The 144,179-nt window shown below is 43.6% G+C and overlaps 3 protein-coding genes and 2 pseudogenes across 3 annotated transcripts; 1 reads left to right on the forward strand and 4 right to left on the reverse strand.

Annotated features, from left to right (window-relative positions):
* Positions 1–9,821: 9,821 nt before the first annotated feature.
* LOC148534874 (hydroxysteroid 11-beta-dehydrogenase 1-like protein A) lies at positions 9,822–26,108 on the reverse strand. Its single transcript, XM_088465462.1, has 6 exons — positions 26,024–26,108; positions 25,284–25,414; positions 16,217–16,328; positions 15,316–15,504; positions 12,481–12,624; positions 9,822–10,036 (listed from the first exon to the last, which is right to left on the reverse strand). The coding sequence occupies exons 1-6, from the start codon at positions 26,106–26,108 to the stop codon at positions 9,822–9,824; spliced, it is 876 nt and encodes a 291-aa protein (XP_088321588.1).
* A 3,422-nt stretch (positions 26,109–29,530) lies between these two features.
* On the reverse strand, positions 29,531–29,649 carry LOC148534875 (5S ribosomal RNA; annotated as a pseudogene).
* A 169-nt stretch (positions 29,650–29,818) lies between these two features.
* On the forward strand, positions 29,819–29,937 carry LOC148534876 (5S ribosomal RNA; annotated as a pseudogene).
* An 18,049-nt stretch (positions 29,938–47,986) lies between these two features.
* LOC148534877 (hydroxysteroid 11-beta-dehydrogenase 1-like protein A) lies at positions 47,987–86,357 on the reverse strand. The gene is made up of 7 exons (XM_088465474.1): positions 86,192–86,357; positions 84,681–84,798; positions 76,561–76,691; positions 60,451–60,562; positions 59,558–59,746; positions 51,200–51,343; positions 47,987–48,204 (listed from the first exon to the last, which is right to left on the reverse strand). The coding sequence occupies exons 2-7, from the start codon at positions 84,703–84,705 to the stop codon at positions 47,990–47,992; spliced, it is 816 nt and encodes a 271-aa protein (XP_088321600.1). The 5' UTR covers positions 84,706–84,798; positions 86,192–86,357; the 3' UTR covers positions 47,987–47,989.
* A 24,938-nt stretch (positions 86,358–111,295) lies between these two features.
* On the reverse strand, positions 111,296–128,035 carry SIRT4 (sirtuin 4). Its single transcript, XM_088465487.1, has 4 exons — positions 127,977–128,035; positions 120,446–120,978; positions 114,259–114,553; positions 111,296–112,054 (listed from the first exon to the last, which is right to left on the reverse strand). Exons 2-4 carry the CDS (start codon positions 120,937–120,939, stop codon positions 111,893–111,895), a joined length of 951 nt encoding a protein of 316 aa, XP_088321613.1. The 5' UTR covers positions 120,940–120,978; positions 127,977–128,035; the 3' UTR covers positions 111,296–111,892.
* Between the last annotated feature and the right edge of the window lie 16,144 nt (positions 128,036–144,179).

The raw sequence follows: 144,179 nt of genomic DNA on the forward strand, positions 1-144,179 counted from the left end.
ACAAGATCCAAAAATTAAATTTCATTTACATTAAAATTAGATGTAAATCTCAAATTAAAATCATTTATATTCAAATATTTCACGAACTCATCGAAATCATCTTTGTCACCCTGCCACACTACCAAAATATCATCGATATATCGCTTAAATAATCGAATCTTGGCAGTAAAGGGATTATTGTTTAAAACATACAATTTTTCCCCTCCCCCATATAAAAATTCGCTACAGACGGTGCACAAACAGTCCCCATTGCGCAACCGCATGTCTGAAGATAAAAAATATCTAAAAAAGTGAAATAATTAAATTTAAGAACAAACTCTAAACAATCGTTAATAAAATCGATTTTTGCAGCAGTCATATTTGTATCAGAACTGAGAACATCTTGTATTTTTAGCAAGCAATTACTATGGGGAATAGAGGTATATAATGACTCAACATCGATAGTTCCCCAACCAAAACCTTCTTCCCATTTAAATGTATCAAGGATTTGTAAAACATGTGTGGAATCTTTGATATAAGTATCAAGCTGTGAAACAAAGGGCTTTAGAAAGATATCAACATATTCAGATATCCGTGACCCCAACGAATTTATCCCAGATACTATCGGTCGACCAGGAGGTGTGTTCCGATTTTTATGTATTTTGGGTAAATAGTAAATATTTGCTATACGTGGATATAAATTGTATAGGTATTGATATTCCTCATTGATTAAAATACCCGAAAATAACCCTTTATCTAATATTTTTTTCAACACAATCAGATAATCGCATGTGGGATCTTTATCTAACTGTACATATGATTTTTTATCTGATAGTAATCTCAGCATTTCTTTTTCATAATCGGTACGATCTAAAATCACCATGCCCCCACCCTTATCAGCCTGTTTGAAGACTAGGGTCTTATTCTCTACCAATTTCCTTAAAGACTGAGTCTCCATAGTAGTTAAATTTCTGTTGTTAACTGGAGTATTCTCACATAATTTCTCAAAGCCTTTCTTAATTAGCTGGGTAAACATATCAATATGGGATCCTCTTGATTCCACAGGATAAAAGACTGAATGTTTCTTGAGACCGGAAGAAGATTTTGAATTGTCTGATTCATAATTCCTTAAAGGTGCCAAGGACTTATTATCGTGCCTCAGAAAGTGACGTTTCAGAGTCAATTTACGTGCAAATAAACTTAAATCTATTTGTAATCTATAATTATTACAGCCCACATTCGGAGCAAAAGAACGTCCCTTAGCTAGTAAGTTCTCATCAGCTGAGGACAGTGAGACTTGGGATAAGTTAAAAATCCCTTTACTCTTGGGTGCTAGAACAGTGCTTTCTTTTTGCGTGGTCCCTTTTCCCCCTCTTTTACCTCGTCTTCTCGGTACCTTTTTCCTGAAAAAGGTGGGGTGTACTGACCCTGGGTAGTGTCCCCTAAAAAATTCCCTCTTTTGTGGGCTCCGAAGAAAGGTCTCCTCATTGGTGAAACATATTCTCTATCATTCAAGGTATTTAATGTACCAAACCGATTCCTCAAGGCTGGAGAATAATTCCTATTTTGCTCGGTTCTATTTTTATTTTTAAAAGATTTATCCTTACTCACTATTTGCCAACGTGGTGGCAAAGGTTCCCAATGTGATTTAGCCACTGGAGGATCAATTGTCAAATCAACCTCTGATTTTTTCCTCCATGCAGGTACAGGATTGGACTTCATAACAGGTCCTGTTTTAAAATTGTCTCTCCTAATTTTAGGCCAACTCCGTATGTTACCTGAATCGTAATCTTGTTTGTCTCTCTTAAACTTATTTGTTTTTCTTTCTATATCTGATTCTATTTTCTGAACTTTAATGGTGAGATAGCGATTGAAATCAACATAATCACCAGTGTTCTTTAATGAATCCATTTTTCCTTCTAAAAGGGACATTTCTTTTTCTATTTCTTCCAACATTTTCTTTTTTTCATAAACAATGAGCCTCATTAAATCAAGTGAACATTGGTCTAAAATATGATTCCATTCTTTTAAAAATTTGTTGTTTAAAGCACCAAATGTAGGATTTTTGTTAATCCGTAGTCCCCTTGGAATCCTACCACATTTTATATAATTCTCCAAACCAACAATATCCCACCATGTTATCATTTCTTTCATAGTGAGTTGTTCTGCCCTAATAAAATTATCGTCTGCTGAAGGTTCATTAATAATATTAATTACATCTGAGGGAAAGTCCTCACAAAACATTTTTGAACATAGTTTAAAATGATCCGCCCTTAAATCGGCAAATCTTAACATAATGAATCTAGATATGCAGCAACCAAACAAAGGACCAAGAGAAAATAAACAAATACAGTAAATTCAGTGCGCAAATCAATCAATCAATCAATGCATAAACACATATAATACTGTGAAAAGTTTTTTAGAATCCAATAAATAAATGGATTTTTGGAACAAAGTAAATCTGTGTCACAGACGCCAGATATAGCACAGGCCACAGGTACCACACAGGCCGGCGTCTTCCCCACGTTAAAACCCGGATCCAAGCGGGTATTGGTTTATCTGGAATTGAGAGCAAGAAAGAAGGGGCGCCACATAGTGCATGAAACTGTAAAACAGATTTTATTGCAGACAGCGGACATAAAACTCGTTCAATGAATATGCGTACCACAATCAGCGGTCAGATACCATCGCAAGTAATAAAAATGAAGAAGCCTGAATATCACCCGAACGTCTCCGGGGACTCCGTCGGCTATTCGACCAGTAATGGAAAGCAACGCCAAACCACGCCCCTATATATATATATGCAAATATGTGAGTTTCAACCTGAGACCACTTGGAGTAAATAAATAAATAATGAAAAAAGGTTATCAAATGACCCAAAAAGTGTGAAAAATAAAATAAAATAAATAAATAGTGGCAAAATGTTTAAGCTCTTTTGCGGGTAGTTTGGATGCCCACTGCCAAGGTGCAATGCTGCAGGGGACTCTCCCTATCTTACCCTGATCCTTGTCGGATGTTTTGTGCTTGGAGTTGCTTGCCTGGACCTCACTCTGGCACCAGTGGTTTTAATACTCTCTTGTCGGCGCTCTGCAGTCGATGGATACTAGCGCTGTGTTCCGTCTTCTGTGCGGGAGTTGCGGTGTGCATCTGGTAAGTTTGGATTTACCTCAGGCAGAAGAAGGAACACAATGCTAGTATCCATCGACTGCAGAGTGCCGACAAGTGAGTATTAAAACCACCGGTGCCAGAAGGAGGTCCAGGCAAGCAACTCCAAGCACAAAATGTTCGACAAGGATCAGGGTAAGATAGGGAGAGTCACCCGCAGCATTGCACCTTGGCAGCAGGCACCCAAACTACATGCCAAAGAGCTTAAACATTTTACCACTATAGCTTTTCACTGTTGATTAATTTTTTTTTTCAAGTTTATAAATTTATTTATTTAATTTTATTTGCACACCGTTTGGGTCAATTGATAACCTTTTTTTATTATTTATTTATTTACTCCAAGTGGTCTCAGGTTGAAACTCACATATTTGTGTGTATGTATATATATATATATATATATATATATGCTTTCCTTATAAAATATTAGATATGCTAGCCATTGTACACAGTACCTAGTAGCACATGCATATATCACTGTAATTTTCATATTGTTTCTATACAAAGCACTTCCCGTTCACTATACAATTTTCTACTTCCTATTTTACAATAAGAAGCACGGAAGCAGCTAAAAAAACACAAGGTGCGCTACTATTATTATTACTTTATTAGTTTTTATGAATAAGGGATAATTTTAGTCTGCCTATGGTCCATATGAGATTATTTTTAATATTTTGTATACTACTATGTATTAATGTAATTATTTTATTATATTTAATTTTTTTGAATTTTTTTTATTATATCATCTTTTATTGAATGATTTAGAATATACTGTATTTATGATGTTATTTATATGTAGTAATACTACTCATACTATTTTGTTTTACCTACTTATAAGTTTATTATGGATCTATCAGTTACATCGTTTGTACTCTTTTATTTCCCCTTACCCAATCACAAACAGAACAGGTTCCTCTTTGGTCACATGACTGACACCTAGCCATTAATACTACCTGAAGAGAGGAGACATTTACTAGAGGTCGATTAGGATCGCCTCTAGCACTCCAATCTCCATGGAGGTCCGATCAGCTGACCGATACCTCCAGTATAGCAGTGGAACGCATACCAGAAGTCCAGGACTCACCATCCTAAATGATAGAGGCAAATGATACGAAGCCCTAGAATCCTGAATATGGGGACCATTTTATTGGCTTTTGTAGCAGTCACCATGACAACCACACCGGGATTCCAAAAGCGTAAGTAGATAAGAATAAAGAATTAATATATTTTTTATTGCTATAGAACTTTGTTTTAACTGTTATTTATATGTTTAAATTCTCCTAATATTGCTCCAACTGTATATGAGGTGAGACACCATATAGGATTAAAGATTACTGCATTTTTAGAAACTAACCCCAATGGAGTGGGCGGGACTTCAATAGGTATAAATAGTTAGTCCCTGTTGCCAGACACCATCACCTTGAGAAAGACTACAGAGTCGAAATTCATTGGTTGTGTGGTGTTATTGGACCATTCTAGGACCTACCAGTGACCAGTGTTACACGTTGAGGATATTGAGGCCCCAGATTTTCACTTTGTTGTAACCTGGATATACAGTATGTTATTGTCCTGGTAGCATTTTAGTCTGTGTATGCCGCAAAACTGTATATTTTTAACCTAATAAATCTTCTTTTAATTTATCCGGAGTGGATTGAAAGTCATTTATATATAAAAAACAAAAGAACCTGATCCAGGAGGGGCCAAAGAAACCACTACGGTAGTGTAAAGAGCACAATATATGTAAGCATACATGTAAGCCTTCTGTTTATTTTTCCTGAACACATGGTGACCCCTGAAAAGATTTAAGAAGTTAAAAGATACCATAATATGCCTGGAATTAATAGAATGATGTAAGCATTCAAGTTAGCATCTTCATTGAGTACATACGTTCACTAAGGGTGATCCTCATTTCTGATATTTACCATCTCAACAGAAGTAATTCCTGAGGTTTAGGACTTTGGTCTATTTTACTTCACCTTATTGAAGAATCCAAAACCTACTATACTATAAGTACATTTTTGTTTCCCTTTTGTATATATGATGGGATTCCCAATGTTTGGAGGGAAAGATTAACAAGTCATTGGAGAAAAAATTAACTACAAGAACCATCATATACCCACGTATTTCAACTGATCTCTTTATGTTGTGGTATTGTATTCCATCAGTGGAGCGTGTAATTTCATTATTTCTTCTGTATAGTAATGTCATCATGGCCACAATGTCGACAATTCATTTGCAATGTACCTCTAATGCTAACCCCTAAACCTGACCCTTGTGGTAATGTTGACATTTTCACTATGTTGACATGTCTGTCGAAATTCTGTCCATGTTGAAATATTTTCCAGATGTTCACTTTAGATGTCAGCATTTAACCATGTCTACATCCTAACTGTCGACATTCTGGTGTTGACATTACGAATATAGGGGTCTATTTACTAAGCAGTGTTTGGAGACTGAGGGTCTAACTCAGACCCGCTCGCGAGTGCTGAGCGCTCGCAAGCGGTTCGATGTTAGCCCAGTGCGCATGCGCATGATGGAGGCGGCTCCGTCGTGCGCATGCGCAAGACCCAGAATAGCGACGGGCAAGCCATCGCTATGGGTCTCTCTACAAAGGGTGCGTGCTGTCAATGGTGAGTGACAGCACGCCCCCTTTGGTGGGCGTGCCGGCTGCGTGGCTGCCCAGACAGAGGCGTTCCCATGGAAACGCCTGCCGTCTGTGGCCGGCCCCACTGACATCACAAGTGATGTCAGTGGGAGTGCTCTCGGCTCTGATAGAGCTGAAAGCACTCCAGGGCTTGTGGCAGACGAGACCCTACCACAAGGGTCTCGTCGCAAGCCCATCTTTTTGGCTATTCGCTATAGCTGTGGGTGGTCACCCACAGCTATGCGAGTGGCCAGGAGGCCGCTTTAAAATTCAGAGTGTCCGGCTCTGAATCAGGGCCAGAGTGAAAAGTGATAAGGAAGTGATAAGGTGCCAGCTAATCAGCTCCCAACTGTAATTTTTCAAACACAGCCTGTGAGATGACAGTTGGGAGCTGATTGGCTGACACCTTATCACTTCCTTATCACTTTTCACTCTGTTTCCTAACACTGCTTAGTAAATAGACCCCATAGTGAATGTGGACTATATAACAGTATAGCCCTGTGGGCATCTTCCAGTTAAGTCCATTCCCTTACTCCAGGGTGTCCATGGAATTCTATACATTGAGCCCTAGGTAAACAAGCGTCACCATAGGAACATGGGTTTCCTAACTAGCTGTGACAATATGGACACATTCATGCTTTCATATTCATCTTAGAAAGCATAATTATGTATTTGACTAGCATGCAGAGCTGGCCCTAGCCAATTTGGTGCCCTAGCAGATAATCCCACCAGCAGATATATACTGTATATATCGGTAAGAGGCTGCACTCCAGGGGTCTTATATAAACAGTTATAGAAAAAAGGGGGGAAAGATTCCGCACAGAATGTAAGCAATAATAGTTAATGTTATGAACCAACTATCTGTAATTGCGATACCAATTGTATCATCACATGTTGTTGGTGGTGCTCCCAAAGCCCATTTTAATATACTGTATATGTTTAAACAGAAAAGAGGAAAGAAGGGCTAGTTGTTGGGGCACTCTTCTATATCAATATAGTTAAAATATAACCTTTATTATTTGTCAGTAAGATTATTAGGTACCCACATAGAACATACAGTAGTTGATAACAAGTATTATATATTAATCACAATATATCATAAAATTACTGTTACCAATCAAATATTGGATATTTTTGCGAAATATCTTTCAATAGATTTTATATTGAACACCAAAAATTATAGCTTGCAATTTATGATGTAATCACATGATGATCCATTAGTGTTTAGATGTAGCACCAATGAATAATCTTATGATGCTCTCTTATGTGCATGTATAGTCCCAAAATATATTCTTTTCACGTACAGCCGAGCAGTGACAGATTATGGTCCACATAGGCCTGGAGCTGAAATCTATGAAGGGCCTACTGTGTGCTGCCGCAGAGAGTGTGACCAGCGCCGTGGGAGTTTCACAAGTTATATGGAGTGCGAGACCAGTCTTGTGGAAATGTGGTCCGCATAGGTGGTGTGGACTGTGCTGAGGGGGGTGACTAGTGCCTACCTTCAAAACCTCAATGTCTTTCCATTCTTAACTTAATATGATAGTCTACAAATCAACAAAGGGAAACATTACTTTTTAACTTGACTGTAACATGACAAAAAAAATGGCACTTAATGATTATGTAAATGTGTAACCCCTCTACTAAATAGCATATGGGTAACTTAGTGATGTCATGAATGGGAAATTTCTCTATATAAAAAAAGAGAGACCTTACCTTACTAATAACTATAGGGGCATATCTATTAAAATACAGGTATGTGGTCTGCCCTTGAAAATTCAGAATCATAATCACCGCAAATCACAGCAATAGGGATTCTTGTTCTGCTCGGATGTATCCATTTTAATTACTGGGGCAAGGGTTCTCATAAGAGCTGATCAGGCTACCCTTCCCTCTCAGGGTATCTCGCAGTTCTTGCACTTTATCCCTGTGACACAGACTGTCGCTCCATACCAGGGTTTTTCACAATACATGCAATTCCCTCAGGTACCACAACTGTCTGTCATTCCCATTGCAGGGATTACCATGACAGCCACCCTGGCTGGATGTAATTTTCTAAGAAACACAAGAAGGCTTAATATACGTCCTGTGGTGTCTCCTCAGTCTGTACGGCAGTCTAACACAGTTCGTCAGCCAAGGGTGATCCGGATAATGTAACGGACTCCTATTCCTTTCACACGAGGGGCAGCCTAAATCAAGTATTATTATCCCTGCTTGGGTGCTGGTGGTCAGGTCCATCCTAGTTATAGAGGATGTCAAACCTGCACCTAAATCATATCACCCTCAGTTTAAGCATTAAAGTCCCTTAGGCTGTGTTCCCCATCTCTGACCAGTGTGTGGATCACATGGCGGGGTCTGGCAATTGCCAGATAAGAGGTATCACAAAAGTGTTGGGGCTCATGTTACCCATTCCGTGAGGTTCATTGCAAGTTATAGGAATCACCTCCTGGGGTGGTTTCTCATGTTACTCGTCTGATTAAGAGCACTACTATGCCTCCTATCCCTGCCCGGACAGATTCTACGGATGCGTAGGTTGTACCTTTGCCTGAAATCAATATACTCGCTTTCAGGGACTGTTGTCCGTCCAGAGCAGTGATGTAGCTACACTGCTATACAGCTACATATTAGTGTGTGAGAAGCAGGTTATATGCAAATACTCAGTGGCAGAGTTACAAGAGCAATAAATCCATTCTCCTGTCTTTTACTTTATAGCAGAGCACAGTCAGAAAGCACGTTACGCATACTCACAGTTCTACACAGTGGAGTGCAGCCCAGATCCCGGTGAGCAGAGGAAAAGGGGAGGTGTAGTGAGCAGTGCAGTGCACAGTTACTGTATGCAGCGCGGAGGAAGGGGAGGGAGGTAACTGCTCTGCTGTGCAGAGGAAGGAGAGTATCCCGGCTCACACCGTGTGGTGAAGAAGTAGGGCTGCATGCACTAAAGCAAACGAATAGGCAGCACGCCATGCCCTTGCTCTAGCTGGTGCATTCATTGATTGCCTGACAGAATCACACCCCGTATTTTCCTGTATGGAGCTGAATTCCCCTAGGCATTATAGTCGCCCTAGGCATTTGCTTAGAATGCCTATGCCTAGGGCCGGCTCTGTCATGCCTACCAATGTGTTTTGTCCAATAAAGTGTGGAAGACTAATTTACAAGAAACATATTTACATAATTCCATATTTACATATGCTGTATGCTTTATAATGAAACAGTTCATGAAATTCAATATGCGTTAGCACATCCATTTTAAACTCACATTTAAATGGAGAAATTAGGTAAGGTGTCTTTAAAGCCGCTCCCAAGGGAAACTGTTTATCTAACAGAGTGTACAAGAGCTTGTCCATTTATGGGGATGCAGCACAACATGAGTATGTCTTAAAGGAATTTAGTTTCATTTTCATTGCCGAAGGAAATAAGACCATAAGAGCAAACTTTGTCTATCTGATAATGTCAGTGGGTGTACAGGGGGTGTATTACCTGAAAACTGTAATAGAGGGTATAAGTACTATGTAACAATGTCAATGGTTGTTGCTTTGCTGCATCAACCCTGAGAGACATGTTCTCCCAGATAAGGGCGAGATCTATTTATTTAATTAATTAATAAAATAACAAATTCTTAAGTATACCGGATTGGACTTTATTACTATATGCAACAATGCAACACCTGATAAAAGGTACACTTCTGCAATAGCCATTGGCAACACCTGCCATTCTTAACATTACTTTGACAACACGGTTGGTTCTCCCTGTGTTTGTGTGGGATTTCTCCCGCATCCCAAAAATCATACTGGTAGGTTAATTGGATTTTGACCAAAACAAATGAACCCTATTGTATAGTTGTGTGTACATGTTAGGGAATATATAAATTGTAAGCAACACTGGAGCAGGGACTGATGTAAATAACCAAATATTCTCTGTAAAGCGGTGCAGAATATATGTGCGCCATATAAATAACTGTCACTAAATGAATAAACATTCCTGCAACAAATTAATCTGCACACTTCTATACCAATAAGAGTATTTTATTGCACCAGATGGTTTATTTAATATTTTCTAGCACATAAAACTTATCAAGTATTTTTCCAAAAAAAGTTGGAGCCCAATCTCGCAATAACACCAGAGGCTTAATGCCCCAAAAAGGATAAAAGAGCTCTGGCTGCCGTAAGACGGCTGCTTTCACCACCTCTTGGGCACAATCCTCTTTGGATGAAGCTGCCATGGTCACTTTGTCACCAACTTTCTTCACAGCATTTTCTGCAAAATAGAAAAAGCAGATGTCACATCTGTCTTTCTCTCTGGCATTCCTAACCTGCAAATTCTTCATCCCATGGTGACAATATGATTTTATCCTATGGTACCCTTATGCTGGTAAACGTGTTTTGGTTATCTTCGTCTGAAGTACAAGTAAAGCCTTGTTTTACATACACTAGTGCAATAGATTATTAAAAGAATTTTCAGTTTGGTCACTGGAGATAATCTACCCCAATGTGTTTACTTGTACTAATGCATTTACATTGTACGAAAAAAGTCTGATCTTATTTTCTGTGTAGGTGCATTGTACACCATGCGGTACAATCGATTTTTTATGAAAAAAGTTTGTTATGACAATTTTTTTTTTTAAATAAATTTTACAAGATTTTATTTGATGTCTAATTCAATGTCACTGTTGGGTAGACATCTGTTCTGTATATGTGTGTATATATATATATATATATATATATATATATATATACATAATATCTATCTATCACCACTTTATAGATACACTAATATTATCTGCTGATGAGTTAGGTTATATACTAGTACTGTCATATGTGGTTAATATAATATAGTCACTCGCTTGTATAGGATATACAAATCTATAGGATCCCCCTCTTGTATGGATTATTTTTGTGTGTATATATATATATATATATACACTGGATTACTTTGGAACAAGACAGAAGAAAAGTAAGGGTCAGTATTTTAGGAATTTAAAGAAACAAAATACATTGAAATAAAATATATGCCACTACAGCAGGCACGTACATTAAAGTAAAACATTATGATGCAATATTTCATGTAGGCTATATTTTAAATTGTATGTAATACATGGGGCCAACAATTATTTTAATAAGCAAGGGGCATTATAAGAAGGAACCGATATATATATATATATATATATATATATATATTATTGTAATAGAAAGGGGACGATATCTATATTTGTGTGATGGAAAGAGCCAATAAATATAGTAGCTTAATATTAGGTCATAATATATGTATTAATTTGCTGTGAGGGGGCAATACTCAATGATGGCTTTCTTGCACTTTCAAACATTTGGGGCTTGATTCCGAGTCGGATGAAGCAGCGATTTTGGACGCAGCGCAGTGTTGTGTTACATCTGCACATGAGTCTGAGGCACACCGCGCATGCGTACAGGTGGTATGCGCACATAGGGACTGATTCAGAGACGTATACTATTCCGATATTTACGCAGTTGAGTGATTAACGGTCAACTCCACACGCCCCAAGGTAGCTTTGCAATACTGCTTGCTGCGAGGACTACTTTGCAAAGTGGCTGACAGGCAGAGACCATTTGGGGGAGGTAACGGAGAGTGACGGTAAAAAACGCAGGCGTGTCATGGCCATTTTCGGGGCATGTCGTAGCCTGCACCTGCGATACCGCATGCAGTGTTGCAACGGCTCAGTTCTGGAGGCCATTCTAAGTGACCATAGAGCTACTCAGATGGCCGATTATTGAATGGTTTGCGATGGCGGCTGTGTATTTGTACGCACTTGCTTGGATCTGCTAACCCATCAGTGGGCGTCTCTATGCATTTCCAGCCAGCTACAGCATTAGCATATTTCAGCACAGCAGCTGCCTGCGGGATCCCAGCTACGAATGCATTATCGCACATCTCTCAATCAGGCTCAGAGTCACATTAGACGAACAATATCAGAAATGTATAGGGTTTTCCTGGGTGAGTACTGGGAAATAGCAGGGGGGTGGCTAAACAGACGCATGGGGATGTTGGTTTTATGGGAGTGTCGTGGGTATGTCCCATCACTGAGAGTAGATGAGTTCATAGACGCAGAATCGTTCACATAGGAGGCCATATTCAGTTGGATGATCTGCATCAAGCAGTATTTCAGCTCCTATGGGTGCTTTATATGGGCATCCCAGTCCATTCGGAGGCACGGATGTACACCAGGAAAGGGCTTTGTAGCAACATTTGTATAAAATCACAGATACGACTGCGACAAAAGACACAGACACTGACCCGGCTACGTCTGACTCAGAATCAGGCCCTAGGTTAGGTTATGACTGTATAGGGGGATATATCTATTTTCCCCAAAGTTTTCAAGTCAAGATAGCTGAAACTGGCACACCCATCGGCATACCCATATAATTTTGTTTTGCCTGTTTGCACGGCAGCTTATCAGTGTTTTTCCAAACCGCCTCTTGATAAATCTGGTGGTTTGTGCATTTTACATGTCAAAAAATTAGGATGGTGATGTGTGTCCTGGCGTCTTCTCAGCTGGTGGTTTTCCTGCATTTGGTCTGCAGTTTGGACATTAGTAACCAGACGAGATTCCAGGGAAACGTTAGAAACCCTGCATTTTGCACAAACCCAAGCTTAGGATAGTACTACCTTATGTTCTGATGATGTCAGTATATGGTGGTCATTACCTATTCAGAGGTCTCCAATCTCACCTGTATCAATGTATCCCAGGACAGCCACAGTGATGGATACATTTTCCTTGCTGAGTATAAGTTCTCTGCGCAGGGAGCTGTAAAAACCCTCCAAAGCAAACTTGGCTGCACAGTAGTTTGTTGTAAATGGTGCTCCAATACGTCCTATATAGAATGAAAGGAGCTCAATGCAGATTAAATCATAGGCAATCTTAAATCCTATCCTTGGGACAGGCTTTCTGTTATTGCATTGTAATTATCAGTACCAACTTTCCTTTTTAAGTAACAAGGGACAATTAAATTGTGGCCAATGTGAGCGATATGCTGTCGGAACTGCATCAGAACGCTCATAACAGAGGCACATCTCCACCACAACATTGCTCATTTTGCCTTGAAACTTCTTTGGGGTCCACAGGAAAAGAGAATGTTGCTCTACCGTAATTCGCACAGCCGCACATCATGACCACATATTGCTGAGAATCAATGACGTGCGGTGAGGTAAATGGCTGGGGAGGCACTGGCTAGTATCAGAGCCAGATTTACAGATACATATATGAACCTGAGGGTCCATGTGGGCATTATACAAAGGTGCAGCAATATATAGTGCTGGAAATTTGTCATGTTGTGATCAGGGATGTGCGGAAAAGGTAGACGCTGCTTAGAATTGAATTGCTCCCTGTGGAGTGAAGAGACCTAGGGGCCTATTCATGATGTTAATTATCGGGGTCCGAATCTTAGATTTTTCCTGCGGTGCCCCAGCTCTGTGGCTGGATCGATTCCCCATACAAGCTCAGCTTTCCGTTTCGCTTCTGCAAATGAATTCGCCATCTCAGGATAGCGCTTAAGAGCCTCCTGAGTTTAGAAAAGCAGGGAAGATAACTCCCTGCCTTCTCCCTGCTCTCCCCGCCCCCTGCTGCTACAGCAGCCAATCAGAGGAGCCCAAGGATCCTCCTGGCTGCCTGCTGCCACAGTGTCCCCTCCCTCTGCTCTACCCCTGCCGCTGCTGTACTATAGTAAGGTGACCTGAAATATGCATATGCGGGTCACCTCCTCTTAACTAGAGAAGAGCGGGAAAGCTGAACCGCTCATATCTACAGTGCCCGCTGCCACCCACTCCCACTGTCCGATCCCCCTCTCGCAATGCCCGCTGCCTGTTCGCTCCTCCCCACCTCGCACTGTTCTCTCACGCTGCAGCAGCATTAGCTGGCGCATGCGCAGAAGGGGACCGCAATCAGAGAACCGGAGGAGAAGACTGCATTGCTGGACCCCTGGATACTAGATCTTATCGCTGGATAGGTGAGTATACGTGAATTGCTCCTTATGTACGCTATAGATTGAATCGAACTGATGCGATATATAGTGATAAGTAACAATTCACCAGTGCAGATCTACATGAATAGACCCCTATGAAGCAGTTTGAAGGAAGGATCAGCGACCACTTCTCTCACTCTAATGACGCTGGGTGCAAGGGGAGGCGGGCCCTGTAGGCACTGTGAGCCCCATAGCAACCGCAGCCCCTGCACCCACGGCTGCTACACCCCTGGGCCACCCAGTATTTAAAGGCACCCTGGAATTTAAGCCAACATGTATGTAGCAACTATGACAAAAGCATGTGATGTAGGTGTTCTTTTCCACTGGATTGAGAAAATGATGGTGAACACACCTCTGCATGAAACTAACCAGACATCCAAATTTTTGTTTTCAGAAGATTAACATCTGGGCTGGCTACTGTACTATCATAGGGCCTGAGGGCCTGATTCAGAGCCGGACGCTCTGACCAGAGCGCTCGCTCTGAATCAGGGCCCTCCTAACTAAAATTGGAGCGGCCTCCGGGCCGCTCGCATAGCTGATGGTGAGTGACAGCACGCCCCCTTTGGTGCGAGACCCATAGCGACGGCTGGCCGTCGCTATGCGGGTCTCGCGCATGCGCACGACGGAGCTCCCTCCATCGTGCGCATGCGCACTAGGGCACCATCGACCCGCTTGCGAGCGCTCAGCGCTCGCGAGCGGGTCTGAATCAGGCCCATATTCAGCAAGGAATGCATGGATGCGGACACACGCAACCGGCCGCTGCGAGAATATGCTAATGAATGTATACGCATGGAAATCGCAGCAGAATAAGCAGAATATACCTGGCAAGACAGCTGAAACATCGGTAACATCGAGAACCATCAGACCCATACGCAAAATAGTAGTTGACCTGACCCTTCCACAGAAATAGCGAGACTTCCTGTGTGCAACTAGACCTCAGGCTGCATCCGCCGCTGCAAGGGCTTAATTATGCATGCCTCTGACATGCCGTCCAAACGCACAGGCACGTCTGCGTTTGGGTGACTACCCCCCCCCCCCCATCACTACCTACAAACGGCACTTCCTGTCAATCACTGTGCTCTGGGTCTGCGATGCCTCTGCAAACGCAGTTCTCATCACAGTAGCTGGTTCGCGCACGCACACTGCGATGCATACGCATGGGGAATGCGAAATAATCGACCGATTGCATGCGTCTGCATCCGTGCGTTCCTTGCTGAATCAGGCCCATAGTGCTAAAAAGGGCTCACCACTGTAACATACACACCCTTAGATGCTCTCAGGTTTTGGATGACCATGCTTCATGCAATAGCCTTTTTTCTAGAATATTAAAGTTTTAAATTAGTGGATACTAACAAATGTATATGTATAACATTTCTTTTTTTGGCATAAATATTTAGGTATTCAGAAAATGTATTCCAAATATGGGGCATTTTTTAATTAGTCCAATTTTTACTATACACGGAACTGCTAAATAATGCACTCATCTATATTCAGAAAAAAATACATAAGCAAAAGACACATCAACACTCAAGCCATATATATTACCACTCAGTGAAGACATAATGACAATGCTGCCTTGGGATTCGTGTAGTGCTTTCAGAGCCGTGGATGTCAGCTGGATATAACTGAGGAAGTTGATAGTGATGGAACTCAGCACACTCTGCATATCACCTTGAAAATATCCAAAAGACCCTGTTCCTCCCACATGATTTAAAATCAGATAATCCACTCCACCTGTAAAGGGAATAAGACATTGCATCACTGCATCATTTCTTATAACCTAACAGTGTGTTGGTGTGTCATGGGCCACTATGGAGTCTGTAGACTACTGTACCAAATCCTTATTTCAGGTCACTATGGCCAACTTCTGATCTTTTGTAGTTCTGAAGGCAACACTAAGATAAGGGTAGAAGCCCAAATGTCCCAAGAGGACAACATAAATGTAAATGATTAAAACTATGGTGCCAAACCATTTAGAGCATACTACCCTATTTATTCTAATTGGATGTTAGTCAAATTAAATAAAAGGGAGTGAGAAATCCTGTATCTTCTATATCACAAATGGAACCACTGGTTTCTGCTTCAACAAAGTGGAGAATGTAACCTGACCTTTAAGTAAGAGCCAGTTACCAAGCTGCTCTGCTATAACGTGATGGGAGGAAAGAACAGAGGGGAGGGGGTGACAGCTGAGATGAAATGTCAAAGCCTTTCTGTTTGCTAAATCATAAGTCATGTGACTGTGGTTGACATGGTAATCACATGACACTGAGCAAATTGCAAGTTGTTAATAAAAGCTATAGTTACAACTCAAATCATAATAAAAATAAAAAAATTCTCCTTACCGATACCCAGTTTTTGTTTAATGTTACACCTCATTTTTAGAGGCGATTGCAGCTACAAAATACACAGATAAACAATACCAGTACATAGTATTATATAAATTTACCCAGCTTTTCAATAGTTTCTTGTGCCACATTCTGAGCTGAAGTCAGGTTACCCATATCAGAGACCACGTAATTGGCAGAGCCTGCCCCTAACTGCAGACACTTCTTTGCCACCTAGAAAACAAACAACATGCAAATGTAAGTGACCACAAAACCTAAAATATAACTTGAAAATGTGAGATTTACCAAAGGAATAGAATTGCATGTTTTCCAACTTCAAGAAAAATGACTGTTTCTGATAGATGAGATAACTCAGACCGTGTGCAGCCATATTCATTTGGTAGTAGAAATTAAATATTATTTTTATATGGGGGGGGATTAATTCTTATTTATTTTAAGGACCAAAATTAATTTATAAATTTTATTTAATTATGTGACGTAGACAACATTGTTTCATAGAGCACACTTGTAGAACTACAAGTGTCAGCAAGCACTTTGTGCCCATGCAGTTTAGGTGTTCACAGAAACAACACATGTGGTTTAAGGTTTCAGCCTCCAAACTGCAATTTAATAAATCTTGCTGTTTGGAGCTGAATACCAGTTTCTTGATTAGCCCACGAGGTTTTGGGTCCTATTTATCAATATTATTTTTACTAAAAACATACCCTTTTGACATTATCTTAGTATCACATTTATGTATTAAAGGACTGTTGGAGCAGCTTTCATGAAAACCTACTCCAAGCCCCAGAAAGGTAACTAGGTATTTGAAGGCCCCACAGCAAAAGTTTGTAAGGACCACTATGTACCATCCAAAGGTGAAAACACACACACACACACACACACACACACACACACACACACACACACACACACACACACACACACACACACACACACACACACACACACACACACACACACACACATACTGTATATATATATATATATATATATACATACAAGTTTGACAAGGAAGATGGGCCCCCCTAGGCTTTGGACCCCATAGCAGCTGCACCCCTTGCACCTATTGTAGTTACACACCCATGCCAAGCCCTTCAAATTGCATATTTTTAGTAAGCAGATCACATTTCCCATACTTGTAATGGGAAATGTGATCTGCTCAGATTTAAGATCTAAAAATAAATTGTGAAAAATACTGTGGAAAGCCCTGTGATAATAATGCCATCTTCAGATGGCGTTATCCAGGGTTTCCCCCACTCCTGCTTTGCTCTTATAGGCAGAGCAGAGCTAGGAGCCAGCTCCTGTGATCAGCTTTGTGGTCTAAAGAGACCACAAGCTGATCACTTGAAACACCTGCATCCAAGGACCTGTGGCTCTGGTGATGTCCTCTGGGGCACCGGTAAGCTGGTCTCCAGGCTCCTGCTCTATGCCGGCATCTCCGTTTCTGGCAGAAAAGAGGGAGTGTGGGAGCCGTAGACAAGCTGACCGATGTCCCAGAGGACCTCTCCCCGGAGCACCGATCACCGGGCAGGTAAGTGTAAGCTGAACAGGGTCTGGTGGGGGGGTCGCGAGGAGGAGGTGTGGTTGCGTGGGAGGTGCTTGGTGAGCCGGCAGCGCATGTACGGACACCTTCTCACTGTATATTTTTGCGAAAAATACAGCGAGTAGTGTGCGCAGGGGATTCACGGAGACAGAGCTTCATCGCAACCTCTGTCCCTGGAAGTGATTTTTTATGCAAATTTAGGTACAAATATCACACTACAACCGCATTTGAAATGTAGATTGTAGTAAATAGGGGCTTTAATGAGTTAAATGCTTCCCCTTTTATCTTAAGCTTATCTCAAACATACTTTGTACTTACATATGTTTGTAGTTGTAGGTAGTAACTTGTTTATTTTATTCAGCCAAAATTTCAGGTTTTCATTTCCAGTGTAGAATGTGTGATAGTTTTGCAAGGCACAGCTAACATTTACAGTATTACCTTTGTATCAGGGTTGCTTACCCTCCCGATTTGGCCGGGAGCCTCCCGATAATCGGGTGCAGCTCCCGGCCCCCCAGAAAGGCAGGCAAGCCAACCGGCCGCCGATCCCCCGCGATTAACTGTTAAATCCCCCGCAGCGGGGGGATGGGTGGTGGGTGGTGACGCAATTCAGGCTGAATTGTGGCACAATAGCGTGACCCCACCCTGCCACGCCCACAAACGGCAGTCATCCGACCAGCCACGCCCTCTATTACTGGCCACCCCCCCTGCCCTGCCGATCTTGCTGCTCCCTCTGGGAAGGAGCAGCCAGAAAGTCGGCAACTATGCTTTGTATAGTGTGTGACAGGCCCCCACAGAACCCAAGCCCTGTGGATGTCTCAACGGCCCCGTGTGAAACATTTGTACTAATATTTTCTTGCTGACACTATTGAAAGTATAATCAGGGAATAACATAGGTAATTTAAAATGAACCAACTCATTGCTTGATCGTGGACTTTGGGCCTGATTCATTACGGATCGCAACTGCCATTGCAATAGCGATTATGCCCGTAGTCTCACTGCGATAGTATGCTAATCCATTGCGATTGCTAAGCCATTGCAGCACAACATAAGGACGCCCCCTTACACACGTCCGTAATGTTTACCAAGGCTGGAAAACCATCTGTACCATTGAGTACCATAGCAGCCTCACGCACACTTGCACAAGCTCTGACCTTACTCAGGAATTGCTAACTTCATCGCACACTATGAGTACTCAGGCTGCGTACGATATCGCAGTGGATAAATTGTGCATGTCTCTGCAACGGCGTTCAAACGCACTGGCACATCTGCGTTTCACCGACCACCCCTGTCACCTCCCACAAATGGCACTTACTGTCAATCACTCTGCTGGTTCGCACACGCGGACTGCGATGCATACCCATGCGCAGAACGCAACAATCGGCGATTGCGTGCATAATCGCAGTTGCGATCGGTAATGAATCAGGCCCTTTGAACCTAAGTATATGCACATATAAACCTTTTACAAATGTGCCTGATTGTGGCTGGTGTGAGAAAAGATTGCCTATCCTTCTAGAATCCAAGCTAAACCATATCTATGCTCTTTCTTTATAAGGACATGTGTAAGCAACTGCATCTCTATAGCCCTTCAGCCTGACTACAGCATTGTACTGTAGATATATACTTGTGCTACTCTACAGCATATTCTACATACAAATAAGTCCCAGATTTACCAATGAGTGATATTCTTGTTATCACTTGTTACGAATCTTAAATGGTGCTCCAACCAACCAGCTACTGTCATGTGTTTGAAGGTGACCGTTAGTCACAAGGACACTTCAGCCTGTGACTAGGAAGCAGGTTGCTGCAGGGATCATCAGCACTGTGGGCATCCTGTCAGACTGGTGATGGTTGGGTAGGACTGCGCTCTGCTGTGTGGGCAGATGTGATATGTTAGTGGGCTGAATTGTGTGCTATATGAGTGAGTGGGGTGCTGCACTTCCGGATCGCAGGCGTACCAGGTTCTGTGTAAAATTGGATAGAGACGGTGGGGTACGGAAGGTGCGCTCGCCCTGTGGGTGCAATGATGATGGGGGAGTGCTGGACTGTGTATGTGGTTGCTAGTGTGTGTGGTGTGAATGAGTGGGGAGGGGTGGACCAATGGAATGACAGAGGCGGACACAAGGTGGGAGTAAATGGTTTTATTGGAGTAGTCAGAGTGCTTCTCCTATATAGTCCCGGGCAACAAGGTGGGTGTGGTGGTGGGTGAGAGATGCATGCAATCTAGACAAATACTACATGTCCTTGCATGCTACACACATATATTCATCAACTCTAATCTCTAATTTTACACGCCATATTAGAGCTGGACTAAACCACTTTGTGCCTATGTGTAACTGCATGGTACCATTTCTGTTGTCCTGTATGTTGTGTGTAATTCTCTGTATTTGTTTTTTATTCTATATACAAGCATACAACAAATAATTTTTTTATTTATGCAGTTATTAGTATCTGGCCTTATTATCTACATGTAGACTGAACCCCACTCTTTTCCTGTTTACATGCAATGAGCAATTGCCTGTATCTGTTCTCATACTGAATGTACGGGCAACAACACAGTACCAATAATTTTGTTATTTCTGTAGTTATCAATGTGTGTTATTATTCTGTATGTAATGGAGGACACTATCATTTCTCTTGTCGGGATGCTGCACAACGCATAGCACAGCACATTGTACTCATACAACACTCTGTATACAGTGCAACACACTGTACTGTATTTGGTGATGCTACTGTTTCTGGTGCCTAACACTTTGGGATGGTTACTAGATCTGTTTTCGATCTGCCCGAGCCTGCTATTACCATCAGTATGTGAGATCACTATACACACCAGGGCCGGACTGGCCATTGGGCACTTCTGGCAAATGCCAGAAGGGCCGATGGCCACAAGGGCCGGTTTGACGGAGCGCAGGCTTACCCGGGAGAGCAACCTCCCGGGTAGCGCTATGCTCCCGGCGGCGCCATGATCCAAACTGCGCGACGCGTCATTGCGTAATGACATCAAGATGCGGCCGGCACCAAGCCCCTCCTGGGCAGCGTCCACCCGGGCAGGTGGATGCTAGTGACACAGCTACGGCGAGCTGTCAATGCGCAGGGCTGCCCGGTGGCCATGTCAGGGCCGGATTATAAGCACGCCCCCTGGCTGGCTCCCGTGTCCCGCCTCCCGGCAGCAGGAACCAAATGATAATTGCGGCTGACTTATCCGTGAAGTGCCCGCCCCCTTTAAAAAAAGCTGATTCCTGAGGTGACGACAGAGAGCGTGCACACACTCCTTTCCTCCCTCTCAATCTCTCTCTCACTCCCTCCACTTCTCTCTCTGGGCCTAATTCAGACCCGCTCGCGAGCGCTGAGCGCTCGCAAGCGGGTCGATGTTGGGCAAGTGCGCATGCGCACGATGGAGGCTGCTCCGTCTTGCGCATGCGCGAGACCCGAATAACGAGGGCCCAGCCATCATTATCGGTCTCGCACCAAAGGGGGCGTGCTGTCGATGGTGTGTGACAGCACGCCCCCTTTGGTGGGCGTGCCGGGGGCATTGCTGCCCAGACGGAGGCGTTCCCATGGGAACGCCTACCGTCTGGGGCCGGCCCCACTGACATCACTAGTGATGTCAGTGGGAGTGCTTTTGGCTCTGATAGAGCCAAAAGCACTCCAGGGCTGCCGGCCACGAGACCCTACCGCAAGGGTCTCGTCGCAAGCCCGATGGTCGCGATGGTATTGACCATCGCGACCATCATCATGGACGCTCGCATAACCAGTGGGTGGTAACTCACAGCTATGCAAGCGTCCAAGAGGCCGCTACCAAAAAAAAAAAAAAAACGCCCTGATTTAGAGCGGGCGCTCATTCAGAGCGTCCGGGTCTGAATCAGGCCCCCTGTCCCACTCCCTTCCGCCTCCCTCTCTCTTCCTTTATCTCACTCTCTAAGGGGAATTCAATTAGGAGCGAAAACATTCGCCCCATCGAATCTGCGTGGCAGCTACCGCACTTTAAGGCAACGGGATTTCGCTCAAAAGTGTTTGCTACCTCATAGGGTAACGAGTACTTTTGAGCGAATCGGGCATTCTGTTAACAGTGCGAAGAGTGCGAGAAGGGCTGCCGTTGCCGGCGTTTAAATGCGCACCCTTCGCCTGCAATTGAATTCCCCTCTCTGTCTCTCTCCATCTCTTTCACTTTCTCCCCCCTCTCTTATGGTACGTACACACGTAGCTATCTACCAGCGATACTATATCGCTGGCAGATCGTTATGCACCCTCCCTGGTATGCTGGATGTTCAATATCGATCATCCAGCACACCACCAACTTACTGACTACTATAACGATCACCGATCATCTATCGCGGGTCCCTATACTAACTTGCTTGAAATTGAGAAAGTTGACCGGCATGCACGCCCGATGGACGATATCACTATGGTCCATATGTGGCCGCGCATCGCTGGTCGACGGTAAGTTGGTAGGGACCATTTAAAAGAACGATTTGAAAGATTACCATAACGATATCGTTATCGTTCAAATCGTTCTTTTAAATCGCAACATGTGTACGCACCATTACCCTGTCTCCCTCCCTGTCCCTTCCTCCCTGTCTCTCTCCCTCATCCCTTTCCCTCTCTTAGGGGTCTATTTGATGGTAATTATCGGGGTCCGAACGGATCCTGATTATTAACATTCTAACGCTACGTGAGCGCTGGAGCAAAGAGAGGAGACAAGTGCGCATGTGTGACCTACGGGTCACACATGCGCACAAGAGCATTTGGGGACAGCGGGCCATTCCGAGAGAGGAAGGTGAGCTTTACCTTCTTGATGAATGGCCCAAAAACCTAATTTCTACAATTGCAGGTGAAAATGTTAATTTTCCTCTGCTTTTGTAAAAATTAGGTGATGATGAATAGGCTGCTATGTATTTCACTCTCTCTCTCCCTCTCTCTCTCTCCCTTCCCCCTTTCTTCAAACAAGTCTTAATCCAGCCCTTGGCCACATCATTACTTAGTGTCGGGTATGAGATGCATGGCAGGGTCGGGCCCAGGAGTAACCTGGGAGGAAAGCCTGGACGACATTTTGACAGCTCCCGTGAGCTGCCAGTAGCATTGCCCGGTGGCACCATGCTGAGGACATGGTGGAGTCACCGGAGTGTCACGTGCGGCCACAGTTATGTCATGACACGGCTGGCCGTTGGATGAAAAGTGCGGTAAGGGCGGGCGAGAAGCTGACTGGATGCCATCTTCGGACACCTCATGATCTGCTGACAGACGCCATCTGCGGATGCCAGGGTATTACTGTGAGTCGCATAATGTGTTATAAGAAGCATTATTGTGTGTGTGTGTCATAATGTATAAGGGGCATTACTGTGTAGCATAATGTTTAAGGGGCTCTACTACTGCATGGCACAACTTATAAGGGGCACTACTACTATGTGACATAACGTAAATGGGCTGTGTGACGTAACGTGAAAAGGGGACACTACTGTGTGACGTAATGCGTATAAGGGACACTACTGTGCAGTTTAGTGTGATGAAGGGACACTATCGTGTTGTGTAATGTGACTAAGGGACACTACTGTGTGACATAACTTGATTATTGGGCACTACTGTGTGATGTAATGTGAAAAAGGGACACTACTGTGTGACGTAACGTGAAAAAGGTGCACTACTGTGTGACTTAATGTGAATAAGGGACACTACTGTGCGGTGTAATGTAATGAAGGGGCACTACTGTGCGGTGTAATTTTTTTAGATTGTAGGCTCTCAAGAGCAGGGCCCTCTTCTCTCATGTGCTTCTCCTTATACTTTCTTTTACTTCTTACTCCTCAAAAGCGCTCTAGCAATTGATTACTGACTCCCTGTTGCTTATTTTGAGTGCTATGAGCGCTAATGCAGCATTGTATTGTATTGTACTGCAAGTCACTAGTTTCTTGTTCACTTATTTGTTTATGTACTTTGTAAGGCGCTGCGGAACACTTATGGCGCCATAGAAATAGAGGATAATAATAATGTGACTAAGAGGCACTACTGTGTGGCATAATTTGAATTGGGGGTACTACTATGTGGTTACGCACCTTCCCAGCGATACCACACCTGGATTTTTTGCCTGCTTCACCAGTGGTTTGCGGCACAAACGCTCTTTTCTTAAAATGTGTAGTTAAAACTCTGCTTTGGTGTGCACAGATGTGTCTTCTGCGTTCAGCACCTCTGCCCTAAAAAAATCCTGCAGTGAACACTATATAATCCTGTACAACTGCTAAGCTAGGTCATTTTGGTCATTTGGGAAAATGCCTTCCCTTTTCTTTGTGTATGACCTACACCAATAACGTCTGATTATGGCACATGTTTTAATCCCCTGCAGGATGAGCTCTGTTGTAGGTGTTACATTTTTAATACAGAGAATGATGTGTACTTGTATGATGTTCCAATATTATATTTGTAAGAGCATAGACTAAGAAGTGGGAGGGGCCAGGAATAGTAAAGGAAGGAGTCTATGCCAGGAGCTAGATGCTGTCACGAGTTGGGCCTGTTTGCTCTTTAAATGCCAGGGCCTATTTTTGCTCCCAGTCCGGCCCTGATACACACACATACACACACACACATCTTTTACTAACTTCTTACTAGCTAGCAGCTTTTAAACTCCATCTGATTCCACATATCTACCTATGTCAGCACACAGTATAAATGCTACATTTACATAGTGTATATGCAGAATAGGGGAATGCAGACAGCCTATACACCAGAGGTTCCCAAACGTGGTCCTCAAACCATGGATATCTCTAAAGCCTGAACTGTTGGGGAGCCTTGAGGACTGCCTTTGGGAACTTCTGCTCTACACTTATCAGAAATATCATAGCAGTTTGTAATAGACTAAAATAATTGTAATTTATATTATTAATTTATAAACTATCATGCATTTTATAATGCTGTCAAGTATATCTAAGATATTTGGTGTCAGCAGTGAGTATAGGAATGGGCTTAATAACTTTTGCATGGATGCTTCTTTTAGGTCACTTGACATTTGCTGCTCTCCCAAAATGTGTCATACCTCGCTGTGGCCTTCGGACGACTTCCCATAATGCTGGCCTTGAGCAAACTACAACTAGTTGCTATTCTTAAGATACATATAAAGTTGTTGCTGATTGTTGGTGACCTCATAAAAAGTTACTGTATCATAAAATGAAGTTTATAGAGAACAGGAGAGTCATATTTTCTGAGTAATTCGATTAATCTTTCACCAGAGGATCCACATATACCTATAGGGGCTGATTCTCAGTCGGACGGATCTCTGTGCATGGATGCAAATGACTGGTGCTTGCATACATCGCATGCCCAAATACGCGTTATTGCGAATGTCTTACCTAATCTGAGTTGTGCGTATGGAGAAGGGAAGACTGATGGATTTCTTGCACCTAGCATTGGGGCTGGTCCAAGTGCCAATACTACTTATGATGGTTGCAGTGGCTGGCATAAAACCAATGGGCGGAATGGTTTTCTGCTTTGAGACACAAGAACCCCCGCACTAGCCCTTATGGTTTCTTTCATTAGCATAAGGTAGTAATTGAGGCTTCTGTGGCTGCCCGCATCTATAGCCACTTATTGCGCAACTCAGAATCAGCCCCATAACCTAGGACAAATCACATGCAAAAACTTACCTCTTGTAGTTGCTGGGCTCTTCTGGCCGTGAGCATTACGTGAGCTCCCATTTCTGCAAATGTATATGCAATCTGCTCTCCAATCCCAGTACTAGACCCAGTAACCAGTACTCTCTTTCCACGTACCATCTCTGGAAGGTTCAAATATATATAGAGAAATCACTGGTGTCAATGTGTTCTTTAATATCAATAGTACGACCAAAAATGGCTTGTAAACAATGCTTGTGTGTAAGTGATTCCAGTACTAGGTCAAGTGGAAGTATACCGCTATGCAGTGATTTATGGAGACAAAGCAGGGTGCTTTAGTATCTCCCAAATTGTACATTACACTATGCTTTATATAATGTCATTCAATACACAATGCATTATGCAATACATAATACATTACATTACTACTATATACATAAGCTTTAATAGGATTGGAAAATTAACCGCAAACAGCAAATATAATCTACATTGACTGTAATACGAAAACGTTGGATGCTTTGAGCACTATAAATAGGACAAGTCTAGAAACTAATCAACCATATTTCCTGAGACTGAAAGGTATATTTACTAAAGTGCGGGTTTTTAAAAGTGGAGGTGTTGCCCATAGCAACCAATTAGATCCTAAATATTACCTTCTAGAAGGTGCAAATAATAAGCAGAATCTGATTGGTTGCTATGGGCAACAACTCCACTTCTAAAAACCCGCACTTTAGTAAATATACCCCTAAAATGTATAATATAGATGTTCCTACCTGGAGTTATGGTTTCTGTGTTGTAGAAATAATGAGCATATAGTACTACAGCCAGAGAGAATAGCAGCAGTTTAACCCCTGCCATTCTGGAAGAGAGCAATATATTGGAGTGAGGAGAGCACCAAGTCAAGTCGGATTATTATATAGGAGCACAGACACTCGGCTTCTCTGGCAGAATAGCAAGGTTAATAACTCTTCAGACTTTTCCCAGGTTAAAGTCTGGAACCTCGGGAATAGACACGCCTATTCCTCACTGGTTTTTGTTGCAGGAGTGTAAACAGTGATCACAGTTGCAAACTGCTCTGCTTCATTACCGACCCATGGAAATTATGCACTACTGAAGTTCTGTGGATGATAGCAGTGTGAGATGTCTGAATAAATACATTAACAGAGTATATTGTTGCAGCATAAAAGTAAATATTTGCTATCCATCCAATGGTACATAGAAGATACCTTATTCACTAGAGTGATAAGGGAAACAGTCGGGAAGCCGATGGACGGAATCCCGACCGTCGGCTTCCTGACTGTATAATCCCGGCAAGGGTTAAATGACAGGCGTTGACATCCCAACGCCTGTCATTTTCCCTAAACCGGCTGTGGATTCTGTGGAGTGACAAATCACGCTTCTCTTTTGGCAGTCAGATGGGCGAGTCTGAGTTTGGCGGATGCCGGCCGAGCATTACCTGTCTGACTGCATATCGCCAACTGTCAAAGCTGGATGATTGGCTGAGACCAAATCTTTAAGAATATCTGAAGACGCCATTTTGCGTCTTTATCACAATGCCATACAGATGGTATACGGCACTATTTTTGCATTGTGCGAATACCGTACTAACTGCACTCTGTTAAAATCCTTACATTAATATTCAGTGATGTCAAGACAAGTCTTGTGGATTTGTCTGTAGCAAACAATTAAGAATACAAAAAGATATGGTGAGGGTTTGCTCTGCAAACAGATACAGTAAGCCTAAGAAAATTGAAGTATAATTCAGACACTGATATACTCAGAAAGAGTGCTCGGAAGGTGGATTTGGAAACAATTGTTAGACGTTTAAGCTATCGTTAGCGATTGTAGGCCTGGTATCTAATGTTGATTGTGGTTAATTAATGTGGTTAAGAAGAAATTAATTGTACTCTAAATAAACCATTGTCTTTAAGTCTGATGCCTAAACAAACTGGCCTTTACATTTGTAATTTCATCAAGCATCTTTTGGCCACCTGTGAAAACCCATTGTCTGTCATTTAGTCCAGACAGAAGTATATCAAAATATGCCAATTAATGCATGAAGAGGTATATATATATATATATATATATATATATAATTTATTTTTTTAAACAGTGAGCTTGATAAACAGCGACAATAGTGCTAATAAAAATATTAATAATGAAGGTAAAAAATTAAATTATATTGAATCTATAAAGTGTCAGTGTCAATAAATATGAAATGCTTATGCAAAAAAATGATTCAGAAGATACCATCTAAAGGAAGTAAATATACCATTCAAGGATCAAATATAATTGATAACACACCCAATAAAGATCCATAAAACAACATAGTGAAAAGTGACTTGTGCAATAATAAAGTTCTTACTAGATCTCCATTTAAATTATTAGATAAGAAGTGAACATTCAATATAAAAAAGGGAGGGTACAAAATTTATTAAACTGAAAAACATATATATAAAACACAAGGGATAAGGGACAAGATAAATAGTAAATTCATATATATAATCTCCTAAAAATTCATGGAGAATTATTTAAAAGCATTTTTAAAACAATAAATACATTTTCTGCAAAGGGAAATTTGGAAAAAATAAGAGTAAAGTGCCAAGTGCTTATCTTATTTAAAATTTCCCAGCAAGTTCATGTAGGGCAGGACTGGACCTACCCAACGCGTTTCGTCCTTCACTTAGACTTCTTCAAGGGTAGTGTAGCTCCATACAGGTTTTTAGAGCTATATATACCTCACTAATGAGGAGTAATTGTCATCAATCAGGGATCTCACTTCCTGTGATTCGTTTACCCCAATAGTTACTAATTCATGTGTATATACATAGAAACTAAATTATTGGATAGAAATTCACATATAGTGGCCATTAAATATTCTGTTTTAAGTTTGGCTAAAAAACTTTGTATTGATTAGCATCAGTTCTGAGACTTCTGCCCTTAGTTCGTACAAGCGGTTCTCCATGGGACTACTTCCGTCCTCTCTTCAAATAACGTCACTTCCGGATCATGTTTCCTCTGGTTTCTGTAATCCACGTGGTCCTCCAAAGAAGTACTCCTATCTATCGATCCATCTTCTCCCCGACTCCGTACACCGTGCTTCCGCCCGCTCTCAATGTAACCAGCCGCGTCACATCACCAGACATAACTGGAACTCCTCATTCGTCACTTCCGTCAATACACGCTTCTCTGGTCATAGCGGGATGTTGTCACTCTCCTGATGGGCACCATTTTCTAGGTTATCCACGTCCTATCTCTCCTCATCTCCATAGCCATAACGGAATTGTGTTGCGTTCCTGGTGGGCGCCATTATGGTGGTTATCTAAAAATAAAACTGAGATATATTTGCAACTGTGCATACTTGTTCTTTTTTTAAAAAACATATTATGAGTGATAGAACATAAAAGATCCAAATTCTTATAAGATCTTTATCAGATTTAAAAAACAACAAATATCACATATCTCTGCCTCCAACACACGTAGTCACTATAAGAGGAATTGTATGAAAGATCAAAAACTAAATGATAATGGGGATACTTCAGTGTAGAAGTGCCCTCACGTCTTATATTAGGTTCATATAACCGAGTATCTTCAATATCTATCTATAGGGTTGTTTATAACAGAGGAATGATTATTTGTAGATATTCTAATTTTTAGTATTTTCTCATTTTAATTATACATAAATCATAAGTCATTGTTTCTTAGTCCAAGAAGTCTTTTTTAGAAAAAATGTGTATATAATGTATGTAGACACTCTAATCCATAATTGCCATCAATTTTCACATAAAAAATGAGAGTTCCGGTCCTTCTAAACTTAAATAGCCATAAGGTTCTTTTTTGGAGGAGGTCCTGATGTTTCAATAGTTTCTTCTTGATGAAGATATCCTCACTTCTTTAATTCTCCTAGGTATGGAAGCCAAGCCATATCTCATAACCCAATATAGTTTACTACGGCACTTGGACTTCCTAGGAGGTCCCCCATCCAAGTACTATCCAAGCCCGACCACTCTTAGCTTCCAAGATCAGACAAGTTTGGGCGTTGAGAAGTTGGAATGGCTGTAGACAACAGATGGATAAGAACGAAACAGGTGCCTAGGCACAACCTTTATTTATTTATTTTTTATTTTTTCAAAAGGATAGCAGCTCATTGATGGATCCATCCATCCATTATAAAAGAGGAGTAGATTATTTCTTCTGATGTTGAGATGTTCTTGATAGTAGATTATTCTTTTTTCTTTTTGGTGAATGTGTCAATATCTCCGTATACCTCCAAGAAGATTAGACTACAGCACCTGGACTTCCTAGGAGGTCCCCCATCCAAGTACTATCCAGGCCCAACCACACTTAGCTTCCAAGATCGGACGAGATTGGGCGTTAGGAGGAAGGTATGGCTGTAGATATCTAAACGGGTATACTTACCTAGGTCAGTCCATATAAAATAATTCAAGGTTTCCAATATTCATAGAAAGGGTGCTATTTCATAACTGAAAATAGCACCCTTTCTATGAATATTGGAAACCTTGAATTATTTTATATGGACTGACCTAGGTAAGTATACCCGTTTAGATATCTACAGCCATACCTTCCTCCTAACGCCCAATTTCGTCCGATCTTGGAAGCTAAGTGTGGTTGGGCCTGGATAGTACTTGGATGGGGGACCTCCTAGGAAGTCCAGGTGCTGTAGTCTAATCTTCTTGGAGGTATACGGAGATATTGGCACATTCGCCAAAAAGAAAAAAGAATAATCTACTATCAAGAACATCTCAACATCAGAAGAAATAATCTACTCCTCTTTTATAATGGATGGATGGATCCATCAATGAGCTGCTATCCTTTTGAAAAAATAAATAAATAAAGGTTGTGCCTAGGCACCTGTTTCGTTCTTATTCATCTGTTGTCTACAGCCATACCGACTTCTCAACGCCCAAACTCGTCTGATCTTGGAAGCTAAGAGTGGTCGGGCTTGGATAGTACTTGGATGGGGGACCTGATAGGAAGTCCAAGTGCCATAGTAAACTATATTGGGTTATGAGATATGGCTTGGCCTCTATACCTAGGAGAATTAAAGAAGTGAGGATATCTTCATCAAGAAGAAACTATTGAAACATCAGGACCTCCTCCAAAAAAGAACCTTATGGCTATTTAAGTTTAGAAGGACCAGAACTCTCATTTTTTATGTGAAAATTGATGGCAATTATGGATTAGAGTGTCTACATACATTATATACACATTTTTTCTAAAAAAGACTTCTTGGACTAAGAAATAATGACTTATGATTTATGTATAATTAAAATGAGAAAATACTAAAAATTAGAATATCTACAAATAATCATTCCTCTGTTATAAACAACCCTATAGATAGATATTGAAGATACTCGGTTATATGAACCTAATATAAGACGTGAGGGCACTTCTACACTGAAGTATCCCCATTATCATTTAGTTTTTGATCTTTCATACAATTCCTCTTATAGTGACTACGTGTGTTGGAGGCAGAGATATGTGATATTTGTTGTTTTTTAAATCTGATAAAGATCTTATAAGAATTTGGATCTTTTATGTTCTATCACTCATAATATGTTTTTTAAAAAAAGAACAAGTATGCACAGTTGCAAATATATCTCAGTTTTATTTTTAGATAACCACCATAATGGCGCCCACCAGGAACGCGACACAATTCCGTTATGGCTATGGAGATGAGGAGACATAGGACGTGGATAACCTAGAAAATGGCGCCCATCAGGAGAGTGACAACATCCCGCTATGACCAGAGAAGCGTGTATTGACGGAAGTGACGAATGAGGAGTTCCGGTTATGTCTGGTGATGTGACGCGGCTGGTTGCATTGAGAGCAGGCGGAAGCACGGTGTACGGAGTCGGGGAGAAGATGGATTGATAGATAGGAGTACTTCTTTGGAGGACCACGTGGATTACAGAAACCAGAGGAAACATGATCCGGAAGTGACGTTATTTGAAGAGAGGGCGGAAGTAGTCCCATGGAGAACCGCTTGTACGAACTAAGGGCGGAAGTCTCAGAACTAACGCTAATCAATACAAAGTTTTTTAGCCAAACTTAAAACTGAATATTTAATGGCCACTATATGTGAATTTATGTCCAATAATTTAGTTTCTATGTATATACACATGAATTAGTAACTATTGGGGTAAACGAATCACAGGAAGTGAGATCCCTGATTGATGACAATTACTCCTCATTAGTGAGGTATATATAGCTCTAAAAACCTGTATGGAGCTACACTACCCTTGAAGAAGTCTAAGTGAAGGACGAAACACGTTGGGTAGCTCCAGTCCTGCCCTACATGAACTTGCTGGGAAATTTTAAATAAGATAAGCACTTGGCACTTTACTCTTATTTTTTCCAAATTTCCCTTTGCAGAAAATGTATTTATTGTTTTAAAAATGCTTTTAAATAATTCTCCATGAATTTTTAGGAGATTATATATATGAATTTACTATTTATCTTGTCCCTTATCCCTTGTGTTTTATATATATGTTTTTCAGTTTAATAAATTTTGTACCCCCCCTTTTTTATATTGAATGTTCACTTCTTATCTAATAATTTAAATGGAGATCTAGTAAGCACTTTATTATTGCACAAGTCACTTTTCACTATGTTGTTTTAAGGATCATTATTGGGTGTGTTATCAATTATATTTGATCCTTGAATGGTATATTTACTTCCTTTAGACGGTATCTTCTGAATAATTTTTTTGCATAAGCATTTCATATTTATTGACACTGACACTATAGATTCAATATAATTTTATTTTTTATCTTCATTATTAATATTTTTATTAGCACTATTGTCGCTGTTTATCAAGCTCACTGTTTAAAATCTTTTTATGCAATAGCATTATACCACTGCTATGCCCATATCTCTTGTTTATAGCTGACACCCAGTAGTTAAGGGGAGAGTGCTATTGATAAGGATTATTCCATTAGTGTATAGATTACATCCAGGAGGCGCTGATTAATCTTTCATTGGTTTAAAATATATATATATATATATATATATATGTTAATTCATGATATATACATGCATGCACATAGACAATTGCATGTGTATCCACAATGCATGCACATATATACACAGTTGCTATTGCAGATATAAACACACACACAGAGCATGTGTGCACTGTACACAACCCTTGCACACAGCGCACCTTTTACGCTGTGCTCAGATGCACAACGCATACTTACATATAATAATAAATACATACACGCACTCATAAAAGGTTCCTGCACATTATGGTTTATATTAAAGTTATTAATTATGATGTAAAATGTATGCATTTGATATTAATGGTATAGAACATCGTAGACATTTCATGTTTGGTACTATACTGATACCCTGTCTATTTCCAGATATCCGGTTATATCGGCAAGGGAGTCTGATCATGCATTCGGGAGTTATGGATCATAGTGAATTATTGGTTGGAATGTAAAACTCTGTATGCTGAGCCTGTAGTTAATTGAGAAGTGGGACATACCCCTAGTGAACTGTCCTATGAACTACAGTGTACTACAAAGACCAAGAGCAAGAACCAATGGAATTATGTTTGTCTGTCTACATTGCTGTTATCATGATCTATTCGGGTATATAGCCTGTGTCCTGGTCCCAATTAGTAGCCATTTTTCTTGAATGACCGCAGGCTTCTGGATTGATGACTGTAACTGGGGCCGGTGCGCTGGTGTATGTATCGACTGTACCATAATGAATGTAACCCTTGCACTCATTGTTTAGATCAAAGTGCGCAGTACCTTTTTCTTTGTGAATAATAACTTTTGTGCTTTGGAACCACAATCAAGATCTGAAAGTGTTTATTTTTATGTGCGACTATTCATAATGCTAAATAGCGTCATCTAAGGTATAGAGGTATAGTTGGGGGCTTCGTCGAGTGAGATCACGCTACTACTTACACGATAGACACACAGTTAGCGATCTCTCACCAAAAGGGTGGAAAGGCGCCATAAGCAGGAAAGAACGCTTTGCCTTCGAAAACCTGCTACCACTTGGTTGCTGAGAGACCGCTATCCATATATTGTGTGAGGTCAAGGAGCGCTGATTAGAACCAGGGACAAGGAAGGAAAAGTTGTTTTCTTTCATTGTTAGAGTTTTACTATAGGGGGTAAGTCGCACAATAACGTCTGCATGTTTTCTGTATTGCTGCCGCATGTTCATGCTAATACTTGGGGAAAAGGTTTGTGTTTTTCTGCGCAGAAATAGGGGTATGTGATTGAGGTGTGCATGTGAAGTTAGGCTACTGTCGGTTAAGCCTGGCGGAGGTTACTGTCTGTTAAACCTCAAGTGAAACTCGGTAGGGGCCTGACGAGGCCGTACAACTACTGGGCCAGTGTACAAAGCAGGTACATTGTGGTTATCGAGAAACAAGGAGTTCTTCTCGGTCCGAACACCCATTAATCGCAAAGTCCATTGATCAGTTAGGTTCCTTGGGCAGTGCGATTGAATCGCATAGTTTATGTAAACTGTGATTGTGAGGTGGGTTATCGTGGGAGTGAAACCGATTGTAAGGTTAGTTGTAGTAACTTCTAACTGTTACCAGGCTGGGAGTAAACTCGAAGCTGGAAGCGGAGTGGTAAAGCTTGAGTTGATTTACCACAAGTAAAATAACTCACAAAGCATGTTATTTTACTTCTCGTTTATGCAATATGATCCCTAAGGAAGGGAAACCGGTGCATAGCGGGAAAGGAGTGCGTGAACGTTAGCTCTCTACAAAAATCATCACCAATCGAAATTTTCTGGAAGTTGCTAAGCGTTTTCTCAGATGGGTGCTGAGCAATCTCTGGTTATGGTCGATGATGTGCTGCTGTCAGAAGGGCCTCTTGGGTCGACCAGGTATGTTATGTTTAAAATGGTGCGTACGCTACAGTGTATTGTAACATATGGGTCAAGATTACCAAGAAGTAGAGAAAGCCTTTTCCCAGGATAGGTAGTTTTGATTTGGAGGTTCTGAACAATGTTAGAGACAGTATTTGTTTGGTGAGGTCTCTAAACAAAAGGGTAAAATGTAATGACTGTTTAAAGTTGTGGCAGCACTAGGGGAACTTGTGGCATAGCGGTGTGCAAGCGACGCAAATCAGTTGTGCATGCTCGGCGCAAGGGAGAGCATGCACAATGCAAAACAGCGTTGTGTACATGACACCAGGGAACGAGCATGCACAGCACAGCGTTGCCAAAGGTACAGTTAACGCACATACACCACCTCCGCCCTATGCGGATAGTGGTGTAGGTACAGTCGATCACAAAAATCATAAAAATGTAACAAGTAACTTGTACCCTCTTCTGAGTAACTATAAGGAACATGTTTATAATGCAGATGATGAACCTGTTGTAATGTCTGCTTTTTCCCATGTTGCACAAATGTTAAATGTACCACCACAACAAGCACAGGTAGCTACCCCACCGCACCAGCAAGGGAGGGGGTTTCACCATTGATAGTGCAGGAAATATTAACACCTGCAGCTACAGAGACTGTTAATCCCATACGTAGCAGTCAGAGGCTGAACCCCCCACAAGGTAATAAATCCACAGGTATTGGTGCAGTAGGCATCCACCCCGTCCGGACAATAACTGTTCCCAATGGGAATCCGGACGCACAGGGGCCCTGATTCAGAGCCGGACGCTCTGACAGAGCGCTCGCTCTAAATCAGGGCCGGCCTTCTGGTTTTTTCGAAAGGCCTCCTGGCAGCTCGCATAGCTGTGGGTGACCACCCACAGCTATAGCGAGCGGCCATGATGATGGTCGCGATGGTCAAGACCATCACAACCATCGGGCTTGCAACGAGACCTTTGTGGTAGGGTCTCGTTGCCGCAAGCCCCAGAGAGATTTCGGCTCTAACAGAGCCGAAAGCTCTCCCACTGACATCACCTGTGATGTCAGTGGGGCCGGCCCCAGATGGTAGGTGTTCCCATGGGAACGCCTCAGTTTGGGCAGCCACGCCCCCGGCCCACTCACCAAAGGGGGCGTGCTGTCACTCAACATCAACAGCACGCCCCCTTTGGTATGAGACCCGGAGCGACGGTTTGCCCGTCGCTATCCAGGTCTCACGCATGCGCACGACGGAGCCGGCTCCGTCGTGCGCATGAGCACTGGGCCACCATCAACCCACTTGTGAGAGCATAGCGCTCGCGAGCGGGTCTGAGTCAGGCCCAGGGTGTGGTGACCACAAGGGATGCAGCGATGCATTGTCCATGGATGAGAACAGAGTTACATTCAATAATGATAGACTTCCCAGACCCTAGGAAAGAGTTAGCAAAGTGCCAAAAATTTGTAAAGGATTTGGGGAATGCTCATGAGCCAACCAACAAGGATTGGCGAGTGGTATTACGGGCATATCTTCCACACAATACCGACGTGAAAAAGTTTATCATGGCCTGTGTATTGGATGGAGATATTCCCATAACTGATGAAAGCAATCAAAATAACATAACCCATATTGTCAACCAATTAGCCATATTTTACCCTGTAGTAGTTAATTGGAGTAAAATTTTACAATTAAACAGAAGGAGAGTGAGTCTGCGGCAGACTATTTTAACCGAGCTCTGCAGACTATTACCCAATACACAGGTATAAATGATATTAAAGATGACACAAATTACAGGGAAATGACAGTAATAGTGCTTATGGATGGTCTTAAAGACATCCTAAAGACCAGGGTTCAGACCTCACTTCCTGGGTGGAGGGGAATTACTGTGGACACACTCAGGAAAGCTGCAATTGAACATGATAAAAACATCCTTAAGAAGAGAGAAATGCAGAGTAAGAAGCTAATGGCTGTTAGCATTCAAGCTCTTGAAACAATGTACCCACAGCCACCAGACACCTATTCACCTGCGCAGCTACAAGTTCTCAATAGATATCAACCTGCGCAGTCACAGATCACACAGTCATACCACACATATCAGCACCAGAACACATATCACACACAGCCACAGCCCCCATATCCACATCCTCAACCTCTTTCTTTCCACACTCCCCAACCCACACCACATGGACACGATTGCCCCAGGGCTTCATAGACAGCCCCAGTATCTTCTCCCAGGCCTTACACAACTGTTTACAATCTTTTCAACCTGCCAATGGATCTGTTCTAATACAATATGTAGATGATTTGTCGTTATGCTCTGATTCGTTTATGTACAGTTTAAATGATACTAAACTGTTGTGCTTCATCTCTCACACACAAGGCACAAGGTTGCAAAGGACAAATTACTGCCATGCCAGACCAGGGTCAAATACTTGGGATACTGTCCAAGCCAGGGGCTACGACACTACTTAGAGCAGTAGCTATTAATAACAGGGTTTAATTGTACAGGAGTTTGTATGCAGATACAGTATCCCTTGAGTAATTGAAAGTGATAGGGATACTCATTTCACAGGTGATGTCTTTCAAAACATGTGTAAGTTGATGGGTATTAATAATATCAAGATCACCCCAGACCGCCTCTTAATCTGTCCCCCTTTGAGATACTGTTTGACAGGCAGCCTCATGTGAAAATATGATAATGAGGTTACTGTGCAGTATCTCACAAAGATGAGTAAGAACAACAGAAATTGCAAATGTTATTATCTGACATGCCTGATGCAAAATGTCATGATGTAGAACCTGGAGATTATGTAATAAGAAATTTCTTACGTTCAGGTTGTTTGACTGATCGGTGGGAAGGACCGTACCATGTGCTGATAACAAGTACAGCGTCTCTAAAGGTTGCGGAGAAAGATACGTGGGTCCATTCCACGCACTGCAGAAAAGTCAGCAATCTGAAGGAGGTGCAAGGCGGAGACGAGAAAGATAACTCAGACCTGTCAATCAAGAGCCTGTTCCGGGAGAGCTAACAGCTGCAGTGACAGCACCTGAGTTTAGGAAAAGTGCAGGGTTTTCATTTCCAGAAATGGAGTTGCTAACTGTTAGCCCTCTATTTTTGCCCTCTATTTCCCAGAGTTCTACTTATGCTGATGTGTCGGGTAATGTCTCGTTTCTATGTTGGAGGGCAGATAATGGATGGAGAGGCTGATAGCAGTACCGATGGAGAGGAGTCTGGAGAAGAAGTAATACACTCACAAGGGTGGTACCTGACCAATCTCAGTACTGTAATTGCTAAAAGATCTGTAAAACCTGAAATTCGGAGACAGTGTGAAAGTCTATTGACTGAATAATTTTGTATATGTGAATTTTGTGGATCCCTAGTTGATGAAAAGTGTATCCAGAGGTGCCAGCCCAAGTATTACCAGTATTGGGGAGGGTATCCTTTAGAGGATTATCATGACATGGTGGGCAAAGTTTTACATCAAACTGACTGTTGGGTGTGCTCTCACGTGCCTCAAGGACAGCATAATGTAGGGTTAGTGCCATGTCCATTAAATATTTCTGAGGTTTTAGAATTGCAAAAAAAATATTTCTGAGGTTTTAGAAAATGTCTTTTGTCCAAACCACCTCATTTTAAACTCCACAAGTATCAGGTTGATAGATCCCTGTTATGTTTGAACATCACCAACTCCAATAAACCAGGAAGTTGGGAGGTAACGGGGAATAATCAGACGATGACCTTCTCACTAAGAGCTGATAATGAGCCTGTGAACTTTGAACTTTTACGCACTATTAGGTTAAACGGGAAACACTTTAGGTATCGATATACACTCAGTGATACTAAAGAAATGGTTGGTAGGGTACCAGAAGGGTACTGTGCCAGGGTTATACAACCAGAAACATGTATTGACTAAATGGGAGAACCTGAAGTAGGATTATTTGCTAGAGAAATGTGTTTAATGACTATGATATTTTCAATCCCTTATGTTCTCCCCGATGATGTATATTTTATATGTGGAAGAAAAGCATATAAGTGGCTCTCTCTGAATTCAGAAGGGTTATGTTATTTGGGAAGAATACTTCCAGAAATTATAATCCTTACACATGGTGAAATGCTTGGTATCCATAAAAACACACCATCTTCATATCTTCATACACACTATGAACACTATGAACACCGTGACAAAAGAAACAGGATACCTGGTGACACATACTGCTATACAGTTGATTAGTGAGACGACTGGTTTCCAAGTATTGGTAGCGCTAGATCCCACCAGGATCGCTCGGGGTACTTTAACTTTTAGATACATCCAAGACCTTGCAAAATTAATAGAAGATATCACTGAGATGTATGATGACAAATGTAGGTATACAGGTAAAGAGTTACAAGCTTATAAGAAAGAACTTGTGCAACATAGACTAGTGTTAAATTATTTAACAGCTGTCACAGGAGGATACTGTGTGACATTGGCCACCCAGTTCGGTGTAAAGTGTTGCACGTATATTACTAATAACCCTAGTGACCCCAAGGAGGTGATGGACCGGAAGATGGACGAAATTTTGCAGCTAAAATGGGAATTCCGGAAGAACCATATTGCTTCACTGGCTGAAGTTGAGGAACAGGTAGAGGAGTGGTTCACTTGCTTGAACCTTGTGAAATGGTTCTCCAGTCTAGGAGAGTGGGTCCAGGAATTGGTTGCTACAATGGGTAAACTTCTGATCCTTATAATAAGTGTCATATTAGTAATCGGCTTTTGTGTCCGATGTGTTGAAGTGCAGAAAATGTACTAGGGCAAATAGAGAAATCGAGATGATGGTGGTAAGCAGCGGTGATATGGATACCAAGGTCAAGGAAGAACTGTATTACAATCCTGAACTAGACTGTACCATCAAATGATAAAATGTGACTGAGTCTAATCAAGCATAATAAAAATTTATTATATATGTTCCATCCAACATCCTAGATAATGTCATCCCAAGTCCTCAAAAACTTCCTTTATAGGTTAGATGAGTTCCCACATCCTGCCAATGATCTCTTAAGGATCCGCAGATGGCGTATAAGGGTTGTTTTACCCTCCTTGAGACGCATTATTATCGGTTCCATGACCAATCTGTGTCATGCTGTTTAGGACATTTGTATAATACTTTGTTATGCCTGGTTATAAAAGGTTAAGGACAGAGGCCCTCATTCAGAGGCGCTCGCAAGAAGCGAGCGCTTGTTCTGAATGAGGACAGATGCTTCATTTTTGAAGTGCAGCCTCCTGGTCGTTAGGTAAGCTGTGGGTTACCACCCACAGCTTAACGACTGACCAGATTGATGGTCACGATGGTGAACACCATCGCGACCATCGGGGCTTGCGACGAGACCCTAAGGTTGGGTCTCGGCAGCCGCAAGCCCCAAGGAGCTTCCTGCCAATTAATGCATGAAGATATATATATATACTGTATTAATTCATGATATATACATGCATGCACATAGACAATTGCATGTGTATCCACAATGCATGCACATATATACACAGTTGCTATTGCAGCTCTAAACCCACACACAGAGCACGTGTGCGCTGTACACAATCCTTGCACACAGCGCACCTTTTACGCTGTGCTCAGACGCACAACGCATACTTACATATAATCATAAATACATACACGCACTCATAAAAGGTTCCTGCACATTATGGTTTATATTAAAGTTCTTAATTATGATGTAAAATAATGTATTTGATATTAATGGTATAGAACATGGTAGATATTTCATGTTTGGTACTATACTGATACCCTGTCTATTTCCAGATATCCGGTTATATCGGCAAGGGAGTCTGATCATGCATTCGGGAGTTATGGATCATAGTGAATTATTGGTTGGAATGTAAAACTCTGTATGCTGAGCCTGTAGTTAATTGAGAAGTGGGACATACCCCTAGTGAACTGTCCTATGAACTACAGTGTACTACAAAGACCAAGAGCAAGAACCAATGGAATTATGTTTGTCTGTCTACATTGCTGTTATCATGATCTATTCGGGTATATAGCCTGTGTCCTGGTCCCAATTAGTAGCCATTCTTCTTGAATGACCGCAGGCTTCTAGATTGATGACTGTAACTGGGGCCGGTGCGCTGGTGTATGTATCGACTGTACCATAATGAATGTAACCCTTGCACTCATTGTTTAGATCAAAGTGCACAGTACTTTTTTCTTTGTGAATTATAACTTTTGTGCTTTGGAACCACAATCAAGGTCCGAAAGTATTTATTTTTATGTGCGACTATTCATAATGCTAAATAGCGTCATTAAGGTATAGAGTTTTTAGATGGTTTAGTTTAGTTTGGTGGAGGAGGAATAATGGTATGGGGCTGTTTTTCAGGGTTTTGGCTAGGCCCCTTATCTCCAGTGAAGGGCAATCTTAATGCTCAGCATACCAAGACATTTTGGACAATGCTGTTTCCAACTTTGTGGGAACAGTTTGGGGAAGGTCTTTTCTATACCAACATGACTGTGCCAAAGTGCACAAAGCAAGGACTATAAAGACATGGGCCCTCATTCAGAGCCGGACGCTCTGAGCAGAGCGCTCGCTCTGAATGAGGGCCGTCCTCCATAAAAATGGAGCGTCCTCCTGGACGCTCGTATAGCTGTGGGTCACCACCCACAGCTCATACGAGCGTGCAGGATGATGGTCGCGATGGTCTTGACCATCGCGACCATCGCCAGTGCGACCAGAAGCCTGTGGTCGGGGTTTTCGACCACAAGCCCTGGAGTGATTTTGGCTCTATCAGAGCCCAAATCACTCCCACTGACATCACTAGTGATGTCAGTGGGGCCGGCTTCTGACGGTAGGCGTTCCCTTGGGAACGCCTCCGTCTGGGAGGCACGCCCCCGGCAAGCCCACCAAAGGGGGCGTGCTGTCAATCAACATCGACAGCACGCCCCCTTTGATCAGACACAACGAGCGAAGGAAAGTCCTTCGCTCGTCGCGTCTGGCGCATGCGCACGACGGAGCTCCCTCTGTCGTGCGCATGCACAGTGCACACCATCGACCCACTTGCAAGCGGACAGCCGCTTGCGAGTGGGTCTGAATGAGGCCCATGGTTTGATGAGTGCGGTGTGGAAGAACTTGACTGGCCTACACAAAGTCCTGATCTCAACCCCATTAAGCAACTTTGGGATGAACTGGAAGGGATATTGCGAGCCAGGCCTTCTCATCCAACCTCATGTCAGACCTCATAAGTGCTCTACAGAATTAATGGGCACAAATTCCCACAGCACTTAAAAATCTTCTGGAAAGCCTTCCAAGAAGAGTGGAAACTGTTATAGCTGCAATAGGGGGACCAACTCCATATTAAGTATATGTATTCGAATACAATGTCATTACTGTCCCTGTTGGTGTGATGGTCAGGCGTCCGAATACTTTTGTCCATATAGTGTATCTGTATATTTTAGATAGATAATGTATAAATAATTGTTTTTCTATAGCTCCACACCTAGCAGCTCCACCCACAGTTCCTGAACCTATTTTTCCAGAAATATAGCCCTGCGTTAGACCATGACTGAAAAATACTCACTATCCATGATTTGTGTGATACTGGTTCTGGCCGCGTCCACTGTAGATTTCAGACTCCTGATACCCAGTGACTATTATAGTCAGTACTGTCACGCTCTAGACATTTAAAAACTCTTTCCTACCTAGCTAGCGCTGAGGTCTACTCACGCTGCACATCGCTCCCGGCTGGTACTGGGGTCTGCCTGCGCTGCTCCTGCCCCATCGGCTCAGTGTCCTGTGACTGAGCATGAAGATGGTTCTCCGCAGTCCCTTGCTCACAGCGTGTCTCCCCAGCATGGTGGTACACAAGCTGCAAGCTAGAGTTCCCTCCAAGACCACAGTATAGGAGCAGCCATGTTGGACTCTTTCTCCACTCAGAGCGCTGCCCACAGACCAGCTGATCGCAGCATCCAATCCCTGGGAATACACCCCTATAAATTCCATTTCCTGACTGGCCCACATTGCCAGTATAACATCGCTTCTTGCTGAAGTTACAGCTCTGTACTGGCATTGCTAACAGCCACGAACGCTATGAGACCTCTGGCTGCGTAGGCTGTCGCAGTGCACGCCCCTGAAATGGCACATCTGCGTTTGGCCAACCACCCCCCGTTACCACCCACAAATGGAACTTCCTGTCAATCACTCTGCGATGGGTCTGCGTAGCCTCTGCAATCGCAGCCACAATCGCAGTGGCCGGTTCGCACACTGCGATGCATACGCATGTGCAAGATGCAACAATTGGCCGATTGCATGCGTATTAGCAACTGCGATTCAAGCTGAATCAGGCCCCCAGTCAGTTATATCCAATTACAAAGTCTGGTAAGCAAGTCTCCAATACCATCTTGCACTCCAGTTTGGCTTTACCACTGTTCTTAACTGCCTCCATTGGTTCCAGCCGATTTCTCCAATCATCGGTCTCATCCGATACCTTCAATCATCAGTCCCATCCGATACCTTCAATTATCGGTGTTATTCAATATCTCCTATCATCAATTCCATCTGTCATCTCCAAACATTGGTTCCATCTGATATATTCATCATCAGTCCCAAACCAATTCAGAAATCCAATTCATCATTATCTGTCTCAAACCACTCCAGGATCGCATCTCATCATCATCGGTCTCAAACCGATTCTGAACTTCAAAACATCTTCAATCGGTCACCAACTGATTCAGAACTCAAGTTCATCACTATCGGGTCTCAAACCGATCCAGCTCTTCAGTTCAGCATTACCGGTATTTCCAATCCTACTCAACAATCCAGCATCATCGGTCCCAACCCAATTCTTCTTATCTATACAGTATCATTATTGCCAGTTCTCATTCCTACTTGCTGTTCAATAAAAACATTGCATTCCGGTCCTCCCCTTCGGGCCCATCATCCTCTACAGTTTCCCTAACTCCTCATATCATACATGAGGAAGTCTGGGCTCAAGCCTCCCAGTTTCATACACGCCTCCCAAGTCTCCACTTCAGCCTCCCACGCCTGTTACGACCAACTCCAACCCTCAGATGTGACATGTAGATTCTTGCAATATATTGTATGTTCTAGTATATTAATGTAACATGTGTCCGCCTTTTGTTGGCTCATTTGAAGCCTGATTTCATTAGAGGTTTACAATTTTTATTGTGTGTTGTTATTAGAAACTTTAAGAAGAACCAAATAATGTTATGTTTTAATATTACTTATCCTTACAAGAGTGTGCCTAAAAGTCGTTGAGCTTTTATGATGCATATCTTTTGAATCAACCCCCTTTTAAATTTTAACTTGATGTTTCAGTTTTGTAACATTTACCAGAACCCAGCAATTTTTCTTTTGTATTATATATGGTTAAATCAACTCCAGTAATATAATATCTTCAAACGTATTGTGAGGGTACAGTGCTTACTGTAATCTGCAAAGCCTTCCAGCTCTCATCCTAACTTGCTGCAACATGCTCCTTCCTACCTGTTTACCCCATCTGTGTCACCCCTGTTTGTCTGCCCCTCCCCTTTAGAATGTAAGCTCTTACGAGCAGGGCCCTCTACCCTCTTGTGCTTCTCCTTACTTTACTTTCATCTACTTCTTACCCCCCACCAGGGCACCTAACACTTAGTTGCTTATGCTCCGTTGCATATCTAGGTGTTATGGTCACTAATGTAGCAATGTATATTATCCATGTCCTTGTCTTGTACTGTACTGTACTGTAAGTCACTTGTCAAATTATTTTTTTATGTACCTTGTAAGGTGCTGCGGAACACTTGTGGCGCCATATAAATAAATGTTAATAATAATAATAATAATAATAATAATGCAGACGGCAACATTTAGAGGGCAGTTCATCTTTTCCTGATCCCTTCACATATAAACTTTCAAGCTGAGCAAATAGTGCCCCGGATAGAGGGGGCAACACAGACTCACTCCAGAGAGATTTACCTTTTACAAATCCTCAAAAGAAGTGGAAACCAGGCCTTGACTGAAACCAGGCCTTGACTCATACTTTCAATGAGATACACTTTATATGGAAAGCTCGTTCCTAGACGCATTTTAGCAATGTAATAAACACATTAAAACACACACAAAAAGGAGTAATAAGGCAGTCCCTTACTCACATGATCATTTAAGATATAAATTAGGCTACACCTAAAAAAGGGGAAAACTTGCCAAAACGAAGGCTTGGTAGTAAAGTGCCGGAAGGTAGGACTTTCCAGTGATGTTTTTGCTGCTTCCTCCATGCACATTTCCAGCTGGACACGTAAACCCACAAAAGGACAAGCAGTGCTTCTACAGGTCCAGTCCCAGGAGAAGGTATGAGGTTATGGTCTTGTGGTTGGTAGACAATTGGAGGCACATTCTACAGTCCATAAAGGGTCTTTAGTGCGATTACCAATCACTTGGCTTTGTTTTTTCGAGGTCCCACCATGAGACAATTATACAAAAAATGTGTTATTAAAGTTATTTTAACAAAAGAAAACATCACAGCATAGCAAAACCCATCTGATAAGTGCTACCATAGGTAAGCCAAAGATTAAACGCATGTACAGTGGTGATGTAGGAATTGAGGTAGTCTGACATTTAAGTAAATACAGAGACACAACTTCTTACAATCTCATGGCAGCAACAATGGACCTGTATCGCCAAAGACAGAATTGCTGTAAATGCTGTACAGTGTGTCAGTAGCAGCTAAACTCAATTTTTATTTAATTTACAAAATATTATCTCTAATTGTAGTGACTTATGTATGGTTTAATGACTAATAAGACTATAATATCCAGATATTTATCTTAATACCACAACCCTCTAATACACTGGATAACCTGAAAGATGCATTATGATACTGACCTACTGGAATATACCTTTACAGAAGTGATTTTAGAAAATCATGATATTTCTCTTCTTTGGACTAATGTGAAAGAAGCCAATATCACAGCACAGCTACGGTATATGTGCAACTTTTACAGTGTCACCTCAGTCACAGTCACCTGTGCTCCAGAAAACATGTATCTGAAATAAAACTTCCCTTGAGGAGTGGTATAGAATCATCTAACAGGGATTATTATTTCTGTTCTAGTGGCAATGCTCAGCTTGGATTCACTGGCATTATCTTTGGCAAGATGTCCCCACAGCGAGCACTAACTTTAACCACTGCCAGGTGATCTGCTCTAGTTGGCCCAATGTTAAGTATTGCAATAGGAATGCTCTTCTCTTGGGCCTTTAGTGCAAATCGGTATCCAGAGTAAACCTGGAAAACAACAAAAACATGGATTGATTACACTTAAATTATTTCTCTGACACAAATAGTGGTGGAGTTTAGCAGAAGAGATTGTCGATTCTCCTTAAAGTAAGTAAAACTGTTTATGTTTGTAAAATAATGTGACATTCAAGATATATACACAAGGTCCCTGTGTGCAGCTCTAGTTATTGATTAACATCAAGTGGACGATAAACTTGCTTCCCAGGTTAGGCGAGAACAGAAGAAGGTGGATGCACTCAGTGTCACTGTGCATAAAACCCATACACCACAAACACTGGCTGTGTATGCAATGAATCGCTTGTGTTTCTCATTTGTATAGGTATTTGTGGACCATAAGCCCACAAATGCTTTATAAAAATGTACTGTAAATATTGTCAGTCAAATAATTGGATATGATCGCTGTACAATTATTATCTGACGATATAGTCTATGGTCTGATGACATGTTACTACACATAACGCACACATATATATATACATATATACACACAGACGCTCATATGCGTATTCACGTACATACACATAGACGCACATTTGCTATTTCAATACACAGATGCACATATGCGAACGCACACATATAAAATGGTTCCCACACATTATAGTTAATAATAGTTATTAAAGGTATTTTTAGCTAATAATTATGATGTGAAATGTACTTAAAGGAGATATAAGGTTCAGAATACAGTGGACATGTCATGTTTGGTATCATACTAAATCCCTGTTTATTTGCAGACATCCGTTTCTATCAGCAAAGAAGTCGCACCATGCGTCCGCTAGTTATAGATGATAGGGAGTTATTGTTTAGAATGTTATTACTAGTATGCAGTTTTGTAGCCAGTTTTAACCAGTTGTTCGGCGGGAAGCTACACAATGTGACCGTTGGAAGACTGAACCATACCCCTGATGACACCGTATGAACTGACCATATTGACCAGAAGCAAGAACCAATGAGAACTTGTCAATTTGTCCCTTTGTTAACTTTGAAACCTGTAAGGTATATAAGCTGTGTTCTGACCTCAGTGAACACACATCTTCAAGCGATCGCAGGCTTCTGGATTGATGACTGTATTCTGGGACCAGTGCGCACGCATATGTATCGAGCTGTACTATTTTATTTCTTTTTACTCTAATTAATAAATCTTACATCGTGTTACCCCTTTTTACATAAATAACTTTTTGTGCTTTGGAACCACATGATTGGACTGGAAAGCAATTCTTTCTTAAGCGACTTGCAGCGCTAAATAGCGACTTATAGGAATCAATAGATGGGGGCTCTCGACTGATATCGCGAGACCGGAAATCACGCATATCGTACGGATCTCGGTTCCTCAACAAAGGGTGGACACGTCATATACAGGTAAAAACCAATCTGTTTAAAGCCTGTGTAGCACTTCATGTTGTGAAACCGAATATCCGTTTTTGTGTGATCTAAGGAGCGCTGATTAGAATCCAGGGACAAGAGAGAAAAGTCCGTTATTGTCACTTTTGCGCTGCAATAGGCGATTCGCAAATAGCATATGCGTCTTCCCTACAGTACTGTCACATATTTAAGCAATTGTTTTGATAGATAGTCTTGTATCGCTTGTTGAAACCTCTGAATAGGTATTGTCACGGAAGGAAAGCATTTTTCTAGCCAGAAAACAAAGGTATATGAATGTGAACGTATGCTTGTGATGTGAAAAGGAAAAAGAAAAACAGAGAGAAGGTTTTTTCTTTTTGAACTCTTGAAAATAGATAGGGCCAGCAAGGTGTCCAAGAGGCGGGTAGGACAGCCGTTGCAGTAAACACAGCAGGTATAACTGGGCGAAAAACCAGAGGTTATTTCTCGGTCGACTTCCAATTGTAATCGCAAAGTCCATTGATAAGTTAGAGTCTCTGGGCAATGCGATCAGACCGCATGGTTGTGTGAGCCGTGATTGTGAATTGGTTGTGGTGGAGGAAATCACTGCCAGTGGAGAGTAACTCAAAGTAGGAAGCGGTCGGACATAGCTTGGTTAATTTGTCCGGAAAGCAGAATAACTGCATAGGCTATTTTCTGTTTCCTCGTTGTGCACGCTAACAGAAAAACGCTTAGCGGTCGGCGGTGCACAGCGGGTGGAAGTGAGTGGATGCAGCTTGTTTAATTCATCCACCGGTTGAAATCTCTAGCTCAAGTAGCCATCAACTGGATGGCCCCTAGGCATTATAGTCGCCCAAGGCATTTGCTTAGCATGCCTATGCCTAGGGCTGGCTCTGCTAGCATGCATACCAATGTGTTTTGTCCAATAAAGCCATTGGCATCACCTGCCATTCTTAAAATTACTTTGACAACACGGTTGGTTCTCCTGTGTTTGTGTGGGATTCCTCCCGCATCCCAAAAATCATACTGGTAGGTTAATTGGATTTTGACCAAAACAAATGAACCCTATTGTATAGTTGTGTGTACATGTTAGGGAATATATAAATTGTAAGCTACACTGGAGCAGGGACTGATGTAAATAACCAAATATTCTCTGTAAAGCGGTGCAGAATATATGTGCGCCATATAAATAATTGTCACTAAATGAATAAATAAACATTCCTGCAACAAATTAATCTGCACACTTCTATACCAATAAGAGTATTTTATTGCACCAGATGGTTTATTTAATATTTTCTAGCACATAAAACTTATCAAGTATTTTTCCAATAAAAGTTGGAGCCCAATCTCGCAATAACACCAGAGGCTTAATGCCCCAAAAAGGATAAAAGAGCTCTGGCTGCCGTAAGACGGCTGCTTTCACCACCTCTTGAGCACAATCCTCTTTGGATGAAGCTGCCATGGTCACTTTGTCACCAACTTTCTTCACAGCATTTTCTGCAAAATAGAAAAAGTAGATGTCACATCTGTCTTTCTCTCTGGCATTCCTAACCTGCAAATTCTTCATCCCATGGTGACAATATGATTTTATCCTATGGTACCCTGATGCTGGTTAACGTGTTTTGGTTATCTTCATCTGAAGTACAAGTAAAGCCTTGTTTTACATACACTAGTGCAATAGATTATTAAAAGAATATTCAGTTTGGTCACTGGAGATAATCTACCCCAATGTGTTTACTTGTACTAATGCATTTACATTGTACGAAAAAAGTCTGATCTTAATTTCTGTGTAGGTGCATTGTACACCATGCGGTACAATCGATTTTTTATGAAAAAAGTGTTATGACAATTTTTTTTTTTTAAATAAATTTTACAAGATTTTATTTGATGTCTAATTCAATGTCACTGTTGGGTAGACATCTGTTCTGTATATGTGTATATATTTATATATATATATGTTCTGATCGCAGGATATAGCTTGATCCTGCTATCAGAACACATCTCAATTTGACAAATAGCATCTGAGGAGTTGTCCACCCTAGGGACAACATTTCGCCAGCTTTCTGTTGGACTATATATGGTTTTCTGTATTTGGATGTTTATACCCCTGATGAAGTCCGAACGTACGAAACGTGTTGGATTGCAAATCCATTGACCACTGGATTTACCCCCCAAAAAAGGGGAGACAACAGGATATAAATTGCCATCTTCCCTTGCTGTGTTAATGGATAAATTTATCGTGTAAGAAAGCTTTTAATTATTTTAATGTCATAATGACAAAAACTTTTAAATAAATATATTGTTTACAACATCTAATGGTGGGCCTTTGGGCCATTTCTTGGTGATTTTTGGTGATGGTGAGCGGGTCTTTTCTAGAAGCTCTTTGGACTCTTTGAAATCGACTATCAATCATATTGGAATAATCGGATAAGAACATTTGCCTTTATAAGAACTTGTCTTTGGATTCCCCATTTGGTATCAACCATCATATACCATAAAGGAATATCAATATTTATATTTGCGCCCTCTAGTATTGTTGTGTATTTTGATCTATTTGTTCCCACTAACAGGGGTTCCACTTGAGGAACAGCATTTATTTTCACATCATAAGCGCAAAATAAGGGCATTTTTTTTCCATATATATATATATATATATATATATATATATATACATACATAGGATTACTTTGGAACACGACAGAAGAAAAGTAAGGGTCAGTACTTTATGAATTTAAAGAAAAAAAAATACATTGGAATAAAATATGTACCACTATATCAGGCACGTACATTAAAGGAAAACATTATGATGCAAATAAATAATTTATGTAGGCTATATTTTAAATTATATGTAAAACATGGGGCCAACAATTATTTTAATAAGCAAGGGGCATTATAAGAAGGAACCAATATATATATATATATATATATATATATTTATATATATTTATATATATATATATATGTAATAGAAAGGGGACAATATCTATATTTGTGTGATGGAAAGAGCCAATAAATATAGTAGCTTAATATTAGGTCATAATATATGTATTAATTTGCTGTGAGGGGCATACTCAATGATGGCTTTCTTGCACTATAAAACATTTGGGGCTTGATTCTGAGTCGGACGAAACAGTGATGTTGGACGCAGCGCAGCATTGTGTTACATCTGCACATGAGTCTGAGGCACACCGCGTATGCGTACAGGTGGTATGCGCACAGAGGGACTGATTCAGAGACGTATACTATTCCGATATTTACGCAGTTGAGTGATTAACGGTCAACTCCACACGCCCCAAGGTAGCTTTGCAATACTGCTTGCTGCGAGGACTACTTTGCAAAGTGGCTGACAGGCAGAGACTGTTTGGGGGAGGTAACGGAGAGTGACAGTAAAAAAGGCAGGCGTGTCATGGCCATTTTCGGGGCATGTCGTAGCCTGCACCTGCGATACCGCATGCAGTTGTAGTGTTTCCAACGGCTCAGTTCTGGAGGCCATTCTAAGTGACCATAGAGCTACTCAGGCCGATTATTGAATGGTTTGCGATGGCGGCTGTGTATTTGTACGCACTTGCTTGGATCTGCTAACCCATCAGTGGGCGTCTCTATGCATTTCCTGCCAGCTACAGCATTAGCATATTTCAGCACAGCAGCTGCCTGCGGGATCCCAGCTACGAATGCATTATCGCACATCTCTCAATCAGGCTCAGAGTCACAGTACAACATTAGACGAACAATATCAGAAATGTATAGGGTTTTCCTGGGTGGGTACTGGGAAATAACAGGGGGGTGGCTAAACAGACGTATGGGGATGTTGGTTTTATGGGAGTGTCGTGGGTATGTCCCATCACTAACAGTAGATGAGTTCATAGACGCAGAATCGTTCACATAGGAGGCCATATTCAGTTGGATGATCTGCATCAAGCAGTATTTCAGCTCCTATGGGTGCTTTATATGGGCATCCCAGTCCATTCGGAGGCACGGATGTACACCAGGAAAGGGCGTTGTAGCAACATTTGCATAAAATCACAGACACGACTGCGACAAAAGACACAGACACTGACCCGGCTACGTCTGACTCAGAATCAGGCCCTAGGTTAGGTTATGACTGTATAGGGGGATATATCTATTTTCCCCAAAGTTTTCAAGTCAAGATAGCTGAAACTGGCACACCCATCGGCATACCCATCTAATTTTGTTTTGCCTGTTTGCACGGCAGCTTATCAGTGTTTTTCCAAACCGCCTCTTGATAAATCTGGTGGTTTGTGCATTTTACATGTCAAAAAATTAGGATGGTGATGTGTGTCCTGGCGTCTTCTCAGCTGGTGGTTTTCCTGCATTTGGTCTGCAGTTTGGACATTAGTAACCAGACGAGATTCCAGGGAAACGTTAGAAACCCTGCATTTTGCACAAACCCAAGCTTAGGATAGTACTACCTTATGTTCTGATGATGTCAGTATATGGTGGTCATTACCTATTCAGAGGTCTCCAATCTCACCTGTATCAATGTATCCCAGGACAGCCACAGTGATGGATACATTTTCCTTGCTGAGTATAAGTTCTCTGCGCAGGGAGCTGTAAAAACCCTCCAAAGCAAACTTGGCTGCACAGTAGTTTGTTGTAAATGGTGCTCCAATACGTCCTATATAGAATGAAAGGAGCTCAATGCAGATTAAATCATAGGCAATCTTAAATCCTATCCTTGGGACAGGCTTTCTGTTATTGCATTGTAATTATCAGTACCAACTTTCCTTTTTAAGTAACAAGGGCCAATTAAATTGTGGCCAATGTGAGCGATATGCTGTCGGAACTGCATCAGAACGCTCATAACAGAGGCACATCTCCACCACAACATTGCTCATTTTGCCTTGAAACTTCTTTGGGGTCCACAGGAAAAGAGAATGTTGCTCTACCGTAATTCGGACAGCCGCACATCATGACCACATATTGCTGAGAATCAATGACGTGCGGTGAGGTAAATGGCTGGGGAGGAACTAGCTAGTATCAGAGCCAGATTTACAGATACATATATGATCCCGAGGGTCCATGTGGGCATTATACAAAGGTGCAGCAATATATAATGCTGGAAATTGTGATCAGGGATGTGCAGAAAAGGTAGACAGGGGAGGCAGTGCCTCACCTGCCATACACTTTTTACTCCAGAGTTTTTACTATGAAAATTATTAGAATAATACAAAGAAGATATTTATAATATTATCTGTACATTTTTCTTAGAATTTTTATAGTCTAAACTTTGCAGCATACCTAACTATAACAGGAAAGGCTCCGCACCTGACCCCGCATCACTGCTTAGAATTGAATTGCCCCCTGTGGGTGTAATGAAGCAGTAGAAAGTGAAGAGACATTATGATGCAAAATGTGCTGAAAGATACAATGGGGTCAACAGCATTAGTTACCACGATGGGGGCGAGTTAAGCTGCCATTGCTGCCGTTCTCATGCAACTCACCCCCCTTGCAGCGTGATCTCACCCTGGACTTGCATTATTTTGTATGCAGCCCTATGGGTCTGTACACAAAAAGCAATGAGTTCGGAGCTACCGTAAGTGTGGCATAGAGCCGCACTTTCTCTTGGGGCAAGCTGCCTCGCGGTTCATTTAATTAACCACATTCGGTGGACTGGAGAAATGAGAAAGGATAACGTTAAAGAATTGCAATAAGAATCAAAATGCCTACAAAACCCTTTCAGAAGAGATTTTGGAAAAGTTGTTCTGTTTTTAGTTAAAAGAATAAAAGAGCTAGTTTAGGAATAGCTTTGTAAGTTTTTGTTATTACTCATATGTTGGTGAAAAAGTTAGGTGTTTGTACGTGTGGGTGGGAGTGGGGGAAAATGACCCTACAGCCTGCTTTTGTTCAGTTAAAATCAAACTTGCACCCCAAGTGGCATAGAGCTATGGGGGCCCCATAGAAAATTTTCACGGGGCCCCCATAAGTCTAGCTATGCTCCCCAAGCCCCCTCCCTTGCACTACTCACCTCCTAAGCCCCGCGTTACATCTCCCCTCACTGATGTTGGGAGGAGGCATGACCGTGGTCCGGGGATGTCCTAGCAGGCTCAACACAGTCACGTCTCCTCCAAGCATCAGTGAGGAGGGTTATATCAGAGGAGGGATGGGAGACAGGGGAGTTGTTGCTGGTCAGTCTGACAGGGGCCCCACAGCGCTGATAATCCCTGCAGCAAACTGCTTCCTAGTCACAGGCTGAAGTGTGCTTGTGACTAACGGGTCTATTCATGTAGCAGTGAAAAGCCCTTTATCAGTGATAATGCTTTCTCCTATTCATAGAAGGGGTTGCCATGGAAATCTTAGATTTCTCCAGCGGTGCCCCAGCTCTTCCCCATACAAGCTCAGCTTTACGTTTCACTTCTGCAAATGAATTCGCCATCTCAGGATAGCGTTTAAGAGCCTCCTGAGTTTAGAAAAGCAGGGAAGATAACTGTCTCCCTGCCTTCTCCCTGCTCTCCCCGCCCCCTGCTGCTACAGCAGCCAATCAGAGGAGCCCAAGGATCCTCCTGGCTGCCTGCTGCCACAGTGTCCCCTCCCTCTGCTCTACCCCTGCCGCTGCTGTACTATAGTAAGGTGACCTGAAATATGCATATGCAGGTCACCACCTTTTACCTAGAGATGAGCGGTAAAGCCGAACTGCTCATCTCTACAGTGCCCGCTGCCCCCCACTCCCACTGTCCGCTCCCCCTCTTGCAATGCCCGCTGCCTGTCCGCATACCTCCCAACATGACTCTCTCCAGGAGGGACACAATGCTCAGGTCCTGTACTTCCCTGGTAATTTATGATTGGTGGTGGCACCAGAGGTGAGGATGCAGTACCGTCCAAAATTCTAATCGGGGAGTCACACCAACTGCCAGTGAGTCCCAGCCAGTGATGTTTGGCAGTGTGTGAAATGACAGTTGGTGTGACTCCCCTGACACCTATTTGACTTTTGAACTGCGCTGCAGCCCCACCTCTTACCAGGGAAGTCCAGGACCAGAGCATTGTGTCCCTCCTGGAGAGGGTCATGTTGGGAGGTATGAGTCCGCTCCTCCCCACCTCGCACTGTTCTCTCACTCTGCAGTAGCATTAGCTGGCGCATGCGCAGAAGGGGACCGCAATCAGAGAACCAGAGGAGAAGACTGCATTGCTGGACCCCTGGATACCGGATCTTATCGCTGGATAGGTGAGTATACGTGAATTGCTCCTTATGTAAGCTATAGATTGCATCGTACTGATGTAACCCCGGTTAATGGTTAAGACCATACTGTTTTAATAAATATATGTATACAAGGCAAAATATATATATAATTTCATATATTTACAGGTGAAGAGATGTGAATTGTTGGAATTGGTAAATGTGGAGGGACTGCAATACAATATATGTAATATTCACAATGTGATATGTAATTCATTTATGTACATATTCTGAGGTAAAATGTTAAGAAATTCATGCTATATATGAAAAAGTATACATATATACTGTGTGTGAACAAAGGACAATTTTTATATATATATATATATATATATATATATACACAGTCAGGTCCATAAATATTGGGACATTGACAGAATTTTCATATTTTGGCCTCTATTCACCACCACAATGATTTTGAAATGAAACAAACAAGATGTGATTTAACTGCAGACTTTCAGATTTAATTTGAGGGTAATTACATCCAAATCAGGTGAACGGTGTAGGAATTACAACGGTTTCTATATGTGCCTCCCACTTTTTAAGGGGTCAAAAGTAATGGACAAAGTAAACAATCCTAAATCTAACTTTCACTTTTTAATACTTTGTTGCAAATCCTTTGCAGGCAATTACAGCCTGAAGTCTGGAACGCATAGACATCACCAGACGCTGGGTTTCATCCCTGGTGATGCTCTGCCAGGCATCTACTGCAAATGTCTTCAGTTCCTGCTTGTTCTTGGGGCATTTTCCCTTCAGTTTTGTCTTCATCAAGTGAAATGCATGCTCAATCGGATTCAGGTCAGGGGATTGACTTGGCCATTGCATAGCATTCCACTTTCTAGCCTTAAAAAACTCTTTGGTTGCTTTTGCAGTATGCTTCAGGTCATTGTCCACCTGCACTGTGAAGCGCCGTCTAATGAGTTCTGAAGCATTTGACTGAATATGAGCATATAATATTGCCCGAAACACTTCAGAATTAATTCTGCTGCTTTTGTCAGCAGTCACATCATCAATAAATACAAGGGAACCAGTTCCATTGGCAGCCATACATGCCCACGCCATGACACTACCACCACCATGCTTCACTGATGAGGTGGTATGTTTTGGATCATGAGCAGTTCCTTTCCTTCTCTTCTCTTCCCATCACTCTGGTACAAGTTGATCTTTGTCTCATCTGTCCATAGGATGTTGTTACAGAACTGTAATGGCTTTTTTAGATGTTGTTTGGCAAACTCTAATTTGGTCTTCTTGTTTTTGTGGCTCACCAATTGTTTACATCTTGTGGTGAACCTTCTATATTCACTCTTGTGAAGTCTTCTCTTGATTGTTGACATTTCCATCTACCTCCTGGAGAGTGTTCTTGATTTGGCCAACTGTTGTGAAGGGGTTTTTCTTCACCAGGGAAATAATTATTTTGTCATCCACCACAGTTGTTTTCCGTGATCTTCCGGGTCTTTTGGTGTTGAGGAGCTCTCCGGTGCGTTCTTTCTTTTTAAGAATGTTCCAAACAGTTGATTTGGCCATTTTGCTATCCCTCTGATGGGTTTGTTTTGATTTTTCAGCCTAATGATGGCTTGCTTCACTGATTGTGACAGCTCTTTGGATCTCATATTGAGAGTTGACAGCAACTGATTCCAAATGCAAATGTCACACCTAGAATCAACTCCAGACCTTTTACCTGCTTAATTGATAATGAAATAATGAGGGAATAGCCCACACCTGTCCATGAAATAGCTTTTGAGTTGATAGTCCCATTACTTTTGGCCCCTTAAAAAGTGGGAGGCACATATTGAAATTGTTGTAATTCCTACACCGTTCACCCAATTTGGATGTAATTACCCTCAAATTAAATCTGAAAGTCTGCAGTTAAAGCACAACTTGTTTGTTTCATTTCAAAACCATTGTGGTGGTGAATAGAGGCCAAAATCTGAAAATTCTGTCAATGTCCCAATATTTACGGACCTGACTGTATATTGGCATTTATTAAATAGATAACTGTGGTAATTCTGGCTATGACATACACTATAGTACAAGGGGCGGAGTAATATAGCCAGGAGTGATTTGGTTCCTGTCAGGAAAAGAAGGTCTGGTTAAAGATAGGTATATAACAGCTGTCAGGAGTAGCTGACAATTAGTCAGGAGTTCCCTTCCTTGGATGCTCATGCTTACCCCCCTGTGTCCTGCCAGGCACGGGGATGTGGAGCCGGTGAGGGTGCCTGTCATAGCAGGAGCTGTGAAGATGATGGGAGCCAGCTCCCACCCTGCTGGAAAGGCAGCCAGCAGTGGTGCCCAGCAGCAATGGACAGTCTGGTGGCAAGGAGGCTGTCGGTGGCAGATTGCACGGCAGCAGTGACTACTAAAGAGAGAGCTGGGGAGTATTTACATGCTCACTTACAGAGAATAAGTGGGCACTTCTTAATTATAGTCAGAGACTATATGATCTGGAGGCTGTATTCATCCTCAAGCAGCAAGTCACATTACTATCTTCCAGACAATAAGCCATCAATGTTTAATGCAACTGGCAAAGTAAAATATAATCTACCACTCAGGAGAAGGATACTACTCTATAGACATTAAGAGGAACATATGTATCCAAAATTGTTTAACATCCTTTTTCAGTGGCGATAGACTTTAATAGGGGTATTCAATATGGGTGCGATAATATCGTTTTTTGCGTTAATATCGCACTTTTTAACTTTTTTGCGTTAATATCACTGGTTTTAGTTTTACACCGTATTCAATTTCAAAGACTTATCGCAGTTTTGAAAAGTCTTTGATAAAAAACGGTGATAACTTTTCACCATTGAATAGGTGTCGAAAAAAAGTGCAGAATTGGGGTTTAGGGGTGCAGGCTTAAAAAAAATAGCCTGCACCCCTGAGATTGACATTTAAAAAAGAACTGTGTCAGAAAAAGTTTTAAAAAAAATAGTCACACCCCAAAAAATTAATGTAAAAATTGGGGTGCAAAAAAAAAAAATGGGAAAAAATTGTTAAACAATAGGGAAATAGGTTCAGGGCTATTCTGCAAGTATGCGGCAGGTGTTTTCTAGAATAGAATTATAGCGGCAGGTGCACAAATGCAGAATTTTTAAAAACTGACTTTAGGGACTTAAAAATATGCTAGTACCCATTTTCATGTACCCCAAATTTGATGGGACCACTTAAAAAAATTAAAAAAATAACCTAAGTGCTCTTCTGCATCACTTCTTCAATGTCGGAAAAAAAATACCTGCTGCGGCTATTTAAATCCCCGACTTTCAATTAAAGGCTAAAACGGGGGTATCCATAGTGTTCCCCCATGTTTTTACAACTTTAGGGGGGCTTACAATTATTTTAAGGAAAAATTCGTAACTTTACGCAAATCCAACTTCGGAGTTTCCCGTTTTCGTTAATTTTATTTTGAATACGGGGATAAGCGGGAGCGCGCCCGATGCTTTAATGCAGAAAAAAACTCCGATATGAAATGTTAACTTCGCCAGGGAAGTTAACCTTTCATATTGAATACCCCAAGTGTATGTCTAAAGACAGCTGGAGTCATACACTAGCCGGCTGCTGCAGATACAGACTCCAACTTTTCTTATACCAAGGAGGATACTGGCATAATACCCTAATTATAACAGGAACCTGGTGCTGTTGGCTTAGAGTGCAAATAACTAAAGGCCCCCATACATCAGCAATTGATTGCAGCAATCGTGGAATTTGCAATCGATTGTGTATAAAAATCTTTCCCTTTTTCAATCGATTGTGGCAATTCTGCAATTTGCACTCGATTGAAAAAGGGAAAGATTTTTATACGCAATCGATTGCAGATTGCACGATTGCTGCAATCAATTGCTGATGTCTGTTGGCCTTAAGAGTTAAAAGGGATCTGGACTCATAATTACAAACGAGCACCCTCATATTAAAGGATACGCTATAAACTCTACATCATTTTTATTACATGGATCCATAAATGCATATATATTACTCTGATGTAACATTATAGTATTGTTCAGTTACATTCTATGTATTGCTAGGTATCAAACTGTATGTTGTAAGTTATGTAATGCAAAAAAGATAAGTTCATGTTTTTATATACATGAATATCTTGTCTGTATATATTGCATCAAAACTAAACTACAGAATGGTGTCAACTTACTGGTAAGAGTCATTGGAGAACACACAAATCCAAGAAGGACAGTATGTGATAAGGAATATGGGTATACGGTATATATTATGTTATTTACACCACATTACTTAATCACTATTAGCATTTGGATATTCCGAAGTAGGCCCATACCGACCACAAATACTTGGGTGGAGGCACTGATAGAAAAAAGGTACACCACTTAACGGGAGGTTAAAGGTAGGAAAATATTAGACAGTAAGGAGGTTAGTAACCTGGTGACCCTTTATAGAGGGGGGTTACACTGATGCGATATATAGTGATAAGTAACAATTCACCAGTGCAGATCTACTTGAATAGACCCCTATGAAACAGTTTGAAGGAAGAATCAGCGACCACTTCTCTCACTCTAATGACGCTGGGTGCAAGGGGAGGCGGGCCCTGTAGGCACTGTGAGCCCCATAGCAACCGCAGCCCCTGCACCCACGGCTGCTACACCCCTGGGCCACCCAGTATTTAAAGGTTGCGCACCCTGGAATTTAAGCCAACATGTATGTAGCATCTATGACAAAAGCATGTGATGTAGGTGTTCTTTTCCACTGGATTGAGAAAATGATGGTGAACACACCTCTGTATGAAACTAACCAGACATCCAAATGTTTGTTTTCAGAAGATTAACATCTGGGCTGACTACTGTACTATCATAGGGCCTGATTCAGCAAGGAATGCACGGATGCGGACGCACGCAACTGGCCGCTGCGAGAATATGCTAATGAATGTATACGCACGGCAATCGCAGCAGAATAAGCAGACGCCCAGCACTACATAATACCACCCACTTCCCTTTACTTGCGTCCTCTATACCTGACAAGACAGCGGAAACATCGGTAACATCGAGAACCATCAGACCCATACGCACAATAGTGGTTGACCTGACCCTTCCGCAGACATAGCGAGACGTCCTGTGTGCAACTAGAGCTCAGGCTGCTTCTGCCTCTGACATGCCGTCCAAACGCACAGGCACGTCTGCGTTTGGCTGACTACCCCCCCGTCACTACCTACAAACGGCACTTCCTGTCAATCACTGTGCTCTGGGTCTGCGATGCCTCTGCAAACGCAGTTCCCATCACAATAGCTGGTTTGCGCACGCACACTGTGATGCATACGCATGTGGAATGCGAAATAATCGACCGATTGCGTGCGTCTGCATCCGTGCGTTCCTTGCTGAATCAGGCCCATAGTGCTAAAAAGGGCTCACCACTGTAACATACACACCCTTAGATGCTCTCTGGTTTTGGATGACCATGCTTCATGCAATAGCCTTTTTTCTAGAATACTAAAGTTTTAAATTAGTGGATACTAACAAATGTATATGTATAACATTTCTTTTTTTGGCATAAATATTTAGGTATTCAGAAAATGTATTCCAAATATGGAGCATTTTTTAATTAGTCCAATTTTTACTATACACGGAACTGCTAAATAATGCACTCATCTATATTCAGAAAAAAATACATAAGCAAAACACACATCAACACTCAAGCCATATATATTACCACTCAGTGAAGACATAATGACAATGCTGCCTTGGGATTCATGTAGTGCTTTCAGAGCCGTGGATGTCAGCTGGATATAACTGAGGAAGTTGACAGTGATGGAACTCAGAACACTCTGCATATCACCTTGAAAATATCCAAATGACCCTGTTCCTCCCACATGATTTAAAATCAGATAATCCACTCCACCTGTAAAGGGAATAAGACAGTGGACTCACTGCATCATTTCTTATAACCTAACAGTGTGTTGGTGTGTCATGGGCCACTATTGAGTCTGTAGACTACTGTACCAAATCCTTATTTCAGGTCACTATGGCCAACTTCTGATCTTTTGTAGTTCTGAATGCAACACTAAGACAAGGGTAGAAGCCCAAATGTCCCAAGAGGACAACATGAGTGCCAATTATTAAAACTATGGTGCCAAACCAAACTACCCTATTCATTCTAATTGGATGTTACTCAAAGTAAATAAAAGGGAGTGAGATATCCTGTATCTTCTATATCACAAATGGAACCACTGGTTTCTGCTTCAACAAAGTGGAGAATGTAACCTGACCTTTAAGTAAGAGCCAGTCAGTTACCAAGCTGCTCTGCTATAACGTGATGGGAGGAAAGAACAGAGGGGAGGGGGTGACAGCTGAGATGAAATGTCAAAGCTTCTCTGTTTGCTATATCATAAGTCATGTGACTGTGGTTGACATGGTAATCACATGACATTGAGCAAATTGCAAGTTGTTAATAAAAGCTATAGTTACAACTCAAATCATAAAAAAAAATGTTTCTCCTTACCAATAGCCAGTTTTTGTTTAATGTTACACCTCGTTTTTAGAGGGGATTGCAGCTACAAAATACACAGATAAACAATACCAGTACATAGTATTATATAAATTTACCCAGCTTTTCAATAGTTTCTTGGGCCACATTCTGAGCTGAAGTCAGGTTACCCATATCAGAGACCACGTAATTGGCAGAGCCTGCCCCTAACTGCAGACACTTCTTTGCCACCTAGAAAACAAACAACATGCAAATGTAAGTGACCACAAAACCTAAAATATAACTTGAAAATGTGAGATTTACCAAAGGAATAGAATTGCATGTTTTCCAACTTCAAGAAAAATGACTGTTTCTGATAGATGAGATAACTCAGACCGCGTGCAACCATATTTATTAAGTAGTACAAATTAAATATTATTTTTTATATGGGGGGGATTAATTATTATTTATTTTAATGACCAAAATTAATTTATACATTTTAGTTAATTATGTGAAGTAGACAACATTGTTTCACAGAGCACACTTGTAGAACTACAAGTGTCAGCAAGCAGTTTGTGCCCGTGCAATTTAGGTGTTCACAGACACAACACATGTGGTTTAAGGTTTCAGCCTCCAAACTGCAAGATAATAAATCTTGCTGTTTGGAACTGAATACCAATTTCATGATTAGCCCACGAGGTTTTGGGTCCTATTTATCAATATTATTTTTACTAAAAACATACCCTTTTCACATTATTTTAGTATCACATTTATGTATTAAAGGACTGTTGGAGCAGTTTTCATGAAAACCTACTCCAAGCCCCAGGGAAAAACTAGGTATTTGAAGGCCCCACAGCAAAAGTTTGTAAGGACCACTATGTACCATCCAAAGGTGAAAACACACACACACACACTGTATATATATATATATAAACACATACAAGTTTGACAAGGAAGATGGGCCCCCCTAAGCTCAGGGTCCCATAGCAGCTTCACCCCTTGCACCTATGGTAGTTACACCCATGCCAAGCCCTTCAATGCACATTCTTATAGTAAGCAGATCACATTTCCCATACTTGTAATGGGAAATGTGATCTGCTCAGATTTACTAAAAATATCTAAAAATAAATAGTGAAAAATACTGTGGAAAACCCTGTGATAATAATGCCATCATCAGATGGCGTTATCCAGGCTTTCCCCGATTCCTGCTTTGCTCTTATAGGCAGAGCAGAGCTGGGAGCCAGCCCCTGTGATCAGCTTTGTGGTCTAAATAGACCACAAGCTGATCACTTGAAAAACCTGCATTCAAGGACCTGTGATCGGGGCTCTGGTGATGTCCTCTGGGGTGCCGGTCAGGGGTGGTCGCTCGGGAGGTGCTTGGTGAGCCGGCGGCGCATGTACGGACACCTTTTCACTGTATTTTTTTGCGAAAAATACAGCGAATCTGTGTGCACAGGGGATTCGCAGAAACAGAGCTTTATCGCAACCTCTGTCCCTGGAAGTCATTTTTTTTATACATTCCTGTGATATTTCCTAAATTTGCAATGCGAATTTAGGTGAAAATATCACACTACAACTGCATTTGATATGTAGATTGTGGTAAATAGGTACTTTAATGAGTTAAATGCTTCCCCTTTTATCTTAAGCTTATCTCAAACATCTTTTGTACTTACATATGTTTGTAGTTGTAGGTAGTAGCTCATTTATTTTATTCAGCCTAAATTTCAGGTTTTCATTTCCAGTGTAGAATGTGTGATAGGATAGTTTTGCAAGGCACAGCTAACATTTACAGTATTACCTTTGTATCAGGGTTGCTTACCCTCCCGATTCGGCCGGGAGCCTCCCGATAATTGGGTGCAGCTCCCGGCCCCCCAGAACGGCAGGCAAGCCTACCGGCTTCCGATCCCCCCGCGATTAACTGTTAAACCCCCACGGGGAAGGGGTGGTGGTGACGCGATTCACACTGAATCGCGTCCTTTTGGCTCTGCCCCACTTCACAATGCCTGTATTATAGGCATTGTGTAGTGGGGGCGGGGCCAAAATGTCAAGATCGCGTGACCACGCCCACAAACGGTAGTCACCCAACTGGCCACACCCACTTTTGCTGGTCACGCCCCCTGGCCTGCCGATCTTGCTGCTCCCTCCCGGAAGGAGCAGCCAGAAAGTTGGCAACTATGCTTTGTATAGTGTGTGACAGGCCCCCACAGAACCCAAGCCCTGTAGCTGTCTCAACGGCCCCGTGTGAAACATTTGTACTAATATTTTCTTGCTAACACTATTGAAAGTATAGTGAGTAGACAAAGAAGAAAAATAAATGAGATTCTCTGGTGCACTCTAGGAGTGTGCTGTTTATTGATTATATTGAAGAAAAATTATTCTAGGTTTATTATTTATTGTATTGCATTTAATAATTAAAAAATAGCTTTTAATGTTGATATTTTAAAAATATATAAGTAGTATCTAAGTGTGGGCCTGATTCAGACCCACTCGCGAGCGCTGAGCCCTCGCAAGCGGGTCGATGTTGGGCCAGTGTGCATGCGCGAGACCTGGATAGCAACGGGCAAGCCGTCGCTATGGGTCTCGCTACAAAGGGGGCATGCTGTTGATGGTGAGTGACAGCACGCCCCCTTTGGTGGGAGTGCCAGGGGCGTGGCTGCCCAGACGGAGGCGTTCCCATGGGAACGCCTACCGTCTGGGGCCGGCCCCACTGACATCACAAGTGATGTCAGTGGGAGTGCTCTCGGCTCTGACAGAGCCGAAAGCACTCCAGGGCTTGCGGCAATGAGACCCTACCACAAGGCCATCGCGACCATCTTTTTGGCCGCTCGCTATAGCTGTGGGTGGTCACCCACAGCTATGCGAGCAGCCAGGAGGCCGCTCTAAAAAAAGAGAAGGAGGGCTCTGAAAGAGCGTCCGGCTCTGAATCAGACCCTGTATGCGGTGAAATATAATAGAAATAAATAGAAAGTGGAAGAAAGTAATGAAAAATGTGAATTAAAAACAAATTAATTAGTTCTCATTGAAACCATGTTTGTGTTTTATTATTAATCATTAAATGCCTACTTTTGGCTGTATATGTCTCAAAAGGAATAAAGCCTGTAATTCTCTTGTAGTTAAGTACTGTTGCCTAGCTTAAGAGAGTGTATTTGTATTTATTCACAGTGGATCTGTTACATTGTATTCAGAGATATGACTACTGCACATGTTGTATCTTTTCAATAATTGTTCACTGGCAGATTGTATCCACTGATAGGATTTAGGACCTCATTCAGGACCTCATTCAGAGGCGGTCGCACGGAGCGATTTGTCGTAGTGAGCAATGTTTTTTCAACTGTGCATGCGTGTACATGGCAGTGCGCGTGCACAAGCCTGTCTTCCCGACCACAATCCTCTTGCTCGCAAGTCACTACGAGGTCGTAGCTGTGATTGACATTTCGTGCCGTTTGTGGGTGGCTACAGGGGAAGATGCTTGTGAACGGGGATGTGGTGGTGTGCACGCAGGCGTGGTTGACCTTAAACAGGGCATTTTAAGGGCGTGCATATATTACTGAGCGAGTCATCACACACGTCATCTCGTTGCAATAACGACGCTACTGTTCGCAGAGCTAAGGGTAGCCCAGGGTCTACTTTAAGCATTGTGAGTACTGGCGATGGTTTCTGCCTCAACCGATGTTTGTAGGCAATTAACAATGTAACAGGTGTTAATCGTGCTGACGTAGGTTGCCGCCTGCGACCGACTCTGAATTATGCCTTAGAGATAGGGGTGTGCTTTCATTGTTGTGGGTGTTTCCGCGCTTACGATGTGCGTTGCGACTGAGCGCTCGTTTTGCATATTCTCGAACACTTTGGGTGCGACCTATCGCTCCGGAGTGACCACCTCAGAATGAGGTCTTCAGTCTCTCGCAAGATGCGATCGCTCACTTGCAAAATGGGGCCGGGTATTCAAATCAAGCGATTGCTCTTTGCGCTGTAAGGACGCCCTCTATGTCTTAGTGAGCGACGGCAGTTAGCGTACGCTGGACTATAAAACCTCCCACCTGTCACTCACAGCACACGTCATCTCCGGGACGATTCTGATTAATCATGAACATCGAGGGCCATCGGAGCTGCTCGCAGCGCTTGGGGTTGACCTAACTACCCCAATAACTGTGAGCAGTTCAGGCTAAAAGAAACCAAGTCATGTGTGCAATGACGCTACTTTGCTAATTATGCACACCCATTAAACGTCGTTCTGACGGTCAGACACGCCTGCGTTCGCACATCCACACCCCCGTTCACAAGCACCTTCCCCTGTTACCACCCACTAACAGCACTATCTGTCACTCAAAGCAGCGACCTGAAAGTGGCTTGTGAGCTAGCAAAATCAGATCGCAACGAATGACTTGCGCACGCGCACTGCGAATTATATGCATGCACAGATGTGCGGTTATCGCTCCCAGGGAGCGAGCGTGCCCTAGCGAGAGACTGAATGAGGTCCTTAGTTCTCTATGGGATATGTAGTCCCAAATTTGGAGCTTATGTATAGTTACAGGATTGATTGTTCCTGTGTGTTGATATGCCCTTCCAAACGAGGAATTTAGTTTATGGGTTATCTCAATCAGTGTCACCCGTGTATTCACAGCTGCAGCTACAGTATGTTGGATCTAACTAATAGTGTGACAACAATGTTATAATGGGATCTGTTCAGTCCCCATTGTAATTTAGTACAGTCCCCATTGTAATTTAATACAGTGCTCATATGGATATTTTAATGTTTGCTGATTAAGAAACTGCAGCATCGGATTACCCAATATATTCAATACGGAGGCAGTGATCTATAATGTTATCACTGCTCGTCACGGCTTTGCTCTGTTACTGCCCTTCCCTTGTCATTTGGTTTGTGTGTGCAGCGCCTGATAATATTACTATGGCACGCTGTAACACATGTGAAAGTTATAGCGCTGCAAACACAAGTGACCAACTTGGCGTGATACACAGTAGCGGTGTTACAATCCCCGTAATGGTAAAACACAATACTTAATTAAACATTGGTTATCGTGGTTATGATATCACAGCTAGATTATGCCCAATACATGCTATGTGCTCAGACATAGATAGCTTATTCCAATTGACTTTTCACACACATGGTTATCAAACTCCAATGCGCATTTCACCTTCTGGCTTTATCAAGGTAAGCCGATTGTTACCCAAGATCTGGGTTAAATACCCCTTCCTACGTGGGTCCGGGAGGTGTGTCTAGATCGTGGATTATTCTTTGAAATGATTAACATAGTAATAATTCATATAGTAAACGTGTTAAAGTGTCCCCACCTATGTATAAAATATGATCATATTAGTATTCATTATTCATATGAACAACTAAAAATTACCATTATTTACACTTTAATTCCAACCACAAGTTTATTTGAGGCAAGCAATGACACAATTAATTTGTACTTAATAACAGAATCTATGATGCTACCTATAATATTGATTTCATATGAATAATGAATACTTATATGATCATATTTTATACATAGGTGGGGACACTTTAACACATGTTTACTATATGAATTATGGCCCTCATTCAGAGCCGCTCGTTAGCAGCAGTACGCTCGTTGCGTTCCGATGTTGACAAACCGCACATGCGTCGGTGTAACTCTGCGCATGTGCGTATGGCAGTTTGCAAGCTTTTTTTCACTCGTTCGGCAAATTGCGAACAGGAAGTGACATGTCAAATGTGATTGACAGAACAGGCCGTTTTTGGGCGTTGACGGGGGTGGAGATGGGAAAACGCAGGCGTGGCGAGGCGTTTTTGGGGCGTACATAAATTAGCTCATGCGAACGTCAAATGTGTTCGTACCAAGTCATACGTCACTGGCTGATCCTCTTTCCGTTCAAACTGCTCGCACAGCTTGGGGTGTGGATTCCTCGACCACAATGGCGATGGCCTTGTCCTCTGGTCCGGGCCTCCTCGATGTTTCATCGATTTATCACGGCTTCTCAGAAAAACAATCAACTTTGGATTGAAAACCAGCTTGTAATGTGTTTTTTTTTTTTTTTTTTTGGGTTAGCACAAAACCGTACGCAGCTGAAAATCTCAGCTGCTAATTTCAGGATTACACAATCAATTAGCGTATTTTTGAAAGTATGTTCTTTACAATTTTTTTAGGGTTTTGTGATATTGTAACAATATTGTCATCATGTTTGTGTGTATTGTAACCTTTTACATTGGCCTGTAGATTTTGCATTTTTTTTTTTCAAAGTGTTCCTTAAAGAAACCTTTTTTTTTTAAACCTTTTTTTTTTAAAAAAATGTTAAACCTTTTTTTAAAAGGCTTTTTTTTTAAAGATAAGATTTCGTTTTTGCCTTGTGGTACAGGATTAACTCTAAACCATTTTTCAAATAATGTCACAATACAGTTGAGAACATTTATAATTTTTTTTATTTACTCAACACATTTTTGCACAAATCATGTGCATTTTGCCTTAAAAGTTTGGGGTCATTGTTACCCACTAATATTTTTTACATTTGTATTTAAAAAAAAGCCAGTTTTGGGCCAAAAAAAACAACAAATTAAAAACAATTCACAAGAAAGGAGAGGGAAGTTTTGGCCCTTAAGGAATATGGGGCAAGCACAGAAGGAGTGTGGGAAAAGTAGCCAGTGCTGTCATCGTTTCTTTCCCCGTTTGGCTGGGGTAGGGTGGGCTCCAGACTGGGTCCAGAATGTGCTCTGGCTGGCCTATCCAGAGGCAGATGTTGTGGCCTCTGGACTAGGCACAGGGCTAGGCACATTTGGAGGAATGGCTGTTGTTGTGCCAGAGGTGGAGGATCCAGATGTTCCGGCAGGAAGGGAGGTCGGCTCCACCATGTGCTGGCGAACGAGCTGCTCCAGGGCATTGGCGATTCTGATGTTGGCCCTGGTATTTTCAGCCAGGGCCTGACCAATGGTCACGTTGGCCGCAGCATTTTGCTCCAGGGCCTCAGCCACCCGTAGCAGACTGGCGTCCATCCTCTGCAGAATCTTCCTGCGAGGGGGATTGCCTAGGACTGGCTTCTGCAGGGTCCTCAGCCGGATGTACTGGTTCCTCCCCTGCAGAGCCAGCAGAAATTCTGCGGCCAAGGCTCCCCTCTGGAGCAGACTCATCCTCCTGTGTCTCTGTGAGAAAAAAGAGAAAAGAGGAACATTACAATCTACATATTGTCACAATAACATTTCAGAGTTGGTTACATCACAACATTTACCTGGGACAACATGAGGAGCCGCAAAGTCTGGCATGTCCATATCCATGTTGGACACGCCAAACACCTCCACATCCTGCACACACCCCTGTGCCAGCTCTTCCAAATCATTCAACTCCAATGACACAGGGGTGGAACCCCCACCTGTCCCCCTTGCATGCCTAGCCCTGTCAGCCATTTTTTGCTTCAGGCGATATTTGAAGTCTTGCCATCTGTGGGTGAAAAAGTAGGCATTATTCCTGCATTATTTGACCCTGTTTTTTTTGGGGGGGGGCAAGTTTTTACTTACCGGCGTTTGACATCCCGGGCTAGACGGACATAATCACCCACCCTATTGACAGCACTGGCTATCTCCTCCCACATTCTCCACTTCTGGCTTACACCCATATTCCTGTCTGCCTGTGGCGGGATGTCCACACACTTCTGAACCAAAACCTCCATCTCCTTTCTTGTGAATTGTGGCTGCCTTTTCTTTTTGCCAGCTTTGGCCGGAATACTGGGCCCAGCAGCCTCTTCCATGTCATCCTCAACACCTATTTGCATTAAATTATTTTGAATTTAGATGTCAATCTTTCACTATATTCTGGTTCAAACGAAGCCTTGATTAGAAATGTGAGAAATACTTACCAGCCGCCTCTTGCCCATTGTTTGGCTGGTCTGTAGCCATTTTTCATGCAAAAACTTGAACTACACCAGACCGTTTGTTTTTTTCCGTGACGTATTTATACATGCGTCCTTATTATTCGGCCGCATCATTGATTGTGCGTTCCTATGATCCGTCCTTAATTTGAGCGGGAAAAGAAACACTATTTATGGCTTTTGGCGACTTGAGTCGAGGTGGCGGGTGTTGTTTGTTGGAGGTTACGTTGGTCGGAGTGGATTGTTGGCGGGAGTTGTGTTTGGAGGTTTTTTGGATTGTGTTAGAGGCTTTTTTTGTGGTTAACTTTCCGTTGGTTTTGGCCCAAAAATAATTTTTTTTCTTCATTTTGTTTGTAGGTTTTTTTTGGCTGTGCCCCAACGACGTTTTTGTTCAGTGACTTCTTTATCGTGTATTGGTAAGTTTTGATTTTAACTTGTTTGTTAAATGTTTATGTCTTGTTTTTCGCATTTTTTGGGGTCATTATGGTTTTCTTCCGGGTTTTTGGGGATGTGAAAAATGCGAACCATTTTGCGCACTTTTGTAGGCTTGATTCCCCTTGTAAAAATGCGAACTATTTAGCGTTCAAATTCTGGGTTGTTTTTTTGGTGCCAAATTGTGGAAGTCCTCTCAATGTCGGTTTCCTATTTTTCGAAATGTGTGTTTACCCCCATTATTTTTGTGCCTTTTCAAAAAACAAGCTTACAAAATGGCCACCCCAAAATCTTAACTTTTTATGGTCTTTTGAAATGTAGGTTTTTGAAATCATGACAATACCCCGGCATGTAAGCATCTTTGGATTGTATCGTAAAGATAAGTATTTTTTAGACTTTTTGGGGGCAACATACCTTAACTACAATTCTTACCATTTCAGGTTGATGTTGGTCGTATTATTGTGGCCATGCTGCCGGAAGCCGACCAACCTCAATCTCGTCCCAGGCGTAGGCATCGTAGGCGTGCTTGGCCCCAGATATATCGCACATGTGTCACCCTTTTTGGAATGCCCGATGAGGTGTTAAGGCGCTACCGTCTTCCACCCCAAATCATCATAGACACTCTCTCATTAATAGAGAGTGATCTTGAGCGGCAAATTGACAGTCCTACAGCAATACCACCACTTACGCAATTTATGGCGGTGTTACATTTCTGTGCCTCAGGATCCTTTCAAACCACGGTGGGAATAGTTGCGGGAATCTCCCAATCCTCCTTTTCAAGGATCCTGAGGGCAGTGATGGAGGCCCTTTTCAAGCACCTCCATCATTTTATTAAAATGCCTTTGGATATGGGTGCCCTTAGTGTGGCCAAGGCCAATTTTTACCAAATAGCTGGCTTCCCACACATCATAGGGGTTGTGGATGGTACTCACATACCACTTCAGCCTCCAGCACGGCTGGAGGCAATTTTTCGGAACCGAAAACACTATCACTCACTGAATGTAATGGTGGTATGTGATGCCTCCCTCCAGATCCTGTCCCTGAATGCAAAATTACCCGGGAGTGCACATCTCTCATTCGTCATCCGGCAATCAGGGATTTGGCAAAAATTAAACAACCTACAAGCTGGTGATGCGTGGCTTCTGGGTAAGTGGAGACCTTTAGTAGATACCAATGCAAAGCTTGATACACAGTGATCCTGATGTTGTCACTTCTTTTTCACAGGAGACAGTGGCTACCCTTGCACACCCTGGCTGCTCACTCCTTATTTGGCTCCCACACCAGGCCCACAAAGTGAGTTTAATTCCGCACTTACAGCCACCAGGCAAGTGGTGGAGCGCTGTATCGGCCTTTTAAAAGGACCACCAGCATGCCGATAACATGCCCCCTCAGCATATGTACACACCCGGCTAGCTCCGCCAACCGCCTCTGGTCCTCTGTGGGTAAAAAAATTGTGGTGCTTAATAAAATGAATCCTTAATTTATGATTCTAAAAAACTTCAAAAGCAAGATCGACTTAGCAAAAAGTGACAATTTTATAAAAAAAAACAAAAACAAACAAATTCATTTTTAATAAAAAAAAAAATGAATCCCCCCCAAAAAAAATACACATCAAAAAAACATTTCTTGCTACCGTAAACAAGAGATACAAGTATGAGTGTTTGGACATGTGTGATATGTGTATGGGGAAAACATCTGAGAATTTTTTAGACAAAGATATATATAACCAACCTTTTAAAATCCCAAAAAATGGAAAAGGCACAGACAAAGGATTACATCAACACATTAAAAAAAAAAAAAAATGGTTAAAAGGGAAACATACCGTTCATAATGACGCCTGGACCACGAACCACGATAGGGGACGAGGGCGACGTCTTCGCTGGCAATGACGCCGTAGTCTTCGCTCGGCCCCTAAATGATGGATAACAAATTGAGGGGTTTTTTTTATTTCACCTTTCTAAACGCTAATTGGTTAACAAACAAAAAGGAAAACATGCACACGCAGATATGTTTTTTTAAAAAAAAACAGGCCAAACAAGATAACATGCACATGCAGATATGTGTGAAAAAAAGAAACAGGCCAAGCAAGAAAACATGCACACGCAGATAGGGCCGAAAATAAAAACATCAAAACAAAACATAACTTACTTTCAGCAATACGCTGGCGAAAACATGCCAGCAAGCAGGGCGTCCGCCGTTGAAGGTCGGACCACCTGCGCTCCAGCTGGCCGATCTGTCGGCGTGAGCCGAAGGAACGCAGGCGGCGGCGAACCTCCGCATAGGCGGAACGCTTCTCCCTATTGCTGATGGGGGGAGGCTGGCTGGTGATACGCCGGTCCATCACCTCAGTCAGGACAATAAGCTCCCGCCTGGTGAACGCAGAGGCTCTCATGATGGCAATGGTGTATTTTTAATAAAACAGTTTTAATAAAGACCAGAAAATAATTTTGATTGGCTAATGTAGTTGGTAAATTAACAGGAACCATTCTATTGGTTAGTGTATGAGTCATGTGTTCTACAAGCAAAAAAATCTATTGTGAGTTATGATAGGCTTGATGCAGTGACATGCGTAAGCTAATTTAAATAAAGAAATGAAACAAGTAAAATATGCGTGGGTAAAAACACGGAAAACAATTTGATAATTGGATCAAACATGTATTTTGGATAAAGAAAACCATTGTTTAAACCGTACGTATTCTGCGGGTAAACAAAAACACGGACAAGAGTAAAGTTTATTGAAAAAGCAAAAAAAATGTTTGGAAAACATGTGAAGAGCAATTAAGCTAATTGATATATTGATTGGCATGATACGATTGAAGTAGGTAGGCAGAATGAACGAGCAGGTAATCGAAATCTGACAGGCCCACTTCCGGTTTGTACTTGTGCGAGCGTTCCCTGCAAGCCACATTGGGGATGTACGCTCGCTATTTGGCTCGCTCGTTAGCTAGAGGAGGGGTTGGGAGACTTTGTGGCGGAAGATTAGCTGTGTACGAAATTACGAGCGAGCGCTTGAATTTACATATTTCGGCACGTACGCCGAACGTACGAACGGCCACTTGCGTCCAGGTCTGAATCAGGGCCTAAATCCCATAGAGAACTAAAACCTATCAGTGGATACAATCTGCCAGTGAACAATTATTGAAAAGATACAATGTGTGCAGTAGTCATATCTCTGAATACAATATAACAGATCCACTGTGAATAAATACAAATACACTCTCTTAAGCTAGGCAACAGTACTTGAGAACTACAAGAGAATTACAGGCTTTGGCCCTGATTCAGAGCCGTTCGTTAACAGCAGTACGCTCGTTGCGTTCCGATGTTGACTAACCGCGCATGCGTCGGTGTTACACTGCGCATGTGCGTACGGCAGATTGCGAGTTTTTTTTGTCTCGTTCGTCAAATAGCGTACAGGAAGTGACATGTCAAATGTGATTGACAGAACAGGCCGTTTTTGGGTGTTGTGGGGGAGGAGATGGAAAAACGCAGGCGTGGCGAGGCGTTTTTGGGGCGTACATACATTAACAAATGCGAACGTCAAATGTGTTCGTACCAACTCATACGTCACTGGATGATCCTCTTTCCCTTCAAAATGCTCGCACAGCTTAGGGTCTGGATAACTCGACCACATTGGCTATGGCCTTCTCCTCCGTCCCGGCACTCCACGATGTAGCATCGATTAATCACGGCTTGTCAGAAAATCAATTAGTGTTGGATTGAAAACCGGCTTGGTATGTGTTTGGAAATCAGTTTTTTTGGATAGCACAAAACCGAACGCAGGTGGAAATCATAGCTGCTAATGTCTGGATTACACAATCAATTAGCGTACATTTGTGGGGGTTTATTTTGGCCTCAATTTGTGGTTTTTGGACTATTGTAACAATAATGTCATCATGTTTATGTTTTTTGGCTCATTTTGTTTTTGCAAGGTGAATTTGCATCCTTAGGTAATGTTTTAAACGTTCCTTAAAGAACCCTTTTTTTCCAATGTAAAATGTTTTTTTTGAACGTTGTTGCCTTGTGGGCCCGGATTAAATGTAACCCATTTTGACAATAATGTCAGAATACAAAGTCGTACATTTGATGTAAATTTATTGGTATCCCAAAAAAAATTAATGCACATATTTTACACAAACATTTTTGGCAGTGTTCATTCCACAATATTTATTAATTGTGCAAACAATAAATTTTTGTTAAACGTAAATCAAAAAACTAAAAACAATTAAGCTAATTGATATATTGATTGGCAGGATACGATTGAGGGAGGTAGGCAGAATAAACGAGCAGTTAATCGAAATCTGACAGTCCCACTTCCGGGTTGTACTTGTGCGTGCGTTCCCTTCAAGCCACTTCGGGGATGTACGCTCGCTATTTGGCACGCCCGTTAGTTAGAGGAGGGGTCGCTTGAGTTTGGGGAGGATGTTTGGCTGCGTTCCAAAAAAAAAGCGAGTGCTTGAATTTCCATATTTTTTTACGTACGCCGAACGTACGAACGGCCACTTGCGTCCGGGTCTGAATGAGGGCCTTTATTCCTTCTCAGATATATACAGCCAACAGTAGGCATTTAGTGATTTAATAATAAAACACTCACATGGTTTCAATGAGAACTATTTAATTTGTTTTTAATTCACATTTTTCATTACTTTCTTCCACTTTCTATTTATTTTTATTATATTTTGCTGCATACAGTTAGATATTACTTACATATTTTTAAAATATCAACATTAAAAGCTATTTTTTTAATTATTAAATGCAATACAATAAATAATAAATCTAGAATAATTTTTTCTTCAATATAATCAATAAACAGCACACTCCTAGAGTGCACCAGAGAATCTCATTTATTTTTCTTTGTATACTCACAATATTTTCTATGAGTCTGGTAGCACTAAATCCCAGTATGTATATGTTCAAAGTTAAATATATGCAATTATAATAAACTCTATCAGAAGAATAATTTGTCGAATCTGGGAAAGGAGTCTAATAATACCATTATTAACGATACATATTTTCTCTGTGCAGGATAAACTGCCTTTTGAATTGAACTATTGAAAGTATAATCAGGGAATAACATAGGTAATTTAAAATGAACCAACTCATTGCTTGATCGTGGACTTTGGGCCTGATTCATCACGGATCGCAACTGTGATTGCAATAGTGATTACGCTCGTAGTCTCACTGTGATAGTATGCTAATCCATTGCGATTGCTAAGCCATTGCAGCACAACATAAGGACGCCCCCTTACACACATCCGTAATGTTTAGCAAGACTGCAAAACCATCTGTACCATTGAGTACCATAGCAGCCTCACGCACACTTGCACAAGCTCTGACCTTACTCAGGAATTGCTAACTTCATCGCACACTATGCGTACTCAGGTTGCGTACGGGATCGCAGTGGATAATTTGTGCATGCCTCTGCAACGGCGTTCAAACGCACTGGCACATCTGCGTTTCACCGACCACTCCTCTGTCACCTCCCACAAACTGCACTTCCTGTCAATCACTCTGCTGGTTCGCACACGCGGACTGCGATACATATGCGATTGCATGCGTAATCACATTTGCAATCGGTAATGAATCAGGCCCTTTGAACCTAAGTATATGCACATATAAACCTTTTACAAATGTGCCTGATTGTGGCTGGTGTGAGAAAAGATTGCCTATCCTTCTAGGATGCAAGCTAAACCATATCTATGCTTTTTCTTTATAAGGACATGTGTAAGCAACTGCATCTCTATAGCCCTTCAGCCTGACTACAGCATTGTACTGTAGATATGTACTTGTGCTACTCTACAGCATATTCTACATACAAATAAGTCCCAGATTTACCAATGAGTGATATTCTTGTTATCACTTGTTACGAATCTTAAATGGTGCTCCAACCAACCAGCTACTGTCATGTGTTTGACGGTGACCCTTAGTCACAAGGACACTTCAGCCTGTGACTATGAAGCAGGTTGCTGCAGGGATCATCAGCGCTGTGGGCATCCTGTCAGACTGACCAACAGCAACTTCCCTGTCTCCCATGCCTATTTTGATAGGACTCTCCTCACTTACCGAAAAAGTTGGCAGACCAGGGGGGCTGCGTGTGTGTGGTGATGATGCAATCGCAGCTGGTATAGCGGGGGGGGCACAAAGATGCACCTAACTATGCTGTTATCATGCCCCCTGCTGCGGCAAGTAAGTTCTTGTGTGTGCTCTAATTTTTTTAATCATAGAAACTAAGGCAAATGCATGCAATCTAGACAAATACTACATGTCCTTGCATGCTACACACATATATTCACCAACTCTAACTTTAGAGCTGGACTAAACCACTTTGTGTCTATGTGTAACTGCATGGTACCATTTCTGTTGTCCTGTACGTTGTGCGTAATTCTCTGTATTTGTTTTTTATTCTATATACAAGCATACAATAAATAATTTTTTTATTTATGCAGTTATTAGTATCTGGCCTTATTATCTACATGTAGACAGAACCCCACTCTTTTCCTGTATACATGCAATGAGCAATTGCCTGTATCTGTTCTCATACTGAATGTACGGGTAACAACACAGTACCAATAATTTTGTTATTTCTGTAGTTATCAATGTGTGTTATTATTCTGTATGTAATGGAGGACACTATCATTTCTCTTGTTGGGATGCTGCACAACGCATAGCACAGCACATTGTACTCATACAACACACTGTATACAGTGCGACTCATAGTACAGCACATTGTATTCATGCAACACACTGTACTGTATTTGGTGATGCTACTGTTTCTGGTGCCTAACACTTTGGAATGGTTACTAGATCTGTATTCAATCTGCCCGGGGCTGCTATTACCATCAGTATGTGAGATCAACACACACACACACACACTTCCTAATTTAATGCATTGGCAATCCATCTCAGCTTCTTTTACTAACTTCTTACTAGCTATCAGCTTTTAAACTCCATGTGATTCCACATATCTACCTATGTCAGCACACAGTATAAATGCTACATTTACATAGTGTATATGCAGAATAGGGGAATGCAGACAGCCTATACACCAGAGGTTCCCAAACGTGGTCCTCAAACCATGGATATCTCTAAAGCCTGAACTGTTGGGGAGCCTTGAGGACTGCCTTTGGGAACTTCTGCTCTACACTTATCAGAAATATCATAGCAGTTTGTAATAGACTAAAATAATTGTAATTTATATTATTAATTTATAAACTATCATGCATTTTATAATGCTGTCAAGTATATCTAAGATATTTGGTGTCAGCAGTGAGTATAGGAATGGGCTTAATAACTTTTGCATGGATGCTTCTTTTAGGTCACTTGACATTTGCTGCTCTCCCAAAATGTGTCATACCTCGCTGTGGCCTTCGGACGACTTCCCATAATGCTGGCCTTGAGCAAACTACAACTAGTTGCTATTCTTAAGATACATATAAAGTTGTTGCTGATTGTTGGTGACCTCATAAAAAGTTACTGTATCATAAAATGAAGTTTATAGAGAACAGGAGAGTCATATTTTCTGAGTAATTCGATTAATCTTTCACCAGAGGATCCACATATACCTATAGGGGCTGATTCTCAGTCGGACGGATCTCTGTGCATGGATGCAAATGACTGGTGCTTGCATACATCGCATGCCCAAATACGCGTTATTGCGAATGTCTTACCTAATCTGAGTTGTGCGTATGGAGAAGGGAAGACTGATGGATTTCTTGCACCTAGCATTGGGGCTGGTCCAAGTGCCAATACTACTTATGATGGTTGCAGTGGCTGGCATAAAACCAATGGGCGGAATGGTTTTCTGCTTTGAGACACAAGAACCCCCGCACTAGCCCTTATGGTTTCTTTCATTAGCATAAGGTAGTAATTGAGGCTTCTGTGGCTGCCCGCATCTATAGCCACTTATTGTGCAACTCAGAATCAGCCCCATAACCTAGGACAAATCACATGCAAAAACTTACCTCTTGTAGTTGCTGGGCTCTTCTGGCCGTGAGCATTACGTGAGCTCCCATTTCTGCAAATGTATATGCAATCTGCTCTCCAATCCCAGTACTAGACCCAGTAACCAGTACTCTCTTTCCACGTACCATCTCTGGAAGGTTCAAATAAATATAGAGAAATCACTGGTGTCAATGTGTTCTTTAATATCAATAGTACGTCCAAAAATGGCTTGTAAACAATGCTTGTGTGTAAGTGATTCCAGTACTAGGTCAAGTGGAAGGATACCGCTATGCAGTGATTTTTGGGGACAAAGTAGAGTGCTTTAGTATCTCCCAAATTGTACATTACACTCAGAGCCGGCCCTGGCCAAGTTGGTGCCCTAGGTAAAATTTTGACTGGTGCCCCCCTAACAGATAATCCCACCACCACTCTTATACACACACACTATATACATATTATATATATATATATATATATATATATATATATATTGTGATAGGAACACTGGTAGAGTGGTCAGTGGTAGATACATTTGTCCTAGGTTTTTGACCTATGTGTTCTAAAAATCCCCAGGAGACAAGTCTGCAGTGAAGCAGATTTGAGTGTCGGCTTTTTGAAAAACCGGTTTGGGTCTTGGGGGTGTGGATGTGAGGAGAGGGAGGGCTCCATCCACAGGCCACTCCAGGTTTTGGCCTTCTTGGCCTGTTAGCAGGTTCATTAGGGTCTGCACCTGGAACTGGCTGATATAGGCTGTGTGTGATTGTAAGCCAGTGTCTCATACCTGGGAGAGCAAGCAGACTGGCTGGCTCAGAGACACTTGGTGAATACTACCTGTAAGTCTTATGCATACACTTGTGTTGATGGTGGAGGCAGTAGGCCCCACTATTTCTTTAGAGATGGAACCTCTTGTCTAGTTAGCGCCCAGATGGGCTAATGTTTACATTTATGTTTTGTTTTCCTTTATGTTGCACAATAAAGATGGTATCGACCAGCTAGTACGAGACCCAGACTGGTGTACTATTTTTCCGGCTGCTGTGTGTGTGAAGAGGGGGTCCATCTACCCCAGGAGAGGGACCCCTAATCCGGTCATGTTACAATTGGTGAAGGATGTGGGCAAGCACACACTGAAAAGTGCAGCAAGGAAAATTTGTCCTTTAAAATTTAAAGGGGCAGACACGTGATTATTGAATCCCTGAAGGTGGCGTCAGCCAATGCTCAGAGAGGCAAGGTTTAGCTTCCAACCAGCACCTGAAGGTAAAATGGAGGAAGTTGTAAAAGCCCTGCTTCAGGCTACGGCAGCTCAGCAGGAGACTAATAAAGTTCAGTAGGAAGCTACCCGAGTACAGCAGGAAGCTACCAATGTACAACTGATGGCCTTGGAGGCAGCCCAGAGGCAGCAACAAGTCACCCTCGAGGAAACCCGCCAGGCTATTAAGGAGATGGTACAGCACCTGGTCGCCTGGCCTGGAGATGCTACTACTGGTCCTCCCACCACCACTCACTCCATACGAGCCAGTCAATTCCTACAAAAGATGACTTCGGGCGATGATGTGGAGGCATATCTCACCGCATTTTAGAGAACCGCCGAAAGGGAGAGTTGGCCCATGGAGCAATGGGCAAGTCTGGTGGCACCTTTCCTGTCTGGGGAGCCACAAAAGGCCTATTACGATTCATGCCTGGCCGATGCTAAGGACTATGTGAAATTAAAATGGGAGATCCTAACTCGCTTGGAAGTCACCACCTTTGTTCGTGCCCAATGAGTCCACCGCTGGGAGTTCCAAATGAACAGACCTCCACGCTCACAGATGCACAAACTCATCTATCTATCCACCAAGTGGCTACAGCCCGAGACGTTGCCAGGACCACAAATCATGGAACGAGTCGTGATGGACCAGTATCTGCGATCCCTACCTGCATCCTTGCGCAAGTGGGTGAGTCATGCCGACCCTATGTCCGCAGACCAGTTAGTCGAACTGGTGGAGAGCTACGTGGTGGCTGAGGAGCTGATGAGTCTGCCCCACCGAGCCCCGATGGCGCACCGGCGAACTCCCATCAACAATGGTAAGACTGTTCCTGGGGAGAAGGGTGCTGGGCGGTGGAATGTGCCTAAGACTGAGGGTGGGGATCCTGAAGACAGGCCAGCCAGGCCAGGAATGTTCCTACCCCATAAAAGACTAGACATTAACGTGACTCAATGTTTCCGATGTGGTGGCTTCGGCCATATAGCAGCTAATTGTTCACTTACCTCTGAGCCCATGCAATGTTATATTGCTTCTGTCAACCGCAGCTTGTACTGCTGACCGGCAGGCTGAGACAGACAAACACATGTGTGTACTCACTGTGGAAGGCAACTGAGTAGAGGCTCTGTTATGGTAGCCTGGTTACACTTTTGAGAACTGAGTTGGTGAACCCTTTGAAGCATAAGGGTAAAACTGTTGGTGTGACATGCATACATGGGGAAACTCGGTATTATACTGCCGAAGTGAACATCGAGACACCATGTGGTTCCGTGGTAGTCTCTGTGGGTTTGGTACAGGCCTTAATGTATGATGTGATATTGGGAAGAGACTTTGCTCACTTCTGGAAGTTGTGGGAAAGCCGATTTTTGCACAATGGTAATCACCCTGCCTCATCTGAAAGGGTGACTGATGTAGTGGCAGAGTCAGAGATATTCCCATTTTCTAGTATCATTGGCGAACTAGAGAATGCGGAGCGTGAAGGTGGTTTGCCAAGTGTTGTAGAGCCCATTGATCGTCTGCCGGATTTAGAGGTCAGAAGAGAGGTCTTTGCCGTAGAGCAGTTAAATGACTCTACTCTGGTGAAAGCCAGGAAGAATGTCAAGGTGGTCAATGGTAAACCCGTAGATCCTGATAGTCCCTTGATGTATCCTCACATGGTAATATGTCAGGATCTGTTGTATCAGATGACTAAGAAAGGGGAGGAGATTGTGGAACAAGTAATAGTCCCCAAAGCTTACAGGAGAACGGTGTTAGATCTGGCCTATGGTCATATAACGGCAGGCCACCTAGGGGTAGAGAAAACCACTGAGCGAATCGTGCAGAGGTTTTTTTGACCCGGTGTCCATAAAGACGTATCTGACTTTTGCGCCTCCTGCCCTGAATGCCAGTATCATGCTCCCAGACCACATTTCAAAAGTCCTCTAGTCCCACTACCAATTGTAGAGGTACCATTTGAAAGAATAGCTATGGACTTGGTGGGACCCTTGTTGAAGTCTGCCCGGGGACATCAATATATTCTGGTAATTCTGGACTACGCTACCAGATACCCGGAAGCGATACCGCTACACAATACGTCAACCAAGTCCATTGCTAGAGAGCTGGTCCATGTTTTTAGCAGGTTGGGAATACCTAAGGAGATACTAACTGACCAGGGTACCCCGTTCATGTCAAAAGTTATGAAGGAGTTGTGCCGCCTGTTTAAGATTAACCAGTTAAGGACCTCGGTTTACCACCCCAAAACCGATGGTTTGGTCAAGAGGTTTAACAAGACCTTAAAACATATGTTAAGGAAAGTAGTCAATAAAGATGGTAAAGATTGGGATTATTTGTTGTCTTATCTGCTGTTGGCCATAAGAGAGGTTCCTCAATCCTCCACCGGGTTTTCACCTTTCGACTTGTTATATGGGAGAAATCCAAGAGGATTACTAGACATTGCCAAGGAGATAAGTGAAGCGCAGTCCAGTCCTTATAAAACAGTGACTGAACATGTTTCCCAGATGCAAGAGAGAATTGCGGCTGTAGTGCCAATAGTTAAGGAGCACTTGGAACAGGCCCAACTAGCACAGCAGAGGGTATAAACTTTGCTCCTGGGGACAGAGTGTTGGTGTTGGTTCCCACGGTAGAAAGTAAACTGTTGGCTAAGTGGCAAGGGCCCTTTGAGATCTTAGAAAAAGTGGGACAGGTCTACTATAAAGTTTACCAGCCGGGGAAAAGAAAACCACAACAGATATATCATGTGAACCTGATAAAACCCTGGAAGGATAGAGCAGCACTGTCAGCTGTCCAAGCCCCTCCAGTAAACCCAGGTCCCGTGTTACCCGAAGTGACAGTGGCAAAAACCCTGTCAGTCAGTCAACAGCAGGAGGTCAAGGAATTTTTGATCCGAAATAGGGTACTGTTTTCTGACCTGCCAGGAAAAACCACGGTCATCAAACATGACATAGTCACTGACCCGGGGGTTAAAGTTAACCTAAAGCCCTATAGGTTTAAGCTCTATAGGAGACACAAAGAGAGTTTGTGTCAAAGGAAATTTAAAAAAAATTAGAATTGGGGGTAATTGAAGAATCACATAGTGAGTGGTCAATTCCTATTGTGCTGATTCCAAAGCCCAATGGGAGTGTGCATTTTTGTAATGACTTCCGAAAGCTGAACAGTGTTTCAAAATTCGATGCCTACCTAATGCCAAGGGTGGATGAACTAATTGAAAGGCTGGGGACAGCAAAGAATTTAACCACTCTGGACCTAACCAAAGGGTATTGGCAAGTGCCAAAGAAAACACAGGTTTTTCTGCACCAGATGGCTTGTTTCATTACAAGATGTTATCCTTTGGGCTACATGGGGCGCCTGCTACCTTTCAAAGAATGATGGATAGGATTCTAAGACCCCATAGATGATATGCTGCGGCTTATCTGGATGATGTGGTCATACATAGTCCTGATTGGCAGTCTCACTTACCCGGAGTACAAGCAGTGTTAGACTCCATCTTTAAGGCAGGTTTGACAGCCAACCCAAAAAAGTGTTGTCAAGGGAGGAAGTAAATATCTGGGATACAGCATTGGCAGGGGTTTGATAAAACCACAACTCAATAAGATTGAGGCAATACAGAACTGGCCACGACCCCTCAATAAGAAGTAGGTGAGTGCCTTCTTAGGGATCACTGGATACTGTAGGAGGTTCATACCCAGTTTTGCCACCATTGCAGTCCCACTTACTGACCTTTCCAAGGGCAAACAAAAAATCATGGTGGAATGGGGTCCTGAAGCGGAGAAAGCTTTCCAAGAATTAAAAATAGCCTTATGTACCCAACCTGTTCTGGTGACCCCTGACTTTGACAAGAGTTTGTGGTACAAACCGATGCGTCCGGTGTAGGCATCGGAGTGGTCCTGTCCCAAAGCAAAGAGGATGAGGAACACCCTATTTTTTACCTAAGCAGGAAATTGAATATACATGAGAGAAACTATGCCACAGTGGAAAAGGAAGCTTTGGCCATAAAATGGGCGTTAGAAACTCTCAGGTACTATTTGGTGGGAAGAAAGTTCAAACTGATTACTGACCATGCCCCTCTGAAATGGATGTCAGAAAATGAGGACAGTAACGCAAGAATAACGAGATGGTTCTTGGCGCTACAAACCTTTAAATTTTCGGTAGAACACAGGCCAGGAAGCCAGCTGGCCAATGCAGACGAATTGTCACGCGTTCATTGCTTGGGGGCTTCAGTTGTTCCGCCCCACAGGTCAAAACAAAGGGGGGAGATATGTGATAGGAACACTGGTAAAGTGGCCAGTGGTAGATACATTTGTCCTAGGTTTTTGACCTATGTGTTCTAAAAAACCCCAGGAGAAAAGTCTAAAGTGAAGCAGGCTTTTTGAAAAGCCGGTTTGGGTCTTGGGGGTGTGGATGTGAGGAGAGGGAGGGCTTCATCCACAGGCCACTCCAGGTTTTGGCCTTCTTGGCCTGTTAGCAGGCTCATTAGGGTCTGCACCTGGAACTGGCTGATATAGGCTGTGTATGATTGTAAGCCAGTGTCTCATACCTGGGAGAGCAAGCAGACTGGCTGCCTCAGAGACACTTGGTGAATACTACCTGTAAGTCTTGTGCATACGCTTGTGTTGATGGTGGAGGCAGTAGGCCCCACTATTTCTTTAGAGAGGGAACCTCTTGTCTAGTTAGCGTCCAGACGGGCTAGCGTTTACTTTTATGTTTTGTTTTCCTTTATGTTGCACAATAAAGACTGGTACCGACCAGCTAGTACGAGACCCAAACTGGTGTACTATTTTTCCGACTGCTTTCGGTGTGAAGAGAGAGTCCATCTACCCCAGGAGAGGGACCCCTAATCCGGTCCTGTTACAAGATAGATAGATAGATTCTGTGACACTCATGGGACTAACATCATTGGTAGATAACCACACCTCACACCGAGAGGAATCCTCTTGTGCTCTCAGCATCAATTCCTGTCTGGCGGCACCTGGGCAAGTTGGATTTTAACTGAGGCTGAGTGCCGTCCCTCTCTGTATATATAATAAACAAATTCCCCTACAGAGCTGAACAGCCCCATAGGAGAAAAACAGGCGGCACTTCTCAGTAGGTGTTGTCAATCTTTCAAGACGTATTGGTCTTTTCATCAGGACTTGTCCTGATGAAAAGACCAACGGATCTTGAAACATCGACAGCACCTATGTGATTTGAGACAATATATCACTCTTGTACAACTACTGAGGAGTGCCGCCTGGTTTTTCCTCTTAGGAGGTCACCCTCGAGATTACCAGTGAATTTATCCAGAGTGCCGGACTGAATGCATTTTACATATATTATATAATATATTTATATATATATATATATATATATATATTAATCAGTGATACTTTTTTAGAAAAATAGGTTAAGGAACTCCTGTCGGGGAGGCATATGTGGGCGGAGCTGTGGCTAGAGTGAGCGGAGATACAGCGGGGGTGAGGCATCAATAGGTGCGTAGACCAATTTAAAAAAAATTCTAAATTTGGGCTGTGTGGGGTTGGGGTGGAATTATTATAATGTGCCAATCATATAATATAAAAAAAAACTATACACTTACACACCAACAGAAAACCAAAATCTATTCGAAATATATAGGGAAAGACATATCGATTCCACATATATAAGAAAAAGCCAAATCCACATTAAAAAAAAAACATTGAAGAACCAGATACACATAAATTACATTGCAAAAGCCAGATACACATAAAAAAAAAACATTGACAAAGCAAGATCCCAATAAAAAATAATTAAAACATATGATTCACATAAAATACATTGAAAAAGTATGATCCACCTAAAATTCATTGGGAAGGGGCCCCCAATGCTTTTAGAAAGATGAAAAATTGTGCTTACCTGTCATCTTTATGTTGAGTTATGCTGCGTCAAACACGGTCTGTTCACCCACATTACTACTGATCGTCATCCACCAGCCGTGGGTAGGACGAAGGCAAAGACACAGTGGGAGATGGTGGTATTGGAATTACAGTGATACATGAGGAAGGGGTCAGAGACACACATGGGTATGGGCAGGGCCGTAGAGAGCGCCGCCGGGCCCCAGTAAAGAGGGGGCGTGGCCTAATAGCATGCGGCGTGGCCATGCCCCCTTGAAGAAGATGAAAACAATAATAATCATTTTTGCAGCGCCACCGGGGAGGGGGTGCTGTGAGCCCCTCAGCCCAGCGCAAAGCCAGAGGTGGGCGCGATCAATATGATCGCTCCCCCCCTCAGGCAGAGGAGATTGCTGTGGCTGCTGCTTAGCAGCCGCTAGCAATCTCCCACGTGCTGGGCTGCTGCGAGGGAGAGATGCGGGAGGAAAGGAGGGGGGGCTGCGCCAGACCCGGGCCCCCGCTGGGCCCCTCTGGAAGCCCGGGTAAAGTGCACCCCCCCTCTCGGCGCCCCTGGGTATGGGAGTGTCAGAGGAGGCACAAATGGGTAGTGGGGGTCGAAGGCACACATGGGAAGAGGCATGCAGCATAGTACAGAGTAACTTGTGCTGGGGGTACTAATGAGCTGGACAAGTCTGGGAGTGCGTTGGATTGGATACAGTCAGTCCGTTGACCTAAGGTATCCTCAAACCTGTGAAGCAGCCAAATCACAATATAAGAGTACACACTTTCTAGACATATAGATAATATAATAGAAAAGTAGCCCTTTCCTTCAAAGCATACATATCAGGGGAGGAGATGTGGAAAGGTGTAAAAATCAGGACAACAGAAAAGGATGAAATGTGACTGCTGAGCGGGAAAACTGGACCTGATGATATCTGGAAGCCTTTATAGCAGGGCCGGCTCTAGACAAAGTAGAAAATTCCCCTTGGCATCCCCCTTAAAACAAACAAACAAAAACTATACTTTTTTTTGTGTGTACTAAATAAAAATTCACCTTACCTATATGGTGGTTTCTCGGCAACATGGAACCTCTGAAGAAATCGATTTTCCCTGGGCAGACAGTGTTTTTAATCAGTAGTCACTATTCACGATGAAAATCACATGGTCTGGAAGATGCCTGTTTATGTAGGAATATAACCAATGTCATCATCATACAACATAAGTTCGACCAGACTTGTGCCCCCTGTGTCCCCTCCAGCCTCCTGTCATTCCAGCCTCCAGCCCCGTCATTCCAGTCTACTGTGTCCCCTCCAGCCTGTCATTCCAGCCACCAGCCCTGTGTCCCCACAGCCCTCTGTGTCCCCTACAGCCCCTTGTAATTTCAGCCCCCTGTGTCCCCCCCAGCCACCATCATTCCAGCCTGTTGCCATTCCAGCCTTTAGCCCCCTTTGCCCCCACCAGCCCTGTGTCCCCTCCAGCCCCCAGTCATTCCAGTCCCCTCTGTCCCCTCCACCCTCCATTATTCCAGCCTTCAGCCCTTTGACTTTCTAGCCTTTAGCCCTGTCCTCTCCAGCCCGGTCACTCCAGCCCTGTGTCCCCTCCATCCTCCTGTCATTCCAGTCCCCTCTATCATTCCAGCCTTTAGCCCCGTGTCCCCTTCAGCCCCCCGTCATTCCAGCCCCCTGTGTTCCCTCCAGCCCCTTGTCATTCCAGCCTTTAGTCCCCTGTGTTCCCTCTGGCCCCATCATTCCTGTCTCCAGACTCATGTTCCCTCCAGACCCCAGCCCTCTCTGTCTCCTCCAGCCACCTGTCATTCCACTCCCCTCCAGCCCCCATAATTCTGGCCTTTAGCCACGTGTGTCCCCTCCAGCCCCCTGTCCTTCCAGCCTCCTGTGTCTCCTCCATCCTCCTGTCATTCCAGCCTTCAGCACCCTGTATCCCCTCCAGCCCCGTCATTCCAGCCTCCAGCCCTGTGTCCCCTCCAACCCCGTCATTCCACCCCCTCTGTCCCCTCCAGCCCCATTATTCCAGCCTTTAGCCAAATTACCCTTAGCCCCCTGTCATTCCAGCCTCCAGACCCCTATCATTTCAGCCTCCTCTGTCCTCTCCAGCCCATCATTCCAGCCGTCAGTCTGCTGTGTCCTCTCCAGCCCTGTAATTCTAGCATCCAGCCCTCTGTGTCCTCTCTAGCCCCCTGTCACTCCAGTCCCCCCCAGCTTCCTGTGTCCCCTCTAGCCGCCTGTCATTCCAGTCCCCTCCAGCTTCCTGCATCTCCTCTAGCCCCGTCACACCAGTCCCCTCCAGCTTCCTGTGTCCCCTCTAGCGCCCTGTCATTCCAGTCTCCTCCAGCTTCCTGTATCCCCTCTAGCCCCCTGTCATTCCAGTCCCCTCTATCCCCACCAACCCTCCATAATTGAAGCCTCTAGTCCATCATTCCAGTCTTAAGCCCGCTCTGTCCCCTCCGGCCCTTTTCATTCCAGCCTCTAGCCCTTCCAACCTCCTGTCATTCCAGCCTCCAGCCCCTGAGTAAACTCAACAGCTAACCCGCTCCTCGGCCCCTTCTAACTTACCTTAATTTTGGCAGCCGGACTTCTCCTCCTTTGAGGCAGTTCGGTGTCCTGCTGCTCCAGCCATAGCCCATGGCAACCAGTTAAATGCGCGCTGCCTGCTCCTCAGGCTCTGACACTCCTCAATCCTCAGGCTTTGACACAGACGCACACATACTGCATGAGCCGCGTGATGTCATCACTGCTGCATGGATTTACACTGCTGCAGCTTCAGTTTAGCCTGGGGCATGCTATGTCACTCACAGCACAGGCCCCGCCCACATCCCCAAGCAGCAGCAGGCCCCGCCCACATTAAAGATCACCAGCAGCCCAGCACCGATTGGAATCCTGTTTAAAAGGATGAATTGAGTAGGGGCTGGGGGAACTGTAGTGCGCTCTGTAACTCCGCTCCTGTCCAAGTTCTATGCTGCATCTTATATTGAAAAGAGGGGCCAGTGGCAGAGTCCTGGGATGCCCCTAGGCATTCCAGTCGCCCTAGGCATTTGTTTATAATGTCTATGCCTACGGCCGGCTCTGATTTACACTATGCTTTAGATAATGTCATTCAATACACAATGCATTATGCAATACATAATGCATTACATTACTACTATATACATAAATATATACATATGCTTTAATAGGATTGCAAAATTAACCTTAAAGAGCAAATATAATCTACATTGACTGTAATACGAAAACGTTGGATGCTTTGAGCACTATAAATAGGACAAGTCTAGAAACTTATCAACCATATTTCCTGAGGCTGAAAGCTATATTTACTAAAGTGCAGGTTTTAAAAGTGGCAACCCATTAGACCCATTAGATTCTAGCTATTACCTTCTGGAAGGTGCAAATGATAAGCAGAATCTGATTGGTTGCTATAGGCAACAACTTCACTTCTAAAAACCAGCACTTTAGTAAACATACCCCTAAAATGTATAATATAGATGTTCTTACCTGGAGTTATGGTTTCTGTGTTGTAGAAATAATAAGCATATAGTCCGACAGCCAGAGAGAATAGCAGCAGTTTAACCCCTGCCATTCTGGAAGAGAGCAATATATTGGAGTGAGGAAAGCAGCAAGTCAAGCCGGATTAATATATACGAGCAAAGGCACTCAGCTTCTCTGGCAGAATTTAGCTTTGATTTGGTTTTTATAGCAAGGTTAACAACTCTTCAGTCTCCTCCCAGGTTAAAGTCTGGCAACCTCAGGAATAGACACGCCTATTCCTCACTGGTTATTGTTGCAGGACTGTAAACAGTGGCCCTCATTCAGAGCCGCTTGCAAAAAGCGAGCGCTCGCTCTGAATGAGGGCGGCAGCTTTTTATTTAAAAGCTGGCCTCCTGGCCGCTCGCTAAGCTGTGGGTGACCACTCACCGCTTTAGCGAGCGGCCAGGTGATGGTCGCGATGGTCTTGAACATCGCGATCATCGGGACTTGCGACGAGACCCTTGTGGCAAGGTCTCGTCTACCGCAAGCCCCAGTGAGCTTTCGGCTCTAATAGAGCCAGAAGCTCACTACTGACATCACTCGTGAGGTCAGTAGGGCCACCCCCAAATGGCAGGTGTTCCTTCGGGAAGGCCTCCGTTTGGCCAGCCACCCCCCCACCCCGCCTACAAAATGGGGCGTGCTGTCGATCAACATCGACAGCCGCCCCGTTTGTAGCGAGCCCCAGAGCGAGAGAATTTCTCGGCGCGTGCGCAGTGCCCCACCATCGACCCGCTTGCGAGCACATAGCGCTCATATCGCTTGCGAGCGGGTCTGAATGAGGGCCAGTGATCACAGTTGCAAACTTCTCTGCTTCATTACCGACCCATGGAAATGATGCACTACTGAAGTTCTGTGGATGATAGCAGTGTGATATGTCTGAATAACTACATGAACAGAGCATGTTATTGCAGCATAAAAGTAAATATGTGCTATCCATGCTATGGTAAATAGAAGATACATTATCACTGTAGTGAATAAAGTAAATATTAAAATGTGCTTGGTATAGCAAAATAATTACTTTGTATGACAGACCTGTCAATTCATATGGCCCCATATAGCATCACATGCAAATATATTTGCTTATATGCCCATATATCATATGTGCCTATATGGCAACTAGTATGTCCTATATAGACCAGTGTACTCGTCTAATCCCATCTCATCCCACGTTCCTTATGAATCGCCACCACACTCAGGAAGAAGTAAGCATTGCCTACGAAGCTGAAGTTGGCTTCTTATTTGGCCAGCTTCTTATTCATTTCTTATTCACTTCTTATTCATTTTCCAGCTTCTTATTCAGAAAATGTTATATTAAAACATTTAAATAAAGTTAGATCACTAAACTAACACTATGTAAACAAAGAATTGTGTCCCTTACACAGTTTTCAATTGTTATTTTCCTGGCACAATAAGGATTTTGGCATGAATAGGGCAGTAAAGCGGGCATAGGCACCACATTTTGTCATTTTGAATAAGAAGCTGTAGTTGTGCAGGGATTAACTAGCTTCAGTCATCAAATGTTACACTTGAAACCCACAGAGGGTAGTCTGGTACATATGAACCACTTGTCATTTGCCTTGACCAACAAGGATTTTGGCATTAATAGGGCAGTAAAGCAGGCATAGGCACCAGATTATCTCATTTTGAATAAGAAGCTCTAGTTGTGCAGGGGTTAACTAGCTTCGGTCATCAAATGTTACACTGGAAACCCACAGAGGGTGGTCTGGTACATATGACCAACTTGTCATTTGTCTTGACCAACAAGGATTTGGGCATGAATAGGGCAGTAAAGCGGGCACAGGCACCAGATTCAGGCCCGCCAAGAGCCGCGGCGGACCCGGGTAACAGGGGGGCATGGCCTAATTGTAGGAGGCATGGCCACGCCCCCTTCCCGATAAAAGAAAAAAGTTTTGCAGTGCCGCAAAGTGGCGCTGCACGCTGGGGAGGGGGAGCGCTCAGAGCCCACTCAGCCTGGCGCAAAGCCAGGGGGGGCGCGATCAGTGTGATCGCTCCCCCACACAGGCATAGAAGTTTCCCACTGCAGCTCAGCACATGCTGTGTGCTGGGCTGCTGTGAGGGAGGGGGGCGGCGCCAGACCCAGGCCCCTGCCGGGCCCCTAAGGAAGCCCGGGCCCGTGTAATCTGTACCCCCTCCCCCCCTCTCGGCGCCCTTGACCAGATTTTGACATTTTGAATAAGAAGCTGTAGTTGTGCAGGGGTTAACTAGCTTTGGTCATCAAATGTTACACTTGGATGCCACAGAGGGTGGTCACATGCATATAACCCACTTGTCATTTGCTTTGACCAAGAAGGTTTGGGGCATGAATAGGGTAGTAAAGCGGGCATAGGGACCAGACTTTGTCATTTTGAATAAGTAGCTGTAGTTGTGCAAGGGGTAAATATCCTTGGTCAACAAATTTGAAACTTGGAACCCACAGAGGGGGGTCAGGTACACATGACCTACTTGCCATTTCCCTTGACCAACAAGGATTTTGGCATAATTAATTTGGGCAATGGACAAATGGTCTGGATCTCGGTACCTGCACATAAACACAAAAAAACAGCCACCTACACGGCTTCACTATACTGACTTCTTTCTTTAGTGTGTATCACACACACTGGCGTCACAAGGGGGGAGCGGGGGGTGCGGGCTACACTGGGTGACACAATCCGAAGGGGGTGACACCAAAATAGCAGAGCTGCTCTGCTATTTTGGTGTCACCCCGTCGGATGGTGTCACCGTGACGCCAGGACGCGGAGAGAGGCAGGGAGAGACTATGGGCTGCTGGGGAAGCCCACTGTGTGCAAAGAATGGGAGGCGGTAACGCCCCAAGATCGGCTCACATAAGGGGTGTGGCTTCACGGGTGAGGTCACGCACCTTCCCATGAAACCACGCCCCCTTCCGAGAGCCCACGCCTTCGGCACGCAGGAGGACTCAGAGCGTCCGCACCAGGTGTCACTAAAGTGGGTGATGCCTCTGACCACACACACACCAACCTGACTACTCATACATACACCAGCACCCTGCCAACAGCAATACAGGCTGGATGTAGTGCACTCCATATCACCATGCTACCCCTATGCTCCCCAACAATGCATCTACACCAATAATGCAATAATTGTAACAGGACAATGGAGTAATGCAGTTACAAAGCATTACAATAATCACAAACAGGTACCTTACTATAGCCTACCTTTTAATGGAGGCCTGATTGTAGTAGCTTAGATGGTGAGGTAACAAGGTTTAAACCACAACACATTCTTATCAAATCAGAACAACAGTACTATAGGGCTTAATAATCTTCTGCTGCCTCAGGCCTAGTGCCTGCCTTCTAGGGGATCAATGACAATCGGGCCTATTGGCTACCTAGCAATGGGTTAGTGATGTGGATCCCAATGAACCCTATAGGGCCTAATGCCCCTTATACCTTGTGGGACTAGTGCCCTCTCTGGCTCAGGCTTATTGTCCGCCTAACAAAGTCCGTCCCTGCTGATTAGAGCTTAACGCCCACAGTGGCCACGGGCTAATGCCTGACAATTAAAATAGAATGCAATTGAATAAAAATACAATGCAATTAGACTTACCAGTCCAGTAGTCATTGGCTGACTAAGCCTAGTTCATCCACAATTACTATGTATTCTTCACCCAAGGTGGGCCGACTCCCACAATCTCAATGCTTCCTGTAGTCTTCACCTTGAGCTGGCAAACTCCCACTGCCACAGCAGTCTTCACCCAGGTAGCAGCGATCAAGGTCTAGGGGCATAACTATGGTGTTTGGCGCCCAGGGCAAGATGAGAAGTTGGCACCTGCTTATTTATGTGACCTGGGCCTATTGCCCAGGGTCAATTATAGCCTTAGCAGCATGGGCCTAATGCAGGCCTATTTGTGCCACAGGCTTAAGGCCTGATGACCCCTACGTGCCTACTGCCTGACAACCTGGTGGTCTATGGAGGGGTTAATGATGGTAAGGCCTCAAAGACGGTCTACCTGTCCGGTGGGAGAGGCTGCAGTGAGGAGCTTTATTCACTCTTTTACTTCCTAACCGCTGCAGTACTCTCCGGTACTCAGTTGCATTCCTCTGTCGCTGGCCCATTCTGGCCAGTAGCGGCGCCGCAGGAGCTCTTCTCTATTGAGCCTGGCATCTTCTGCAGCTGCTGGAGCTCTTCTCTTTTGAGCCTGCTGTCTTCTGGATTCTTCCACGGCTGCTGGATCTCTTTACCCATTTCTACCAAATTGACTCATCCTCCCACAGACATCTGACGTTGGACGCCAAGGGCATAGCCAGCCATGACGCGGCTTACAATGATTGGCTCACTGTGGACACTTCCTATTGGCTGCCGGTGTGCGCTGTGATTGGCTCAGATTGTCAAAATTGTCACCACTGTCATTGGCTCAAATTCAAATTGTCACCCCTCTTCACTGGCCGGCGGTCCATGAGCTGCACTCAGCCAGCAGCCGACTCCACATGTCAGCTGCTGCTGGTCCTTGACCGGCACTGAAAACAGACATACTGTCCCAGCACCGCACTTATGTGTCCTGCTGGGCATACATCTCACCGGGCCGCAGGACTAAGGCGCTGGGATCAAGCACTTGGTCACAGCACTGGCAGTGGCATAACTAGGGTATATGGAGCCCAGGACAAATTAAAAAATGGAGCTCCCCCTATGTGCGTGCGCCAAAAAATGGGCGTGGACACTTAAAATGGAGCGTGTCAACATGACACTTATCCCTATCTCGTCACTCTGAACATTCCTTTCCATTCCATATGCACCTTAATGCAGTGCCCCTTATACAGTCCCCCCTATGCAGTGCCCCCAGTAGTGGTCCCCCTTATGCAGGCCCCTAGTAGTGCCCCTTATACAGTACCTCCAGTATGCAATGTCCCCAGTAGTGATCCCTCTTATGCAGGCCCTCAGTTGTGCCCCTTGTACAGTACCCCTAGTAGTGGTCCCCCTTATGCAGACCCCCATTAGTTCCCCTCATACAGTGCCCCAGTAGTGGTCCCCCTTATGCAGATCGCAGTAGTGGTCCCACTTATGCAGGCCCCCAGCAGTGATCCACTTATCCAGTGCCCCTTATACAGTGCCCTCTGTAATGGTCCTCCTTATTCAGTGCCCCCAGTAGTGGTCCCCCAGTAGTAGTCCCTCCCCATGCAGTGCCCTCAAGTAGTGGTCCCCCGATGCAGTGCCCCAGTAGTAGTCCCCTTCCCAGTAGTGCCCCCAGTAGTGGTCCCTCCCCGATGCAGTGCTCCAAGCAGTAGTCCCCTCCAGTAGTAGTCCCCAGTAGAGCCCCCCAATGCAGTGCCCCCAATAGTAGTTACCTCCCCCCGTTATTAGTAGTCTCTAGTAGAGGTCACTCCCCCCCCCCGATGCAATGCCCCATTAGAGAAACGCATGAGTAAAAAAAAAATACCACTTACCCAAATCTCCGCTCCGGCTCCTGCTCCTGCCACCGTCTGCACCACCGTAGTCCTCCCGGGCTGGCGCACTCTGCATTATGGGAGAGACGTCATGACATCTCTCCCATAACCCACTGCAGGAGCCGGAAGGCAGAGCTCAAGAGTGAGCTCCAGCCTGGCTCTTGAAGTGGGCACAGCAACAGACAATGAGAGTCTGTTTGACTCTCATTGGCTGCTATAAATGCACTGGCGGCTCTACGGGCTAGCCTGAGCCTGCCTCCCACCTTTCGCCTGGTGCTATCAGGTAAGGGCTCAGGGGGAGAGAAGGGGTGCGGCTGTGCAGTACAGGACAGTGCTGGGCGCAGGGAAGCCTAGCGCCGGTCCTGAGTAAATGTGTAGTGCTGACCGCACTCACTGTGGTCGGCACTACACTGGCTAACTAGGAAGAGCCAGTACCATGGGCGACGGTGCGGGGGGTGTCGCCGGCCTTGGCGGCCCTGCCCTAGCTACGCCACTGAGCACTGGACATCACCCTGGCCATCAGCTCCCCCCTCTGCCGGGCCTGTCAGACGGTGCCCAGGGCAAGGTGCACCACACGCACCCCCTTATTACGCCACTGCCAGTGTACCAGCTTTCCGAGAGATTCCAGAAATGTGCTGAATAGTTTAGGGCTGGTTAATGTGATGGCAGGAGGACACCACACTAAGGACCTCATTCAGAGTCTCTTGCTAGATGCGATCGCTTGCCCCCAGCGTATGCAAAATTGTCAAAGTGACGCCACGGGAAGCGATCGCTCGCCAAGGCATAAGCACGCCCACCATGTCTTAGCGAGCGGCCAGCATACGCCCAATCGCACAGGCAGAGACGCCCACCAGCACACATCATCTCCAGGAAGTGCATTAAAACATTGGTACATCGAGGACAATCGGAAGCTATCGCAGCGCTTGTGGTTGCCTTACCCTACCGCAAGCACTGCGAGGACTTCAATGTAAAAAACAGGCATGTGACGTGTACTATGATGCTGCATGTTAATTATGCACGCTTCTAATACGGCATTGAAACACTCAGGCACGCCTGCGTTCGCACCTCCACTCCCCCGTTATAAGTGTCCTGCCCCTGTTACCACCCACAAACGGCCTCTCCTGTCACTCATTTCACTGGGCTGTCTTTGCTGGGCGAGCGAGTGGCCTACGATCGCACAGAGTAGTTTGCACACGCGCAGAACGCAGCATGCGCAAGCTCATATGCAAACCTTCGGGCCGCTTGCGAGCGCACAGCGCTAGCGAGAGACTCTGAATGAGGTCCTAAGTGTGTCTCCCTGCTATAGTGTTACCCCGTTCCTCCCTATAACCAGCCTAGTGCTGGTTATCGAAATAAAAGGGGAACCCCACACCGATTTTAATTCCTTTATTCTAATACCAGACAATGCTCAGAAGTGAGGGGCTTTAACTAATTTAGAGAAAGACCCTAATTGTCAAATTTGTTGACCAAGGCTATTTAACCCTTGTAAAACTACAGGTACTTATTCAAAATAAAGAAATCTGGTGCCTGTGCCACATTACTGCCCTATTTATGCCCAAATCCTTGTTGGTCAAGACAAATGACAAGTGAGTCATATGTATCTGACCACCCTCTGTGGGTTTCAACTAACATTTGATGACCGAAGCTAGTTAACCACTGCACAACTACAGCTTATTCAAAATGACAAAATGTGGTGCCTATGCCCGCTTTACTGCCTTATTCATGCCAAAATCCTTGTTGGTGAAGGCAAATAGCAAGTGGGTCATATGTATGTGACCACCCCTGTGGGTTTCAAGTGTAACATTTGGTGACCAAAGCTAGTTAACCCCTGCACAACTACAGCTTCTTAATCAAAATGACAAAATATGGTGCCTCTGTCCGCTTTACTGCCCTATTCATGCTCAAATCCTTGTTGTTTAAGGGAAATGACAAGTGAGTCATATGTACCTGACCACCCTCTGTGGGTTTCAAGTGTAACATTTGATGACCGAAACTAGTTAACCCCTGCACAACTACAGCTTCTTATTCAAAATGAGATAATCTGGTGCTTTACTGACCTACCGTATTCATGCCAATTCCTTGTTGGTCAAGGCAAATGACAAGTGGATCCATAAGTACCTGACCATCCTCTGTGGGATCCAAGTGTAAAATTTGGTGACCGAAGCTAGTTAACCCCTGCACAACTACAGCTTCTTATTCAAAATGACAAAATGTGGTGCCTATGCCCTCTTTACTGCCCTATTCATGCCAAAATCCTTATTGTGCAAGGAAAATAACAATTGTAAACTGTGTAAGGGACACAATTATTTGCTTACATAGTGTTAGTTTAGTGATCTAACTTTATTAAAATGTTTTAATATAAAATTTTCTGAATAAGAAGCTGGACATTGAATAAGAAGTGAATAAGAAGCTGGACATTGAATAAGAAGTGAATAAGAAATGAATAAGAAGCTGGCCGAATAAGAAGCCAACTTCAGCCTCGTGCATTGTCTTTGGTTTCCAAATGATAAAGGGCAGATTAAACCAAGCATGAAGTTCCGCGATGTGCCACTATGCATACAGGACATCGTTCAGATTTGGACATAAATGTAAATTGCAAAAAATGAATTACTGTGCACTAATACTTGTGTGGGGACACTAGTAAACACAAATAATATAAAAATATATATATTTTAATAACAGATAATCATACATAGATTAAATGATAAAAAAATTATAAACGTGAATGATAAATAAAAAATACAAATTACATAAGTCTAATGTCATAAAATCTAGCCATTAATGCATTAGGTAAATAAGATAAAAATCAGTAATCTGCGCTATATATAAAAGAAAGGGGGGGTTTGTGTAAGCAGCTTGGTAACTTTAAGAATGATGCGTAAAATAAATAAATACAAGCGCTAAAAAGGGTAAGAGAAATTATGCATAAAAAATTAAACATCAATGTTTACAGCCCCTTTTGGGGGATACGTGGTCGGAGCAGGTTGATTAGGAATGCGTATTCCTTGGAGTAAGGATATAAATATCCAACATTAAAAACAATGTTAATAGAAACTACAGCCAATACATAGAGTTGATCAGGTTCTCTATAGAATGTATAATGTGAAAAGTAAAAAATATATAAAAAAATAAGTCCCGTATGAAACAGCTGTATCTGAGCTAATGTAGTTAATGGTAATGGATATTCCAAATGATGTTTTGATTGTATCCATATAGCTACTAATGTTGCAATTAACTCAATGGTATTTCCTCTGAGATTCACTCTGCACACAAAAGCACACACCAGCTCTCCTTTGAATTAGTACCCCAAATACTGGAGATTAGCCCGTCACCATAGATTGTTAATTGAACAGGCTGGATAGCTGGACATTCATTCAGGCGTCCCTTCAGCCTATCTGGTGTAAAGTCCCGTACATATATAGACTAATGCACAATAACGTGAGTAATGTACAGTCGCTGGCAGCCAGTATGAATTGGTGTACCTGTATTAGCGGTCCGGGCACTATACAGGGTGACGGCTTGAAGATGCAACATGCCGCATGCCAGGCGGCTCCTATGCCCCTGACACCTGCAGCTGCGTGGATGGGATGTAAGCGGTCAGCGCTCACTGGTATCAGCGCTGAAGTTACAATCGGCTCCTATCTCCACACTGCTCTGGCCGCGTGATGCTGTATTAGCGGTCCGGGCAGTGTGCAGGGAGACGGCTTGAAGATGCAACACGCCATATGCCAGGCGGCTCCCATGCCCTTGACACCTGCAGCTGCGTGGATGGGATGTTAGCGGTCAGCACTCACTGGTATCAGCGCTGAAGTTACAATCGGCTATCTCCACACTGCTCTGGCCGCGTGATGCTGTATTAGCGGTCCGGGCAGTGTGCAGGGAGACGGCTTGAAGATGCAACACGCCATATGCCAGGCGGCTCCCGTGCCCTTGACACCTGCAGCTGCGTGGATGGGATGTTAGCGGTCAGCGCTCACTGGTATCAGCGCTGAAGTTTCAATTGGCTCCTATCTCCACACTGCTCTGGCCGCGTGGTGCTGCGGTGAATAGAGGCTTGTATTAGTCGCCTGCCAGGTTGCCAGGTGGTAGTGGGGGATGAACGGCTGGGCGATGAGGCAGAGAGCATCTCAGATGTTCCAAACAGAGGGAGCAGCAACGCGGTTCGGCTATCTCTATAGCCTTATTCAAGCTATTTTTAAATGTGTGTCTTCTGCCCTGGGGACTTGTCTGCATTTTTCAGTTAAGGAATTCTGTGCAAAGGGGTTCGGGATTGAGGATGGAAGGGGCATGTAGAAGGGCCAAAGTACAGTAAGAACGTGTTGAAGCACTGTTCTCCTTAGGAGTGATTCAGCACCGACGGAATTGCAAAACTGCACGCAGGCAGCTTTGTAATTTTAGTCCATGCTAAATTTTAGTCCTTGCTAATATGTAAATGCAGCAGGAGGTGTATGACACCCCTTGCTGCATTCGGGATTACAGCACTGCGACCGAGGTCGTAGGCTGGGATCACTATGCCGACCATCAGTGGTTCATGGTTGTGATGGTGGATGGCGCCGGCTGGCTGAGTAAGCTTCAGCTTACTCAGGATGGCCGGCTTCCCGAGGCCAGGAAACTGTGTCCATCAATGCAGTCCCTGGTCTTGCCACTCCTGGAAAACGGGACATGCCGGTTTCCAGGAATGCCGTCCGTCCCCACACCGCCCCTTAAATAATTGACAGGCAGAGGCATCGAAGGGGCTGTGTTGACTACGGAGGACCCATTCTGCACACTCACAGAATTGGTCCTGCGCACGCGCAGAATCCTGATAATCGAGAATCTGCGTTCAGCATTGCACGCAATCAGCCCGAGCTTTTTCAGAAATGACTGTACCCAGTGCGCAGCCGTATTCTAATAAGAGCAGAATGCTAGGCAGTTTCACTGACAGCCAGCTCTACAACAGAAATTAAGTATGTAAAGTTCCAGTGCCTGTCCCAAGCTGCAGCGGTTATAAAATTGTGACCCACCATCATTTCTACAAGCAGTCCATACGATCTCTGAAATATACATGGATTGACTTTGCTACATGTATTGGAGGTACAACAATTTAATTGAATGTGTTCAAGGCCAGAAGAAATCAGGAACATATGCTTAAATTTTCAGTTTTCAAAGATTTTTATTCTGATTGTATTACTTACAGAAAACACAAAATATACTGTATGCCTAAAGTTTAGGCAAAACATTATCATATTCATGTAGTGTCCTGTTCACTTACTGTTCATATTTTCAGCAGTCTAAGGTTGGTATCATTGAATATCATTTTGCTTTAAGGGTAGTGCAGTCAGGATCAGTGGCATCACTGGGGTCGGTAACTCCCAGTGCGGCCAATAGACAGCAAGTGTTTGAAAAGGGGCTTGGCCTCGAGGGCAGGAGGCATAGACTCACACCACACCCCCATCCTTGCACTTTCAGAGATGCCGCTCTGCCGGCTCCTCCTCAGTGATCGGGAGCCGGGTGCTGCACAATAACATCACAGTGCAGCACTAGGCTTCCGGTAACTAAAGAGGAGCTGGACCGGGTGTCACCCACTCGGAGGGTGACACCCGGTCCGCACTTCCCTAGTGACGCCACTGGCCAGAATCATTGCTGTAGTGCCGCCCCGTAGCATGTGTGTGTGTTGCAGCCGGGTCTCGTGAGTACTACACAGGTACCCGGAAGTGCGACTCTGTGATGATGTGCGTTTCGCTTCGGCTTGATCACGAATAGTGACTACTGAGATCTCTCCAAAACAACCTCACCAACTAAGGCATTTCAGCATGCTCTCTCATTTGTAGTGTCTGTATCTGCCCCTGCAATGTGGATACACAACAGGGGCACCTACTGACATCACTCTAGCATACTTTCTCTATTTTCCAATTCATGCTGGGGAGTTACTCTCTCATTGGTCAATTCACTGCACATGCACATGGACCATAGAAGTGACATACCTATACAAGTGATTGGATTCTTCTGTCTCTTCTCTTACAACCACCAATTATATGTGATTTACACATGCCTAGGGCGGGAATCTGTGAGGAGAGCATTCTTATTTGATGTTATTTCATTTAGTGCATGGCAAGATTGCAAGGAGAAAGCCATTGCTCTCCAAAAAGAACATTGCTGCCCGTCTGTCTGTTTACAATCCCCACTTTTATAAAATACTGCATAAATTAATAATCATAAGTCTTGAAATAGATTTACCTATAATATTTTGTGGTGCAAACGTTTTCTATATGTGACATCTGCAGATGTTATATATGATTAATTGTTTATTGTTCTGTTTGGTTGGAGTTTCCTTATGAGATATTCTATTGTTAGACCAGTGCTATTTTTCAGCAGGAACAAGCAGGAACTCAGGAGCTGATTCAGACCTGAACGCTAAGAAGCGTTTGCTCGTAGCTGGCCGATGTTCGCATTCTGCGCATGCATCGCAGTGCGCGAACCAGTGCGAAAGATCAAGATGCATTCGCTTGCCGAGCATAGACAGCCCAGCAGAGTGAGTGACAGGAGAGGCCATTTGTGGGTGGTAACAGGGGCTGGCCACTAGAATCGAACGCAGGTTTCAAAGGCATGCATAATTAAAAGGATGCGTCATAGTACACGTCACCTAGCTGTTTTTTACACTCAAGTGATCACAGTGCTTGAGGTAGGGTATAGTCAATCTCAAGCGCTGCGTTCGCTTCCGATGGTACCCGATGTACCGATGGTTGCATACACTTCCCGGAGATGACGTGCATTAGTGGGCTTCTTAAGACAGGCTGGCGGTCGTCTGCATACACAAAGTGATCGCACGCCAAGACATAGTGGGCGTGCTTATGCCTTACCGTGCTTATGCCTTCCGTGCCGTCACTTAGCCAAATTTGCATACGTCATTCAACAAGACAACGACCCAAAAAGTCCTGACCCTAATCCAATCAAAATGTTGTGGTAGGACCTGAAGCAAGCAGTTCATGGGAGGAAACCCACCAACATAACAAAGTTGAAGCTGTTTTGTACGGAGGAATGGGGCAAAGTTCCTCCAAGCTGATATTCAGGACTTATCAACAATTTCCGGAAACATTTAGAAGCAGTTATTGCTGTACAAAGGGATCATACCAGATACTGAAAGCAAAGGTTTACATACTTTTGCCACTCACAGATATGTGATATTGGATAATTTTCCTCAATAAAAATATGAGCATGTTTAATGTTTTTGTCTAATTTGTTTGAAATGATTCTCTTTATCTACTTTAAGGACTTGTTTGAAAATCTGAGGTAGTTTTAGGCCAAATTTCAGCAGAAATATAGAAAATTCTGAAGGGTTTACAAACTTTCTAGTACCACTATGAGTTCAATTTTACAGTCCCTTTTGAGTACCTTCTTTTGTAAATACTATATACACTATATGGACAAAAATATTTGGCCACACCTGTTAATTATTGAATTCAGGTGTTTCAATCAGGTGTATAAAATTTAGCACCTAGCCATGCAGTCTCCATTTGCAAACATTTGTGATATAAAATGGGTCGTTCTGAAGAGCTCAGTGACTTCAAGTGTGGTACTATGATAGGATGCCACCTTTGCAAAGACGGTTCATGAAATTTCATCCCTGCTGGATATTCCACAGTCAACTGTAAATGCTATTATTAGAAAGTTGAAGCGTTTAGGAACAACAGCAACTAAGCCACGATGTGGAAGACCACATAAAATCACAGAACGGGGCCAACGACTGCTAAGGCACATTGTGCGTAAATGTCACCAACGCTCTGCTGTTTCCATAGCTGAAGAGTTCCAAACTTCCACTGGCATTAATGTAAGCACAAAAACTGTGCGGAGGGAGCTTAATGGAATGGGTTTCCATGGCCGAGCAGCTGCATGCAAGCCTCACATCACCAAGTCCAATGCCAAGCGTCGGATGGAGTGGTGTAAAGCACACTGATACTGGACTGTGAAGCAGTGGAAACGTGTTCTGTGGAGTGACAAATCACGCTTCGCTGTTTGGCAGTCAGATGGGCGAGTCTAGGTTTGGCGGTAGCCGGCCGAACATTACCTGTCTGACTGTATTGTGCCAATTGTGAAGTTTGGTGGAGGAGGGATAATGGTATGGGGCTCTTCAGGGTTTTGGCTAGGCCCCTTATCTCCAGTGAAAGGCAATCTTAATGCTTCAGCATACCAAGACATTTTGGACAATGCTATGTTTCCAACTTTGTGGCAACAGTTTGGGGAAGGCCCTTTCTACTCCAACATGACTGTGCTAAAGTGCACAAAGCAAGGACTATAAAGAAATGGTTTGATGAGTGCAGTGTGGAAGAATTTGACTGGCCCACACAAAGTCCTGATCTCAACCCCATCAAGCAACTTTGGGATGAACTGGGAGATTGCGAGCCAGGTCTTCTCATCCAACCTCATGTCAGACCTCATAAGTGCTCTACAGAATTAATGGGCACAAATTCCCACAGCACTTCAAAATCTTGTCAAAAGCCTTCCAAGAAGAGTGGAAACTGTTATAGCTGCAATAGGGGGACCAACTCCATATTAAGTACAGTCAGGTGCATAAATATTGGGACATTGTCAGAATTTTCATATTTTGGCCTCTATTCACCACCACAATGGCTTTGAAATGAAACAAACATGATGTGCTTTAACTCCAGACTTTCAGATTTAATTTGAGGGTAATTACATCCAAATCATGTGAACAGTGTAGGAATTACAACGGTTTCTATATGTGCCTCCCACTTTTTAAGGGGCCAAAAGTAATGGAAAACACTAAACAATCCTAAATCTAACTTTCACTTTTTAATACTTTGTTGCAAATCCTTTGCAGGCAATTACAGCCTGAAGTCTGGAATGCATAGACATCACCAGACGCTGGGTTTCATCCCTGGTGATGCTCTGCCAGGCCTCTACTGCAAATGTCTTCAGTTCCTGCTTGTTCTTGGGGCATTTTCCCTTCAGTTTTGTCTTCATCAAGTGAAATGCATGCTCAATGGGATCCAGGTCAGGGGATTGACTTGGCCATTGCATAACATTCCACTTTTTAGCCTTAAAAAACTGTTTGGTTGCTTCTGCAGTATGCTTCGGGTCATTGTCCATCTGCACTGTGAAGCGCCGTCCAATGAGTTCTGAAGCATTTGACTGAATATGAGCATATAATATTGCCCGAAACACTTCAGAATTCATTCTGCTTTTGTCAGCAGTCACATCATCAAGAAATACAAGGGAACCAGTTCCATTGGCAGCCATACATGCCCACGCCATGACACTACCACCACCATGCTTCACTGATGAGGTGGTATGTTTTGGATCATGAGCAGTTCCTTTCCTTCTCCATACTCTGCTCTTCCCATCACTCTGGTACAAGTTGATCTTTGTCTCATCTGTCCATAGGATGTTGTTCTAGAACTGTAATGGCTTTTTTAGATGTTGTTTGGCAAACTCTAATCTGGTCTTACTATTTTTGTGGCTCACCAATGGTTTACATCTTGAGGTGAACCCTCTATATTCACTGTTGTGAAGTCTTCTCTTGATTGTTGACTTTGACACATATACGTCTACCTCCTGGAGAGTGTTCTTGATTTGGCCAACTGTTGTGTAGGGGTTTTCCTTCACCAGGGAAATAATTCTTCTATCATCCACCACAGTTGTTTTCCGTGGTCTTCTGGGTCTTTTGGTGTTGCTGAGCTCTCAGATGCGTTCTTTCTTTTTAAGAATGTTCCAAACAGTTGATTTGGCCACACCTAATGTTTTTGCTATCTCTCTGATGGGTTTGTTTTGATTTTTCAGCCTAATGATGGCTTGCTTCACTGATAGTGACAGCTCTTTGGATCTCATATTGAGAGTCGACAGCAACTGATTCCAAATGCAAATGTCACACCTAGAAATCAACTCCAGACCTTTTACCTGCTTAATTGATAATGAAATAACGAGGGAATAGCCCACACCTGTCCATGAAATAGCTTTTGAGTTGATAGTCCCATTACTTTTGGCCCCTTAATAAGTGGGAGGCACATATAGAAACCGTTGTAATTCCTACACCGTTCACCTGATTTGGATGTAATTACCCTCAAATTAAATCTGAAAGTCTGCAGTTAAATCACATCTTGTTTGTTTCATTTCAAAGCCATTGTGGTGGTGAATAGAGGCCAAAATATGAAAATTCTGTCAATGTCCCAATATTTATGCACCTGACTGTATATGTATTTGAATACAATGTCATTACTGTCCCTGTTGGTGTAATGGTCCGGCGTCCAAATACTTTTGTCCATATAGTGTATCTGAATATATATATTTTAGATAGATAATGTATAAATAATTGTTTTTCTACAGCTCCACACCTAGTAGCTCCACCCACAGTTCCTGAACCCACAGTTCCAGAAATATAGCCCTGCATTAGACCATGACTGAAAAATACTCACTATCCATGATTTGTGTGATACAGGTTCTGGCAGCGTCCACTGTAGAATTCAGGCACCTAATACCCAGTGACTATTACCGTCAGTACTGTCACGCTCTGGACATTTAAAAACTCTTTCCTACCTCTATGGTGCCAAGCTAGTGCTTAGGTCTGCTCACGCTGCACATTGCTCCCGGCTGGTGCTGAGGTCTGCCTGCGCTGCTCCTGCCCTATCTGCTCAGTGTCCTGTCACTGAGCATGAAGATGGTTCTCCGCAGTCCCTTGCTCACAGCATGTCTCCCCAGCATGGTGGTACACAAGCTGCAAGCTAGAGTTCCCTCCAAGACCACAGTATAGGAGCAGCCATGTTGGACTCTTTCTCCACTCAGAGCACTGCCCACAGACCAGCTGATCGCAGCATCCAATCCCTGGGGATACACCCATATAAATTCCATTTCCTGACTGGCCCACATTGCCAGTATAACGTTGCTTCTTGTTGAAGTTACAGCTCTGTGCTAGCATTGCTAACAGCCACGAACGTAGGCTGTCACAGTGCACGCCCCTAAAGCGGCACATCTGCATTTGGCCAACCACCCTCCGTTACCACCCACAAATGGAACTTCCTGTCAATCATTCTGTGATGGGTCTGCGTAGCCTCTGCGATCACAGCCACAATCGTAGTGGCCGGTTCACGCACTGCGATGCATACGCATGTGCAGGAAGCAACAATTGGCTGATTGCATGCGTATTAGCAACTGCGATTCAAGCTGAATCAGGCCCCCAGTCTGTTATATCCAATTCCAAAGTCTGGTAAACAAGTCTCCAATACCATCTAGCACTCCAGTCTGGTTTTACCACTGAGACTTGTTCTTAACTGCCTCATTGGTCCCATCTGATACCTTCAATTATCGGTGTCATTCAATATCTCCTATCATCAATTCCATCTGTCATCTCCAAACACCGGTTCCATCTGATACATTCATCATCAGTCCCAAACCGATTCAGAAATCCAATTCATCATTATCGGTTTCAAACCACTCCAGGATCTCAACTCATCATCATCGGTCTCAAAATGATTCTGAACTTCAAAACATCTTCATCGGTCACCAACTGATTCAGAACTCAAGTTCATCACTATCGGGTCTCAAACCGATCCAGCTCTTCAGTTCAGCATTACCGGTTATTGAAGTCCTACTCAACAATCCAGCATCATCGGTCCCAACCCAATTCTTCTCATCTATACAGTATCATTATTGCCAGTTCTCATTCCTACTTGCTGTTCAATAAAAACATTGCATTCTGGTCCTCCCCTTCGGGCCCATCATCCTCTACAGTTTCCCTAACTCCTCATATCATACATAAGGAAATCTTGGCTCAAGCCTCCCAGTTTCATACACGCCTCCTAAGTCTCCACTTCAACCTCCCACGCCTGTTCCGACCAACTCCAACCCCCAGATGGGACATGTAGATTCTTGCAATATATTGTGTGTTCTAGTATATAATGTAACATGTGTCTGCCTTCTGTTGGCTCATTTGAAGCCTGATTTCATTAGAGGTTTACAATTTTTTTTTGTGTGTTGTGGTTAGAAACTTTAAGAAGAACCAAATAATGTTACTGTATGTTTTAATATTACTTATCCTTACAAGAGTGTGCGTAAAAGGCATTGAGCTTTTTTGATGCATATCTTTTGAATCCACCCCCTTGTAAATTTTAACTTGATGTTTTAGTTTTGTAACATTTACCAGAACACAACAAAATTTATTTTGTATTATATATGGTTAAATCAATTCCAGTAATGTAATATCTTCAAACGTATTGAAGGGGTACAGTGCTTACTGTAATCTGCAATGCAGACAGCAACATTCAGAGGGCAGTTCATCTGTTCCTGATCCCTTCACATATAAACTTTCAGGCTGAGCAAATAGTGCCCTGGATAGAGAGGGCAACACAGACTCACTCCAGAGAGATTTACCTTTTACAAATCCTCAAAAGAAGTGGAAACCAGGCCTTGACCCATACTTTCAATGGGATACACCTTATATGGAAAGCTTGTTTCTAGACGCATTTTAGCAATGTAATAAACACATTAAAACACACAAAATAGAGTAATAAAGGCAGTCCCTTACTCACATGATTCATTTAAGATATAAATTAGGCTACACCTTAAAAAAACAAGAGATATGGTAAGAACTTACCTTTGTTATTTCTGTTTCTACGAAGTCCATAGGGTCCACAGGGTTGACCTTGGGGTATAGGTTGGGAACCAAATCCGGGCACCACGCAGTTAAAGCTTTTAGCTCCCAGGATGCACTTGGGTCCACTCTCCCTATAACCCCGCCCCCCAGCCAGAGGCACCTCAGTTTGTAAGTAGCCAAAGGCCGGAGGAGGAGAGAAAAAGAGAGAGAAAACTGGAACACTCTAGAACCATACTCACAGAAAAGGAGATGGGAAACCGGTGACCAGTAACACAGCCCATATGAAGCCAGGTGCGTCAGGGCGGGCGCCCTGTGGACCCTATGGACTTTGTAGAAACAGAGATAACAAAGGTAAGTTCTTACCATATCTCTTGTTTTCTACTTCAGGGTCCATAGGGGGTCCACAGGGTTGACCTTGGGGATGTCCCAAAGCAGTTCAACCAAGGGTGGGGACGCTCCTGTGCTGAGAGGAGAATCCGTCGCCAAAAAGGAAGCATCCTGAGAGGCAAAGGAAACCAATGCCTAGAACCTTAAAAATTATGGACAGAAGACCACGTGGACACCTAGTAAGGCAAAACAGTCGAGGCGCCACAACGAGCCGCCCACGAGGGTTACATGGCCCGAGAAAAAACAAGCCTCAACGACAGAAATGCCCACCCATGGGTAGGCCCCTGAGGAAGACATACGAGGCCATCCAGCCAACATTTCATTATAGGTGAAAACCAGAAACCGCAGACCACCAATAAGGAGTCCGATTACCATAAGGAACTTGAACGGATCACATAAAGCCAAAGAGGCCGGACCACAGTCAATGAGGCCACACCAGCCGAGAGAACTGGGGACTGAATGGCCGTACCATAAGTTCCAGAATAATATGGAACCTAAAAACCACTCTAAGAAGAAACACAGGGCGAGAGCAACTCACACCCTGACATGATGCCCTCCAGAAGAGGGAGCCACATGAGAACGCTCCCAATTCAGACTCTCCTGGTTGATTTAAACACCCTGAGAGAGAGAGAGAGAGCGAGCTTAAACAATAGACCATGTAAAGGCTATCACAACCAGCGGTTCCATTGACTGTCCCCGGAGGGAACAAAGAACCACTACTAACTCCCCAAGAGTCCCTAGGGAGGACAAGTGGAGGCATAATCCAGAAAACACTCCAAAGGATGAACTGGATACCAGAGCGGAGCAATTCCATATCTTAACCATACCGACAGTGTAGAGATCCGCACTGTCAGGAAAGCCAGGCCAAGGGTGAAACCCAAGCCAGCCGGAAGGAATGCCAGAATATCTGGAAATCCTGGACACCGGAGGATCGTATCGACAGGTATGATACCATAAGAATTATGTATGCCACAGTCCGTGGCAGATCCCAGCAAAGTCTGGCCTATCTGCTCTAAACATCTCAATGAAGACAGAGCCAGGGAAGCCCTAGGACCACAGTAGGGGCGCAGTCAAAGACAAACGATCCAGGTCCAGGGAAAAACAAGGACCCTGAGACAACAGGTCCAGATAGTGAAGCAGTAGGAACGGAGCATCGATGAGGAGACTCCGAAAATCATAGTACCAGTGATGTCTGGGACGAACTGGAGCCCCCAGAAGGAAAGCCCCTCCGTCTCGAATTAAACTTACGAAGACCTTGAGGAAGAAGGGAGACCGGAGGACACAGGTACACAAAGTGGAAGGACCACTTCACTGACAAAGAGTCACTGAAGGTAGCTTCAGTACTCCTAGAGCTGGACTGTAACACTGGTAATGTGTGATCGAGTCAGAAGGCCATGAAGATCAATCCCCTCAGGGAGGCCCCCTCTGCTCACCAGGAGTTGAAACCTCTCTTGGAGAAGAGACTAGTCCCCGGGATGCACGTCGTGACGGCTGAGGAAGCCCGCTTCCCAATGGAGAGCTCCGGGAATAAACACTGCAGAGTTGGCCAGGAGAAGACCCTTGGACTATGTCAGAATGGATGACATTCCTGACATTGCCACCCAACTACCAGTGTTGCCTAGATGGAAGCCACTGTTGTGACACTGTCGGACTGAACCTATTCAGGTTTACCGTGACATATGGGTTAGGCCAAAGTGAAGGTCCAAGACAGCCTAAAGTATCAACAAGTTAAGTGGCAGGGCAGAAGCGACAGATGTTCAACTGCCCCGAAACGAATGCGGACCAGACACTGTCTGTAGCAAAGAACACCCTGGACGAGATGGCCATAGCCACCCGGACAGAGACCAACTCGCCTCCGGAGAAAGTATCATCGTTCGAACAGCGATTCGATGGAAAAAACTCGATCCATCTGGAGGGGAGTCAATTATGGCAAGGCCTGGAATGGAACTGAGCACATTCCACCCTACCAAAAGGTAGACACTCTGGTAGACCGCGCATCACAAAGAGTAATGACATATGTCGACTGCGTAGATATCCGCACACTCCAAGTTGAAGAGTGGAGATCTTGTCTTACGCCAGAAAAATTCTCAGATTCTGAGAATCCAGCAGTGCTCCCAGATGAAGAAAACCCTGTGAGGGATGCAGGGAGGACTTTTTCTCCGTTGACTAATTATCTGTGCCGAGAAGAAGCCACGGTTATCCTGACCTGGCGGTAAAGTACCTTGGTGATCCTGCTAAAAACAGGAGACCGTCCAGAGAAAGGAGCATTCGGATACACTGAACAGGTGAACTGTCAGAAAATCCATAAGGCTGGTAAACCCCGGTGGAGTTGAGGACAGTCCCAAAAGGCAGAGCCCGAAACTTACAAGTGTTGCTGTGGCACAGCAAACCTGAACCCATGCTGATGAGAGGGCTCTGTATGTACCCGTAGGTACGTATCCTGAATACTCAGATATACCATAAAATCCCCAGGTTCCAAACGTCGGATGATGGAGCATGGACGATTCCACCTGAGTCCAGGCACCGTTGGAATCTGATTCAGGGATTTGAGACAGAGTATAGGCAAATGAGGACCAGTCGGTCACTGCCCCAGAAAGAAAGTAGAACAAGCAGTCCCTCACTTAGATAGTGAGGTTGGCCAAAATAGCTCTGCTTACCACAAAGACTGTATAGCTTTCTGGGATTGTAAGGCCCTGATCAGGTCTGAAGAAGGGCCCGTGTAACAATGCCTGTGAGGAGGCCGCCTGAGCAATGAGATGCCGTTGAGAATCAGTACCTCACTCTGGAATTCCCCAGATGTAGACCTGTCCCGTCAGGCTGAGGGTATATCCTCAGGTGTAGAAACAGGGTCGTCCGGAAGTCCAGGACTGCTTGGTACTGGATATGTTGGCCCCCATGGAGGCCGACAGCCTAGGAAAAAACAGGCCTTTAGGCTGACCCTGAGGACAAAAAGACTTAACAGAGTTAGTCCGAATGTAGTGGGAGTAGCTAAAGACGGTATCTCCCCATTAGTGATACTGCCAATGATGCAACGATCTTGTCAAGGTCAGGACCAAACAAGATCTTCCCCATGGAAGGAGTCTGCACCTCTGCTTTCCCATAACGCAGCCATAGGGTATTGCGGCGGATACAGACGCCGCCGAAACCCTGAAAGTTAGAAGACCGGCATCCCATGTAGGTAATCCCACATATGACCACTGCATATTTTATGTGAGCGGCAAAGATATCTGAACCCCAGACGTGTTGGAGGGGAAAAACGTCACAAAAGCATCACCATGCGATGGCCATGGTAGGACGGGCAACAGGCCCTGAAAACGAGTACAGTGATTTCAGGCAAAGTTACCACCGACGGATCCGTAAAATCCGTCCAGGCCGGGATGGGAGGCGTATTAATGCCTGTAACCCGACGATTAACATACAAATCCATCCCAGAAGGGGATTTCCATTACTTGTGAGGACCCTCAGGGAATGGGAAACAGAAGGCCTTTGTGACTCCTCGTATCTGGCGACAGCCAGACTCCCGCTATGAGATCCACCCGCTGGGCAGAAAACGGGAGATGTATGATACAGGTGCAGGATCGACATTCTCTATATCCAGAATGAACCTGGCTACCAGCCCCAAAGCAGGGATAATAATACTTGAAATCGGCTCCCCCCATGTGAGAGGGAAAGAGCCGAATACACCATCCAGTTCACGGCAGAGCCACTGGGAAGTAACCACAGGGCGTATATCACGCCAATTAGTATTTCGTAAAAAACGACATCCACCAGGGTGGCCGTTGTGGTAATCCCTGCAAGGGGAATGACAGACCGATGTGGTATCGGAGGTAATTCATGTACTGTGAAAAACCCCGGCGGGGAGCGATAGTCTGTTGCACAGGGGTAAATTGCAAGAAATTGCGAGATACCCCGAGTTCAAAAGGGCAGTATGGTGAAGTAACTCCAAGCGAGTGACGACAATGGGGCCCGCCCGGCGATCCTCAAAGGAGAGGATGCTGAGAAATAAACCGCCCTTTAAGGGGGTCGTGCAAGGGGCCCGGCACCAGATGGTGCCGCATACATAAACCTTTCTAAGTTAAAATCCTCCGCACTACTAGCTGCAGGCTATGACTTGCAGGATAGCAATAATGGGTGCAGTATCGTGTGCAATCTCCTAGTCAGATATATCTGACTATCTTGACGGAAATATTAAGCAGCGCCATACCGGTCCTGACTGACGCTAAGATTAGCTGCAGGGACCCATTATCAGCGTATGCAACTCACAGCTCCATCTAAAATATGGCAACGTGCAGCACGCAACAGTATGTGACAAACCTCACAGATATTAACAAGTATATATATGTGAGGCCTCAGAACCACCCCAGGTACACCTGTATTAGGGCAGATAAAGAAAAGGGATAGATGTACACTGACAGGTGAGAGAAAAAGCAGACAGTCAGCACTAGCATAAGTCACATACAATGCAGAAAAATATATATACATACATTTGCATGACATATAATATACTGCACAATGTCGCTACATTCAACTGCCCAGATTCAGTGTCTGGGAAGGCTATAGCGCTGTGTACACTCACCCAAAATGGCCAGGTACGCAGGGGGACTGGGCTCACTGACATCCTAGGAGTTCTGCAGCACCACAGAGAGAAAATGGCCACTGGAGACCTCAGAAGAAGCGTGGCCCGCGGAGGAAGCAGCTCAGCGACGCCAGACTGCGTGTTGAAAGGCGCGCTGAGCTGAGGGGAGGAGCCGCTAGACAGGGAAGGCTTCCTCCCCTGGCTAGCAATTAACCCCCCGGGATGCTGGCTCCCGCTGCCGCTATAATCCCTGGTGGGCTGTGGACACGCGGGTATGCCTCCATGGAGGGGGAGCCCGCCGCCACCGCTAGCGCCTCCGGTCTGTCCCCAGAGACCGGAGGCATAAGGCTGCATGTACACGCGGGTCACCGCAAGCGGTGACCACGCGACTTACCTGTCCCTGTCGATCCGGCAGCAGCCCAGGGATTCCTCCAGAGCCCGGCTAGTACAGACTCTGGGGTCCCGCTGCGATCCCCAGATCTGTACTGGCGTCGCAGCGCCGGCGGGGTGTAGGAGCGGCAGCTCAGACGTCTATTGGACAGTCTGATGCTGTCTCTCTGAATAGTAAAAAAATAATAAAATAAAACTCTTTTAAAATAAATTTTAAGCTTAGGGGCTGCTAAGCAGCCACCCTGCAGTAACGGTGACCCGACTCCGGCCTGGCACCAACTTAAACTGAGGTGCCTCTGGCTGGGGGGCGGGGTTATAGGGAGAGTGGACCCAAGTGCATCCTGGGAGCTAAAAGCTTTAACTGCGTGGTGCCCGGATTTGGTTCCCAACCTATACCCCAAGGTCAACCCTGTGGACCCCCTATGGACCCTGAAGTAGAAAGGGGAAAACTTGCCAAAACGAAGGCTTGGTAGTAAAGTGCCGAAAGGTAGGACTTTCCAGTGATGTTTTTGCTGCTTCCTCCATGCACATTTCCAGCTGGACACGTAAACCCACAAAAAGGACAAGCAGTGCTTCTACAGGTCCAGTCCCAGGAGAAGGTATGAGGTTATGGTCCTGTGGTTGGTAGACAATTGGAGGCACATTCTACAGTCCATAAAGGGTCTTTAGTGCGATTACCAATCACTTGGCTTTGTTTTTTCAAGGTCCCACCATGAGACAATTATATTAAAAAAAAAATTATTTATTAAAGTTATTTTAACAAAAGAAAACATCACAGCATAGCAAAACCCATCTGATAAGTGCTACCATAGGTAAGCCAAAGATTAAATGCATGTACAGTGGTGATGTAGGAATTGAGGTAGTCTGACATTTAAGTAAATACAGAGACACAACTTCTTACAATCTCATGGCAGCAACAATGGACCTGTATCGCCAAAGACAGAATTGCTGTAAATGCTGTACAGTGTGTCAGTAGCAGCTAAACTCAATTTTTATTTAATTTACAAAATATTATCTCTAATTGTAGTGACTTATGTATGGTTTAATGACTAATAAGACTATAATATCCAGATATTTATCTTAATACCACAACCCTCTAATACACTGGATAACCTGAAAGATGCATTATGATACTGACCTGCTGGAATATACCTTTACAGAAGTGATTTTAGAAAATCATGATATTTCTCTTCTTTGGACTAATGTGAAAGAAGCCAATATCACAGCACAGCTACGGTATATGTGCAACTTTTACAGTGTCACCTCAGTCACAGTCACCTGTGCTCCAGAAAACATGTATCTGAAATAAAACTTCCCTTGAGGAGAGGTATAGAATCATCTAACAGGGATTATTATTTCTGTTCTAGTGGCAATGCTCAGCTTGGATTCACTGGCATTATCTTTGGCAAGATGTCCCCACAGCGAGCACTAACTTTAACCACTGCCAGGTGATCTGCTCTAGTTGGCCCAATGTTAAGTATTGCAATAGGAATGCTCTTCTCTTGGGCCTTTAGTGCAAATCGGTATCCAGAGTAAACCTGGAAAACAACAAAAACATGGATTGATTACACTTAAATTATTTCTCTGACACAAATAGTGGTGGAGTTTAGCAGAAGAGATTGTCGATTCTCCTTAAAGTAAGTAAAACTGTTTATGTTTGTAAAATAATGTGACATTCAAGATATATACACAAGGTCCCTGTGTGCAGCTCTAGTTATTGATTAACATCAGGTGGAAGAAAAACTTGCTTCCCAGGTTAGGCGAGAACAGAAGAAGGTGGATGCACTCAGTGTCGCTGTGCATAAAACCCATACACCACAAACACTGGCTGTGTATGCAATGAATCGCTTGTGTTTCTCATTTGCATAGGTATTTGTGGACCATAAGCCCACAAATGCTTTATAAAAATATACTGTAAATATCTTACATGGGATGTCTGATGACCATATTACTTAGCAAATAAAGTACTATCACAACACAGGACACAGCTTAATTATATGAAATATGTTTATGTCCCATAAATTAACATAAACAATGAAAACATTAGATAAAACCAAACAAAAAAAACAAACCCACATTATTCATAAAGGATAATTAGAAAAACATCTTATGCGAAAAAAGGTTGCTATTGATGCACCACCACCGTTGCTCGTCACACCTTTCCATTCCATATACACCTTAATGCCCCCAGTAGTAGTGCCCCTTATGCAATGCCCCTAGTAGCAGTGCCCCTCTTGAAATGCCCACTTTAGTAGTGCCCCTTATGCAATGCCCCCTGTAGTAATGTCCCTTATGCAATGCCCCTGTTGTAGTGCACATTATGCAGTGCCCCCAGTAGTGACCCTTATGCAGTTCTCCCCACTAGTGCCACTTATACAGTGCTCCTAGTAGTGCCTTTAATACAGTGCCCCCAGTAGTGCACCTTATACAGTGCCCCCAGTAGTGCCCCCCTATGCAGTGCCCCCAATATTGCCACCAGTAGTGCCCCCCAGTAGTGGTCCCCCCCTATGCAGTGCCTCCCCCTATGCAGTGCACCTTATACAGTTCTCCCAGTAGTGCTCCTTATAAAGTGTACCTGGCCAGTAGTGCCCTTTATCCAGTGCCCCTTACATATATAACACACAGACATACACACACATACACACACACAAAACACTTACCTGAATCCCGGCTCAATCGCCTGGCGCCGCCCGCTCCTCCTCCTCCTCATGACGTCTCTCCATTAACCAACTGCGGGAGCCGAAAGGAGGAGCTCATGAGTGAGCTCCAGCCTGGCTCCGGCCGTGGGTGCAGCAGCCAATGAGAATCTGTCTGCTGCTAAAACAAACACACGGCCGCCGGGTAGTACGAGTGTACTACACGGAGGAGGTGGCAGTGTGTTTGTTTTACTGTGTAGTAAAAAAAACCACTGAGCTGGACCGCGGCTGCCCCCCAGCACCGACAGCGCCAAAGGCACGAGCCCCGCCCGAACCCCCTTAGTTAGGCTACTGTATTGATGCAACCATTTGCAGGTGTGGAACTTAATTTTTATCCAGAAAACTCTTAGAACCAGAAAGGCTGATCAGTGATAATGTTATACAGAATGGGGGTGATGCTTAGTTAGTTGTGGATGAATCTTGCGTGTTTTCACACTGCACATGATCCATAGCCAAGCGTTTACATCTATGGGTGAATTACAGTCATAAGCAAATCATTATATATGAACTTACAACTTAGTGGACATAACTGTGCTTCTGCATATTGGCAAAGTTTAATGAAGACATGTAGCCGGAATTGTGGGCTCTGATGGGTTGTACGTATGCAGAGATGCAATGTTTTCAGGTGGATTTCTTGTACCAGGGATAGGGCTGGTGCAACTGCAGTTATAATGGTGATGGATATGAAATCAAGCGTCTCAACGTTGGGAGTGGGGTCCTTCTCCCCAAATTATATAGAGCCCAGCACTGCTATGTTCTACATATAAGCTACAACTAAATGCAGACCACTAGATTTGAGAGTATTTACTAGGGAGAGCTTTATAGAGTTGGCTGGAATGTCAGTGCAGTTCAGGACAGGTTGGTTGTGAGAAAATCAACTAATCAATCAGATTCCTCCATCCTTTCTAAAGAACATACATCTGTAACCTGTCAAAACCAGTGGCCAGAATTTAACTCTGCTTAGGTGTACAACACCATTAAGATAGAATGTCTCTGAAAATCTCATGTTTACGTGAAATAGGACCACATGTAAGAAGGTTGCTTACCTCTAGTGAGGACCCAATAATGAACATTGCATCAGCTTGACCTAGATACTCATACAGAGAGTACACCAATTCTCGGTTTACTGCATCACCAAAGAAAGTCACCTGTGGCTTTAGGATACCCCCACACTTATCACAAGCTGGAACATGAAAATTGGACACTTGCTCGTCTGTCAGGAAAACATCGCCATCTGGTGCCATTCCATGTGCATGCTCATTCCAAAATGGATTGAGAGCTATGAACTTTTCTTGAAGCTCAGATCTGTTAATCACTGTCTGGCAGCCAAGACAAATCACCCTAGGGATGCAGACACATTCATTATAAGCATAGTGTTGATAAATGAGTCTATAGCCGATCTGGCCTCGTGGACCCACTATCAGATTGGCCATACACGTACATAGACAGGTTTGGTCAAAACTGAAAGATTGCTAGCATGATTGGATGATGTTGTTACATTCCTTTGCCTATAAAATGTACTCATCCCATTTGCTGTTAAAACATGGAACCATAATGGATGTAAATAGAACTTATTCTCACCAATCAACACTAAGTACTCGATAATATGGCAAAAACAATCCAACCATTTGACAAGATGAATTGGCATGAGAAAAATCTGCAGCCGATGCAACGCAGCACTTCATACACAGATTAAGGGGTCTATTTACTAAGCAGTGTTATGAGACAGAGTGATAAGTGATAAGTCTGTGATAAGGTGCCAGCCAATCAGCTCCCAACTGTCATCTCACAGGCTGTGTTTGAAAAATGACAGTTGGGAGCTGATTGGCTGGCACCTTATCACAGACTTATCACTTTTCACTCTGTCTCATAACACTGCTTTAGTAAATAACAAAAGATATAGGGCCTGATTCAGACCCACTCGCGAGCGGCTGTCCGCTCGCAAGTGGGTCGATGTTATGCACTGAGCATGCGCACGACGGAGGGAGCTCCGTTGTGCGCATGCGCCAGACGCGACGAGCGAAGGAAAGTCCTTCGCTCGTTGTGTCCGATCAAAGGGGGTGTGCTGTCAATGTTGATTGACAGCACGCCCCCTTTGGTGGGCGTGCCGGGGGCGTGCCTCCCTGACGGGGGCGTTGCCACGGGAACGCCTCCCGATAGAGCCAAAATCACTCCGGAGCTTGCGGTTGAAAACCTCAACCGCAGGCTCCGGCTCGCAAATTCGATGGTCGCGATGGTCTCGACCATCGCGACCATCACAATGCACGCTCGTATAGCCTGTGGGTGGTGACCCACAGCTATACGAGCGTCCAGGAGGACGCTCCATGAAAATGGAGGCCGGCCCTCATTCAGAGCGTGCGCTCTGCTCAGAGCGTACGGCTCTGAATGAGGGCCATGGTAAGAATTTACCTTTGTTATATCTGTTTTTACGAAGTCCATAGGGTCCACAGGGTTGACCTTGGGGTATAGGTTGGGAACCAAATCCGGGCACCACGCATGGCCAGGAGGAGACCCTCGGACTATGTCCGAATGTGTGACATTCCTGTCATTGCACCCAACTTCCAGTGTTGCCTAGATGGAAACCACTGTTGTGGCACTGTCGGACTGAACCCTTTCAGGTTTAACGTGAAATATGTGTTAGGCCAGAGTGAAGACCCAAGACAGCCTAAAGATCCAACAAGTAAATTGGCAGGGCGGAAGCAACAGACTTCCAACTGCCCCAAAATGAATGCGGACCAGACACTGCTCGTAGTAAAGAATACACTGGACGAGATGGCCATAGCCACCCGGGCAGAGACCGACTCGCCTCCGGAGAGAGCATCATCGTTTGAACAGCGATCCGATGGAAAAAACTCAATCCATTTGGAGAGGAGCCAATTATGGCAAGGCCCGGAACGGAACTGAGCACATTCCACCCTTTCAAAGGTAGACACTCTGGATACTTGACTGCGCATCACAGAGAGTAATGACATAAGTTGACTGCGTAGACATCCGCACACTCCTAGCTGAAGAGTGAAGATCTTGTCTTACGCCAGAGGAGTTCTCAGATTCTGAGAATCAAGCAGGGCTCCCAGATGAAGAATACCCTGTGATGGATGCAGGGAGGACTTTTTCCCCGTTGATTTAACATCTGTGCCCTGAAGAAGCCATGGCTATCCTGACCTGGCTGTAAAGTACCTCGGTGATCCTGCTAAGAGCAGGAGGCCGTCCCGATACTGGAGCAGTCGGATACACTGAACAGGTGAACTGTCAGAAAATCCATAAAGCTAGTAAACCCCGATGGGGCTGAGGGCAATCCCAAAAGGCAGAGCCCGAAAACTGCAAGTGTTGCTGTGGCACAGCAAACCTGAGCCCATGCTGATGAGAGGGCTCTATATGTACCCATAGGTAAGTAACCTGAATATTCAGGGATACCATAAAGTCCCCAGGTTCCAAACATCGGATGATGGAGCATGGTGGACTCCTCGTGAGCCCAGGTACCTGTAGGAACTGGTTCAGGGAATTGAGACAGAGAATAGGCCAAAGAGGACCATTCAGCCACTGCACCAGAAAGAAAGCAGAACAACCAGTCCCTCGCTGAGACAGTGGGGATGGCCTAAATAGCTCTGCTTACAGCAAAGACTGTATAGTTTTCTGGATTTGTAAGGCCCCGTTCGGGTCTGAAGAAGGGCCCGCGTACCACCACATGGAAAGAGGCCACCTGAGCAATGAGAGGGCGTACCCGTGAGAGACTCCCACTCCTACCCACGCAGCCATGGCGACTTAACACCAGCACTGGGTGAACTGAGAAAGTCGGTATCTCACTCTAGAATCCCCCAGTTGTAGACCTGTCCCGTCAGGCTGAAGATTTATCCTTAGGTTCAGAAGCAGGGTCGATTGGAAGCCCAGGTCTGCTCGGTACTGGATATGGCGGCCCTTGTAGAGGCCGACAGCCTAGGAAGAAACAGGCCATTAGGCTGACCCTGAGGGACAAAAGACTTAACAGATTTAGTCTGAGGCCTTGTAGTGGGAGTAGCTGAAGGCGGTAAACTTGTCGTTAGTAATACCGCCAATGTTACTACAACCTTGTCAAGGTCAGGACCAAACAAGATCTTCCCCATAGATGGTATCTGCACCTCTGCATACCCAGAGCGCAGCCATAGGGTATTACAGCGGATACCGTCGCAGCCGGAACTCTGAAAGTTAGGAGACTGGATGCAATAGTATTAACCAACCATGCTATAGCCATGGTAGGACGGGTAACAGCCCCTGAAAGCGAGTATACTGATTCTGGGGCAGAGTTACCACCTACGGATCCGTAGAATCCGACCACATAGGAATGGGAGGCGTAGTAACGTCTGTAATCAGACGAGTAACATGCCAATCCAGCCCAGGAGGGGCTCATGATGACACTCAGGAAATTTGGGACAGGAGGTCAAATCGCTGTCGTGATAACTCGTATCCCGCCATGCGATCCACCCGCCAGTCAGAAACAGGGAACCCGAAGGCACGTTAGACTGAGGGTGTATGATACAGGTGCAGGTCGACATTCTCTATAACCAGATTAGACCTGGCTACCAGCCCTAAAGCAGGGATAATAATACCTGAAATAGGCTCCCCCCCGTGTAAGAGGGAAAGAGCCCAAACAGCATCCAGTTCACGGCAGAGCCAACTGGGAAGTAACCACAGGGTGTATACCACGCCATTTTGCGTTTCGTAGAAAAATGACAACCACCCAGGGTGGCTGTTGTGGTAATCCCTGCAAGGGGAATGACAGACTGTTGTGGCACCAGAGGAGATTCATGTGCTGTGACCCCTGCAAGGAGCGATAGTCTGTGTCACAGGGGTAGAGTGCAAGAAACTGCAAGATACTCTAAGATGAAAAGGGCAGTATGGTGAAGTAACCCCAAGTGAGTTACAACAATGGGGCCCGCCAGGCAATCCGCAATTGAGAGGATCCTGAGAAACAAACCGCCCAAGGGGGTCGTGTAAGGTGCCCGACACCAGATGACGCCGCATACATAACCCTTTATGAGTCAAATCCTCCGCACTAACACCTGCAGCACATGACTTGCAGGATAGCAAAAATGGGTGCAGTATCACGCTCTATCTCCTGGTCAGACATATCTGACCAACCCTCTTGACGGAAATATCAAGCAGCGCTATACTGGTCCTGACTGATGCTAAAATTAGCTGCAGGGACCCATTTTCAGAGTATGCAACACACAGTTCCACCCAAAAAAAAGGCAACGTGCAGCATGCAACAGTATGTGACAAACCTCACAAATATTAACAAGAATATATATGTGAGGTCTCAGAATCACCCTAAGTACTTTAGCTGTATTAGGGCAGATAAAGAAAAGGGATAGATATACACTGACAGGTGAGAGAATAAAGTACAGACAGTCAGCACTAGCATAAGTCACATACAATGCAGATATATACATATATACATAAATATGTCATATAATATACTGCAAAAAGTCACTGCATTCAACTGCCCAGATTCAGTGTACACTGACCTAATGGTGAGGTACGCAGGGGGACTGGACTCACTGCCATCTCCGGAGCTCTGCTGCTGCACATAGAAAATGGCCGCCTGGAGACCTCAGAAGAAGCGTGGCCCGCAGAGGAAGCAGCTCAGCGACGCCAGACTATAGTACTGAAAGGCGCGCTGAGCTGAGGGGAGGAGCTGCTGTAACAGGGAAGGCTTGCTCCCCCGGCCGGCTATTAACCACCGGGACGCCGGCTCCCAGCGCCGATCTTTAAGTCCCTGGTGGTCTAGTGGACACACGGGGTATGGGGGGGCACGCCGCCACTGCCGGCGCCTCCGGTCTGTCCCCAGAGACCGGAGGCACTGGACTGCATTTCAAATGCGCGGATCACCGCAAGCGGTGATTCGCGACCTTACCTGCTCCCTGTGGATCCAGCAGCAATCCTGGGAGCCCGCAGAGTCCGGCTAGTACAGACTCTGGGGTCCCGCTGAGATCCCCAGATCTGTACTGGCGTCTCAGCGCCAGCGGGGTGACATCCCATGGACTCATAAAAATAAATTTTAAGCTTAGGGGCTGCTAATCAGCCCCCCCTGCGCTAACGGTGACCCGACTCCGGCCGGGCACCAACTTAAACTGAGGTGCCTCTGGCTTGGGGGTGGGGTTATAGGGAGAGTGGACCCAGTGCATCCTGGGAGCTAAAAGCCCGGATTTGGTTCCCAACCTATACCCCAAGCTCAATCCTGTGGACCCCCTATGGACCCTGAAGTAGAAAGACCCCTTAGACTTAGTTGCACACGTCACACATCAAATTGATCAGTGCAATTTAGCAAAGTAGTTTTGTTTTATTTATTCAAATAAGATTCACATTTTGAGCAAGAAAGAACTGGGGAGGCGAGAGGAGCAACAGATGTGTCCACATACATCTTACCTCTGTGCGTTACAAGTTGCATTAAACATAACGCGTGAGTGTTGTGGAACTGGGTAGCGCTGAATGTCTTTTCATGCAACTTTTTACAGTCAAATGCATTTTATTAGCAAAACTCACAAGCTGACTAAAATAATATGCAACATGGCTATATTCTGTGTGTGACTGCGAGTGTATCTGCATGCAAAATACTATGTTACAGTGTCAGCGGCTGTGACACTGTAATGTAGCATTACGTATGCAGGTACTGTACACCTGCAGTTGCACACAGAAAATAGGCTTGCTGCATATCATTTTAATCAGCAGATTGTGCATCCTATTCGCATCGCTTTGCGAATAAGACACATTTGAAGTAAAAAAGTTGCACCAAAAGTCACTCGGCGCTACCGAGTAATGCTACGGCATAGCGCAACTAGAAGGGCTGTTTAACGTGCAAGGAAAATGTATGTCTGTATTGAGCTTGACTGAAGCCACAGTGGATGAAAACACATCTGTACGGGTTGGGTACGGGATCCCGGCAGTAAGAATCCCGACGCCAGCATCTCGACAGTGTCACAATCCCTGCAGAAGGAGACAAGTATGCTCTCCTTCCCCTACCCCCACAGCCTAAACCTAACCCACCTTCTAATCCCAATACTTACTGTCGGGATGCCGTTGCCGGGATTCTGATTGGTGTCGTTATTCCGGCGCCGGCATCCCGACAGCCAGTATAAAAACTACATCCCCATCTGTACCACTAAGTTAGTTTTAAAGGGATATCAAACCATACACTGAAAAAAGAGGAATAGCAGCAAATTACCCTAAAGTGAGAGAAACAAAAACTATTGTCCTTACCTGTGAGTGCAACCATGCAACTCAGTCATGCGACGCTGTCCAGCCTTAGCATGTAAGGCATCTACATTCTGTGTCACTAGCCAATGTAGTTTCCCAGAATTCTCTAAATTATACAGAGCCACATGTGACACATTTGGCTTATGAGAAGAGAACTGCGGCCATCCTACAAAATTCCGAGCCCAGTAACGTCTACGTGCAGACTGACTCTTGATGAACTCTGCATGCTGAATGGGTCTCCGTTCAGTTCTTGCGTACAATCCCACACCCTCTGAGCGATAGTCAGGGATTCCTGATTCTGTAGAGATTCCAGCACCTGTCATGACAAATAGTCGCTGGGAACGCAATACAAAGTCATGGAGCCTCTCCACTTCAACTGGATCAGCACTTGGACAAGCTGGAACATATTCTGGCATACTGAGGTGGGACCTGTGCCTGATAAAAACAATGTTCTGTTTCTGAAATAGCCGGGAGCATTTTAAATAAAAGATCCACATCACTTAAATGTGCGGTGTATAAATACAGTGGTTCAACATCTGCAAGAGAAACACAACTGTTGTTATTAGACTGGATGAATTAGTGGAACACTGAACAGCAGTAGTTGGTGACAAATGACCCGTACACACTGAGCGATCAGACAACTATCAGATATCGTTGTCTGATCATCCTGCATGTGCTGGATGTTCGATATCGAAAATCCAACACATGCACCAACCCCCAAAACGACCCGCGGTCCTATAGTAACCTATAGTAACCAGGCCTGCATGCATGGGCGATGGTCGATATCGACCACACGTGCCCGCGCATCGACTATCATTTGGAGGTTGGAGGGGGCCCAAAAGCAGGACGATATGATCGATATAGTTATCGTTCTTCTCGTCCTGCAAAGTTGGACCGTGTGTACGCACCATTAGACAATGAGAACCAAGAATGCATAAAACACATCATAGTACAATATCCTTGCCTTCTATGACGTAGAAGGTAAAGTCTAGAATAAAAAGGTATTAATGAAATACAAAAAGCTTGCTAACTAAAATGGTTGACTGTTGTACTCACTGACCTTCTCAACTGTGAATAAAGTTTAGTGATTTCATGTTGCTTAATGAGGATATGAGGAGATGAGGTGCTGTGACATTATAAGTGGGTTTCTATATTTAGTAGTTGCTACAATTGTCTATTTTCTGTATGCAAGATGGAAAATGGTTGGTTAGCTACTACAAAAGTGTATGATCAAAGATTCTTAACTTACAGGCCAGGGTCTAAAATATGGATTGATATGGCATTTTTGGTGACAAGCCAAACCTTTTTAAAGACGCATTTAACAAGTCTCGATTCTGAAGTAATTCAAAAGGCATTATTTTAAAAGAAATGAAAAAACATTGGTCACAAAGCTAATTCACAGACATGACATAACTGAGACTCAAACAGTTTAAAAAAAAAAAAACTCTGCTCAAAAGCATCTAAGAACTTCCTGTTGAAAGTCCAGTAGATGTTCCTTACCAGCCACCTCGCCAGGTGCACATTTAAGGATCAGGGTGCCCCTGGGCACAACAATAATAGCCCAAACCACTTAATATTATTATTTTCATTGTTTGGTTATAAGTCCTCATTTGGCACTTTAATATATTATAATATTAAAACAGGCCATGAGTTATGTTATTTTTCATTATACACATACACTACCGTTCAACAGTTTGGGGTCATCCAGACAATTTCGTGTTTTACATGAAAACTGACTTTTATTTATCAATGTTGTTTTTCTACTTGAAATGATAATTTTGTCCTTCAAATTTTTTTTTTTCTTCAAAGAATGCTCCTTTTGCAGCAATTACAGCATTGCAGACCTTTGGCATTCTAGCTGTTAATTTGTTGAGGTAATCTGAAGAAATTTCACCCCACGCTTCCTGAAGCACCTCCCACAAGTTGGATTGGCTTGATGGGCACTTCTTGCGTACCATACGGTCAAGCTGCTCCCACAACAGCTCAATGGGGTTGAGATCTGGTGACTGCACTGGCCAGCCATTACAGACAGAATACCAGCTACCTGCTTCTTCCCTAAATAAGTATTGCATAATTTGGAGGTGTGCTTTGGGTCATTGTCCTGTTGGAGGAGGAAATTGGCTCCAATTAAGCTCTGTCCTCAGGGTATGGCATGGCGTTGCAAAATGAAGTGATAATCTTCTTTATTCAAAATCCCTTTTACCTTGTACAAATCTCCCACTTTACCAGCACTAAAGCAGGCACTGTTCCAGCATCTTTTCAGTTGTTCTGCGTCTCACAAATGTTCTTCTGTGTGATTTACAAACATGTCAAACTTCGATTCGTCTGTCCATAACACTTTTTTCCAATCTTCCTCTGTCCAATGTCTGTGATCTTTTGCCCATATTAATCTTTTCCTTTTATTGGCCAGTCTCAGATATGGCTTTTTCTTTGCCACTCTGCCTAGAAGGCCAGCATCCCGGAGTCGCCTCTTCACTGTAGACGTTGACACTGTCGCTTTGCGGGTACCATTTAATGAAGCTGCCAGTTGAGGACTTGTGAGGCGTCTATTTCTCAAACTAGAGACTCTAATGTACTTGTCTTCTTGCACAGTTGTGCACCAGGGCCTCCCACTTCTCTTCTACTCTGGTTAGAGCCTGTTTGTGCTGTTCTCTGAAGGGAGTAGAACACACTGTTGTAGGAAATGTTCAGTTTCTTGGCAATTTCTCGCATGGAATAGCCTTCATTCTAAGAACAAGAATAGACTGTCGAGTTTCACATGAAAGTTCTCTTTTTCTGGCCACTTTGAGAGTATAATCGAATCCACAAATGTGATGGTCCAGATACTCAACTAGCTCAAAGGAAGGCCATTTTATAGCTTCTCTAACAAGCAAACCCGTTTTCAGCTGCGCTAACATAATTGCAGTAGGGATTTCTAATCATCCATTAGTCTTCTAATGCACTTAGCAAACACAATGTACCATTAGAACACTGGTTGCTGGAAATGGGCCTCTATACACCAATGTAGATATTCCTTTAAAAACCAGACGTTTGCAGATAGTATAGTCATTTACCACACTAACAATGTATAGAGTGTATTTCTGATTAATTTAATGTTATCTTCATCGAAAAAAACTGTGCTTTTCTGTAAAAAATAAAGACATTTCTAAGTGACCCCAAACTTTTGAACGGATAGCTTTACAAGGGCAGTCTGTGCATGTCCAACCTGTCCACACTCTAGACTGACATTAATAAAACAAGGATCCCAGTGCCGCCCCCCCCCGCAAGTGGTGCTCCAAGGCATGTGCCTCATAGGAAATTCACCACTGCACTCCACTTACAATTGCTGCTTGATACAAGTCTTGCAACTGCAGGAGTTACCGAGTAAATTCAGACAGGGTGCACAGAAAGCAGAACCTGATTGATCCCATCATCTGTTGCTTTGAGTGTAGTTTTCAGTAGTTACATGTTTGAATTTAAATTAAGCTTTCCACATTTATGGGCATCCAAGAACCAAAGGATGACGTTTTTTTTTTAGTTCAATTGTCAACTGTAAAGTAAGGGAAAAGTTACCAGAGAAGGGGCACCCACCAGACCTGACAGACAAAGTCAAAATCACTGAGATAGTGCTAAGCTTATAAAGATGGCAGAAATTTTCTTTGAAAAAGTCCCAAACAGGAGATGAAATGTGTCAGTAAGCTCATATCACTGATAGAGGAACCTGAATACAGGAGCTAGGATGATTCGCTGCTTGTAGTTCCGGACCTAAGAATTTGGAATGCTGGCAAATGGCAAGTATAACTACAATCTTTGCTAGTATCATCTATAGGCCATTTCACAATCAAATATATGACACGCATACCTTACATACATATATCATTAAGGTAATCTAGGTCATAAATGTAGAAAATAAGACCAAACTGTACCTTATAAAGTACAATAGAAGGTTACCACAATGAGAGATGAGCAGTTCGGTTTTAGCTCGTGTCTTCCTGCCAATTTCTGATCTCATAGCGTGGCAAAACATCATCTTTCATGGACATCTCAGCACAGATGTCCGTGAAAGATATGAGATCCGAATTTGGCGGGAAGATCCGAGCCAAAACTGAACTGTTCATCTCTAACTACAATAAATATTAGCAGAGAATATATGATATGTAGCATCTGATCATGTACTGTTTTTTTTTTTTTTGCATGATCATGTATGTGACAAAAAATAGAAGTCACATCAGACATGTATTATTTCTTCTTTAAAGTTCCATGAATCATACATTCCACATGTGCTGGGAATTTATTTACAGGTTGGCAAAGGACTAACAATCAAATATTACTAAACATAATTTATTAATTCTTTGTCAAAATATTTTAATGTGACATATTTAATGTGCCAGTCATGTATGTGACAGGTAATCAGGTATGTGACATTGTATGAAAATCTATGGGTACCTGACCAGTTGATATGATCTTGGTGTCCATAGCACAGACGGTGTAATGGTTAACTTTACTGCCTCACAGCACTGAGGTCGTGTAAAGCGCTGCGGAATATGTGTGCGCTATAATAAATATCCAATTTGATTTTAAGTCAGAACTACACAACACCTTTTTCCAAAGATCATTGTTATATGCAATTCCTAAACTCTTCAACAATATAAAAAAGTTTTCATAAGTTATGCATCTGCATATATCACTAGAGCGTCTGTAATGAGAAGAATAAAGGCTGCAAAACATTGAACATACAATGTTTATGTCTGGGTTCTCTGCTTTAAACAAAGTATAATCCTTTTTCATGTGCTTTATGCGATAATACAGGCAGAGTAACCCTTATCAGAAATGATGGGACCTCAAGTGTTTTGGATTTTAGAATAATTGCAGAACATAATTAGATATCTTGGGGATGGGACCCAAGTCTCATCATGAAATTAATTTATATTTCATATACACCTTATACACATAGCCTAAAGGTAATTATATACAATATTTTTTATTTTTAATACATTTGTGCATGAAACAAAGTTTGTGTACATTGGACCATCAGACAACAAAGTTGTCACTTGCCCAAAAAGTTTCAGATTTTGAAGTATATTGGATTTTTGGATAACGGATACTCAACCTGTATTTGTGAACACACGCTCTAATACCATTTTCTCACATTTCATCATACAGACCTTGAGTGTTATATACACTGTATCGCACCGATATTCACGTAGTTGTCCTATAGTACCTTAAGTACTGCGCATGAGTCTGAATCGCTCTGTGAATGTGTCCTGATTGTTAGCGCACAGAGATGCAGAATGAATTTGGACGCAGGGAGTGTGAATTTCAGTGAGCGTGTTGCTGATAGCGGCTTTGTCTAAAGGCACACAACCGCTAACACAGGAGGCCATACTCAGAAGATGAAACTGCACCTGCCATAAGGCTGGTGCAAGTTTTGAGGGTGCGCCCGATGGCGAGTCTTTGATTTCTACAGGAGTAGGCTTCTCAGTTTTAGAGAAATCGGCTGTGGCATCAGCATTAAGTCGCAAATGCGGCTACGGCAAGATGCACACACGGCCGACTCAGAATCATGCCCACAATGTCTGATCGACATAGGAATGTTACCACCATCACAATGTCTCTAACTTCAGTAGGCCTATTGTTTGTGCCACCGATAAGGAATAAAATCCCAGTATCCCGTTTCGGGTGCCTAAATTCCCCGGGATTTTCAGCACCAAATCAATCCTGTGTATTAACAGCATTTTCACGGTCACTGAGACAGCCACTCACAGTGACTGTCTACAGTGTTAGTGACCACATCCGCAAGCGGCACACTTCCGGATGCAGCGGCTGCGTGTGTCTCACATGCTGCCACTGTTATTTATTGATGGGGCAGGGCTGGTCTTCAGCTGGCGGGAAAGGAGTGAGTGCCATGCTTAGTAATATATAAAGCACGCCACTTGTTCCTGCTGCGTCTTCTTAGCTGGCTACAGAAAGAGACGTCACTGCCGCAATTATTAACAGTCGGTATTGTGACTGATATTTTCATTATTAGTTAAAATATCCCCACTATGTACTAAAGTTAACCCGCAGGGACAGCGGTAGCGATATCCTGTCCCTGTGAGTAATATACCTGGCAAATCGGTAGAGGCTTTCACATTTTTTAAAGACTCCTCCGGGGAATCTGACACTGCGCATGCACATCATTTCCAGAGTCAGGCTGTTGGAATGTGTCTCCATAGACATAAAGTGGTTTACACCATCTTAGGATGGCATAAACCAACAAGGTCAAACTCCAAAAGTTTTGCTTTTCTGAGTTTGGTACTCAGGGTCAGACTGTAGTCCCCATTGATAATAATGGGGACTGTAATCTGCCCTGATAGTTAGCCTTTTGCAAGAGATTTCTGTGAAATCTCCTGCATTAGCTTATTAGTATGTAGTGGTAATATATAAAGTTATGCAGACACTGTAATTTCTGCATAACTTTATGAAAAAATACCTTGATAAATGGCACCCCAAGGGACATATTGAAATGGTTGTATAATTTCAGCCACAAAAATTATGTAGGTATTGCGACCTATTTTGAATTACCGTGGGTATGCATTGCTCCAGATACCCGCGTTATTCGATTCAATAAAATTGGTGGTAAAATTTTTGTGGCCAAATCTCAAAGGGGGTGTCAAAACCTATCTCTGCCAGGAGAGATCACGTTGGCAGGGACTAATTAAGCTATTTGGAAACTTCAAATTGCTTAATTAGTCATGAAGGGGAGGGGGTCCAAGGGGTTCGGAAGCAGACCCAACAATATTTCTGTAAAATAATAATTTTAGGAAAAATTGGACTTTCTATAAAACGGCGAGAAGCCGCTGCGCCTGATTTTCTTAATTGAATAGCCCGTGCCGTAGGTTTTTCTAAAGGTCCCCACACACATAGCAATTTGCACACGATCCCATGATGTGTACGATTTCCCCTGAACTCTCCCCCGGCAGCTCCCCGGCAGTCCTACATACGATTTAGAGCAAAAAAATGTCCAATCTGACTTAAGATCTATCGTGCATCCAGTGCATTGTGTCCCAGATTGGCAAATCTTCCCTACAGCACAGCAGATCTGAAGATACGGTGTGCGACCAGCGGGGACGCGCACTGGCATCGTGATATTTTATACGATTGCATCGTGATATTTTATACGATTTGTCGCCACGATTCGTCGAAATCGGGCAAATCGGGTAAAATATCGCTGTGTGTGGGCACTTTTAGATTTGCGCACAATTGAATGCCCCATATTCATTCTTGTTACTGTACTCAGCAAGCCCCATACTCCAAAATCAGTGCAATAAACAAGAAAATCTTTCAAAATTATTAGACTATCTAGTAATCCCTCGCTCCAAATTAACCATATCCATTATCTTGCATTACTGGATATAAATATAAAAAGTCCTAGGCTTAGGTCCATATCAAATGTCACCCGCCTGCCCTTGGCCGTGTGGCGGGAGGAGATAATAGCTGCACATATTTTCATATCCTGATTATAAACAGCACAAGCCCTGCTCGCCCTCCGCCCGCTTTATGTACTAACACTCACCCACTTATAGCGTCAGCTCTGTACAACCAGCCAAGACTACATTCCCCATAGTGCTGCTGTGCTGTGCAGTGCCGCCCGCCGCCAGTAGGCTGCTCACGTCCTCTACGTCATTGATTATATCCAGCCCGTGAGGGTGAGAGAGGACAGCAAAGCAAAGAAACCACCCAGCGGCTGATGGAAGATTATTATCATATGGTTAATATGACAATTTTAGACGGTAACACTTGTGAACAGAATAATGTGCTCATATGGTAGCATCTAACGTGCAGAATCCTTGTTTTTGTCAGTTTGTGATTCTCTGAAATCTGTAGCTCTATGCAAATTCACTTAGCATTAATAAAATCTTTTCTTTGCCACCAAATATCCAGAGCATTGTATATGGCATTGTATATATAACAAAAATCAACACTGTGTAAAACTTGTCAATCTAATTTCCTCACCATAAAGTAAAGATACTTGTACATAGTCACCTATGGATGTGCCAAATCCTATCTTGCCCCATATTGGTAACATCCTGTAGTTATTATCAGTAGGTGCACCCAATTCCTAGGAGGGAGAGGGTATTAACTCCAAAAATATACTGGTAGGTTAATTGGTTCCCCACAAAAATTAACCCTAGTGTGTGTGAGCATGTGATAGGGAATATAGATTGTAAACTCCACTGGGGCAGGGACTGATGTGAATGGCCAAATATTCTCTCTGTAAAGCCCTGCGGAATATGTGTGCGCTATATAAATAACTGGTAATAATAATAATATTTAAGCGCTCATCTGCTTTTGTGGGTCATATATCAACTCTAGTTATCAGGATATGGTGAATGAACCATGCAGAGAAAATGGGGAAAGTAAAAACTATTGCTGTTCAATCAATAATCTCGTAACTACTGTATCATATTTTACCTAAAGTCTCTCTGCGGTGTCCCAATTGGGGGTGAACGTGGTCCAGCTAGTGCACTTGAACTGAACCCTTACGGGACATTTCATGACCTGGTTCCACACCAAATTCTTGCATATTCCCTTCTAGTCTCTCACTAATGTAACAGATCCTTCCCTTATTTCTCATTTCTAAAGTTGCCTTCACACAGCAGGTAATATAAGAGCCATGATCCTGGCACACAAGTGCTTATATAAATGCTGCAGGCTGCAAAAGTAACAGCAATTGTATCAAAAAGCCCCTTATTACCACTGCCTGTTATGTAGAGACAACTAGAGGGGCTGATCAAGAGATGCACTGCAGTCTGTTTTGTGGATGGAGGTTGCTATTTTTCACACAGCGCATGCTTCGTAGCTGAGCATATTCAATTTAGAGCAAGTACAGGCGATTTAGCGTTGTATGCATCTCAGCAGCTTCTCCACTTGAGGAGTAACTGTGCAACAACGCAACGTTTGCATGTAGAATATGTGTGCCCGGGCGTGTAGACGGTATTGCGGACTACTCAGCGGTGAGCGTATGCAGAGCTCTGTCTGATTTCAGACGGATCTCTTGCACCAAGGACGGGGCTGGTGCAAATGCACTGATATGGCTACTTTCACAAGCAGATGGATAAAGACATAGGGGAGGTGCAGCTGCATAGATGCAGATAACTGAATACAGGAGGAGATCCACATTCATTTCTGAGACTGCAATGCTTGACTTGATTGCGATATGAATCTGCACTAGAGGATGTGTATCCAGGTTTACACAAATATCACGCTAAATTGTAAACTTTCATATATTTATCACATTTTTTCATTAGAGCTCATTTTCCACCATTGCATTTAGATTCAGCATTTACGAGTTTCATTATCAACCAGTCAGCAATTAGTCTTTATCTGTAATATTGAAAGCAAATGGTTCTTTGGATAACATTAATAATTTTTGCTTTTCTGTTTCAGGCCATGTTGCAGCATTTGCATTGGATTAAGAACAGGCATTTTGTTGTTGACTTTCCGATACTGTACTTGTTTATAGTGCTGTGCTCCATGACGCATATTCTGTTAACCTTCAGTTTAAAGAGGGTAGGCACAAAATTATTGTAGATTAGTGCATCAAGGAGAATGTAGTGGCATATAGACATCAGCATAGTTTAGGTCGACAGTTCTCATGTGGACATGCATAATGTCGACATGGGTGAAATGTCGACATGCTAGAATGACCATGTTGAAACTCATCATGTCTTCACGGACGACATGATAGAATGTTGACCTAACATCAGGGCCAGACTGGGACTAAAAATAGGCCCTGGCATTTAAAGCACACAGGCCCACCCCGCGTCAGCATCTGGCCCCAATCGTAGACTCCTCTCCTTACTATTCCTGACTCCTCCTACTTCTTACTCTATGCACTTACAAAGATAATTAATAACACCATTAATAATTAACAACAGTACAAGTGTATATCATGCTCTGTATTAAAATACACACAACAGAGCTCATCCTGCAGGGAGATTCAAACATGTGCCACAGTCAGACATTTGGTTGGTTCTGTTAGGTAAAGCTGGCACTTCATTGGTGTAGGTCACACACAAAGAAAATGACCAAGCCCTTGCTTAGCAGTTGTAGAGGATTAGATAGTGTTCACTGTAGGAATTTTTAAGGCAGGGCACTGAACATAGAGGAGGACACATATGTGCCACCAAAGCCTTAACAACAATTTTGGTCCCCTGTATTCCTCTACACATTATAAAGTGGAGAGAGCATGCGCCAAAGAAACGTAGTCTTATTGGGAAGGGGCGGGACCACACATTGGTACTGCCAATTCAACCTTAGTCACATTGCAAGGGATGCGGGTAAGATCCCGACAACTGGGATGCCATCTGCTGTAACCCCGGCACTGGAATCCCGATTGCCGAGAGAACACCGGCGACGGAATCCCCACATGACTTGGGATGCCAATGTCGAAATCCCGATCTGAAGGAGACCGGGGAAAGGTAAATATCAGCCGCGGGGGGAGGGTGGGTTAGGTTTAGGCACCTCAGGGGGACTTAGGCTTAGACTACGGGAGGGGAGAGGTTTGCGTTGGGCTCTAGACAAGGGGGGTTAGATTCAGGCACCACCGGGGGGAGTTTAGGGTTAACCACTAAGGGGGGGAGGGTTAGGTTTATGCACTTACCGGGATGGTTAGGGTGCCGGGTAGGGAAGGTTAGTATGAGGTTGCAGTAAGGGAGGATTAGGGGGTAAATAGGACAGGGGAACATTACTCACCATTCCACTGTCGGGATTTGAACCATCAGAATGCCTCTGTCCTATTACAAAGTAGTGCCCCTTATTTACGTTACACCACACAGTTGTAGTGCCTTATAACACATTATGCCATGCAGTAGTAGTGGCTTATACCACATTATGCCATGCAGTAGTAGTGCCCCTTATAACACATTATGCCACGCAGTAGTAGCGCCCCTTATAACACATTACGCCACACACAGTAATGCCCCTTACTCATTATGCCACACACAGTAGTAAAATCCACTACTCATTATGCCACACACAGTAGTAATGCCTCTTGCACATTATGCTACACACAGTAGTAAAGCCCCTTATACATTGTGCCACACACAGTAGTAATGCCCCTTACACATTATGCCATACACAGTAGTAACGCTTCTTACACATTATGCCACACACAGTAGTAATGCCCCTTACAAAATATACTACACACAGTAGTAATGCCCCTTATACATAATGCAACACACAGTAGTAATGCCCCATAAATATTATGCTACACACAGCCCCTTACACATTATGCCACACACAGTAGTAATGCCCCTTACACTTTATGCCACACACAGTAGTAATGCCCCTTACACATTGTGCCACACACACTAGTAATGCTCCTTACACATTATGACATACAATTTTCAATCTCTGTTCAACTACCGCAACACCAATCTTTAATCTAGATAGATCTAATGGCTGCCCTTACCCAGAAATGCTGTGCAGTGTGTTTGCGTGGCCTACTTGGCCATGCCACATCATGCCCCCTGCATCGCCTACCTGCCAGGAAGTCGGCAAGTATGCTCTTCTATTACCTATATCAAAAGAACCTTGATGTTAAGCACCACTGTTCTCTTTGTTGACACAGGATCAGTGCTAATGAATACAGGGAGGAATGGGGAGGGAAAAAGCGACGCAGCACTAGGGCAATTAATTGTTATGAGTGTGATAATTTCAAAATAATGAAGATTAGATGAAGGTGAAAAAGTTATTGTTATAATCACCTATATAGATAGAGGTGCTCCCTGAGAGTAATAAATCTGAAATTCATAAAGAAAGGGGGGAGAAGGAAAAGAAAACTCTCATATTAGGGGCACACTATATCAAAAGGTTGAAAAAAATAAAAATTAACTTTTATTCAAGATATTTAAAATTCTTAATATCCATTGGGAAACAGGAAAAACAATTGACATGACATGACAAAAAAATATATTAAATGAATATATAATGGTAAATTAATTCACAGATCACCTCTATATAAGGACCAATAAATATTCTGAGGTATATAGGAGAAATGTTATATTAAAGTCCACTGTGCACTAAGGTATTAGGTGTAAATAAATACAGTCCAGTTTCACAATAATAACACAAAGCGGCTTTAAAGTGCATTCAGCAACCATTGATCACTGCCAAAGATAGACCAATGTTCATAAAGTGACATGTGCAAGTGCAAAATATGATAAATTATAAATTATTACACCAATGACAGAAATTAAAAAAGCGGTTTCGAGGCACATTCAGCAGCCATTAATCACTTCCCAAAAATAGACAAATGTCCATAAAGTGACATGTGCACGTGCAAAATTAATAGATAATAGATTGTTAGGTAAATAAAGACATCTATTTAAAGCACAATAAATAAATATATCAACAAGTCTATTATCGATCTCCTATATTAATATAAGACCTCAAATGAATTAAATGGTAAATAGTTTATCATATATATTGAAACCAGATTACCAAGATGTGAATTCATTTATATATACGCGTCACTGTATCTATATTGTGATCATCCGGACACAGTGACAACCACGTATTCTGTTAATCTGTCCCTATATAGGAAAACAAGCTGGTAAGGCGTCCCTTAATATGTAAACAATTGATTGACATCTCCTTTACATAGATACTGGCAGGCAGAAATAATAGTACCTGTGTACTTATCAGTCCAGAGATCTACTGTTACCAGTCTTACTAATGCATAGGGCTGGTAATGAGAGTCCCTTTCTTGCGGCACAGTGAAAGAATAGAGCAGTACTTTCTCTGCTGTCAGCGCGGGCAATGTAGTCACCCTGTTACATCAGCATTGCAGGGTGAGACTTACAGAGGCAGCAGCTGATGAGAGTCTAGTGAGTAAAGTAGAAGAGAAAGATACCTGACCGTAGACAGCAAGGATAGAGCGCCCGCTTGTTTCTAGGTGATCGTGGTAAGAGGAGTCCCCGTGCGCACAGGGGCTCTCTTGTTGATGACGTGGCCCGACGTGCGTTTCGCCTTAGCGGCTTTACTCACTAGACTCTCATCAGCTGCTGCCACCCTGCAATGCTGATGTAACAGGGTGACTACATTGCCCGCGCTGACAGCAGAGAAAGTACTGCTCTATTCTTTCACTGTGCCGCAAGAAAGGGACTCTCATTACCAGCCCTATGCATTAGTAAGACTGGTAACAGTAGATCTCTGGACTGATAAGTACACAGGTACTATTATTTCTGCCTGCCAGTATCTATGTAAAGGAGATGTCAATCAATTGTTTACATATTAAGGGACGCCTTACCAGCTTGTTTTCCTATATAGGGACAGATTAACAGAATACGTGGTTGTCACTGTGTCCGGATGATCACAATATAGATATAGTGACGCGTGTATATAAATGAATTCACATCTTGGTAATCTGGTTTCAATATATATGATAAACTATTTACCATTTAATTCATTTGAGGTCTTATATTAATATAGGAGATCGATAATAGACTTGTTGATATATTTATTTATTGTGCTTTAAATAGATGTCTTTATTTGCCTAACAATCTATTATCTATTAATTTTGCACGTGCACATGTCACTTTATGGACATTTGTCTATTTTTGGGAAGTGATTAATGGCTGCTGAATGTGCCTCGAAGCCGCTTTTTTAATTTCTGTCATTGGTGTAATAATTTATAATTTATCATATTTTGCACTTGCACATGTCACTTTATGAACATTGGTCTATCTTTGGCAGTGATCAATGGTTGCTGAATGCACTTTAAAGCCGCTTTGTGTTATTATTGTGAAACTGGACTGTATTTATTTACACCTAATACCTTAGTGCACAGTGCACTTTAATATAACATTTCTCCTATATACCTCAGAATATTTATTGGTCCTTATATAGAGGTGATCTGTGAATTAATTTACCATTATATATTCATTTAATATATTTTTTTGTCATGTCATGTCAATTGTTTTTCCTGTTTCCCAATGGATATTAAGAATTTTAAATATCTTGAATAAAAGTTAATTTTTATTTTTTTCAACCTTTTGATATAGTGTGCCCCTAATATGAGAGTTTTCTTTTCCTTCTCCCCCCTTTCTTTATGAATTACAGGATCAGTGCTGTCAATAAGAAAAAAATATTTTAAAAATAGGTAGCAGAACCCCAGTACAAATCACAATACCGACTGTATAGCTAGCCAGCTTTCACTGATTATCAATTTATCTATTGGGGAGAGGAGCGTCAAAAAATGTAACATAGCACACCTCCATAGAGCTGTTCGTATCTGCCTGGTGAATTAGTGAATGAATGTTTCCATACTTGTATCTAGAAAAGTTAGTAATTTAATATCTTTATTAAAAAAAGCGGCAAAGAAAATGTTCTCTTTAAATTTCTGTCTGCATTTTATGTAGCAGCTGGATGCCTCATGCAGCCTCCATGATTTTCAATGATTAAATTATATTGCACAACACATGATGCATACAGTATATCTCTATGTGGCCATATTGTTCTAATATACTGTATGACTAGGCCATTGCCATCTAGTATATTAAGCATTTTTTGAATTTATAAGTTTAAATGGATTTTTTTTGTATAAATTTCGGTTTAAGAAAACAATAGGGGTATTTATAAAAATGAGTACATAAGTAAACTGTAATTTAGTCTGGTGTGTATACCTAGAGACACAATGGCTAGCCCCCAGCTTTGTTTTCCCAGTTGACTGGACATAGTGAGATGAGTGTGTTCTGTGGAATTACTGTAGTTGCAGTAATGTACATGATTGTATGCACAATGCAAATAAAATAAAGATTTCAGAATGCTCATGTATCATGTACAGTATATGCATTCCATCCAGGTATGGCTTTATCAGCTGGAGGGAGCAATTGACTGGTAGAGAAACGATATGCGGTTGGTTTGAGCTGGTGCCTGAGGAATGAGTATGGTGCCCATGCAGCGTCTTCATCAGACAGCACACAGCTGCCTCAGCTCCTCCCCTTGCGCGCACACAGTGTCAGCAGGGAGACAGAGACAGAAATGGATTTAGATCTCATGGGGCCCTTCCCTCAACAATCCACAGCACTATATTTTCATTCCTGATTTATGCCCCTTATGCTGGGTACACACTGGCTGACATATTGACCATTCTGGCTGATATATATAGTGTACACGTCAGCCAGTGTGTACAGACGACATGTCTGTGGCCGACGTTGGTCACAAACATATTGCGTCGGCTGTGCAGCATAGCCGATGGCAGATATATCTGCTCATCATGCTGTGTGTAAGGGCGGTCAGCTGACTGCCCGTACACTTGCTACAGAGGTCGACGGGAAGGGGGTAGTGACGCGAACCCCAGCCAGCGAGAACACAGTGATGTTTGTTCATTGTGTATGAACAACCACCAACTGCAGCTATATAATTCTGGTGTGTACCTAACTTTACATTATCTGTCATTTTTCCTCCTTATATTCGTTTTAAAGCTTTAAACATTACTGACATTACAGTGATCGCGCTGAGTGAAAAAATAGCGGGTTTCTGGGTCCCATCACAAATGATGGGGGGTGAGAGCAGGCAGCAGTTGGGACAGTGCTGGGGGCAGGTAGCTGTTGGGGTAGAGGGGGTTAAGGGCAAGCAACAGTTGGGGTGTGCTGGGGTATTGGCAGGGTGAAGTTGGGGTAGAGCTGTGGAGTAAGGCCAGGCAGTAGCACGGGTAGGGAGAGGTAAGTGAAGACAGCAATTGTGACAGTACTGGGGGGCAAGGAGGGAGCTAGGGGCAGACAGTGCTGGGAGTAGGGTGGGGGCAAAGGTAGATAGCAGCTGGGACAGTACTGGGGGCAAGGAGGAGGTTAGGGACAGGCAATAATCGGGGTAGGGACGGGGTAAGGGTAGATAGTAGCTGGGGCATTACCTGTTGCTTTGGTTGGCTCTTCCTAGACACAATTGTGATGCTCTTTGAATAGGAATTTTGTGCTCTTTGAGAGGACTTAATTTTGAAGGGGTAATAGCACTTTACACTTGAATTTGTCTGGTTTGTCCTCGAGCAAATTTTTCTGTCTTTATAGGATACGTGTCATTTTTTGTTTACTACCTGGGTTGTATTATAATTTTAACAAATAAATTGTAAGCTGGGACAAGAGAGCTGGGATGGAGCATAGGCAGCGCTGCTGCAGCCAAGGAGGATCCGGCAGTGCCGAAGTACGAGGGCGAGCAGGGAGGGAAGGAGGTGGTCCGAGGTGGTTTAGTCGGTGACAGTGATGGATGAGATGCTACCAGCGGCGATTGGTTAAGAGATGCTGCCGGCAGCGATTGGCTGAGAGAGCGGGTCTGCAGGACGCTGCCGGCAGTGATTGGTTGGGGAGACGCTGCTGGTGGTGATTGGCTGCTGCACAGACAGCGCGTCCTGCAGGACCCGCTCTGTTTTAAAAACCGAGTCCCCAACTGCCTGTACCTCGTAAATACGCACTATAGCGCATATTTTGCGATCACTGCATTAAAAACAATAAAAATGAATATAGTCACTGTCTGAGGGGTGTAATAATGCGTATTATAAGGGATGGGGGACCTGCTAGGCTGCTGCAATCTGTGAGGGGAAAGGGGAAGGCATTATTATAATACTTATTATTACAACCGTTAGTGTGTCTGCATTATATATCAGTGCCTCCCCCTCCTTGATTGTAGCAGCCTAGCAGGTCCCCCATCCCGTATAATACCTATTATTACACCCCTCAGTCAGTGTGGCTGTATTATATATCAGTGTGTCCCCCCCTCCCCGATTGTAGCAGACAGGCCCTCATCTCATATATTGTACATAGCCTGCACTTCTTGAGTATAATATTATAGTGATATATAATATATCCCAGTCAGTGTGTCCCACAAGCCCTCTCCCCATAAATCAGGCGGTTACTGACACTGTATTTGAAATAACAATGCTCTCTCTCCCCCACCCCACCTTCCCAGCATGAGAGCAGGCTGATAGTGTGAAACATAAAATGAAAAGAACAACAAAAGCACTGGCAGGAGCAAGCACGCACCTCAACACCTTCTTCTCGGTGCACGTCCTGGCTCCTCTCTCCGTGCGGGTGATGACATACGCACTGAACATACTGTAGGACAGGGGAGACAGGCACTGGAGCAGGCACCCGGTAGCTGCGCTGACACCCTAAGGACAGCGGCGGGAAAGAGGCGGAGTTGAGAACAGCATCAGGAAGGAGGCGGAGCAGAGGACATTGTATGTATCTGCCGGGAGGGAGGTGGTGCTGCTCGGACGGTCCTGCGGACAGCGTCAGCCAGACCGGCCCATCTGGCCATCTGCCCTTCTGGCATATGCCAGATAGCCAGTCCAGCCCTGCCTAACATTCGTGGTGGCCCAGCAGTCACTTACCTGGTCCCGGTGGCAGCAGTGTCTCCAGCATCGTCTTCTGGGTTTCGGTGGTCATGTGACCAGCAGTTCAGATGCAGACGTGACTGAGCGATGTAGCGTGAGTATTTTAGTATTCTAAGGGCAAAATTTACTAAGCGGCGGTTTGACGGCGGTTACTATTCTATTCTAAACCCCGGCTGGTTGGTGGCGGGTTCTATTCTGTTCTAAATCCCGGGGGTTTGGTGGCGGTTTTGCAGTGGTTTCTAAATGACAGCTCTGTTCTATTCTAAAATGTGTTTTGACTGTGGTTGTTTTGCTATCTGCAGAGTTACTAAGGCCAAAACCCCTGCAAAACTGCCATCAAAACACATTTTAGAATAGAATAGAACAGAATAGAGCTGTCATTTAGAAACCACTGCAAAACCACCACCAAACCACCGGGGTTTAGAACAGAATAGAACCCGCCACCAAACCGCCGGGGTTTAGAATACAATAGAAACCGGCGTCAAACCGGCGCTTAGTAAGTTTTGCCCAAACTCTCTTTTAGTGCAGGGGTGGGCAATAAGCGGCCCTCCAGCTGTTGATGAACTATAAATTCCAGCAGGCCTTGAAACAGTTTTAGCATGGCCAAATTGTAAAACTGTGGCAGGGCATGGTGGGATGTGTGGTTCTACAACAGCTGGTGGGCCGCTAATTGCCCACTCCTACTTTAGTGTATAACCATAACCTCCCCACCCCTGCAGCCTAAGAAAGTGAAACCAAACTGTAAAAAAAAAAAAAAGACAGAATCACTGCTTTTTCAAGGTAAATTTGGTCTAAAAACCATCAGTGTTTCCTATACTGGCAAAGAGATAAGTTACAACACTAGTATTTCTGTAAATGTGAATCCTGAAACTATAGCTACTATTGGAAACAAATGCACATGAATAGTATTATTTCAAGAGGAAGTATAAAAGGTATTTTTATTACTCAATAATATTAATAATATACATTTTTCTACACATACTTTTGTACAGTTACTACTACCTGTAATATATATATAAAATAATTAACTGTGTACTTTACGGTCATACTACATTAGACAATGAAAATGCCCATGTCCCTTTCCATCACACTGGATATCCCACTCCGTCACCAAAACAATTGTTTGTTTTTTTGCGCAAAGAACAAATGTACAAATATTTAGATTAATATATTATTAAAACATTGGGTGTGCTTACCCTGCACAGGAAAAATCAGAGCCCACCCTGGTCTAATTTCACAGAACTTTGATGTTATGTTACCTCGGAGGGAATTTGTATTTTGTCTGAGTCCCGTTCCATCACAAGTATATTTTGTTTTGCAAGTATTACTATCTTTTTTTTTTTTACTTTTTATTTTACTAGAGTCAACTTTTAAGCTTTAACTGATTTATGATACAAGAAGGAAAGTTGTAGATTCATTATTCAACCTTATTCATGGAATGGGACTTAATTTTAAATCTATGCAAATGTCCCATTCCGTCACGTGGAATGGCCCTAACCTCCCCCTAGTGCAGGGATGGGGAACCTCAGGCCCGGGGGCCGTATAAGGCCCCCAGAATCATTTGGTCTGGCCCTCTGAGCTTTTTTCTGCTAACCTAATCTGGCTAGCAGGGTGCCTAGAATGGCACCCTGTAGCCAGAATCTAAGCAACAGTGCCGTCTGAAGCGTCCTTAGGGTCTTCAGATGGTCACACCGCTGCCCTTACAGCTCCAACAGATACATTGCTGTAATCATCGGCGATGGTGCCCCCGCCCCCGTGTGACATTACATGGAGAGGGCATGGCCTGAACCAGGCCCGCAAATGTTTTATATATCAAAATGGCCCTCGGCAGAAAAAAGGTTCCCCACCCCTGCCCTAGTGCCTAACCATAACCCTCCTGGCAGTGCCTAACCCTAACCGTCGGCATTATGAGAATGTTGACATTACATAGGGAGATATTTCAGATGTCGACATTCAGAAAATGCGACATGGTGCATGTCAACATTTTAGTGGTGACGTTGTGGTGTTGACATTATGAATGTCGACATGGTAACTGTCGATCATGTGACCAGATACCCCATAAAACTGCAGCTCCAGACAGAGCTACAAAACATTTAAAATACAATCGCACACAAATCAGAACAAGTGAAGCGAGGATGGTGCAGAAGTGAAACAAAGGTATATCCATTAGTCTATTGTGCAGATTTAAGGAATTGAGATTTGAGCATTGTCATTTTGAACAATGACAATTTTTTTTCTGAGGATGAAAAAGTAATTACTATGTTTCTTTATTATTGAACTTAAACATCAAAAATACAGATAATTCTAATCAAATGGAATACACATAAACATGAAGCAGTGGAACCATGTAATCATTCATATTCACTGGCAGCTCTGTACTATATCTGGGCCTGATTCAGCAAGGATCGCAGTGGCTAATACGCATGCAATCGGCCGATATTTGCGTACTGCACATGTGTATGCATCACAGTGTGCGAGCCGGCCACTGCAATCGGGACTGCGATCACAGTGGCCACACAGACCAATCGCAGAGTGATTGACAGGAAGTGCCGTTTGTGGCTGGTGACTGTGGGGGTGGTCGGCGAAATGCAGACGTTCCGGTGTGTTTCAACTCTGTTGCAGGGGTGTGCATGAATTAGCCACTGCGATGCCCTATGCAGCCTGAGGCCTCATAGCGTGCGATGAAGTTAGCAATTTCTGAGTAAGGTCAGAGCTTGTGAGGCTATGATGATACTCGATTGTACCTATGGTTTCGCAGTCTTGCTAAACGTGGATGTGTGTATGGTAAAGTGGTAAAGTGCTGTGCTGCAACAGCATAGCGATCGCAATGGATTAGCATACTATCGCAGTTGAACTGCGTGCATAATCGCAATTGCAGTTGCGATCCGTAATGATTCAGGCCCTCTGATTGCAGGGTGCAGGCATAAGCTTGATAAGTTTCTCTCTGCAATTTGTTTGGCAATCAATTATTACAATTGCTTGTTCCCCAAACATGGGGAAAAAAAAGGAGGAACTATAAGAACTTTGGACCTCATTCAGAGCCGCTCGCAAAATGCGAGCGCTTGCTCTGAATGAGGGCAGCCGCTTTTCTTTTGAAAGGCGGCCTGGCCGCGACCATCCGTGCTTGCGACGAGACCCTTGCGGTAGGGTCTCGTCTACCGCAAGCCCCAGGCAGCTTCCTGCTCTAACAGAGCAGGAAGCACCCTACTGACATCACTGGTGATGTCAGTAGGGCCGCCTACAAACGGCAGGCGTTCCTTCAGGAATGCCTTCATTGGACACCCCCCACCACGCCTACAAAACGGGGCGAGCTGTCAATCAACATCGACAGCCGCCCCCTTTGTAGCGAGCTACGGGGCTTGCGCACGCGCTGCGTGCGCAGTGCCCCACCATCGACCCGCTTGCGAGCCCATAGGCGCTTGTGAGCGGGTCTGAATGTGGTCCTTTGTCTCTGCAAACTAGGATGCTGTTATATGAGTTGGGGCTCTTACATCGCCTTCTGTGACAAATGAACCAGTGAAATATATTTACCATGTCTATATAGTGTTGTTTTATAGCAAAGTTGTATCAAAGTTGAATGCCATTCTAGCAAAGCATTAACTTACACTGCATACTCTGTTGTGCAACAAAGGAAGAATACAAATGTAAGCATTCTTGATATTGTCACTTTAATGGCAAATAGTAAAAAAAACTGGAAAAAATATGTATATACTGTATAGAGAGCAGTAAAAGTCTGCAATCTTCCAAATGCTAATAAACACATACAATGCACAATGTGGGCTCTAGGTAGTGCTTTGAAATGTTATGTTTGTTGGCTATATTGCTCATAATTTAACTTTTTAATACATTGTCACACAGTATTGCATTTAAATAACGTAGTAGTAAAAATTGATGGTTGCCAAGTAGAAAAAAAAATGAAGGCTTGACAACCCTGGTTCTAGCTGTAGCGTTACATATAGCGGTCAATTCAATTGGGATCCGGTCAAAATACCGACCGTTGGGATGCCGGAGCCGGAATCCGGACACATGTCAGAATCTCAGGGGTGCCATCCCGACGGTAAGTACTGGCCTTAGGGGGAGGGTTAGGGCTAGGCACTAAGGGGGGAGGGTTAGGTTTAGGGTGCAGGGAGGGGTAGGTTAGGTTTAGGCTTTAAGGTGTGAGGTTAAGTGTAGGTATCAGAGAGGGAGAGTAGGGTAGGGAGGAGGGGGAGGGTTAGGATACTGACTGACAAGTGTCTGTGGACCTCATTCAGAGTCGGTCGAAGCGGCCGCTCAATCGTACGGGAAAAGGGGCCGGATATGCAAATGATTCCCTCGCAAGTTGCGTCCCTAAGTTCGGATCGGTAGCTGGCCGACCAAGGGGAGGAAGCGGCCGGAAGACAAAAAAATACGCCCCCTTCTCGTACGCATTACACGTCATCTCCGGGCATATAAGGATTAATCGAGACCATCGGAACTGGTCGTAGAGCTTAAGGTTGACCAATACCCTCTCTTAAGCTCTACGATCATGTCAGTGTAAAAACCTCCCATGTCACATGTGCCATGACGCTACTTTGTTAATTATGCACTCCCATAAACCGTATGCACTCCCATAAAATGCCGTTCGCATAATTAGGCACGCCTGCGTTCGGATCTCCACTCCCCCGTTTTCAAGCACCTTCCCCTGTTACCACCCACAAACGCCTCAATATGTCACTCAAACTACCGACCTGGCTGTGTTCAAGGAGAGCGAAATTTCTGATCGTAGCGGCTAGTTTGCGCATGCGCATTGCGAACTTTACGCATGCACAGTATAGCGAACATCGGTGGCTTACGACCGTGCGGCCGCTTCGACCGACTCTGAATGATGTCCAGTATCCTAACCCTGTCAGGATAGCGGCGGTGGTTTTCTGACAACTGGGATCCCAAGCATCGGCATCCCGGTAACCAACCCATTCAATTAGGGGCTAAGGGGGTGAGTTACAATTGCAATGGAACTCGCCCACCTTGCAGTCTGATCACGTTAGATCCAGACTGCACCCATAGGGCTGCACACAAAAATCAGGGAGTCCAGAGATACTGTAAGTGTAACATATGACTTATTCACGGGCTCTATATAGTTATTATTATTATATTTTATTCATAAGGCGGCACAGAAACTTACTTTACAATACAGTAACCAAAATATAAACAGAGCACAAGTAATAATTAGCAGCACAATTCTCCATACACAATACAGCTGGGAAGGTGAAGGCTGTCATTGAAGTGCTAGAAAAGAAGGCTGTGAGACAGTAGGGAGGAGGACCCTGCTCCTAGGAGCTTACAATCTAGTTGCACCAAATTGAATTGAGCCCATGGAATGAAAGAATATATTTGCAAACACTGTACATAAATAAGTCACTGGTATTAATGTGCAAAGTAATTACTAGATAAATACAGAAGACTGTAAATGAGAAGCATTGTGAAATACAGTATGTAGTCTTTGAAAATTGACCAAAAAAAAATTAGGTTATGCAGTCAATGGGGGGATTTAAATTTTTTGGGGGGCACCCAAAGTAATGGGCGCACATCAGAGCAATTCAATTGAATTGTTGCCGGCGAGCGCCATCTAGTAGCGGGCATGAGAAAACAACTAAATGCCCCCCATTGTGTCGACATTCAGAATGTCGACACAATAAGAGTGACTTGGACTGAATGCTGACATTCAGAATGTCGACATGGTCAAAATGTTAGTTCTAGGGTTAGGGTTAGACTGTAGTTAGGGCTAAAATATCTTAAAAATGCTATGTTATCATGCCGACTGTCAGAATTTACTGTGTTGTGAATTTTGACCGTATCAATGTTGTGAATTATGACCATGTCGACATTGTGAAAGTGGAAGTATCCCATGTTGTCATAACGTCCAATTCGACAGTCTGGTGTCGACAGTTTGTACCACACCCAAAATTAGACCTGACTTGCAGAGTAATGCTGTATTGTATACATTTTAATTGCTGAAATGAGGAATGAATGGTGATTTTCCGCTGATAGTGGTTGTAAAATAAATATCAATACAAATAGCTGTTGGTTGCTGACTCCTTTCAAGTGAACTGCACTAAATAATGATGTCATCCTCAGTGCATTCAATAGGGAGTGTTTGTTCATTGTGTATAATGCTGGCCAGAGTGTGAGATCATTCACTGAGAACTTCCATGTATGGAAACTGCAATCCTCAGTCAGAGCTGTACCTCTTCTAGAGTCTGCACCCTGATTAGGAAAATCTGACAAGGGGAGGGCTATAGAATTGATATGACCTTTTTAGTGGATTTACCAACCTTCCCAAAATCATTGTTCAAATCTCTAATCTTTACTGCAAAGTCTAAGAACAGTTGACAAATTAATCAGGAGGAATACTAAATATTTAAA

The sequence above is a fragment of the Taudactylus pleione genome, unplaced genomic scaffold (assembly GCF_031769625.1).
Source record: "Taudactylus pleione unplaced genomic scaffold, aTauple2 ptg000062l, whole genome shotgun sequence".
NCBI lineage: Eukaryota > Metazoa > Chordata > Amphibia > Anura > Myobatrachidae > Taudactylus > Taudactylus pleione.

Excerpts from the sequence above, each read along its gene's own strand:
- LOC148534874 (XM_088465462.1), bottom strand. The coding sequence starts at position 26,108 with ATGGCAGGGGTTAAACTGCTGCTATTCTCTCTGGCTGTAGTACTATAT. Across the intron at positions 15,505-16,216 it reads AGAAACTATTGAAAAGCTGG|GTGGAGTGGATTATCTGATT; the intron begins GTAAATTTATAT and ends TTCCCTTTACAG. Across the intron at positions 12,625-15,315 it reads CATTATGTCTTCACTGAGTG|GACGTATTGGAGCACCATTT; the intron begins GTAATATATATG and ends CATTCTATATAG.
- LOC148534877 (XM_088465474.1), bottom strand. The coding sequence starts at position 84,705 with ATGTTGCCGAGAAACCACCATATAG. Across the intron at positions 76,692-84,680 it reads GCCGAGAAACCACCATATAG|AGATGGTACGTGGAAAGAGA; the intron begins GTAAGGTGAATT and ends TGAACCTTCCAG. Across the intron at positions 59,747-60,450 it reads AGAAACTATTGAAAAGCTGG|GTGGAGTGGATTATCTGATT; the intron begins GTAAATTTATAT and ends TTCCCTTTACAG.
- SIRT4 (XM_088465487.1), bottom strand. The coding sequence starts at position 120,939 with ATGTGGATCTTTTATTTAAAATGCTCCCGGCTATTTCAGAAACAGAAC. Across the intron at positions 114,554-120,445 it reads TTGCATGGTTGCACTCACAG|GGTGATTTGTCTTGGCTGCC; the intron begins GTAAGGACAATA and ends CTGCATCCCTAG. Across the intron at positions 112,055-114,258 it reads TTATTGGGTCCTCACTAGAG|GTTTACTCTGGATACCGATT; the intron begins GTAAGCAACCTT and ends GTTGTTTTCCAG.